Source organism: Watersipora subatra, chromosome 4 (genome assembly GCF_963576615.1).
Source record: "Watersipora subatra chromosome 4, tzWatSuba1.1, whole genome shotgun sequence".
Taxonomy (NCBI): Eukaryota; Metazoa; Bryozoa; class Gymnolaemata; order Cheilostomatida; family Watersiporidae; genus Watersipora; species Watersipora subatra.
In genome coordinates, this window is record NC_088711.1 from 42734 (window position 1) to 167549 (window position 124816).

The 124816-nt window shown below is 37.0% G+C and overlaps 6 protein-coding genes across 12 annotated transcripts; 3 read left to right on the forward strand and 3 right to left on the reverse strand.

The window, feature by feature from the left end:
* Positions 1–18857: 18857 nt before the first annotated feature.
* Positions 18858–19628, forward strand: LOC137393064 (uncharacterized). Its single transcript, XM_068079458.1, has one exon. The coding sequence runs from the start codon at positions 18858–18860 to the stop codon at positions 19626–19628; it is 771 nt and encodes a 256-aa protein (XP_067935559.1).
* Positions 19629–24837: 5209 nt separating this feature from the next.
* On the forward strand, positions 24838–34680 carry LOC137393014 (DNA polymerase epsilon subunit 3-like). Its single transcript, XM_068079393.1, has 5 exons — positions 24838–24970; positions 30096–30265; positions 30348–30466; positions 33506–33664; positions 34544–34680. Exons 2-5 carry the CDS (start codon positions 30114–30116, stop codon positions 34546–34548), a joined length of 435 nt encoding a protein of 144 aa, XP_067935494.1. The 5' UTR covers positions 24838–24970; positions 30096–30113; the 3' UTR covers positions 34549–34680.
* Positions 34681–34702: 22 nt separating this feature from the next.
* On the reverse strand, positions 34703–76323 carry LOC137394938 (oxysterol-binding protein-related protein 8-like). 3 transcript variants are annotated; one of them, XM_068081713.1, is made up of 17 exons: positions 76235–76273; positions 69025–69127; positions 68823–68844; positions 67437–67567; positions 67282–67341; positions 62267–62455; positions 58105–58312; positions 55207–55389; positions 52579–52593; positions 49849–50093; positions 47184–47296; positions 44928–45108; positions 41720–42013; positions 39436–39662; positions 39108–39293; positions 35610–35830; positions 34703–35239 (listed from the first exon to the last, which is right to left on the reverse strand). In XM_068081713.1, exons 2-17 carry the CDS (start codon positions 69031–69033, stop codon positions 34980–34982), a joined length of 2544 nt encoding a protein of 847 aa, XP_067937814.1. In that variant the 5' UTR covers positions 69034–69127; positions 76235–76273; the 3' UTR covers positions 34703–34979. The 3 variants fall into 3 exon arrangements, with proteins under 3 accessions (XP_067937814.1, XP_067937813.1, XP_067937815.1); XM_068081712.1 differs by lacking the exon at positions 68823–68844 and having other exon boundaries at positions 76235–76323; XM_068081714.1 differs by lacking the exons at positions 52579–52593; positions 68823–68844 and having other exon boundaries at positions 76235–76323.
* Positions 76324–77824: 1501 nt separating this feature from the next.
* Positions 77825–93296, forward strand: LOC137395078 (ankyrin repeat domain-containing protein 54-like). The gene is made up of 6 exons (XM_068081866.1): positions 77825–77870; positions 82418–82584; positions 83372–83518; positions 88146–88217; positions 88851–89029; positions 92769–93296. Exons 2-6 carry the CDS (start codon positions 82419–82421, stop codon positions 92865–92867), a joined length of 663 nt encoding a protein of 220 aa, XP_067937967.1. The 5' UTR covers positions 77825–77870; position 82418; the 3' UTR covers positions 92868–93296.
* Positions 93297–93436: 140 nt separating this feature from the next.
* On the reverse strand, positions 93437–103994 carry LOC137395077 (nuclear receptor subfamily 2 group F member 1-B-like). 3 transcript variants are annotated; one of them, XM_068081863.1, is made up of 8 exons: positions 103772–103994; positions 100287–100597; positions 99389–99557; positions 98979–99128; positions 98332–98498; positions 97879–98135; positions 94133–94263; positions 93437–93855 (listed from the first exon to the last, which is right to left on the reverse strand). In XM_068081863.1, exons 2-8 carry the CDS (start codon positions 100581–100583, stop codon positions 93557–93559), a joined length of 1470 nt encoding a protein of 489 aa, XP_067937964.1. In that variant the 5' UTR covers positions 100584–100597; positions 103772–103994; the 3' UTR covers positions 93437–93556. The 3 variants fall into 3 exon arrangements, with proteins under 3 accessions (XP_067937964.1, XP_067937966.1, XP_067937965.1); XM_068081865.1 differs by lacking the exon at positions 103772–103994 and adding an exon at positions 103538–103594; XM_068081864.1 differs by lacking the exon at positions 103772–103994 and adding an exon at positions 103120–103152.
* A 1958-nt stretch (positions 103995–105952) lies between these two features.
* On the reverse strand, positions 105953–121393 carry LOC137393814 (E3 ubiquitin-protein ligase HERC2-like). 3 transcript variants are annotated; one of them, XM_068080521.1, is made up of 13 exons: positions 121269–121393; positions 120670–120706; positions 120408–120591; positions 118233–118342; positions 116588–116712; positions 115752–115895; positions 114909–115070; positions 112128–112307; positions 111183–111265; positions 109040–109118; positions 108685–108938; positions 107025–107453; positions 105953–106630 (listed from the first exon to the last, which is right to left on the reverse strand). In XM_068080521.1, exons 1-13 carry the CDS (start codon positions 121285–121287, stop codon positions 106280–106282), a joined length of 2157 nt encoding a protein of 718 aa, XP_067936622.1. In that variant the 5' UTR covers positions 121288–121393; the 3' UTR covers positions 105953–106279. The 3 variants fall into 3 exon arrangements, with proteins under 3 accessions (XP_067936622.1, XP_067936621.1, XP_067936620.1); XM_068080520.1 differs by having other exon boundaries at positions 108664–108938; XM_068080519.1 differs by having other exon boundaries at positions 108577–108938.
* Between the last annotated feature and the right edge of the window lie 3423 nt (positions 121394–124816).

Sequence of the window (124816 nt, forward strand, 5' to 3'; positions counted from 1 at the left end):
AATGTTTCAAAGGCCTCAAATAACAAAAATTGAAAATTTGTTCTACTCCCTTTCTCCAAATGTTGTGTAAACATTTGGGTACCGACTACCAATTCTACCGGTCTACGGTAATTCTGTCAAGCCAACTATGTAGAACGCGGTCTTTGTATCAGCACAGTTCTGCAGCTACCCATACTAACGATATACAGCCTCCCATAAGCCCCGCCCACATTATGTCTGTCGCCTATCCTTGGGCGGGGCTGTATATCATTGCCTCCACCGTCTACGTACTAGTTTCTTACTAGTAGTATTCTTACCGAATACTACCGAAGTGAAATAAGCAAACTGCGTCTTTGTAAAGAATATAGATAGGGATAGAGTTTTAAGGATGAGAAGTCTGCTGCAAACTGGATTTGAACTCACATTCTCCAGTTCTGCGGACATCCATATACCATATCCAATTCACTACAATATTCTTCAAATCAATCTTATAATTTTTACAAGCAAAAATATTTTCATCTCGGCATAAAGCTTTTATTATAAATATTCATCAAGTCGTGGCCCCTCACATAGTATTAGCTTCCAAATTGGGAGTTAAATAGATTGTGAGTGTAATTTTAAAAACGAATAAACATTTAATAAAGGCACAAGTACTCCAAGCCAACGATTCGAAGCTTTAGTTCTGGAAATTAAAGATTTGCAATGATCAATCGATTTTACCCACTTCCTACGAGTGAAAATAATTTGTAATCATGACTCTAATTTACCAAAGAAAATTCGAAAAAAATATTAAAGCTAGGTAAAATGGCAGATAAGCTATGAAACGATGATTGGAGATAGCAAAGAATTATCATTTTATTAATTAGTAAACCGTACAGGATGAAAATATTCGTTGGTTATACAAATTCGCGATTTCGCGAACAGACAACTCCGCGAATTATTAAATTCCGTGAATAATTAGTTCTATTTTTAATCACAAGGAAGAATAACTACTGCATCAAATTAAAAACTAGCCGCTAGGTTGGTTTTTAATATAAATACTAAACGTAGTTGAGCTTCAAAACATTTTTAAAATCATTACCTGGGGTTTGAGCTAACACCATTGCCAATGCATCACATTTCTTTACAAAATTATTCAAGGTTGTCACAAGATATGCAGAATGGCGTCATCGCAAAAATAGCCACTAGGCAGAAGTACTAAACGTAGCCGAGTTCCAAAACTTCTTTAAAATCATCGCTGGGCTTCGAGTTTTATTGCCATTGCATCAAACTTTACAAAATTATTCAAGGTTTTCACAAGTTATTCGGCATGGCTTCGTCATCGCAAAAAATCTCTCCCAGTCTTTTTACATTGAAATCAACTCCATCAATCTCTATTACCGAAGTTGAGGACGATTATGATCTGGACATTATGGTATGTATTTGCTTTGCAGTGCAGATATGTTTTTTCTATAATCAACTGCATTAGTTAATTCGTTTGTTTAAAAACCGATCGCTTTCATTAAATACTTCAGGTATTGTTTTTGTACTTTCTTAACACTTAATTTTTTTTTGTGTTTGCTGCAGATTGAGAATGAAACAACCTACTCCGATTACGAAAACTAGAGACAAGTAGTGATATTCACCGTGGCAGAAATATTGGCAGAGAAGCAACCAGTCAACCTAGAAGCAAAGCAACCAGGCAGAAAAGCAATCAGTCAACCCCTTCATCGACAACAACTCCTTGATATCGCTGCAGCAAACATGATTAAATTATATATTTTATTTCATGTATAGATACATTATAATTTATTACAAACTTGAATGTACAAATACAATGTTTCAAAAACAAATACAATTTTACAAACGATGAATGGAGTAAATATAAACAGTTTAGTCTATATGACGGTTGTCTAGAGCAATAAAATTAAACTGATACTCTTGATAAGTGAATACTAGTGTGTAATGGTGCTCTCTGATTAGTTATTGTAGTAATAGCAGCTCTATATCGCTGTCACTGTCTTGGGTAGATGTTAAAGGCGATTCTCTCGCTACTACATAGCTGGTAAGGAAGTTATTATCAGAACTCTCCTTGTGGCTTACTATTGCAAAGTTCTGCCGGTTGACCAAAGATTTGTGCTCGTAAAGGCGTTTTTGTTCCTTTTTTTAAACAGATATATTCTCTTCGTAAGTAGCTGCAGTCACTTCTACCTCAATTTCCAGACCTCCCTGAATAGTTGGCGATCTTTTAAGAATGACATATACCACCCTTGCAGTCATTGTGCTCGCGTGTATGATGAAAAATCTCTCTCTCACACTAAAACAAATAATGAAGCGGTAAGGATGGAAAAAATAAATATTGCGTTATACCGAAGAACCAAAGTAAAATTCAACTAATTAAGTAAATGGTTTTGAGAAAAAACTCATTACTTACCACAAATTGTTGGTTCATCAAAGGCCTCCAAATCTATGAATATTCGTGAAAACCTCTGAACGCAACAAAGAATTTATAGCTTAGCACGATCCACCCGTAGTTGTAAGCTAAATAGAAAACAAAACGCGCAATGCGCATAGCCGCGCATGCGTAAGGTTAATTCTATTGCTAGACGTAATAGAGTTAACTTTTCCTAGAGAGTGGCAGTTTTCAGCCGCGAATAAATTCATTCGTGAATATGCATTAAAAGACAATTTTCGCGAAATATAACTCCGCGAATAAATTCATCCTGTACGGTATGTATTTATGACTATAAAAATATTACATTTACTTAAGTATAGAAAACTCTAAGTTAATTTACCTCCATTCTGTCTTCCTCTGCAGCAAAACGCTGCTGACGCCTGTCAGCTTTGACCATAGACTGTCTACTCCAATCTTTTACTAAAAGTTGCTCAGATAACTCTGAGTCGCAGTCGCTCAAACTTGAAGCCATTTTAAAACTATGTATAACTTAGCAATTGTTGAAACGCGTTGAATCAGTAACGATGAGAATTCTCTAACGAATGAGAATGAATTCTCTAACGATGAGAATCTTCGAGATCACAGACAACGCGTTTTACGAGTGATAACATTTAGTACGGCCTATATAAAGATTTCGCGCTCATGATTGGCTAACGAAGCGACCTCATATTTATCGCTCGTGGTTTCGTTTCAGATATCTTGCTTGTGACGTCACGAAAGAAGCACCCGCTGGAACGTGAGCTTTTTAAAAGAGGGCCTCATTCAAACGCATATATCTCTGGACAGGGTTGGTCTACAAAGACAAAAATGGCATCAAATTGTAGCTGATATTTTAGCCTTTTATGGGTCTTAATTTCATTAAATTGAATTTTTTGACGCAACCACATCTTTAACTATGGTGTCAGGAAGGATCTGAGGCTATCAGAACTCTACACTACAAAAAATAATTAGGGATAAAGGCGAGGATAACAACTGCAGCAGCAGTGAACTGCATTAAGCATACCAACTGGTTTGGTGAAAGCAAACATTAACATATTGTACTTACAGGGAGAACCCTAGTTATTGCACACAATATACAGAAGTTAATGCTACAAACTGAAAATGACAAAACAAACTAAAACTGACACAGTGCACTGAAACAGGCACAGTGCGCTGAAACAGGCACAGTGCGCTGAAACAGGCACAGTGCGCTGAAACAGGCACAGTGCGCTGAAACAGGCACAGTGCGCTGAAACAGACACAGTGCGCTGAAACAGGCACAGTGCACTGAAACAGGCGCAGTGCACTGAAACAGGCGCAGTGCACTGAAACAGGCGCAGTGCACTGAAACAGGCACAGTGCACTGAAACAGGCACAGTGCACTGAAACAGCACACTGAAACAGGCACAGTGCACTGAAACAACATACTGAAACAGGCACAGTGCATTGAAACAGGCACAGTGCACTGAAACAGGCACAGTGCACTGAAAAACACACTGAAACAGCAAACTGAAACCGGCACAGTGCACTGAAAGAGCAAACTGAAACAGGCACAGTGCACTGAAACAGCACACTGAAACAGGCACAGTGCACTGAAACAACATACTGAAACAGGCACAGTGCATTGAAACAAGCACAGTGCACTGAAACAGGCACAGTGCACTGAAACAGACAAAGCACACTGAAACAGCACACTGAAACAGACAAAGTACACTGAAACAGCGCACTGAAACAGGCACAGCACACTGAAACAGCACACTGAAACAGGCACAGTGCACTGAAACAGCAAACTGAAACAGGCACAGTGCACAGAAAAACACACTGAAACAGGCACAGTGCACTGAAACAGCACACTGAAACAGACAAAGCACACTAAAACAGGCAAAGCACATTGAAATAGCAAACTGAAACTGGACAAAGCACACTGAAACAGGCAAAGCATACTGAAGCAGGCAAAGCACATTGAAACAGCAAACTGAAACAGGCAAAGCACATTGAAACAACCAACTGAAACAGGCAAAGCACATTGAAACAGCAAACTGAAACAGACAAGATAAACTGAGATAACAAACTGAAACAATCAAATATACCAAAAAAATCGAGGTGTTTCACAGAATTGATATTTCTGTGATGCGTTTAATGATTACATAGTACTAAATGAATACCCAGTTGCAAGGGTAATACAATTATTACCTAATGAATTTGAACTTGAAGGTTGACTTGCAACAAAATTCACATTACAGTTATTTGGTATCATATAAGATTCACTATGTCTTAGTCTGTTGTGTCGTAGGTACAAAATATATGGGAACGTGATTACAAGCTCTTAAAAGCTAAAAAAACGAACAGTTAATCGCAGCCACACGAGACCGCCCGTAGTTTGGATTGTTACAGGATGGTTTCTCTTTACACTTTCATGCAATCTCATTTGTCGAAATATTTTCACAAATATACTTCACGCAATCAATAAAACCATGTCTATTGTTCTTACGCGTCTGTTTTATTGTCATTGTAATGCTGTCACTTTTAGCACTGATATCTTATAACTTACCGTAAAAACTCGTTTAATTTTTTAGCCTTAGCTTGAAGGAGTACATATCATTGTCTGATAATCATGACGAGCCTGTTTGTCACTTGTGATAATCGAAAAGTGCTGCAGAAATTATTTGCGAAGTATTGGGTCACATGATCAGATTACGACTTGACGATTAGTTCAAGCCGAAACAAAACTGTAAAGTAGCGAGCATTTAAATTTGATGCGGGGTCTTCGGTAAAACCCGAAGTGTTTGTCATAAACTAGTGCTACGATAAGTTTATATTGAGCTTTTTATTGGCCTTTCAATTCACGTGAGAACATCACATGACAAGACGATAACCAAACTGTAAGGAATACGTTAGATAAATAAAGAGATTCCAATCTACGGCGGCTTTTTGTTTTTGAGCTTTTAAGAGCTTTTAATCACATTTCCACATATTTGGCACCTACCACACAATAGAGTAAGACATGGCGAATCTTTTGATACCAAATAACTGTAATGTGAATTTTGTTGCAAGTCAACCTTTAAGGAGTCTATGGCTAAAGTTAATGAACGCAGTGTCGTTATTGGCGTTATATCTCACAGCGCAAAGCAGCAACACAGCAGCAATGACAAGACTGAACGGTTATATTTCAAACCAAGGGAAAAATACACAGTTGATCGGCTGCACAATAATTAGGTCAACTTGCCATAGTAAAATATTTACAATACAAAAATAATAATATTTGTCACTAACTAATCAAGCAACACGAAAATTAATAATTTTCTGAGTATTTACATAGTAACATGCAAGTCTTAAAACAATATGGTAATAAATGGTCAACATAACAAATTGCTAGTAGGAAACATACATATACACTACATCGGATAGGTGTTACGCGCGCGCCTTGTAAATGACTATTCCAATTCGACTGAATCGCAATAAATCATTTAAAATGTAATATAGATACATTGAGTCAGCAAATTGAAGCTGCCGGATCATAGACTTAAGGAACACGTCACCAACTCTATTAAACTTTAACTCTGAATACTGATACAAACTGATTGTCATTTCATTCGCTCTACAAGTATGAAACTCTTGTACTTTTTGCAACTTTTCTTTTAAAAAGGAGCGTGACCTGCAGAGGCATGATCGAGTTCACAGACATCGATGCTCCTCCTGTGACGAGGTCTTCACTACCCAACCTCTCCTGCAAGCGCACATCTTAAATGAACACTGGAAAACGCAGTCTACTCAGACCAAACATCAGGGAGCAAGAGCATGTTCACCCTGTCGCCCATACCATCACCGAAGGCTACGTTACACAAGGTCATGACAAGACCGACGGCCGTACTGGAGCCAGCCCGTAATGTTTGCCCTACTCCACGACATGAAGTAGAATCTAAAATAGTTTGTCTGCCGATAGACTCTATCAGAGATGACAATGACCCTTTCGATCTACTAGACTCACCAGTAAAAATTTACCTTTGAGTGCCAGTAGTCCCATCATCCGCCTTGGCCCTTTTCGGGGCCACCATTTCCATTTCAAAGGTTTTGCTCTGTGATGACAATGGTTAAAACTCAGTGTCATACATATTGTCCACTTTTTTATTACAACACACTAGTGACTTTAGCAAGAGCGGTGTGCTTTTTTCTATCAGGCATGTCACACCATTCCTCAACCTCTGACATGTCAGCAGGATCATATAGCCTCAGTTGGCTTAGCTGTACCTGTTCATATTCATAATAATGTACAGCAGGAATGTCATCACAACAGCCTTTTGGGACAATATGCAAGAGTCCACATGTGCCTCATTGAATTACCTGTCAGAAAATTGTCTATTTTTTTAAATATTTTGCTGTTTTTACCTTAATGTTCAATTTTACAAAAACTTCTTCATCAGGATTTGTACGTCACAATTACATAATTCATGTCTACCCGTAGATGAGTTGAATATACTACTAGACTTACTTCCGCTGTAATGACAGCTTCCTGATCCTGCTGAGTGGAGGAGTGGCACGACTGATTGATGGAGGTTTCACTTAGACTTATATTAGCTACTATGTTGGGGCAAGCATCGCCTTGTCTGTTGATTGAGCAAGGGACTTTTGGGTCTAAAAGAGAATTTGGAAACTCGCATAACAACTATATGCTTTTATTTTCACCTCGTAAAATCATATTTTAACAACTCAACAAGAAAACAATCATTGTTGTACTTTTAAATGATAATCAATCAATATATATTAATGAGCAAGTAACATAAATGAACCATACTTATATTACATGAAGAAACAAAATTTAACGTTTTAAAACAAAAATATTTGCATCGTTGGCTTGAATAACTGCGTTAAGATTGTTGCTTTCGATGGAACGAGCTTCTTTTGGTTGTGCAAAACCTTCCACAATGTCATCTGACCTCAACTTTTCTTCCGCACTGCTAAGCTAGTCGATATGAGGGTCCAAACAATTTTTTGGCGGATCAATATTTTTACGCATTGCATTTAGCACAAATGCAATGTGTTACCTCATCTACCATTGTAAATGTAAACCGTTTTTTATATACATGTACTTTGAAGTATCAAGACCATGTTAAACAAGGAACTACTATTATCCTGAGGCAGTTATTGATTACATATTTCTATGGTGTTGCTTTCAAAGTTTTAACGGCAATAAAACGGAAAGCTTTGGAGTTGGACGAGAGAATTAATTGTTATTAATGTAAACGATTAATTGTTAATACGACTTTGTGAACACTTTTCTACTGATCAATTGATATTATGGGCTTTTTAAAGATCAAATAATGTCAAAGTGGCGGTCAAATGGAGGTGGTGTTCATTTAGAGGTTTTATGGTAACGTTCAAATGTTTTGCTGTTTTTGCCCTAATTTTCAATTTCAAAAAACATCTTCATCAGGATCTCTAGTCAAAAATAACATGATTCATGTCTACCTGTAGATAAATGGAACTACTAGATTTACTGCGGCTGTAATGACAGCTTCCTGATCCTGCTGAGTGGAGGAGTGGCACGACTGATTGATGGAAGTTTCACTGAGGCTAATCTTCGCTACCGTGCTGTAGCTAGCATAATCATGTTTGCTGATAGAACAGGAGACTTTTGGGATCTGAAAGAGATTGAGAAATTAATATTATCTCTATATCTTTTTTATATCTCACAAAAAGATTTTTAACAACTCAACAAAAAAACAAACAATTCCTGCTATGCTGTTAAACTCCAGTAACTTGTTGTTTTTTCACCATGTCTGTGATTTTACCAGCATCATGTACAAACCTACTTTTGCCTTTATTTAGTCGCTTTATGGTTAGTCTGCAGGTTATTGTATAGCAGTTATGAAAATATGTAACACACTCATGCAAGGATACGAAACTACCGCCTTACAGAGAATGCTGAGACATTGATTTACAACTGTGCTACCTGTAACTTAGGAAACACTGATTGCAATCATTGTTCAATAGTCAGAGAGAAAGTGAAAAAATATTAAGAACATGCCAAAAAACTAACCACTCTTAATCAAAAAGAGATGGTGTGAGTCAAACCAACAATTATTGGAAATAAATTATAGAAAATGGCTGTATTCAACAACATTTAAATGACTGTTTATATAAAGGTGACCATGGAAAGTGCGAACATTCGTTGAAACTAAGAATCCAAAAACATGATGGCCTGAAAACCTCCGAGAAACTCTAATACTGATGCTGTCCTCCATCCTGAAAATACAGCAGAACAGCTGCCGCCAACTACACCAACAATTAACACTGATCAACTACAGTCTATCCCAAGCCGATCCACTCAGGCTCGAAGGCCCTCGCCCCATCAAACCAAATTGTTTGAATTGAACAAATAACTAGCATACACAGTGTATTTAGTGATTAACTCATTTAATTCAACTTATTGTTTATAGCCTAACCATGAATTGAACTTAATTATTTTTCAATATAATGCTACACTGATAACTTACATCAGAATCTGTGAATAAGACTAGGTTCTGCCTGTTGGAAATCCTAGTCTTCCTAATGTGACTGCCTAGTTTCTGACATAAGTAGTCCGAGTTTCACAATACTTAGTTTACATTATATCTACTTTGATATATTCCCACGACCGAACGAGCGGAGCGAAGTTTGAGAGTTTTTATGATAAATGCATGTGCACAAAACTTACAAAAATTATTCATCAACAACGTCACAAACCCTTGCATCGAAATCTCATCAACAAATTTAACTATTTTTTTGTAGAGTCGTTAAAGTATAATAACGATACAAAACACATATAAACCTATTTAAATATATTACCAAATCTTCGAAAAGTGGTGACATATTCTTAAAACTTACCTATCTGATCGGATTATACACCAATAGACAGATTAATTTGGCCAAAAATCATTATTAAAACTTGCTAAGCCTTACTTTTATCAGAATTAAGACCGGCAATTAAAACGCCGAGCGACAGAGAATAGAACCATTAAGTCGTGCGCATTTCACGAAAAAATAAGATGCACATTTCACCAGTCTATAGCATTGTCGAATTGCCGAAAGTTTCTGTAATTAACATTGAAGTACAGAAATCATTCATTTTTTGCCGATTTCAAAGTAACTGACATTTTGGAAACTTTTGAGTACTTTGGTATTCTAACTGGTGTCCAAAGCAATGAAAGTAAAGGAAATGACGATGATTATTTTTTTTAACGATTCTTATGAGATTATTACAATATTTAATTATAACTTTGGATGACTATTAAAGTCTTATAGTCACACTAACAACATCGATGATGGGCAGTATGTTTCTTTTATTATTTTTGCTAAATAGTTTTATTAAATAGATTTTCTAAAATCTATATAAATATCACAACTTCTTGATATTGTTAGCTATGATGTTTTGAAATGTAAACAAAATTGTGCATTGGTTTTATACTATTACTGTATTACTATATTAATAATATTGGTTATTCTAATAATATCAGTGCATTTTACTTCTAATATTGGCCAAAATTGCATTTTTCCTATTGCAGGGGGAGAGATATAAACATATAATCTTTTCCTTTTATTATTGCTGTTTGTCATGACCAAACACTTTTTTAAATAAATTATCTAAAAATCTATATAAATATCATAACTTCTTGATATTGTTAGCTATGACGTTTGGAATTGTAAACAAAATTGCGCATTGGTTTTCTATTATTACTATATTAATAATATTGGTTATTCTAATAATATCAGTGCATTTTACTTCTAATATTGGCCAATATTGCATTTCTCCTATTGCAGGGGGAGAGATATAAACACATAATCTTTTCCTTTCATTATTGCTCTTTGTTGTATATAATAACACCCACACCCAGTACATTACGATTACAGCTACCATTGCAGTTATCCTATTGCACTGCAGTGCCATTTGATTGCAAATATTGCATTTCTCAACCATCAGTACCCGTCTTTTTTCCAATATCACTTTGGTCGTGGGCTGTATGACAGGAAAAATTCTAGAGTATTAATGTTTATGTTTTAAAGCTTAGTTGTTTACTAGCTTCCTTTGTTACAAGAAGAGATTAGAGATTGATTATTACATTTTGTATCAAATAATCGATTACGTGTAATGACACCGAAAGGAGCAGTTTTCGATTGAACTGTGGTTAGAAACTAGATCTGTACTTCATTCCTTCATAATCATTAGCACACAACCTGACTAAACAGGTTTATACAGTATCGTTTAATCCGTGGGTATATAAAGATGATGCAATGCATTTGTGTGTTATGCTATTAACATAGTTGACCTTGCATAAAGTAATTCGTCTGCTAACAGTTACTTCATAGATTTTTTCACATTAAACCACGCAAGGTTGTAAGAAACATGCCTCAGATAGATGCCGGTATAAACAACTTTAGGTCAGGCTTCCAAAAGCTAGTTTTAAATTTAGCATTTATTTAGACCAGTGTAGCCTAACAAGTTTCAACTCAACAATTAACTTGACAAGGTACAAAACAAAGCCCTCAAATATATATCTGACTAGCTGCATTACCCGTGTTCGGGAACAGATTTACGTAAAGCAATAGTTTTATTGAGAGTTGTCTTTCATAATGTAAAACAACTCCAAATATGCAATCTACTGAAATTTTTGTGCTGATCTGACTGCATAAACATATGCAGTCCTACATGTCAATAATGTTAAAGAGACCAATGGAAATATGCAATGTGTTTTACAGCTAGTCTACAATGCATCAGTCTCGAACCACTCAAATCAGAATTGTCCTAATTTTGTACACAGAACTGATAACGAAATTGACATTGCTAGGCAAACTGACATTCTTCAAACTGGCAGTATTGAAGAGTTTTACATATTTTAAGAAATTCTAGAAAATATTTTCCTATTGCACTGCTTAGCTATTACCAGCATTTATTGAATTGAGACTTCTACATGCTTGAAACACTAATCATGACTCACCAGTTCTTCGTCTATAGCCTGTGTTTTGACATTGTATATACAAACTTTGCAGCAGTAATGTGGTCGTGTTGATAAAATTTATTATCAATAAAATCTACTATATAAACTACATATATGGCCTCTCGCCTTTTCAACGTAAGGCATTACATCTGAAGCATTTTTGGACATTCGACCCATAAAAAAATTCGGCCCTATACTATGTTGCAGGACTGTAGTCAAGTGCAAAGTTTTCTGTCCATACACGGCGCCTGGTAGCAGCTGCTGTAGTTAATGCATCTCGCTGTTGTCGCCGTTTCATCTGCTCAGAAAATTCAGCTCACCGAGCAGCTGTTGTAGCTAGTGTATTATGTTCTTGTCGCCGCTGCATCTGCTTGGAGGTTTCTGCACGTCTGGCCGATGTAGCGGCTGCTCTGAGCCGTTTGAGTCGCTGCTGGGTCAGTTCAGTAGTCTCTGCACCTCTAGCTGCTCCAGCATCTATTCTGGCCTGCTCTCGATGTACCTGTGTTTGTTCAGCGGTTTCTGCTCTTCTAGCAGCTGCTATTCTGTTTCGTTGTAGGCGTAGCTGTGTTTGTTCTGCAGTTTCTGCACTTCTAGCAGATGCAGTAGCAGTTCCGCTTTGTTGTGGGTGTAGCTGCGTTTGCTCTGCAGTTTCTGCTCATCTAGCTGCTGCTTTGCGAATTCGGTCTCTTTCTCTACGGGAATCAATCTGTTCTTGCGTTTGGGCAGTAGGCTTTTTGGAAGGCATTGCACTGCTTCAAGCATTTCTAAAATTGAATGAGATGGTGTGCTTTTTTTGTAATATACACTGCTCGCTTTCTTCTCACCGTCGCCTATCGCAACGCTCGGAGTGCCCATGCAAGTTCTGTAGTAGCTGTAGATCTGTAGTACTTGTAGCTGGAAAAAAAAAGTAAAAGTAACTCAGCTGCGGATGGAAATGAACATGTTTACTATCACAAACAGTGGCAAATCCAACGTTTTCAACCCTTTCACTGAAGTAGACTCATTCATGCGCTTTCCATGGTCGACCGCCGTAAACACATTTTTGCCACTTTCCCAGCAATTGCTAGCAACTGAATTTTATTATTCGTTGATAACATAACCAACGATCTTTAAGACTTTTATAGTAGTGACAGTGTTGTCCAAAGATTTCTCTATAAAATTAGCCTAAAATTTAATTTTAAATCTTCGTTTGAGAATTTCCAACTTAAAAACGAAGATTTTTTGTGCGAGTTCATTAAATGCGTCTGAGTTAAAAAACAAATAACTACTTATGTTGATGATACTATAGCCATTTCAGATTTTTGTGATTACACAGATAATTAAAATGCACTAAGTATAGATACAATGAATTTTTTGCATAGCAGTGCTTGTTAACATGTTGGCAAAATCTACTACATAACCAAAACAAACGTTATAGATGAAGTTTCAAATTGAAAAAATATCATGAAGCAATATTGGCAAAATGGCTGGCAGTAGGCCAATAGCTAAATTTGTACGTGGACGCAAGTGAAAAGATTATGCAGTGGAACTGTGGCAATTCATAGGCAATACAACATTGAATAAGACGTAGGCCTACTAACCTTTTCGATGTAGAAATTTAGTAGGTAAAACGCAGTAGTAGTACCCGTGCAAGTTCTGTTGTAGCTGTGGTACTCGTAGCTGCAAAATAAGTAAAAGTAACTCAGCTACGGATGGAAATGAACATGTTTACTATCACAAACAGTTGCAAATCCAACGTTTTTAACCTTTTCACTGAAGTAGACTCATGCGTTCTCTATGGTCGACCGCCATAGACGCATATTTGCGACTTTCCCAGCAATTGAATTTTATTATTCGTTGATAACATAACCAACGATCTTTAAATGCGTCCGAGTTGAAAAACAAATAACTACTTATGTTGATGAAATTATAGCCATATCAAATTTTTGTGATTACACAGATAATTAAAATGCACAAAGTAGTAGACACAACGAATTTTTTGTATAGCAGTGCTTGTTAACATGTTGGCAAAATGAAATATATAACTAAAACAAACGTTCTAGATCGAGTTTGAAATTGAAAAAATAATGTATACATATTAAGCAATATCGGCAAAATGGCTGGCAGTAGGCCGATAGCTAAATTTGTACACGAACGCAAGTGAAAGGGTTATGTAGTGGAAGTGTGGCAATTCATATACAATACAACATTGATTAAGAAATACTTACCTTTTTTATGTAGAAATTTAGTAGGAGAGAACTGCGTTTTCCAGTGACCACAAGAAACCAACGTTCGCGTGACCTTCTCGGTACACGTTGACAGTAAAAATTAATCGCATGTAAATTACCACTCATTAATTTATTTTATTTAATGATTAGTACATTTGTATAGCTGTATAGGCAGCTGAACTCAGGACGGTGCTTTATAACACGGCAGCAAATTTAATGTTTCAAACGCGCCAGTGTCGTTGGGCGCCGTAAAGAGGCACGCGCTAACCGGAGGGGACGTATTATTGTGTAAAACCGATGAATAGGTTATGTATAGAGGCGTGTATTAACCGTTGATTCCCGTTGCCGCGCCCTAGATACCTAGTAGCGGGTAATAGTCGGAAAAGTACGGTACTCTATAAGGCGGACAATCAATCAGACAGACAACGATTGCCGTTTATATAGTAGATGATAGATATATACATGTAAAATCGACACACTTTGCAATACAAAAAGTGGACAATAATTATGACACTGAGTTTCAACCATTATCATCGCAGAAAACCTTTGAAATGGTAGCCCTGAAAAGGGCCGAGGCGAGTGATGAGGACTACTGGCACTCAGTAGTCAATTTTTACTAGTGAGTCCAGTAGCCTGAGAGGGCCACTTTTATCGGCGATAAAGTCTATCGGCAGACGAACTAATTTGGATTCCACGTTACTCCGTGGAGTAGGGCAAGCGTTACAGGCTGGCCTCCAGTACGGCCGTCGGTCTTGTTGTGACCTTATGTAATGTTGCCCTTGGTGATGGTATTGGCAACGGGGTATGCTCTTGGCCACTGAGGTTTGGTCTGAGTAGACTGCATTCTCCAGTGCTCATCTAAGATGTGTGCTTGCAAGAAAGGCTGGGTAGTGAAGACTTTGTCGTATGAGGAGCATCGATGTCTGTGAACTCGAGTATGCCACTGCAAGTCCCTCTCCTTGTTAAAAGAAAAGTCGCAAAAAGTACAAGTATTTTGTACTTGTGGAGCTAATGAAGTGACAATCAGTTTGTATGGTATTTATAGCCTGCCAGCATGCGTAACAGAGTTGGTGACGAGTTCTCTAAAAGTGAAAACACACTAGGCGGTAATTAGCACGATATCGCGCTGCATGGCTCTAATCTGCGCTAGAACTCGTTCAGCGAGCTCATGCAAAGCGATAACGTTCAACATTATCTATCACAACTTTATCACCAGCGAGATGCATTTCGATTGGTTGGATTTTTCTCAGAATGCCACTTTATGGCAGGTAATTATTTCTTATCAATGTTCACCAACAACATTTTGCTATTTTGTTATGATTGAAACATCATCAGAACGAACACTGATTTGTTCATAAATTTAATAAAAATACTCCTGCCCTGTATGACATAACACAAAAAAACCTGTTAAAAACCAACATTGGGAGTCAATCGTTGCGCAGGTTGACCATCTTGAAAATGGTAAATATTTGTTATATTAAATATAAAAACTACTATCAAGTAAACTACATATAAAAGTCGTAAAATATTACTGAAACAAATACAAGAATTGTTTTTTCCTATGTCTTCTTGTAGTGTGCAATTCATGAAAGTGAGATAGGGCTAATAGCAAAAGCGGAAGTTGTTCTGCTTGTGCTTGATACTCTGTAGAATTGTTTGCTTCACTGAATATCCATTAGCAATTGTTGTAGCCAGTTAGTCTCTTTCATATTAAATGGTGTTGATCCATAATAATCGTCATTTAGTAACAATTTTATGCTGTTTTTCATTCATAAGTTTTTCATTATACAGTGCACCCTCGAGATACGATTACCCTGATATACGATTTTTTCACCTTACAAAGTCAAACATTACGATATCTTCACCTTGCTATACGAATTTTATTTCACTATACGAATTTGAGAAAAGTTTCGCCCGAGTTATAATTTGGCCGTCGGTGTGCTCATAACACACGTCGAAATAAAAAAGACACCAAAATATAGTTTGCCGTAAACATTCTTAGAACGTTTAGAAGAGACACGATGATCGACTTCTCTCATGTCTGCATGGAACATTTCGTGTGAAATACACAAGCGAGAGCAAATATTCATTTGTAGCATTATTATAGCTTTTACTATAAACTTTTAAGTCAGCATACGTATATAACTACAACTATCTACATTTAATTCGTTATCTATGAAATCTGAGACCGATACAAACGTTACAAAACGAAGGAAAAATGATTTCTATGTCAACAAAGTTGGATGTCGTAAATAAGAAGGGACCCGTATTATAAACATTGTCAAGGAATATGATCGCAACCAATCAGCATTTGCAATTATTATTAAAACAAGAACTCCATTAAAGCAAGCACAAGAAAGAGCTGCCGACTGAAGATTTGAATGAGCTAGGTCATGCACGCGATCAGCATTCAAAAAGAGCAACCATTTAGGAAAGACGGGGATGTAGAAGATACAGAAAATCCCACATTCGCAGAAATATTTCAATTGTTTAATTTACTGATGTGGACTGGTACATTAAAACAAATGCATGTATAATATATATTATTTATCTCTTGTGTGGCATGTTTTTCATATTTTATTCATTTTATTTGTTTTCTTTATATTTTATATTTTCTTGTTTAACCATGTCTTTGCATATGGGTTTGTTATCTTCTACGTGAATTCAATTCATCGTATGTATGCATGTAACTCATATAACTAGCTACTCAAGATAGTTGACGCGTCCACATTACTTTCTGAAACTTGCTAAAGCCCTGCCCCCCATAGGGTATAAATACGTACAAACTTTGTATGTATGGTTACATTGATTCTTGTGCACATTTCATACAAAACAAACTACTGTAATACATTCTTTGGATCCTTTTACAAGCGCTAGCTAGCAATTTTCTGCATTGCACCATTCATTTTTTTGTAGAAAAAGGAGAAAAATTGGACAGGAATGGACAACTTCTTTTAGCCTGCTAAAAAATTCCAATTCGTTACGTTTTAAATTTATTTTCAAGTGTACAGCACCATAATTAGCATTGATACGTTTTTGCCTCCTCTCTGCTTTACCCGCTACAAGTACCAGCTAAAGCCACGTTACTCCAAAGGTATGTACGTCCAGTATAGAAAATATAATTTTACTTTTCTTTTCGGTAGCCATTAAATGGTCAAGTGTGCGAGAGGCCGCTTTCTATAACTGCATCGCTCGGCCTTATTGATTTAGGTTGAAAAAGATTTCAACCAGATATGCTAAAGTTTATAGTGAAAGTGAAGATAGGAACTGCTGAAGGACAAAATTTCAAGATAAAAAATTGAAATTCAGTAAAGTAGTTCAAAATACATACTAAAACTTAGTTTCAAGTGTAGGCATAGCAAGCTAAACTTACTTGAAGTGAATTCTAAGTTTATGTTATGCGTACCTTTTGAAGGCAAGAACTCCTTACCATACGTACTACATTTGGTACGCACATTATAATTTTGCGTTTTATTGCAGATCAAAACATTAAAATACACTAAGTACAATACAGTTACTGTAGGTAACTATAATTACTAAAGTTAACATACTATTTTGTTGCTAATTGTCAATATGTACACATTTTTATAAAAACAAATTGACGATTTTCATCAGGGGGTGTTTGCATTGTATAACTACAATGGTCTCTATACCCTGATATACAATTTTTTTACCATACGATGCCAACCCTGGAACAAATTAACATCGTATCTCGAGGGTGCACTGTAATAATCAGACAACCCCAATCTAACTGATGTCCCATATATTCACATCACATCAGCTGTGATGGATGGACAATTCCCATGCTTGATATTTCCAGCAGCATAGCAATTGCTCTAGCTTTTCATGTTTTCTTGTTGGTGTATCGCAGTGCTTGCTGCAACATTTTGCAGCAGTTGTGGTCTTACGTGATCCCACAATTTATTATTTCTTCTGACTTATTGAACATCTATTGTTTCAAACCCTGACATATCTAACAAAGAAAAACACTACACAGTCAAGTTCATGATGATCTGATACGAGACTGACCGGCATCGTTGGTTTTCACCAGATCTATGACCAACGGAGAACTGCAGACATTATGCGCCAAGAAATCTGCCAACCAAAACAGCTTCCTACCAGGAATTGTCAGAGAACTTCAATCAACGATCTCTTACTAACCAGACCTCAACAAACTAACACTCTTAACATACTACCACTAACTCTCCCGCACGACATAACTACTTGATGCTAGTTAATGATTTAAATTTAAGCGGCACACCTCTTACATTGACTCTAGTGCGTTTAAAAGGAGAAGATGAGGTAAGAGACGATTGTGTCAGATGCAAAGATTCGTTATTTTTGTATGGTGATACGATTCGATGTTCATATGGTCTCAAGGTGTAGTGTAGGCCTCGTTTTTTAGATATAAAGAACGTACATGTCTGCTCTAACACCGAATAGCAGAACAACAAAATTTGAAGCAACCAAGTAAACTTTGTAGTCACTCCGTCTGCTGAAATAGTCCGAGAGTCTCCACCTCTATAAATTGTATCGTACGAGACGTATCAACATACGACTGCAGTTCACGAAACAAGACAAAATATTTGGCGGGAAGATTAAGCGCGGACTTAGAATTTCGGATTACTAGTGTCAGATGTAGTCGCTATATTCATTACCGCATTCGCTAATAATTTCTCAATTTAGATAGGGTAGGCCTTTCGAAAGCCGATGAATTCGGTTATAGGACCACGCTGAATTTATCTAATAAGCGAACCATTTCTTGCTGAAATAACAGGTGTGATGCGGAGAACCGGATGTCCGGTTCGCGACGAGAAAGGGGGATAGCGGCATCTTAACCGCGAGCACGAGAGAGGTAGGACGCAAAAACCAGGTACGTTAGATGGTGTCAAGAGTGGCGACTACAAGGAAATTTCAGTGTCAACGATAATAGTAGCGATAATAATCAAATTATTAGGCAATAGCGAATAATTGATGATTAGAGAATTTGCGAGGATAATAGAAAAAAAAAATTATAAGTTATACAATAGTGAAGGATTGAGGATAATAACTTGGAAAATGAGCGACAGACACAATAATAGTATTTTCGGGAAGGGGGTTAAGACACCCTAGCTGAGACTAGAAACAGGAGCCGAATTGGAAGGATGGAGGAGATTTATTAAGAGATTTGAGATAGCGATTGTGTCGGCAGGATTAAAAAGAAAGGAACACACCAGGGTGACAAGAAAAGTAGAATCAGAAGAATACGATTTAGAACAAAAGAAGGCAGCGTTTCTGTTGGACTGTATGGGAGAGAAGGGGTATGATATTTTTGAAACATGGGAGATAGAGGTCGACGCCATGCAATATGACAACATTAAAGAAAAATTTGACGATTATTTTTCTGAGAAGGAAAATATAGTAGCAACGAGACACAGATTATTTACTATGAAACAGGATAATTGTGAAGATTTATGCAGGTTTATAGAAAGAATAGAAAGGGCAGCAAAACAATGCAGGCTGGAGGAGTTAGAAAAAGATCTAATACTGCAGGTTTTGATAATGGGTATGAATGATGATAAAATGAGAAAAGAGTTGTTACTTAAGAAGAATATCACCCTAGAGAAGGCAAGAGCTAGGTGCAGTCAGTACGAGTCGGCCACAATAGCAGCGGGGATAATAACAAGGGAAAAAGAAACGATAGATCAAGTAATAGGAGAAGAAGAGGACGATGAGTTAATACAGAGGATAGGAGGTAGAGCTGACGGAGGAGCAAGAAACAAAGGTAATATCGGTACAGGGAAATCCGGAGTACAATGCTATACATGTGATAGATTCGGACACATCTCAAAAGATTGCTTCAGGAATAGAGTAACTGGGTATAATAGAGGATACAGAGGACGAAACTTAACCAGGGGGGCAGGCAGTCTAAGAAAAAATGATGAAAGGTCACCTATCACATGCTATGCTTGCTCGGGAACAGGACATATGGCAAGAAACTGTCCTAACCGGCTAACAGATAAGAAAATAAGCATGGTTGAAAATAATGCATCGGAATATTCAGAAGATTCATTATGACTAAAAGAAAAATTAAAAAGATTTAAAGCGGCCAATGACTTCCTAATCAGCTTGAAAACTAAAAACAAATACATAAACTTCGAGATAGACACAGGAGCTGATGTAACAGTTATGAGTGAAGCAACAGCAAGGAGGATAAACTGCAAGATTGAACCAACTAAACGAGTACTGAAAGGGGCAGATGGCAAGAGGTTAGAGACGATAGGCGAGTCAAAAATTGAGTTGATCTCAAAGAGAGGACAAAGAATAATAGCGAGGATCAGTGTTATGAAGGGAAACAATAGTAATCTGTTAGGGAAACCGGAAATAATAAAGTTAGGGCTAGTTAAGACAATTCAAAGAGTGACTAGGATAGAGGACGAGATGGCAAAGAAATACCCAAATTTGTTTAAAGAGCTTGGAACACTACCAGATGTGTTCCGGATAAATTTAAGGGAAGATTCGACACCGGTGTGTCTCCAAGTGCCAAGGAGGTTGCCCATAGGTCTGAAGGAAGCAACGAAACAGGAAATAGCAAGGATGGAAAAATTAGGAGTAATAAAGAAAATAGAGAAACCAACAAAGTGGTGTTCAGGAATGGTAGTAGCGCCAAAGAGTAAGGGAAAAGTCCGAATTTGTGTTGATCTGACGCAGCTAAACAAGAGTGTGCTCAGAGAAAATTTCCCACTGCCTACATTGGAAGAAACAATAGCCGAGCTAGAGGATAGCGTCATTTTTTAGCAAAATGGATGCTAATTCAGGATTTTGGCAGACAGAATTAGCGGAAGAGTCACAAGAGCTTACTACATTCATTACACCATTTGGTAGGTATATGTTTCAGCGAATGCCGTTCGGTATTTCGGCAGCTCCAGAATTTTTCCAACGCCAAGTGAGTAAGATAATAGGGCAACAACAAGGAGTTGTTTGTATGATGGATGACATTCTGGTAGTAGGAAAGAACAAAGAAGAACACGACATAAGGCTTCACGAAGTGCTAGACAAGCTTAATAGAGCAGGGTTGACACTTAATAGAGAAAAATGTCAGTTTGGAGTTGATGAAGTCAAGTTTTTAGGTCATATTCTAAACAAAGAAGGAATTCGGATAGATCCAAAGAAAGAAAAAGCAATCAAGGAGATGCCAGCACCTATAGACAGGAAGAGTTTGAGAAGGTTCTTGGCGATGGTGAACTATTTAGGAAGGTTTAGCCCCTTGTTAGCAGAAGTGGAAAGACCATTGAGACTATTAGACAAAAACAATGCAGCATGGTGCAGGAATGAGGAACAGCAGAAGGGCTTTGAAAAGATTAAGGAGATCATCTCTACGGCACCAGTCTTGACTTTATTTGATAATAGTAGTAAACACCGAATAACAGCAGATGCCAGTAAACATACATTAGGAGCAGCTTTGCTGCAGATGAATAGAGAAGGGAGATGGCAACCAGTAGCCTATGCCTCAAGAAAAATGAGCGAAGCAGAGCAAAAGTATGGACAAATAGAGGAGGCACTGGCCGTAGCGTGGGCATGTGACAAATTCGATTTCTACTTGGCGGGGAGAGACTTTGAAGTTGAGACTGATCATAAGCCACTGGTTCCGCTGCTGGGAAATAAAGATCTGTCAGACTTGCTATTAAGGATTCAAAGATTTAAGATGAGGATGATGAGATACAGATATAATATTTTTCACACACCAGGAGACAAGATGTTTTTGGCTGACCTGTTATCAAGACCAGCATCAAAAAGAGACGAAATAAAATTACAACGAGTGGAAAACCATGCTAGTAGGATAGTAGCAGCAATAGAGGATGTGCTAATAGAGAAAATTAAAGGGTACGCGGAAACGGATGAAACGTATCAGACAGTGATGAAAGGAATAGAAACAGGATGGGAATATGCAATATGCGGCGAGGCAAAAAAGTTGAAGGAAAAGGATGAGCTCAGCGTGGTAAATGGAATGATTATGTGGAACGCCAGGGTTTACATACCTATTAATTTGAGAAAGGAAATAATGGAAAAACTCCATAGTGGACATCAGGGCCAGGTCAAGACGTACCGAAGGTGTCAAGATTCAGTGTGGTGGCCAGGGATTAGAAAGGAGATAATAGAGATGGTGGAACGCTGTGAGGTATGTATAAAAAATAGAAGGATATCACATGAGCCGATGTGTAACACTCCATTACCAGAGAAACCTTGGCAAGAGATCGGAACAGACTTGTTCGAGTTCGAAGGAAGGCGCTACGTTATTTTCATGGACTACTACTCGAAATGGATAGAGGTAGTTCAGATGAATAACCAAACAGGAAGAGAATTGGCGTTGAAATTCGCAGGAATAATAGCAAGGTTGGGAGCCCCATTAAAAGTACGTAGCGATAACGGACCATGTTACAACTCACCCGAATGGAGGGAAATTTTGATAAGGTACAACATAATAGGAGAAACTAGTAGTCCTAGATATCCTGAAAGTAATGGCTTAGCGGAGAGAGCGGTAGGGATAATAAAAAGTTTGTGGAGGAAAGAGAAGGACAAGAACCTGGCCTTGCTAGCCTATAGAACTACCCCACTGGAAAGTGGAAATAGGCCAGATGAGTTAATGTATAATAGAAGAATTCGAAATGAGTTACCAGGACAACACTTAGTCATACCCAATCTCGGACAGTTCAAAGAAAGAGATAGACACCTCAAAGATAGACAGAAAAGCAATTTTGATAGGGTAAAGAAGCCAAAGAGATTGTCCGTATTAAAAGAAGGGGATAGAGTATGGGTGAAAATAAACCACGAAGATGAAGGGAGAGAGGCAACAGTTATTAAGGAGGCTTTAGAACCAAATGGCTTCTGGGTGGCTATGAACGGAAGAAGAGTAAGAAGGAATAGGAAACACCTGAGATTATTATTTGAAAAAGCTTCGCGCTACATGATAGTCTCAGGATAAGGAAGTAGTTAGTAATAGTAGGGAAGGGAATAGAAAGAAAACATGGGTAGGAGATAATAGTAATAGTAACCCAATAAGAAAGAGTACTAGAGATAGAATAAATAAACGTGACAATGATTTTGTTTACTCCAAATAACTTCTGTTGTAGACACTTAGAATACTACAACCAAAGTTGGATTCAATAGAAAGGGCTCAAAGTAAAAGAAAGGCTTGACAATAGAAAGTGAAGAGGTTAACAGCACGGATAATAGAAGGGGTTTAATAGAAAGAGAAATAATAATAGAGAAAGTAATAATAGAGATGGAGGACTACACAATAGTCGGGAACAGCATAGCTCACTACATCACGCCACCAGTGGGGGTGAAAAAAATTGCCCTAGGAGGAGCCACCCTGGAGGAGCTGTTGTACAGGTGCGGAATCCCCGGGATAAAGATTATCATTTCCGGAGTTCCCGACATCATGAGCCGAAAAGATAACGCCGTGGATGGGGACAAGGTTTCTAAGTACGAGCAGACCCTGAGAAGGGCATCAAATAGACCGGGAGTGATCCTCTGCTCCTTTTACCCCTCTACCAGGGTGCCAGCTGCACAGTACGGCATTATAGGTCGCCTAAATAGGCTCATTTGTACCCTCAACTCCAACATGGAGGGCACGCCGAACTTGTGCACCCGCCTCTTCGGAAGAGGTCAGGATGGCCTGTTTTTCTTCAACAAAGAACATTTGAAGGACGAAGTCCACCCTAACGACCACTGGGCGAGGGTGTTATCTGAGACTATGTGTAGATACATAGCGACCAGGAGAAGGGGTGCGAGGGACTTGAGGGAACGTCTGTATCGGCCTCTAAGGAGAGAGAGAGACACTAGGGCAGGGACAGAAAGGGGAAACGAGAGAAAGGAGATTAATAGGGAGAGGTTAAATAGAGATGGAAGTTCAGAGGAAAGGAACGTCAAAGCTGCGAGGGAAACCCAAGAGAGAGAAGGTAGTCAACAGGAGGAAGAGAGCATATGGAGGAGAAGAGAAAGAGAGGTGATAGAAAGAGCAAGACAATATAGAGAACAAAAGAAAGCGGAAATAAGAATAAGGTTCGAAAGCGAAATGGCAGCAGTGGAAAGAGAATACGAAAGAGATGTGGTAAGAGCTAGAAAAGATAGGCAAATAGCTGAAAGAGCTATTGAAAGAGAAAGAGCTATTGAAAGAGAAAGAGCCAGGGGGCAAGATGCAGAAAGGGTTAACAGGGAGGAAAAGAAACAACAGGAAATCAGAAGGATAGATAGAGAGACAAGGGAGAGAAAGTCACCAGTCAGGCAGCGGAGAGTTCGTTTTGCTGAACAACCGGAGATAAGAAACAGAGACATCCGGCTAGATGTCCCTACTCTTCGGGAGTATGTGAGGTAGAAGGAATGAATGGGAACAATAGTCAGGGCTTAAGGAAAAGGTAATAGTTTCAGAGAACAATAGAGCGGATAATAGACAGGGCTAAAAACAAGAGATAAAGGGAAGAGAGAGAGAGGGAGATGTGATGCGGTGAACCGGATGTCCGGTTCGCGACGAGAAAGGGGGATAGCGGCATCTTAACTGCGAGCACGAGAGAGGTAGGACGCAAAAACCAGGTACGTCAGGTACGTTACGATATCTAACAAAGAAAAACACTACACAGTCAAGTTCATGATGCTCTGATACGAGACTGACCGGCATCGTTGGTTTTCACCAGATCTATGACCAACGGAGAACTGCAGACATTATGCGCCAAGAAATCTGCCTACCAAAACAGCTTCCTACCAGGAATTGTCAGAGAACTTCAATCAACGATCTCTTACTAACCAGACCTCAACAAACTAACACTCTTAACATACTACCACTAACTCTCCCGCACGACATAACTACTTGATGCTAGTTAATGATTTAAATTTAAGCGGCACACCTCTTACATTGACTCTAGTGCGTTTAAAAGGAGAAGATGAGGTAAGAGACGATTGTGTCAGATGCAAAGATTCGTTATTTTTGTATGGTGATACGATTCGATGTTCATATGGTCTCAAGGTGTAGTGTAGGCCTCGTTTTTTATATATAAAGAACGTACATGTCTGCTCTAACACCGAATAGCAGAACAACAAAATTTGAAGCAACCAAGTAAACTTTGTAGTCACTCCGTCTGCTGAAATAGTCCGAGAGTCTCCACCTCTATAAATTGTATCGTACGAGACGTATCAACATACGACTGCAGCTCACGAAACAAGACAAAATATTTGGCGGGAAGATTAAGCGCGGACTTAGAATTTCGGATTACTGGTGTCAGATGTAGTCGCTATATTCATTACCGCATTCGCTAATAATTTCTCAATTTAGATAGGGTAGGCCTTTCGAAAGCCGATGAATTCGGTTATAGGACCACGCTGAATTTATCTAATAAGCGAACCATTTCTTGCTGAAATAACAGGTATGTTTGAGACTGTAAAACTGTACAAACGTTTGAAACTGTACAAACGTTTGAAACTGTACAAACGTTTGAAACTGTACAAACGTCAAACATGGTATGATATTTGGCGAGGAAGGTTTGGGAGATCTTCGTAAGACCGAAGACAATGTCCAACCTGCGGTGTTTTAAATTTAGCACAATTTTATTATTATTTTGGATGTAATTTGTGTTAATCTGTAGGTAAAGTAATGTATCATGAACAAATACTTCGGGAAGATATTGTTTGCAAGGTTGTACAGTAAATTGTGCAAAAATTTCAGTTGCTACGTTTCTAAATGGCACTTTCGACGTATAAAAAGTATATGTTGATTTTACAAAGTGTAAGCTTGTCGTGTGGGTGTTCTAAAGAATTCCCACAGACAATGTTATAGCTTTGAGAATCACATTCAATGCAAGCAAAATAACTTTTTATTTATCAATGAATTTTATCTTATCTTCTGATTGCTCAGTTGGAGTATGGAAGGCTCGATTAAAGACACCAAACTGTGCAAGTGATAATTGTTCAAGCTAGATAATTAACCGCAACATTATCAACACCCAGATATCAAATGCTAATTGATGCACAGGTGTCCTTTAGCCGGATATTGCCGAGGTCGGGCCGTAATCTACACACACCAAAAACAACAAAGGTCCACGTAGTTATGAGCAAAAACAAAAGTATCCACCCAAATATCTCACCAATCCAATAAGCAGCATACACTAAAACTAAACCAATCGACAGAGCCACCCATCATGTCAAAATATTCCAAGTTTCAAGTCATGTCTCGCACAACTCACCTTATGGTTTCTCAAAACTTGTCCCAAAGTCCCTATTAATTTGAGACTGTCCGATTGCTGTTTTAGAAATGGTCGCCGCTAACCTAACGTCCTGATTCAACATTTCACTAACTATCAAGGCATTGCTAAAAAAAGGAATCAAAAAGTTCGGGAGCACTCAGCATTGTCCCGATAGTTAGTGAGATGTTGACTTAGGACGCTAGGCTAGCGGCGACCATTTCTAAAACAGCAATTGGACATTCTCAAATTAATAGGGACTTTGGGACAAGTTTTGAGAAACCATAAGGTGAGTTGTGCAAGACATGACTTGAAACTTGGAATATGTTGACATGATGGGTGGCTCTGTCGATTGGTTTAGTTTTTGTGTGTGCTGCTCATCGGATTAGTGAGATATTTGGGTAGATACTTTTGTTTTTGCTCATAACTATGTAGACCTTTGATGTTTTTTTGTGTGTGTAGACTACGGCCTGGCCTCGGGTTCGGCAATATTTCGCTAAAGGACACCTGTGAATTGATGTTGCCTAATTTTTATCATTGTTAACCACGTGAGATCCCTAGACGAATTGTAGACATGACTAAGGACTATCTTTATCAAGCAAGAAGCAGTAGTAGCATAGTGGCAAGGAATCGATACAATACTGCCCTGAGCAAGCAAAACGCCCTGTCTGACAATTCAGGAAATCTAAAGGTCCTAAGTGAAATAACTCAATTAGATTGGAATTTTCACAAACGAAGTTTCTCTGGTAAAGATTGTGCAATATCTAACCCTAATGAACCAGAAAAAATAATTGAAATACTGCCAATACGATGGTCGGGTTTAATATAAACGTGTTTGTGCTTGTACTGAATAATCTACAACAATCAAGATAGGGCGTTTTGCTTGCTTAGGGCAGAATAGTGAAATGAAACAATAAACACAAAATTACGCTGACGGTCGACTGTCTCTACGAAAGATTACACTAGCTTACGACATCAAGGGCAATAATTGATATGTCCTGAAATTACGCCAAAGGAGAGTGATGGTAGAAAGTTGATGTTCGTTAATGTATCTCTGATATTTAACCACCCATCTTTTAAACTGTTAGAAGCCTTGAAGTTGCACTCTGTGGGGTGCAGAAAGGACCTCCTCTATCGTTTTATCGTTTCCAATGTCTTGAGTCATAAGGTACGGTAATACCATCAGCTCTTTCAGGCTGATGGTATCGTCGTATGCTGGTACGATATCGCCAGATGCTGGTACGGTATCACCGGACGCTGGTACGGTATCACGGGACGCTGGTCTTATATCGCCGAATGCTGGTACGGTATTGCCGAATGCTGGTACGATATCGCAGGGCGCTGGTAGGGCATCGCCGAACGCTGGTACGGTATCGCCGAATGCTGGTATGGTATCGCCGAAGGCTGATACGGTATCGCCGGATGCTGGTACAGTATCGCCAGACGCTGTACGGTATCATCTGGACGCTGGTCTTGTATCATCGGACACTGGTCTTGTATCGCCGGATGCTGGTACGGTATCGCCGAATGCTTGTGCAATATCGCCTGGCGCTGGTACGGTATCGCCGAACACTGGTACGGTATCGCTGTACGGTATCGCCGGACGCTGGTACGGTATCTTCGGACGCTGGTACGGTATCTCCAGATGCTGATCAATATGGTATCGCTGGATGCTGGTAGGGCATCCGGCTGTGGCAACCTTTCCAGTCACTACATGCCTATATCTGCGTAGGTTTGTGTAACAATGTAGTTCACAGATCTACAAATGTGTGTCTGTATGCCTTTAACAGCTTTGATTGTTGACTTAATGTTGGTTCTAGTCACACAAAGCCTCTAACCAAACTGATGAACCAGTCTAGCGTTACACTTTTCTACTCGAGTTCATCCACGATTTCAGCATTCAGATTATTTATTTTACCAATATTTGGGCAAACTCTAAGGTTGCAAGTTCAAGAAATAAATCTATAGTACAGTTATTAAAGAAAACATTTTTGGAATAAGGTTGTATGTTTTGGCATTTTGTTTTATTGCATTACAACTCAAAATGTTTCGCTTTTTTTCATGTTTTATCTTGCTGTACAGAATTTCATATTTGGGCAAACTCGTTCGCATCAAAGTCTTGTTATAAATATTTTTGCAACAACTCTTGTAGTATTGTAGCGAGAAGATTGAGGTCTTTTCTGTTATTTTCCAACATTTTATTGGTGTTTGAATATGAAAATGGTGCAGCTTGATTGTAAGTTTGTAACTAAGAAGAAAAATGCATCTGAACTACTCAAACTGCTCCCACGAAATCTTAAGAATATAATACTAGTTTTTTTTTTTGTTTTTTGGCTTTTTGCTACTAAGAATGTTTTAGTTTTTTTTAAATTGGGGTCTGAGTATCATGACAACTCACAGATTTTTTCACCTTTCATTTCCTTGTATGTCTCATTTGTGAAAAAAAAGATTTATCGTTGCGTTCTGATGTAGTTGGCTAACAAGCGATCTTTGCTGTTTTAGTGTTCCTTGCTAATAGCTAATGTACATTAGGATTCATTCTTAAATCTCCAACTGCACGGTGTAATGCAGCACTTGTTATAGGCTTTTCATATTTCAAGAGGGATGTATGACGATGTGCATAAATGATGCTTTCCTTACCTCCAGTTTATACTCTAGCTATTGCTATAGTGCTATTGGTTCATTGTTGCTCACTCATTAGACTTACTGTAATACGATATTTTCATAAAGAAATACTCTGATGGCAACCATGGGAATCTACACCTTTTTAGATATTTTTCTACTTGCCTTACACCAATAAATACATGTCTATAAGTACATGTATGTCCGACATTAGCACATGCAAAAGTCCTTAATATTCTATTTTATAAACTGTTCTATCGTTCAATGGTTCGCATGCGGGACTTACTGCTTTGATTTGATCATGAAATTTGTATTTTGGTTTTCATCAAATGTTAACTAATATCATGTTGGCGTCGTTTCATCATTTTATCTAAGTTTAGTTTTTGTTATGAACGATGTTTTTTAGATTGATTTAGCTCTCATTTTATATTCCCTTGTGTTAAATGTGTTTGATTTTATTGCAGAGTGCTTCAAACATTTTAAACCTACTACAGTCCTACCTCAAATTATGAGAAAATCAAAATACGAGCATAATTTCAAGCGAGTTTCTTCCTTGAGATACAAATATTCTTTGAGATACGAGCCAGTTCTCGATGGCCACTGTATGGCCAAGTATGCTAAAAGCTGCTTTCAAGAACGGCATCACTCAGTCTTTTCTAAAAGGTTGGCTAAAAGTTATATTGAATGCGAGGCAATAAGCGCCAAATCGGAGACAGATAATAAAAAAATAAGACAAGTAAAGTAAGTTTAGTAAAAAATGAAAATTTACCTTCTATTTATGTTTGTTAAGTCTCTCTCAAACGCCCGTTAGCCACTACATCTGTCTTGCAGGTAAAAACTTACAGTAGTGTACATAGTAATGTTCATTTTAATGCAGATTTCAACAACTACCGTAAATTCCGGCGTGCAAGTTGAGGTCTAAAGTTTGGTTTAAAAATCCTGGTTTTGACACGTGCTTGCAGTATAAGTCGACATCCTTGTCTGACTCAAATCATTTAGTAGCCGATATTTCAGTTGGTATCAAAGGTGGGCGATGCGTAGCTGAAAAAATGTCATCCAAAACGCCCATGGTTTTTGTGCTGTCGACAATAAGTACAATTAACAAAAGAACGAGAGACGACAGTTCCAGTGATGACCACAAGGCACAAAAAAAACATCGCTTCACCGTGGTATTGGCTTGTCTCGCCAAAAGAACAAAGCTGCCACTTTTAATAAGATGTATGCTTTTAACAAAGAAGCCATTCCACTATGAGTAAATTAACATATGAGCTCGGTTCCCGAACGCATTAAGTTTGTATGTCCAAGTATGACTGTATAGGTGTATGTGAATAATTAGAGAGCATTCTAGTGTGCAACTATGCATATAACTAACAAAGTGCTGTTGCTATGTAGTATACAAATGTTCACTTATTCAAAGATTAACTCACAAACAATTGTTATTCTCGCGCTTTTGTTTTAAGGAAAGTCTTTTCATTTTTTTCCGAACTCACACATTATTTACGGCAAGTGTATCAGGATCTGTCTTAACAAGATCTTCTAATGTAAGAGTTTTTCTGTTTGGTAGTCTGGTATCAGTAATTCTTTCCTAAATTCTACACTCAGTTTTATGCAATGATTTTACTTGAGCGGGCCAAACACTAGTCTCTACTTACACATTCGGTCATGAAAGAGTGAGTGTTTATTGCCTTAGTTTTAGTGAACAAGTGTAATGGCAGAGCGACCTGAAGACCTGAACCTACCCAATGCGGTAGTCACAAGAATAATCAAAGAAGCGTTGCCACCCGGTGTCAACATAGGCAAAGATGCCAGACTGGCGATAAGCAAAGCAGCCAGTGTTTTTGTTCTGTATACGACTTCTTGGTAAGTTCTCAGTGCAGTCGTTTACATCTCTCAAGTACATGTGCTTTCGTTCATCAGTGAACAATTTATTGATTTGTTGCAGTGCCAATAACAATGCTCTCAAGTCAAAAAGGAAAACCATATCCTTGAATGATGTTTACGGGGCTCTACAAGACATGGAATTTGATAGTTTCCTCGAACCTCTTCAGGCACAACTCGCGGGTAATTAAGTACAAACCATTATACCTGTTTTCCTAACTTTTTCAATGACTTTGATGTGTTATGTGTTAGCTACTGGTCCATAGTTCAGTATTTGAGCACCGCTTTGCTTGCCGCGCTCGATACTACATTTGTGACAGCCCGCATGTACACTCACTTTGCTACTTGTCCTAGTATATACTTTCCTATCGTTACTTGCCTTTGTGTACACTGCCATCATTATTGACCCTTGTACACACTACTTTTGTTAGTTACTCTATTACAAAAAAAGTCTACAATATGTGCATTATATAATGCTATGTAAAAGCTAAATTATATACCGTAGAACCTCTACGTGGGAAAGACTACATAAAAAAATTTTAAATTATGAAACATCCTTTCGTAGAAATTTTGTTTCGACTTGCAAAAGATGTTTCTAAAATGAACACTTTCATATTTTGGCAAGAGCAAGCAACCATTATTACGTCATCTACAATAAAAGACATTATTGAACAATTCCATAAAATTTCTGAATTCATTGAAAAAATCACCCAGAAAATGTTCTCACTCCTCAGGCTATCTGTCCCTTATATCATGTTTGATTTACACAGTTCAAAAATGGTTTGAAGTTAACAAAAGCACTCATCTTTCGATCGAATCATCACAAAACATCAGTCAACAGCTACTACTGAGCATAAACATGAACCAAAGAAGGCGAGAGAAGATACACGTGTAACAGTTATAACAAAAAAGGGCAATTAAAAAATAAAAAACATCAAAGCAAAACACAAATATAAAACGTGAAACCAACAAAAGAAAGACATTGCAATTTTACTGTGCGTTTTTTTAATTTACTGCATATGTGCTGACTTGAGTGTGTGCGTGTGTGAGTGTGCGTGAGTTCATTTTTGTACATTCCGCTCTCTTAGCCTCCTTCCTCCACTGGCCATTGTCCCATGTTCGCCTAGTCTAGTTGATTAACACTAATGTCAAACAAACATGTACAATTCGTAACATTTATTTGTTGCCATTGTTCTTTCTTTTTTCATGTGTACTTTTTCTATTTACGATGCCATAATATAGTTCTAACATGTATTTGTTACAGACTTTACCCACTATTTATATACAACTATCATGTCAGATTTTGTGGCGACTTGTGGTGGATTGGGGCATTTACACGGTCAAATCTTTTCCTACTTGCTAAGTTTTCCACTTCCGAATCGGCTTCCAAAACGAATTAATTTTGTAAGCAGAGGTTCTACTGTGAAAACAGGCAAAATTCAGTAATAAAAATATTCAGGAAAATGAGATTTTTTTTGTTACTTCTAGAGACATGAAAAAACTGTAATATAAACTTGGCAATGCGTAGGGTCAGAAGGAGAGGTGCTAATAAAGATACACGGCATATCATGCAGTAATATAAATTATCCAGTCTAAACTAACCTAGCTTATATATCTTTTATTTGTTGAATTTTTTTCACAATTGCTAGTTTTCACTAAATTATTAGTAGTAAAGTGAAACTCTGCAAAAGAAAGACTCTACATACAAAATTTTCAAATTACGAAACATCTTTTGGTAGAAATTGTGTTTTGATTTGCAAGCGATGTTTCTAGGTATGAAATGCCGATTGTATCAAAGTCCACTTTCTAACTCAAGTCTTTATGTTTTTTGGTAGAAGATTTTAATGCAACATTATAGAAATAAATCAAATAATTAGTAACTGTATCAAGCCAATAGTAGTTCCTTTGTTAACGCGGTTTTGATACTTTGATGTATGTGGAAAAAAGTTTTCACATTTACGATGAAAAATGTGCGACGAAGTATTTGAAGGCTACCTATTTCGATTACACGTGGCTTCTCTTTATTTGTGCTGGAAGTTTCTATTCAAAATAGCGTCACGTAAAATTTTTGCTCTGCTAAAAATTTGTTTGGACGCTAATATCGACTAGCTCGACTGTGCAGAAGAAGAGTTGAGGTCAGAAGACGTTGCGGAAGGTATTGAACAGCCAGAAGAATATGATATGGTTTCAAACGAAGGCAACAATCAGAATGCAACTGGCGGAGCATACAATGCAAATATTCTTGTTTTAAAAATGTTAATTTTTTTGCTGCGTGGATTATAATTATGGTTTGTTTATGTCACTTGTTCTTGAATATATACTGTATTTTTAGTATTTAATAGATTATTATAATACCTATAAGTTTGCATATTTGTAACTTATTATTTGATAACATGATTGCGGTAATTTGAACTCGGCTCACATTGGATCGATGATTGTAGCTCTTGTTCTATTGCATATAAAAAGCTATTTTTTGGCTGCAATCCGTAACAAACATATTGATGAGTGCAATGAGCTTTTATGCAACCTTATTAAATATAGTTATAAAATGAACTTGTACCTTCCCATTTAAAATGAAATAAAGAACTTGAAAGCTCTAACAAATTGCAACGCAGGCTATAAGATCATTGCAGGTTAATTGCAAGCAATAGATATCAACCGTTAGAGACATGTATCAACTTACCTGTGCATATTTAAAGATCTACAAGTTGGAGTTAAGTTAGCAAATCTTTTGCCTCCAAGTGGGTTAATGTCACGCCGCCCGAAGGAGAAAGTAAAATATATGTGACATTTGTTTCTCCCGTGAAAGGATTAAATTTATCTTCTCAACAACCCGATGAAGTGTTTAAAAAATACAACGCCACCCTTTATTTGAACGTCGCCTCTTCTAAAGGACTGGTCGAAAAATAGAGTGCCATAGCTTTCAAAAATGCTAAAATGCTTTTTATGCTAAAATCTGTTTCCACTTATAAAAAGATTTTTAAATATAAACTAGCTTCCGAAATGAACTATTTCGGAACATATGAAACAATGAACATATTTTGTAAGTTGAGGTTCCACTGTATTATGTAGGAACTATAGTATTTGTATTATGTATAACTTTAACATATTTTTGTGTGTTATGGATAAGTAGTATCAGTGCCTGTATTATGTAGAGCTTTATAGCTGTAGAATATACAATCTTGGCACATACAGAGAAGCACTTTAATATTTTACTCACAGCACACAAGTTAGCACAGGCTAGCAAAAAGAGTCGAAAGACAGCTTCGAGATTGCAAAGGGTGACAGAGAGGGTTGCCCTCCATGACGAGCCTGCCCAAGAGGATATAAGGGGAGAAGACGAGACTGGTGGAGTGACAGGAGAGGCGTTGGATACAACAGGTGCGTAATGTACTTTTTAAGCAATAGTTTGTTTTAATGAAATGTTGCAACTTTAATCTGCTGTTGCGCATATTAGTAGATCCATATTTTTAGATTTAATCTCGCATTATTATTTCAAGCCATGGCCATACAGCAATTGAAGTGAACCTTTAAATGTGCACAAATCTCAGCCAAAGTGTATGACTAGCAGCCGCACGAATCTAAATTGATCATTAAAAAGTAACTGTTTCAGCGATTTATTTTTACACTTACACTTTACATTTTCAAGCACATTTTACGCGATTCCATCTATATCATTTGATTTTTACTGAGCTGGCAAGCAGACAGTTCAAGGATGACAATAAACTTGTCTCGTCGTTTGCTACTACTTTACTCTAGAAAAAATAAGTGAAAATGCATTTGCTAATAATATGTTGTTTAGCCAAATGCGAGTTTCAGTTACACAGCTAAACCAATTTGTTCATGACCAAAACAGTTCAGTTCCAAATCAAAAGCTTCGGTTGACATAAGTCCACCTATTTTTGCTCATATGCGGTTTTTTACATCAAGTTGTGTTCAATGGCTGTGTGGCAGAAGTATTCCATGCATTAGTTCCAAGACATGGCTGGTTCGTGAAATGACTGATCAGACAGTTTGATACTATTTAATTCCAACTCTTTTTACTAACTTTCAAGATTACAATTTGTCTAGCAGCTAGCAATCAATGTGTTCATGGGCAGCATGCTAGGTTGGGCTAATTTTATTAGCTTCTTGACTGCTCGGATAACAATCTTAAATTTGTTAAGCCAAATTGTGGAGCAACGTGGTGCTAACCAACAACTTTCCAAATTCAACACATAGCTGTTTTCATTTATAGCTATAACCTTGTTTTTTTGACAGGGTAGTGAAGACAAAGAGCAGCAACTTTGCAGTCTCATGAAAATGGACAAGGGTTGTGTGCAGCACTCTTTATATCGCGACTGCTGGTCAAGAAGAGATTTTGTGACAACTCACTATTACTATACTTAGCTCACCTATTTGACAACGTAAAGTGGGAAGCAATTTGTGAAATATCTATTATGTACTGCATCTGAGTGAGAATAGAGTATCGTATTCCATACAAATTGCACAACAATGTATGCTTGTAAATGCTAGGATTCAAAAGATCCATTATCAACATCATGTTTCAATATAAGTAGCTTTTTGTAGACTAGTTTTAATGTCATTGCATGTGTATAAACATTAAATGAAACAGACTAAATACTACAGCATAATGTTACATGATTTTCATTCTGCACCGGACAATAAAAATAATCTCTGAAAAATCAACAAATTTCTAGTAATTATTGCATATCGATTGCAGAATTGTCTGTAGAGATAGGATGAAGGCAAGGAGAAGCCAATCACGGGGTTGGATGAGGAAGCCACGGTCTTGCTGCGAAGCTACTTGAACTACCACAGATTGCAAATTGCGCAGGCTTGCGTTCATGTCCTGCTGTGCCTTCTGTAAGAGTGCTAAGGTTATTTCCTTTTCTTCTTCAGCTGGTGCCATTAGTGAGTCGTTGGTAGTTTGATCTGGTAGCTTTTTCTCATGCACTAAAATGGAGAAGCACAATCACGCATGATTATGTTCATATGAGCATATTCAATGGTAAGAGGCGACAGTTGCCATGACATCTGCATAGCAGTGATCAGAATTTTTTTCATAAAATCGTGTGTGGATGCTGTCATGCTACTACCTGTTTCAAACTTCATGAACTCGTGATTGTCAGTATTTGTAGCAATTAGGACAAAACAAAATGTTGTATGGGGATGGCTTTCATTACAACCATTACAGTCATATATGCAAAGGGTAGTAAAGGTTAGTGAGAGAGGCAACATAATAACCATTGATTAGCCGGTTATCACAGCTGTAGGAAGGACAGTAACCCACCACTCACTTTAACTGGCCACTAGAACACCATACCTTCCATATCAGAGATATGACTGGGTGTGGATGTGTCACTCGCTTTGCTCCTCCTCTTTCTCATAGAATGAAGGTGTCGCTTGCTTGGTGATGAATCAGGGGCATCAATATTGACTATACTCATTTGTCTGACTAGTGGAGTCTTGTGTTTAGTGCTAGTCAGCACCATAAAATCTTTTTCATATTGAGTGATGTCATTGACTGGGTCCCAAGGCCGGAGGCTGAAGAAAAGAAACAAGTATTGAGAGTAGTGCAGAGTTAAAATACTAATTTTGTGGATATTAATGTTTTGTGCCAGTAAAGTTGTTTATCATACAATTTATACGCTACCGATGTTCTTGGCACCGTTATTTTTATTAACAATTTGTTTACACTATACCACACGTACTACATATAGCAATAGTATATTCATAGCACATGAGATTGATGCCTGTGAGGGCGATCGGATTTGCAGTTAGGTTTTATCACATGGACAGTAGAAACAAAGCAGAAAACGTGTCAACGATGATGACCATGCTTAGTTTCATGTCATATTGCACAATTCTCCTGGCCTATGATAAATGCAGATACACATCGCGAGCCGCTACTGAATTCGGAAAATTCAGTGCACCCTCAGGATATGATTTTAACCCGTTTCGTGGTTGGCATCGTATGGAGGGGTATAGAAACCATAGTAATTATATAATGCAAACATCCCCGGGTAAAATCATCAAAATTTTATACAAGTACTGTACATACAAAACTAGTAACAAAAAGTATGTTAACCTTAGTAACTATAGTTATGATCTGCATTAAGATACAATGTTGCGCATGTAGTATGTGCAGTACATATTGTAGAGAGCTTTTACCTTCAAGACAGACATACGTATGGCATACACTTTGAATTCATTTTAAACAAGTTTAACTTACTAAACACATACTACAAGCTGTGTTTTAGTATGTATTTTCAACTATTTTACTGAATTTTAACTTTCCATCACTAAAATTTTATCACATTAATTTTTTGCTTTGTTTCCAATATAATTTTAGCCGATCTCATTAAAACCTTTTTCAACCTAATTCGGTAAGAAAGCTTGAATGGTTCTATTTTTGTAACGAGTGGATTTTGTTAGCAGGTTAAGAGAAGTTGTCTCACCACTGACTTTCCGTTCGAAGGGATTGCAACTTAAACTTTGCTAAAGGTTTAAAAGGGAAACTTACCGTTTTATACATGAGAATTGCTAAGCTGAGATAAATTGGTATTCGTGCCTCTTTCAGGCGTTGTGAAAATATTTTCAGCATACAACATTTCGGCGTCTTTCTTATTTTAACGTACATAATAAGCACGCCAACTTTGAACTCTGGCGAAAATTTTGTTGCATTTGTATGGTGAAATAAGATTCCTACGAGGTGAAAAAATCATGTTCCACTTTGTAAGGTGGATATATCATTGTAAGGGTATATCAGGGTGATCGTATCTTTAAGGTGCTCTGTATGTGTAGAAATCGGATTTGCGGCTGTTGAATGTGTTTTTAGCACTACTATAGAAAGTGTAGAGTCGGGAATATTAATAACCTGTAGCAGTGTTTATTATTATCATAGCTTACATGAATAACTTTAATTACCTTAAACGGGCATGTTTACAAACTAGGACACAATTGAGAATCCACGCTACATCAATAATATTATTATTACTAGAGAATTGCGCGGCGTTGCCCTGGTAATAAAAAGGTTTGTGCAGAAAACTTGTTTTTATACATATACATTTACCATTTTAACGTTGTAAACCTCACATCATGAGAAAAGTGTTTTTTGTGCAGTTCAAGTAAATTAAGAGAAAAAAAACTTGGAATTGCGTGTATAAAATAGTTGTTGCAGAAGCTCATTGTATTTAAATTTTTGATGGACGATGCTGGTATAAACATAAAAATGAGATATCGGACTGTCTTTGTCTGATAGTTTGTCTGATCAAATGGAAAGAGAATGTAGTCAATTCCTTCTCCAGATAATCCATTTGTCTATGTGAAAAGTATTTAGATTTCACAGATTTACAGAAACCGGAAATAGGAGTGTAGCGGGCACATTTGAAATTGAAACGGCAAAATTATAAATTAAAAAAGTAGGTATTGGTAATGGTGAAAAAAGCTATTAAAAATTAAAAAAAAAACACTAGTAAAAAGTAATATTAATTAATAATAAAAAGTGCATATTTAGCATGTGCAATCGCGATAAGGATATACCTATATGTAACAGCATTAGAAATGATGAGAGGCTTAGCCTACTGATTAGGCGCTTGTTTGTAGTCTTGCGATTTGAATCTGCCGAGTTGAAATCCTCTGCCAAGCGGATTTTTCATCGCTAGACGTTAATCTGAACACACGGATGAAAACAAAAGACAAACATTGACATATTTATATACATATGTATATGAGTAAAAGCGTAAGATCCAAGCAGAGTGCTCAATGATAAAATCAGAGCAAGTTAAAATCAATAAAACAGACTATAACTTTAGATAAAACACTTGATTACTATTAGTTTTATGCTTGGTAAGAGCAATCTTCAGATAAAAGATCTTTTATCTGAAGATTGCTCTTATCAAGCATGAAACTAATAGTAATCAAGTGTTTTATTTAAAGTTATAGTCTGTTTTATTGATTTTATATATATATATATATATATACAGTGAAACTCGGCTAACTCGACCTTCACAGGACCGAGAGAAAGTGTTCGAGTTATCAGAGGGTTCAAGTTATGAGAACGCTGTCACAAGTGCATGTATTATTGTATTTATCAGTACATATACAAGCTATATATAAATCAAAAGCATTGATTGCTTGTTGCAAGTCAAGGGACCTCTCATGTAATGTTTTAACAATTTTTATCAAAAAGTATAAATATTTTCCTTTTATTACATGAGGTTCATTTGTTTATTTTAGGTGATGTGACTGCCAGGACGTTCAGATTAAAATAGGCAAAACTTGATCGCGGTTGAAACTCTCAGAACAAAAAGACATATTTTTCTTTTGAGCGTTTTAACAAAAACCAGTTTTGCCAATTTTTTTTGAAGTTTATCTGAAGGTTACCTCGCTTCTCCTTGCTTGCGGAGGGCTATCCCCAAGCGGATGTTTGGTAAAATTTGATTTTTGGCAAACCTTTAGAAAAGTCGTTAACGAAAATATTTTGCTGATGGTGGTAATAATGACGCCTAAAAACTACCAAACATTGTTGTTTATCTCTATGGCTTGGAATAAAGTGATATTCTAAAGCGATAACAACCGTCTCCGTAAGCCGTTGGGCAAAAAAACTGTTCGAGTTAACCAAGTAAAGGTCGAGTTATCTAAAGCAATTTATCATTGCGTTGGAACGAACCAAACAAATCCGTTCAAGTTAACCATGTGTTCGAGATATCCGAGGGCGAGTTATCCGAGTTTCACTGCATATAGATTCAGCTCTCCGGTTGCGAAAGCAGACCTTCCACATCATCGTCAGGAGTGAAGACAATCAAGCTGTAAAACTCACTCTGAGTATTTGTAAATCCAGTCCCCTGTCAATTCATCCATCTCGAACAAAGCTGGCTGGTACTGAGCATTAGTAACCTTTCTCTCTTTTGCAGCGTTTCTCTGAGCTTCTTCCAATAAAAACTTTTCATGCGTTGCCCTACTTTGGTCAGAGTCCTTGAGAGCCTCGCTCACACGCAGCCACAACCTGAACAGATTTTTGCATGAAAAAAAAACTCCTACATAAAATAAATTAAAGCTTACCGAAAGCCAACAGTTAATTTTCTGGACAAAATGGTTGCAGATATAATAGCTTTGCTCACATAATTGATTCTACGAGAATTAGTTACCTCTCAGATTCAAACTCTTCCTGGCAGTCCATGGGTACAGTGTAGCGTTTCAATCTTCTCGAGATCGTCTCATTGTCAACTTTCCACAAAGTTTCCACAGATCCAGTCGACCTATCTTTTAGATTCATTTCCTGATCCCAACGACCATCTATCGTAAAAAGGGTTTCGTTTCCTAATCTTATTTTGCCTGCAACCTTATTTGATGAGCCGCTACTTCCCATGAAAGGCTGCAAAACAAACAACTGGATCATACATATGCATAAATACATATGTGTATGTGTGTAAATATCAAAGTTTGTCGTTCGCCTGTCCAGCTATAGCTATTAAAGTCTGAGAATAGACAATGCACTTCGTACTGGATTTAAATTCATGAAGATTGCAACCACAACTTTGTAAACACGCGCACTCAACTACTAGGCTGAAGTATTCTTACTATTCTCATCACTCTTCCCATATACTGTATACCCTTTTCACAATTGCACATGTTAAATTATTAATCTATACAGTGCACGCACGAATTACAATTGCACATGTTAAATTATTAATCTATACAGTGCACGCACGGATTACAATTGCACATGTTAAATTATTAATCTATACAGTGCACGCACGGATTACAATTGCACATGTTAAATTATTAATCTATACAGTGCACGCACGGATTACAATTGCACATGTTAAATTATTAATCTATACAGTGCACGCACGGATTACAATTGCACATGTTAAATTATTAATCTATACAGTGCACGCACGGATTACAATTGCACATGTTAAATTATTAATCTATACAGTGCACGCACGGATTACAATGTTATAAAAAAGTTTTTGCCTTACTATATGGAACACAATGTTTTTTCTGTCCTCCCAAATGCAGACGATTTTTTCTTGACTTTTTCTGTCATACAATATCAACAAACAGTTTGCAAGAAATTAAAATTTGGCAATCGGGGTGTACTGATTATGAAGAAATAACCAAAAAGCCGATATGCTATTCGCTGAAATCCCTCCCACAATCCCAGAAAGAGATACGCGATGAACCCTATCTCAGTTCAGCGTTATAAGTTATAGTAAAAACAAATTCGAAAACAAATAAGTGATAAAGTGTTAACCTGTGACAAAGTAGAAGTTTAGTAAAATACATACTAAAACATAACTTTTACTATGTGTTTAGTAAGGTAAATTCATTCAAGTTAAATTCACAGTTTATGTTATACGTCTGGCTCGAAGGTAAGTACTCCCCGCGGTATGTACTGCACGTAGTTCATTGTAATGTTACATTCATTGCAGATCATAACCACTAAATACACTAATTACACAGTTAATGTAGGTAACTATAGTTATTAAGGTTAACATGTTGTTCTGTTACTCATTTTTAATATGTTCAGTACATCTATAAAGTTCTGATGACTGTTACCAGGAGGCGTTTTCATTAGATAACTACTATTGGTTTCTATACCACTCTATAGGCTATGATATTTTCAATGAAACGAATTAAAATCATATAGTTGTTTACCAAATAATTTACCATTGTAATTGTAGCCAAACAGACTTTATTTAGCCAGTACTTGCTAATTATTTCACATTTACATTTAAACACCTTTACAGTTTTCTTTTAAATTTCAACAAAAAAATTTTTCATGATATGAAATTTAAAAGTTATAGCTGTTTGAAAAAGTTTGAAAACCTTAACAGTTGTTTTATTATTTCTCTTAATTCATTTGAACTGCGCAAAGCAATTTTCCCAGGATATGAAGTTTGAAAGTTAACTATTATTATATGTTAAATAAAAATAAATTTTCTATGCAAAAACTTTCATTACATAAGTAATGTCGGGCATTCACCTAGTATATAGTATATAATTGAATAATTACAAATAGTTTATTCTACATTCACAACCAGTAGAACGCAGTAGCACAAAACCGGTTTGCACCATCAAAAACACAAGTATTAGCTAGCCATTTCAACACTCTAATTGTACATATATCTACAATATACATTCATTCATGTACGTACAGTCCCACCTTGCAAAACTATTGCATGCTGGAGCAATTATCCTTATATACTCATAAGCTTGAAAATAATTTCTTCATGTAATATTAAAACTAATGTATTACATAATAGAGACTACTGAAAAATACTACATTATTTATCACTGTTATTAGTGGGCATTATCCCTCATGGGTGACAAGTTTGAGTAGGGATGGTTCCTCATGTGTCACGAACTTGTGGTCATCCCGTATGGGCCGCAAACTTGAGTGGTCAACTAATAGAAGAGACTCACCTTAAGTTTAAACTCTAGGTCAGTCTTGTATCCCGTTTTATCGCATGCTATAGAAACCTTCCCACCAAGTTCCATGGTCAGTGACCCAGTAATAATTCCTTTGGCATAGCCATATGGTATGGTGATGGTATACTCCTCACCTAGCTTGAGGAAGGTCAGTTTACCCACCCCTTCCATAACTGCAGCAACAGAGTTTCCATAGAACTTCGACTTAGCCAGGACAGCGCAGTTGATACTAAAGCCATCGTGACGGTTGGTAACGTAGAAGGCACTGACAGGAGGGTGGTGTGATATCTATGAGAATACAAAAGTAGCAATGCTAAGAATAACCAAATTCTCACGCCTTGGTAGACCTATTCTGTGAATTTTGCTGCGGGGCATATCTTGTTTCATTGAAATTTCATTGAGTATATTTTATTGCCTTGAAATAATCCTTCTACTTGCAAATGAAATCTATATACTTATACTATAGCATGATTGTTAGTTGTGTGTCACACTCTTCAGCCACGGTTACAGTTTGATATACAAAAGTGTTATAAGTTGGAGTCGAACTCATAAAATTTGTCTATCTGTACCGACACTCTACCAGAGCTCCATTCAAACGCTTTTGTGATATTAAGAAATAGCTATGTATGTGCTTAGACTTTATGCTTTCTCGCCAAATCAGATGATAGCTTATGGCAATTTAGACCAGCAGAGTACTAGCAGGTGTGTGTTACCTCACAGTTAGCAATGCCCGTGGGTAATCAGATAGAAATATATTACATAGTATCATGGATGCGAGGCGCTATATAGTTTTGCCCAAATTTAATTAACCTATGCAAGCAACAATCTTGCAATTTTTTGCTGCTCAAAGACGCTTGAATTTTTTTAACGAATGAAATCTATATATTATTGTGAGTATATCTCAATTGTTTACCCTCAACATGGATGAACGAAGAAAGGCAACAAAGAGAGGCAGCCAGAGAACGACATAGAAGGAGACGGAAGCAGCTCAGAGCAGATGAAAGAAAGCACAAGAATTTAAGTGACATCGATGGAATGAAAAGAGCGAGTTTGGCCACGCATTATCATATAACATCCAATGATGCTCATCCGCAGCATGTTTACTGCCCTGATAATGGCTGGTGTTGGTATGAAAATCCTGCCAGGGCACCGTCGAAACTTGGTTTACTGAATGCTTCATGGAAAATGATCGTGTCTGTGCATCAGAGATTGTCTGACAAGTTGTTGAAGTGGCGTGCGAGAGTTGATACGCAGAATGCGAAAATCTTGGCCTTTTTATGTTTACCATGCCAGTGGCATGCTTACTATGCCACTAGGTTTTCACCATAGATATAGTAAACCCTAGATTGGCGAATAGCTATTTATCATTACAATAGAGCAAAAGTGAGGCATAAAATTGGCTGTTGTTTTCACGACGTTACGTCGCAGTGATGTGCATCACAGCATCAGAACCTTCAATTGAGCAAAGAGTTTAATAGTGAAATCATGCTTGTCATACTAGTTTTTTAAGTCATAAACGGCACAATAAGACCAAATTCTTAGTGAAATGTCATCAGAGAAGACTGCAACACCCCAGGTATATCCTGAATTGCCCATAACAAGACAGAACTTGAACTCAAAACAAGAAGTTCTCAACAATATCATATTTGAACACCACCTTTATCTGACCATCACCTCTATTTGAGCGCCACTATGGGAGAAGAGTTGAAAAATAGAGCGCGACTTTAATTGAACGCCACTTCTATGTGAACGCCACTTCTATTTGAATGCCACTTCTATGTGAACGCCACTTCTATGTGAATGCCACTTCTATTTGAATGCCACTTCTATTTGACTGCCACTATTTGACATTCTTGATTACGATTTTTGATCATTTCTAATAATGACTAGATTACATCAATAACAATTAATTCGTTCATTGTTTCAATTTATATCGAAGTCTGTTTTCCAACTTCAAGTACTTAAGGTTTTTTTCATTAAAACTAAAGCAACACCATGGAAATAATTAGTAACTGTATAAGGCTAAAGTAGGTGCTTTTTTAACGCGATCTTGATACTTCGATGTGTATAAAAAGGTTTTTGCATTTACGATGGAATCTGCGCTACTAGGTATTTCGAGGCTAAAATTTTGAGGCTATTTTGATCACACGCGGTTTCTCTTTATTTGTGTAAAAAGTGTATATTCTAAAGTGCATCACGCGAAAGTTTTGCTCTGCTAAAAAATTGTTTGAACGCTAATATCGACTATCTCAGCTATGTAGAAGAAGAGTTGAGGCCAGAAAGCACTGTGGAAGTTAGTGAACGCCAGGAGAATATGAAATGGTTCCAAACGAAAGCAACAATCAGAACACTAATGGCCGAGCAAACGAGGCTAGTAATTTTGTTTAAAAAATGTTAATTGTTTTCTCTGAATGTATAATAAGTATGGTTTGTTGACATCACTTGTTCTTTAATACATATTTGTAGCACTTGATAGATTATTATTGTATAATTAAAAAACTTGCAGATGTTAGCATATTATTTGATAGCATCATTGCAGTAATCTGAACTTAGCTTACAATGGATAGATGCTCGTAACTCCTCTTCTATTGCACATAAAAAGCCAGTTTTTGCTGCAAACTGTTGCAAACATACTGATGAGTGCAATGAAATTTAATGCAACCTTGTTAAATGTAGTTATAAAATTAAAATATACATTCAAATTTAGAATGAAATAAAAAACTTGAAAGCTTTAACAAATTGCAACGCAGGCTATAAGATCATCGTAGATTAACTGCAAGCAATAAATATCTATTTTCCAGGTAGAGACATGCATCAGCTTACCCGTGCATATTAATTTAGACATCTAAAACAAGTTGGAAGTAAGTTAGCAAATTTCTTGCATCCAAAAGGGTTAATGTTCGCTCTGCCCGAAGGAAAGTGCAAAATATAGGCGGTATTCGATTCGCCTGCGAAAGGCTTAAATATATCTTCTCTTGATGAGGTGTTTCAAAAATTCAACGCCACCTTTTATTGGAACATCACCTCTGATAAAGTACCACACTAGAGAAGAGTTGAAAAGTAGAGCGTCATGGAGTTACGGTATACGCCTACCAGCACAAATTGGCAGGAGCCCACAAAACAAAATTAAAAGGTTTGTAATCCTTAAAAAATCACTAACATAATAATTTAAGATTTGGTCTAGCCACGGGCATATAAATACCTGCTCAGAAATGTAGAAGGTTTTGCTGTTTGTTTCATCATTTCTAAAATAGCACCTGAACTTTTCACCAAGTATTGGGTTGTATGGCTTTTTGACACCCTTTGGGGTTTTGTAGAAGCCTGAGAGGTACCATCTTACAACTTCCTTCATGCGAGTCAGTGCATCATCGCATTTAGCCGCCCTTTGGCATCAAATTATAAGCAATAAGATTAATGAAGTGGAAAATTTATAAGAATACACAGACCCTAACTCTGGAAACGTTGCATAAACACAGATACGCAAAACAATTCATTTCTAAGTAAAATGTTTTGTTTTATGAGTTTCAACGAACTTCATGCAAAACAAAGGGAACACTTCAGATGGCGATGCCTTGTAAGTTTGTTTAAATTAAAGTTACCACTCAAATTGGTAGGCCACACAAGTTACTACTCAAATTGGTAAGCCACACAAGTGGCATGTTTTACTGCATATGGTTTTCACTACATTACTACTAAAGAGAGGCTGCTACGTGGCTGAACAGCCTTGGACAACATTGTGAATAATCATAGCAACTTGTTTAACAGTTTTCTTAGCAATAGCCATATGTCTAGGGTGTCTTTGGTGTTTGATAAGGAGGCTAACATAAACTCAAATCACGTGTCTATGGAGTCTTTGGTGTTTGATAAGGAGGCTAACATAAACTCAAATCACGTGTCTATGGAGTCTTTGGTGTTTGATAAGGAGGCTAACATAAACTCAAATCACGTGTCTATGGAGTCTTTGGTGTTTGATAAGGAGGCTAACATAAACTCAAATCACATGTCTATGGGGTCTTTGGTGTTTGATAAGGAGGCTAACATAAACTCAAATCACGTGTCTATGGGGTCTTTGGTGTTTGATAAGGAGGCTAACATAAACTCAAATCACATGTCTATGGGGTCTTTGGTGTTTGATAAGGAGGTTAACATAAACTCAAATACAGTTCAGATCAGAAATTAAATACAATAAAATTGAACAATCAGCCCATTTACATTGTCAACTAGATTTAGGAAACAACAAATTGTTTTGTAAAAGCTGCTTCGTGAAGGAGCATCCCAAGAGCTGAGCATCCCAAGAGCTGAGCATCCCAAGAGCTGAGCATCCCAAGAGCTGAGCATCCCAAGAGCTGAGCATCCCAAGAGCTGTATCCTATGAGCTGTATCCTATAACTGAAGCATTTTTCTTGCCATTGAAAAGGTGAAATCTATCTTTCTTACACAAAGCTCTGATTTTACAGACCATCGCATATTTTAGGTGTGTGCCTGAAACAATTTTACGGGATAATGTTTTGAATGCATCTATACTGGTGTTACAGACTGCTTTTCCCAACCTTATTAACAATAAAAACAAATAATACTACAGTGACATTCAGTCATCACTGTCATCAAATTTACTGTTGTTTTTTTATTTTTGAAGGACCAAAGGGGCGAGTTTGAAGAGATCTTGGAATGGTTAGGCAATTTACATGTATTTTTAATGTTCGAATAACCCTAAGTCCCTATAATTTATTATGATTGCTTACATTGTAGGAGCGTCTAATGTATATGCAAACACTCTCAAGTAGAGCGAACCTATTTATTCAATGGTAACAACAATATTTTCCATGCCTTGCGCCTTCGGCCTCTATGATCAATCCTAATGCTTCTCGGGAATCAACTCTCCTGAGTGATCTTACTCTGCTTGCTTTTACAAGAATTATCACATTGTATTAAATATGATTCAAGGCTTCCAGTTCTAGTATACAGAATCTTGTCCCACACAATTGACTCTATTCAGTTGATATAAGAGCAACCCCGATAAGACTATTTACATACTAAATTTGTATTCAAACAATTTTTGTGCTGGTTAAATTATTCAAATTTGTAGCTAAAATTTACAACTCAGTTGTTTACAACATTTCAACATTGAACAGAAAGTGAGCAACTTCAAGGTTTACAACATTTTAACCTAGACAGAAGGTGAGTGACTCTAATGTCTAGAACATTTAACCCAAAACAGAAGGTGAGCAACTCCAAAGTATAGAACATTTCAACCTAGACAGAAGATGAGCAACTCCAGTGTCTAAAACATTTTAACACAGACAGGAAGTGAACATATTATTATTTACACCAAAGAACAGACCAGGTGTCGAAGATAAACTTTTTGAATTAAAAGCAACATGGGCATAAAACAACCATTATCCTTTTAATAATGAGTCATTGTCAATCCTATCTGGCAATATAAGATGCAGACACTTACCGTGAAAGGATATCTGAGTGATAGTAATAGTCCGCAAACTTCTCTAACAGTGATCTAGTTTCAAGTATGAACGTGGGCAGTGTTACTTTAGACAAGTCCATACCTACTCGCACCTACAACAATATACATTACTTTAGACAGGTCCATACCCACTCGCCCCTACAACAATATACATTACTTTAGACAGGTCCATACCCACTCGCCCCTACAACAATATACATTACTTTAGACAAGTCCATACCCACTCGCACCTACAACAATATACGTTACTTTAGACAGGTCCATACCTACTCGCACCTACAACAATATACATTACTTTAGACAGGTCCATACCCACTCGCCCCTACAACAATATACATTACTTTAGACAGGTCCATACCCACTCGCCCCTACAACAATATACATTACTTTAGACAGGTCCATACCCACTCGCACCTACAACAATATACATTACTTTAGACAGGTCCATACCCACTCGCCCCTACAACAATATACATTACTTTAGACAAGTCCATACCTACTCGCCCCTACAACAATATACATTACTTTAGACAAGTCCATACCCACTCGCACCTACAACAATATACATTACTTTAGACAGGTCCATACCCACTCGCCCCTACAACAATATACATCGCTTTAGACAGGTCCATACCTACTCGCACCTACAACAATATACATTACTTTAGACAGGTCCATACCTACTCGCACCTACAACAATATACATTACTTTAGACAGGTCCATACCTACTCTCACCTACAACAATATACGTTACTTTAGACAAGTCCATACCTACTCGCACCTACAACAATATACATTACTTTAGACAGGTCCATACCCACTCGCCCCTACAACAATATACATTACTTTAGACAGGTCCATACCTACTCGCACCTACAACAATATACATTACTTTAGACAGGTCCATACCTACTCTCACCTACAACAATATACGTTACTTTAGACAAGTCCATACCTACTCGCACCTACAACAATATACATTACTTTAGACAGGTCCATACCCACTCGCCCCTACAACAATATACATTACTTTAGACAGATCCATACCCACTCGCCCCTACAACAATATACATTACTTTAGACAAGTCCATACCCACTCGCACCTACAACAATATACGTTACTTTAGACAGGTCCATACCTACTCGCACCTACAACAATATACATTACTTTAGACAGGTCCATACCCACTCGCCCCTACAACAATATACATTACTTTAGACAGGTCCATACCCACTCGCCCCTACAACAATATACATTACTTTAGACAGGTCCATACCCACTCGCACCTACAACAATATACATTACTTTAGACAGGTCCATACCCACTCGCCCCTACAACAATATACATTACTTTAGACAAGTCCATACCTACTCGCCCCTACAACAATATACATTACTTTAGACAAGTCCATACCCACTCGCACCTACAACAATATACATTACTTTAGACAGGTCCATACCCACTCGCCCCTACAACAATATACATCGCTTTAGACAGGTCCATACCTACTCGCACCTACAACAATATACATTACTTTAGACAGGTCCATACCTACTCGCACCTACAACAATATACATTACTTTAGACAGGTCCATACCTACTCTCACCTACAACAATATACGTTACTTTAGACAAGTCCATACCTACTCGCACCTACAACAATATACATTACTTTAGACAGGTCCATACCCACTCGCCCCTACAACAATATACATTACTTTAGACAGATCCATACCTACTCTCACCTACAACAATATACGTTACTTTAGACAGGTCCATACCTACTCGCACCTACAACAATATACACTACTTTAGACAGGTCCATACCTACTCGCACCTACAACAACATACACTACTTTAGACAGGTCCATACCTACTCGCGCCTACAACAATATACACTACTTTAGACAGGTCCATACCTACTCGCACCTACAACAACATACACTACTTTAGACAGGTCCATACCTACTCTCACCTACAACAATATACGTTACTTTAGACAGGTCCATACCTACTCGCACCTACAACAATATACACTACTTTAGACAGGTCCATACCTACTCGCACCTACAACAACATACACTACTTTAGACAGGTCCATACCTACTCGCGCCTACAACAATATACACTACTTTAGACAGGTCCATACCTACTCGCACCTACAACAATATACATTACTTTAGACAGGTCCATACCTACTCTCACCTACAACAATATACGTTACTTTAGACAGGTCCATACCTACTCGCGCCTACAACAATATACACTACTTTAGACAAGTCCATACCTACTCGCACCTACAACAATATACGTTACTTTAGACAGGTCCATACCTACTAGCACCTACAACAACATGCACTGCTTTAAACAGGTCCATACCCACTCGCACCGACAACAAAATCCATCGCTTTCTCCCTTATGATATCAAATCTACCAGGTTGAAAAAGGCGCAAAAAGTGAGTTGGAGTATGTTTTAACAGACAAGCAGATTATACTGATGCTTATAGAACATGGCAACAATTATTATATTACTCCGATATGCTCGCATATCTAGCTGGTTCTTAGGGACTAGCTATAGTGATACTTTAAATACATAGTAACATAGTACACTGAGAAGACCCAGAAACTACATCATACCAACCTGTTTCATTAAGCACCAAATTATATTTTTATTTTCATCAGCAAATTCCTCTGAAAGGTCGCCAGCACCACCTCTATTGGTTATATCACACTCATTTTCAATGTAGCTCGTCTCTCCCAGTGGCACATTCAAACGGTCTTCAACAAGACCAAGCTCATCCTCCGTGTCTGTCACAGTAGTGCTGTCCGACTCATCGGAGCATTCCACCATGCCTTCCGCTCGCCCATTTCCATATTCGCCCAAATCTGTTGATTATATTTATGTTATTAAATATTTACGTTATTAAATGCTCATGTAATACAACCAAAGCAGGCTTTCAGTATGGTGTATGTACATTTCACCCAAAATATGGGCTCAGTTTTTTTAACTTTTTAAAAGACCTCTTCATGTTTCAATGAATACAATACGAATATGAGAATGTGATGTACATTAACTAAGCTACTTGGCAGCAAGAAAACCCGAATGAATGTAGATGCCACGAGAAATGTGACATAATTTATTATAAAATATGATGAAGCTCATCATTAAATATGAGCTTGAGCTAGTTGATTTTAGTAACAATGTGTAAGTCCCGAATAAACTGCATATATGATGCTGTTATTTTACAACACACATCTAGGTGATATTAAGTTTAGACAAAGGCTGAGGTAATAAAAAGTATATAATGATAATTGTCAAATCAGATATCTCCTTTCCATTGTACATGTATGCTCTCATTGATAGTCGTTTACGGTCTTACATTAGAAACTTGATTTGCATAGACACGTATTTGTCGTCTAATTTAAGCTGACGATAGTTAGAATATGACCTTTGTCAAGACCAAGAAGTAAAGCTCGACTGTGTTATTAATATCAACATGGCGGCTCTTTAAAAATAACCACAAATAGGATATTAGTTTCAGTATCATGCAGTACAAAAGCAGCTAGATAATTCATGGCCACACCCCATTGATACATCTATTCTAAGATAACAAGTTGCGGTATATTATCTATCCTATATATTTAAACAGGTTACACGAAGTACACCATACTATAATATATTCTATACAGCGTTATATTATCTATCCTATATATTTAAACAGGTTACATGAAGTACAACATAGTATAATATATTCTATACAGCGTTATATTGTTTATCCTATATATTTAAACAGGTTACATGAAGTACACCATACTATAATATATTCTATACAGCGTTATATTATCTATCCTATATATTTAAACAGGTTACATGAAGTACACCATACTATAATATATTCTATACAGCGTTATATTATCTATCCTATATATTTAAACAGGTTACATGAAGTACACTATAGTATAATATATTCTATACAGCGTTATATTGTTTATCCTATATATTTAAACAGGTTACATGAAGTACACCATAGTATAATATATTCTATACAGCGTTATATTGTTTATCCTATATATTTAAACAGGTTACATGAAGTACACCATAGTATAATATATTCTATACAGCGTTATATTGTTTATCCTATACATTTAAACAGGTTACATGAAGTACACCATACTATAATATATTCTATACAGCGTTATATTATCTATCCTATATATTTAAACAGGTTACATGAAGTACACCATAGTATAATATACTCTATACAGCGTTATATTATCTATCCTCCTTGACCAGGTTACTTGAAGTACACTATAGTATGATATATTTTATGTACATTCTATATGTATATTCTTGTGTATACACACTATTGTACCATGGGTTTTTAACCTACTTGAACAGGTTGCCAGCGGTAAACTACTGCCTATATCCTAAGCCTTGCTAGAAAATGTCAAAGTCCCATGCCGATTGTGTCTCATAAATTATATTGTCACTCGTTTATTACAATATACAGTCAGACAACAAAACTCTGACAAACAGGCATCAAAAGAGCATACGGCACTTGAGGGACATCAAAATACACATGCTAGTGTCATTGCAGTGGAGGAAAAGGAGAAGTAATGACGTAGTAACAGAAATGAGGAATGTTAGTCGAAAGAGCAAGAAGAGATGGCCTGCCCCAAAAGAGAAATATCTGTGCAAAATTTGCTCATGCCTGCTACTGGGTTTCCACATATTGCCTCAGCATTGAGCACTGTTACGTAATATGCTACTCTGAATATAGAAGAGTGGATGTACACTGCTGCAGTCGGCTATAACAAGGACAGCTCAAGCTGCTTTTTCGTACACTGTAATGACTGCTACATTTAAAGGAACAAATAATGCATACGATGCAGTGATTGTTTTTTTTAAGTTTAGCTAAGAAAATGACTCACACAATGAAATCAATGTATAAAAATATTCTCCTTGCCGGTGCATGTTATCATCTTTTGCTCAGCAAAAATCTATTTTCCATCATTCAATGCTAAGTTAATGCATAGGAACCCAGTGTATGTAAAAGTGAGATTACACAGCGGTTGTCTCACCAATCTAACATTTTAATCAAAAACAAGTAAGAAAGAAGAGTGTATTACTTTTTACATGGAACACTCAAGCAACTTGGCTATACCATAGTAGCATTTGTCGATACGGGTAAAAGAAATGACAAATTCTTTACACTTAATAGCCACTGTGTAAGGGCACCAATACATCATATACATTTTGTCTTGTTATAAAAAGAGAGCAGGTTGAAGGGATATCGTGGGATTAATATGATATCAGCCAATCAACAGGCATGCAGCAATGTGTAGTTGTTTTAGGGCATTTAATACAAACCTGCTTGGAAAGCAGCTAAAATTAACCAATAGGGTAGCAATTAACCAATAAGAACGGCAGGTGTACATTGACATAGCCATGAGTGCAGAAAAGTAGGTAAAACTGTCTATGAGACACTACCGACCGATTCTAAAATATTTAGAATTTCAAGAATCCATAACATCAAATAAAATTGATTTTGGAACCTAGTCGTTTCATGTAATGGGTATGACCAACGGATATAAGCATCAGATATGCGTAGCCACATACAAAAATGTTTAGTCGTATCTACATGTATGAAAGGGCACATCCCTTATTGCATGAAGCAAACGCTGTCAAGGAGACAGCATTGGAGAAGTAATAGATAAGCTGATTAGTCCACTCATCCTGTGGATGGAAAGTGCTGCAAATGTTGACCAAAGATACAAATCAAGCATAAACTACCTATACAAATCTTTGTTACAAATACCAACTTCAGAGAGTTCTGTGGCGACATCAAATAGGTGAAGATTTTCTTGGCATTCAATGAGACTTCGTAAAAATAGAAAAAGGCATGACTAAAATTGAGCCTTTGTTCTATTATATTTGCTATATTAAAGTTTGCCATCTGCTATCACAGGCTTTTCAAGTCACAACTAGTAAGTACTTGGACAGACATCACGTCATCTCATAAAGACGTGACTAAAATTGAGCCCTTTATGAGATGGCGTCTAAACATCGTGACTGTAACACAAATAGTATAATGAGAGAACAAAAGGATAAGCTAAGGATTATAGAATTGGTCTTAAACTAACCGATATATTCTCTACAAACTGTCTTTCTACTAAAGTCGATGAGTAAATAAGAAGTCCATCTACAGTATAAATATGGAGTTGATTTTGCTTCAAGTTTTTACCTGTTTTAAACTATGACGGTTCTCAATTCTTTGTTTTTAATAATAACAATCAACATGGAATTTGCAATTTTTATTCCGCATATTGACGAACTGGATGCCTTCTTTGAACACATCAGCTTTAAGAATGCATTTACTCCAAGAATGATGGTTATGCCCGACTTGAATCAATTTAATTGACACCGTCTGGTTAAGAAGTCGGGCTGAATTAAGATACGGCCACACGTGACCATTTTTTATTGGTTCTGACCGAAATCACGAGATGAACAAAAAACACAGAATTATTCAGCCGAAAATCGCAGATTTGACAGAGCTGTGTGCACAATGAAATCGTCGATGAAACGTTTTTAATTGGTTGAACAAATTATTAGTGATTGCGATTTTAGCAGCTTTTGCGATTGGTATAGTCCAAGACACGTATTACGACACACAATAAAAGTACCAGAGCAATTTAATATAGCACATATGATGCAACTGCCTAAATTGCGCTATACTTGGTTCTTTATCTTTTGAACAGCATGGCAACAATTTTTTTATTTTTTAATAATAACCATTTCTTTTTAGCAGCAAAAGTTCCGTTGTAAAAAAGTAGCCATCATTAGGGCAATCAAGTCTGTTGCATCGCATTCACTATGGCAAATCGCGTGAGTATTTTTGCAGGACGCGTCATGTGTCTTGAACTATCTTAATTGTAAAAACTGCTAGAATCGTGTTCGCTAATAATTTTTTCAACCAATTAAAAGCGTTTCGTCGACAATTTCAGTGTGCACGCACAGCTCGGAAAATTCTGTTAATTTCAGCCGAATAATTCTGTGCTTTTCGTTCATTTCGTGATTTTGGTCAGAACCAACGATAAAATCGTCATGTGCAGCCGTACCTTTACCGTAGCACATAGGACATTCAGCAGTATGGTAATGTCTATCAACTCACTCCTTGGGCAGCGTCAATCGCCATTGTAAACTATTTAAAGATATAATAATATAAATACCATAATATTAAATAAACAAAACTAAATAAAATAACCATAAATCCTTATCAGCTTTTTCTCTAAACTTACTTCTTTATTAAAACACTTGAAATATATTTTACCACATGTAAAGGTGTCTAAGCTATGTCAAATAAAATACAACATATCATATGCTGATGTGTTTAAATTAAGTCTAATATATTTACATATCATATGTAAAGGTGTCTAAACTATGTCTAATAATATACAACATATCATATGTAAAGGTGTCGAAACTATGTCTAATAATATACAACATATCATATGTAAAGGTGTCGAAACTATGTCTAGTAATATACAACATATCATATGTAAAGGTGTTTAAACTAGGTCTAATAATATACAACATATCATATGTAAAGGTGTCGAAACTATGTCTAATAATATACAACATATCATATGTAAAGATGTTTTATTATGACACTCTTGTCATATTATCATGTCGCAACATTTCATAGAAACAAATACAATTATTAACGATATGTTTTAGGGCCTAAATTCAGTTGCCAATGGTAAATGGAATTTTTTCACTCAACAAAAGGGTTCTTTTTAAGCCATTTCTCTTTTGATAGTGGTTAACAGCAAAGCCTAACTGTAGCAGATTAACTGGCAACACTGCAAGATCCTCAATGTATTTGCTACGGTTTCAAAAGTGTTAGATAAAGTTCATTAAAGCCCGTGAGTGAGTAAGTCAGCTGGTAAAGCTTCTTTAATTGGGGAATCTTAAAAAAAAATGAAACAGATATGGAACCTTTGAAATGATCCTCTCTATCACTATCGTCGAGTTCCTCGCGATAAGCTTCATAGGAAGATGCAAGTCCGTTCTGAAGAGAATCCGCTTGGGTGGTCTCTGGGACTGCTGTTAGTCGGGAACCACTGGTGATGAGAGAAGAGCAGCTGAGAGCAAGCACAAGGGCGTCCATCCAGGTCTTTCCTAGCATATTACAAAGTAATAGATAACTTAGGCACAATAACCAGATTTTAATCAGCTCCAAGGTTGGCATTATATAGCAAAAACGTTGTATAGAGGGATATAGAAACCCATAGTAATTGTATAATGCAAACATCCCTTGGTAAAAATCATCAAAATTTTATATAAGTACTGTACGTATTAAAAATAAGTAGCAAAATAGTATGTTAACCTTAGTAACTATAATTACCTACAGTAACTTGCGTGTATTTAGTGTATTTATTGGTTATGATTTTAATAAAATGTAACATTACGATGTAGGAGTATGCACAGTAGCAGCACCACCGTAGGTAATGCTTATCTTCGAGACAGACATATAAAATGAACTTTGAATCTAACTTAAATCAATTTAGCTTACTAAACACACACTTGAAGCTGAGTTTTAGTATGTACTAGCTGTGCTTCCTGGCATTGCCCGGGTTTTAAAAAACAGCTGATAAACAATGAGAAGTAATGAGAGTTGCCTGCCACTTGCTATTAGCCTGACACACTGCCAATGGAAAATTTGAGTGAGCTTACTAATAAGAGCTATTCGTCTCCATGATGTTACACAATCACCCTGCGTAGTACGCAAAGCCATTGGGTATTTGCTCCAATATAGCGACATATATCGGCTAGCGAACAAATCAATCTCTGTGGCCTAATTTGTATGGCATCAGACTGGCGAATGCGAGGGTCCGAGACCAAATCTTTTTCAGTACAAGTTCTTTATTCCAAGATTTTAATAGCAATAGCTAGAGGGGCACACATACACACATACACACAAACTTTGAGAAATATATACAGTGAAACTTGGATAACTCGCCCTCGGATAACTCGAAAACATGGTTAACTCAACGTATTTGTTTGGTTCGTTCCCACGCAATGATAAATGGCTTTAGATAACTTGACCGAAACTCCGTTAACTCGAACAGTTTTTTGCCAAACGGCTACCGAGACTGTTGTTACTATCGCTTTAGAATATCACTTTATTCCAAGCCATAGAGATAAACATCGACTTTTAGTAGTTCTTAGGCCTCGTTATTACCAACATCGGCAAAATATTTTCATTAACGACTTTTCTAAAAGTTTGCAATAATCAAATTTTACCAAACATCTGCTTAGCGATAACCCTCCGAAAGCAAAAAAAAGCGAGGTAAAATTCGGATCAATTTAAAGTAAAATCGGCAAAATTGATAACGGGTTTTTAATAGTAAAGCAGTTTTGTAATAACTGACTTACTGCAAAATTGATCTTGGTTAAAACGTTCGGTAGAAATTAAAAGTACGTATGTATTTTTTCTGAGCGTTTTAACCGCGATCAAGTTTTGCCAATTTTAATCTGAGAACTTCCTGGCTGTCATATCACCTAAAACAACAAACAAATCTCAAGTGATAGAAAAATATCTATACTTTTTGATTAAAAATATTTAAAACTTCACACGAGAGACCCTTTAACCTGCAACAAGCAATCTATGCTTTTGAGTGATATATAGTTTGTATATGTACATGTATCTACTGATAAATACATGCACTTATGACTGTCCTGATAACTTGAACGCTCTAATAACTCGAACACTTTTGCTCGGTCCCTTGAAGTTTGAGTTATCCGAGTTTCACTGTATATATAGAAGTTTTATAACTATTTTACTGAACTTACAATTTTTCATCACTAAAATTTTTCACTTATCATTTTCTGGCTTCGCTTTCAATACGACTGTTAGCCGACCTCATTAAATTACTGTACCTTTGGAGTTATGAGACTTGAGCTGCTACATATAGTGGGTAGCGCAGAGAGGAGACAATAAACGTATCAATGCTAATTATATGTCAATGTTAGCCGACCTCATTAAATTTTTAACTGGAGTATAGTCATATATAGCCTGTATCACATAGGTAACACAATCTGCCACTCCACAGGCTATATCTTATTGTTCAACTTACCAGTGGACAAACTGTAATTTCTATTCTTCAATCTTCTACAACTATGGTTATCATGTGTAGCTTCAATGTGTGTATCGTGTGAGTGATGGGCCCGTGATTAATTCAACACAATACTCTAATTTAGAAAAACCGCATGTTAACATAATACATGACCCGCTTTTTAAATAATTCAGGAGGCTTAACTACCATTTCAAGTTTGCTAGTAATAATAAGATACTATTAGTTTAATAACAGTAATACCAAAAATTATAAGTGTCTTTAGATGAAGCCAAATGAAATTGAACTATGAGAATATCTTTGGATAATTATGATACCGTCAGAAATTAGCCCTGAACTAAAAATAATTTTGAGTTTATGAGAAACTAACAAAACCCATTTGTCAAGGACTGTTCTACGAACACATACCACTATTCTACTGTTATTTTACCCATTTTAATTGTTTGAAAACTTCCACTTGCATATATTCATCGCGGCAGACCCTCCATGGTAACTTAGAGAGTTGACCTTTGTTGCTGGATTGAAAGATAGCTGCCGATACGGTGTACTCAGCGATGCATTAAGCTGTCTGTGAAAGTGTTCACAAATACAGCAGCAGTTATATTTTGGCTATTAAAAAGAAAACTTATAAAAGCTTTATACAAATAGCTATAGAATGTCGTCAAAAATGGTAAAGTTATGACACATCTGTACTATGCATTTGCAGTTCATAGCAATGACCGAGGAGATGTAAGAAAAGCTTGCTTTTTAATACACCTACCAGCAGCCTCAGAGGGAGCTCGAAAGATGGCACTTGAGTACATGAGAGGCTGGGTTATGGCACCATACATCTCTCCTTTTGGCCCTTTTTGAGCCCATATTGACTTATCCAGTGGATGGTATATTTTAAAGCAAAAACCATCCTTCTTGGAGGGACGCTCAATTAATTTGGCTGAGCTCAATGTGATAGTGCCAACCCAATGCCCTCCCTAAAAATACAAGAGTCAAAGGTTATCATAGAAATCAGGTGACCTGCCCCAGCAATACTAGAACTCAGTGACACTATGGCAGTAAGATGTCATGTGAAATAATAAAATAATCCCTTGTAATGTGGGAAAAACAATAGTACCATACAACGTCCATGTATCGATTGTGTTTACTGGAAAAAGACAATTTTATCATGGCAGCATTAATGTTTTACCAAACTAACCCGATTAATACTAGTTTGGTAAACATAAATCGTTTTATCATGGTAACTCACAGGCCAGCAGTATGATGAATAAACTGCAACAAATGACTAAAACATCGATGTCGATAACATAAACATCATAAAAAAAATCAGATGATTTTAGAAATCAGCATGCCTCTATGGGAATGTGTTGATTGAAATCCCTACTGCGCCTGTGAAATCAATAAGTGATTTGCAAGATGTCTGACTGAAAACAATGAAAAATATTGCACGATAATCAGCAAGATATAAATTCCTCTGAATCTTAAAAAGACATGAAAAACTTAAACATGGCACAAAATGGTTTAAAGATGTAGTTGCGTCAAAAAGGTCGATTTAGTGAAATTAAGACCAATAAAAGGCTAAAACATCAGCTACAATTTGATGTCATTTTTGTCTTTGTAGACCAATCCTGTCTAGAGATATATGCATTTGAATGAGGCTATCTTTTAAAAAGCTCACATTCCAGCGGGTGCTTTGTTTGTGACATAACTAAGTGATACATCTGAAAAGAGTCCACGAGCGATAAATATAAGGTCGCTTCATTAACCAATCATCAGCCCGAAATGTTTATATAGGTCCTAATAAATGTTATCACTCGTAAAACGCGTTGTCTGTGATCTCAAATTTAGGGATTTTACTGCATTACTGAATCGCATGGACATCAATATTTACTAAATTAATTAACATCATTACTTTAATGAATTACTCGATCGACACGTTTTATTGACGAACAACAGAATTGTAAAAACTGCTGTAAAGTTACTGCGAAGGTGACTCCAAGTTTTCTGGGCATCAGGTGGTTAAAGTGCTATGGAGGAAAATAGGAGAATGGAGGTAAATTTATCTTTTACTTTGAGTCTCCTATAGATATACTGTTGAGTTTACATTCAGATTGTATTTCCCCGTTTGAGGTTATAATGTAATTTCCTGCGCGTGCGAGATATGTATGCACAGCGAGTTCTTGACGACTTTTTTTTAATCCATAGCATCTAGCAATACAATGGCTTAAATTGATGAATATACAAAAGGTAATATTTTTAGTACTCATTAATACGTGTACTAATTAATAAAATTATAACTTTTTGCTATCACCAATCATCGTTTTATAACTTTTTATCGTTTCACCGAGCTATATTTGCTTCAAACTTTCTGTGGCAGTTTTATCTAGTAAATTAGATTTATGATTTGACTTTAGATGTTTACTTCTCACTTGTAGAAATAAAAAAAATCGATTGATCAATGCAAATCTTTAACTTCCAGAACCAAAGCTTCGAATCGTTGGCTTGGCGTACTTATGCTTTTGTTTTAAACATTTATTCATTTTTAAAATTACACTCACAATTTATCGAACTCCCAATTTGAAAGCTTTCAGTAGATACGCTTTAGAATGACATATCTATGAATGACATATATTTATTGCATTTGTTTTACTGATTACAGGATGTTTATGTCGTCCCACCAGCCGAAGCAGCTATGTCAGTGTGGAAACTGCCATAAATGGGAAAGAGAGACTTGAATGTGTGCTGCATATACCATGCTGTTTTGTTTGAGTTTGGTGAAGTAGATGAAATTGTCTTATTGTATCAGCTGAAACTATGTGAGTGGCCACGACTTGATGGATTTTAGTAAAAGCTTTATGCCGAAATGAAAATTTTTTTGCTCGTAAAAATTATATAATAAAATAATATTGTTGAAGATAATGCAAAACATGATTTCCAGAACATTGAATATATCATAGCCCCGTTGACACCTGTGCTAAAATCTTTTCTGATAGATCTATTTCTAGATCTTTTCTGATAGATAGAGCTGCATAGACAGGCACTTTTGCATAGCTCGACCATTGTTTAGTACTTGAATCAACTAATCAAATATGACCAGTGAAATTTTTCCTACATATTGATATCAACAATGACTTGATAACGTTGACAGTCGACGATACAATGTACATGACTTTTAGGGATGTAGTTGGTTTCGCCACATATTCTTTTTCAAAGACGCAGCTTGCTTATTTTACTTACGGTAGTAAAAAACTAGTTTTTGGTGTGGGCTATGATATACAGCCCCACCCCCAGGATAGGCGACGGGCATAATGTGGGTGAGGCTTTTGGGAGGCTGTATATTGTTAGTGTGAGTAGTGACGGAACTGTGCCGATACAAGGACCTTACTCTACATAGTTTGCTTGACAGAATTACCGTAGACCGGTAGAATTGGTAGTCGGTACTCAAATGTTTACACAGCATTTGGAGAAAGTGAGTAAGACAAATTTTCAATTTTCGTTATTTGAGGCCTTTGAAACATTTATAATAATGTATCTGTAGCAGGGTTTAAAAATTTTATTCTAACCAACATGAGCAAATACAAAATAAAATATATGCCAATAGAGCCGCGTTGGACTACACTTTTATCGCAATAGTCGATGTGAATACGAGAGATAGAGACAGGTTGTATCACGCGTTACATCACTTTGGGCAAGTCTGGGCATGTTTTTTGGCCTGAGAGTTTTTACCGCGATCAAATTTTTTCAATTTTAATCTTCAAATATCTTGATAATGGATCGCCTAACACAACAAACAACATAACAACTGATAGATAAAGAAAAATACTTTCTTTTAAAATCAACTCAAATTTGACGCAACCACCTCTTTAATACACATACTACATACATACCACATACACAACACATACACACCCCATACACACCACATACATGCTACATATATAGCACATACACAGCACATACATTCCACATACCTACCACATACATAACACATACATGTACATACCACATACCTATCACATACATACCACATGCATATCACATACATACTACATACATGGCAAAGTAGAATGCGTTCCAACTTGATAGGTGCTAGTAATGCTACCTATACTAATGAACAGCATTTACGATATCAAGTACAAGTTCGTTGGCTAATAAACAGCACTTATGATATCAAGTATATGTTTGCAGACTAATAAACAGCACTTATGATATCAAGTATATGTTTGTAGACTAATAAACAACACTTATGATATCAAGTATTTGTTTGTATACTAATAAACAGCACTTATCATTTCAAGTATTTGTTTGTAGACTAATAAACAACACTTATGATATCAAGTATTTGTTTGTAGACTAATAAACAGCACTTATGATATCGAGTGTATGTTTGCAGACTAATAAACAGCACTTATGATATCAAGTATGTTTGTAGACTAATAAACAACACTTATGATATCAAGTATTTGTTTGTATACTAATAAACAGCACTTATGATATCAAGTATTTGTTTGTAGACTAATAAATAGCACTTATCATATCAAGTATTTGTTTGTAGACTAATAAACAGCACTTATGATATCAAGTATTTGTTTGTAGACTAATAAACAGCACTTATGATATCAAGTGTATGTTTGCAGACTAATAAACAGCACTTATGATATCAAGTGTATGTTTGCAGACTAATAAACAGCACTTATCATATCAAGTATTTGTTTGTAGACTAATAAACAGCACTTATGATATCAAGTGTATGTTTGCAGACTAATAAACAGCACTTATCATATCAAGTATTTGTTTGTAGACTAATAAACAGCACTTATGATATCAAGTGTATGTTTGTAGACTAATAAACAACACTTATGATATCAAGGATTAGTTTGCGCACCAGTCAACTGTGATATGTAATAAGCAATAGGATTACTCAAACCAACCTTCTGCTTTTGGCTCTTGTAGAGAATGAGAATACCAGGCTTGAGCACGCACCAAAACTTAGTCCAACTTTTGAGTTTTCCTCTGACCTTGAGATAGTCCGCCATGAGAACGACACTCGGGTCTCGAAGTGTGCACAAGATCTCATTTGCAGCCCTTTTTTTCTGTTTTCTATATACTTTTTTCTGCTCCTGTAGCAGCAGACAGTAGTTTATACTAACAGAACATTAGGAGGTAGCAACTTGTTGACTTACGGTGTAGGGTAGGTTTGGTACCCATTTAGAAATTGTGCGATGCTAAAGTGGTCAGTCTGTAAAGAAAATATTGTATGATGGAAGGGTGGTTCATATGTAGAGTAGAAATTGTAACTGCCTGTTCTCAACCTCAAAACATGATCAAGATTTTGGTTCAAACAAACAAAACTAAAAATCAAACATACCGTAAAACCTCTAATTGAACGGCACCTCTATTTGAACGCCACCTCTATTTACACTCCGCCTCTATTTGACTGCCACTATGAGAAAAGGGTTGACAAATAGAGCGCCATCCTCTATTTGAACGCCACCTCCATTTGACTACCACTTTGACTATCTTTGATTTTTATGAACCCATAATATCAAGTGATCAGTAGAAAAGTGTCCACAAAATCAGATTAATAATGAATATTTTACAATAATAACAATCAATTTTCTCGTTGTCCAACTTTTAAGTTTTTCGCTTTTTTTTCGTTAAAACTCTGAAAGCAACACCATAGAAATAATCAATAACAGTCTCAGGCTAATAGTAGTTCCTTGTTTAACACCGCCTTCTTATTTCGAAGTAAATGTACCTATAAAAAAATTTAAATTTATGTTGGTAGATGAACTTTGAAAGCAACACCATAGAAATAATTAATATCTGTCTCAGGCTAATAGTAGTTCTTTGTTTAACGCGGTCTTTCTACTTCAAAGTAGTCTACATATACAGTCAAACATGGATAACTCGTCCACGGATAGCTCGAACACATGGTTAATTCGAACATTTCCTTTGGTCCGTTCCCACGTAATGATAAATTGCTATAGATAACTCGAACTCAACACTGTAAATTCGAACTGTTTCTTTGCCCAACAGCTACCGAAACGGTTGTTTTCGCTTTAGAAAATCACTTTATTCAAAGCCAAAGAGGTAAACTTCATCTTTTCGTAATTCATAAACGTCGTTATTACCACCATCGGCAAAATATTTTTGTCAACGACTTTTCTAAAAGTTTGGTGAAATTTGATTTATACTGCGATACGATGAATAGCACGGGCTAGCCGGGTCACGCGCGCAAGAATTTTTGCCACGCACATACAAAACAAAAATCGCATGTTGTTTTGTATGTGCGTGGCGAAAATCCTTGAGTGCGTGACTCGGCTAGCCCGTGATGAATAGTTTTCCGACGTTGATTCCGTGTTGAATCAACGTCGGAATGTTGAATGTTTAAAACGTCTTAAAAATGTTGTAATTAAACGTATACGTTGTCTGAGCTACAAAAAACTATTCATCGTTTGACCTAAACACAGAATACGTGTGTACATTCAATAAGTACCTATTAAAAAAGCGTGAGTGATATAGAATGTACGGTAAAACCTCGTAAAACTTCTAATTGAACTGCCTCGGAGTGTTGCTCTTAACGAATCCCAGGTAAAGTAAGGTAATCTGCATAAACTTCAAGAAAAAACGGCAAAATTGATCGTGGGTAAAACCCCAAAAGAAAAAAATGTCTTTTCTTTTGAGCATTTCAACAACGATCAAGTTTTGCCAATGTCAATCTGGAAAACGTCCTGGCAATAACATCACCTCAAACAACAAACCAATCTCAAGTGATAAAAAAATCTCTATACTTTTTCATGAAAACGTTTTAAACTTTACATTAGAAGCATTTAATTTGAAACAAGCCATTTGTGCTTTTGATTTATATTATAGTTTGTATACGTACATGTATCTACTAATAAATAAGTAAATATATGGACTTGTGACAGTGCTCTGATAACTTGAATGCTCTGATAATTCGAACACTTTTGCTCGGTCCCTTGAAGTTCGAGTTATCCATGTTTGACTGTATATAAAAACAGTTTAAATTTACGACGGTAGATGAACTTTCAAAGCAGAGCCATAGAAATAATTACTGACTGTCTCAGGCTAACAGTAGCTCCGTTTAACAGTGACAGTTTAACATAGTCTTAATATTTCAAAGAACATGCATAGAAAAACGGTTTGCAAGTTTTTACGCATTGCATTTGGGCTGAATGCAGCGCGTAAAATTTTTGCTCTGCCAAAAAACGCTAATATCAACTATTTCAGCAGTGCAAAAAAATAGTTAAAGCCAGAAGATATTGTGGAAGGTATTGTATAACTAGGAGATGTTCGTTCCATCGAAAGCAACAATCAGAACGCAGCTATCCGAGCAAACGATACAAATATTTTTGTTTTAAAAATGTTAATTTTTGTTTCTGCATGTAATACAAGTATGGTTCATTTATGTCATTGTTCATGAATACATATTTGTATCATTAGATAGATTATCATTATATAGCTTATAAGTATGCAGATTCATAGCATGTTATTTAACAGCATACTTGCAGCTATTTTAACACGGTTCACAATGGATCGACGCTCACAATTCCACTTCTATTGCATATGAAAAGCTAGTTTTGGCTGCAAACTGTATCAAACATATCAACGAGTGCAATGATCTTTTATGTAACATTGTTAAAGGTTGACTTGCAACAAAATTCACATTACAGTTATTTGATATCAAAAGATTCACCATGTCTTACTCTGTTGTGTTGTAGGTGCAAAATATGTGGAAATGTGATTACAAGCTCTTAAAAGCTAGAAAACGAACAGTTAATCGCAGCCACACGAGACCGCCGTAGTTTGGATTCTCTTTCCAAAACGGCTCAAATGTGACGTAGTTGTGGTAGATGATTTCTGTTTACACTTTCATGCAACCTTATTCGTCGAAGTATTGTCATAAATATACTTCACGCATTCAATAAAACCAGGTCTATTGTTCTTACACGCCTGTTTTATCGTCATTGTAATGCTGTCACTTTTAGCAGTGATATCTTATAACTTACCGTACGAATTCATTCAATTTTTTAACCTTAGCTCGAAGGAGTACATATCATTGTCTGATAATCATGACAAGCCTGTTGGTCACCTGTGATAATCGAAAAGTGCTGCAGAAATTATTTGCAAAGTATTGGGTCACATGATCAGATTACGACTAGTGCTGGGACGATATTACGATATTTCGGTATACCGTAGATACCAATTTCTGATACCGACTGTACCGAGTGCTTTTTGCCCATATCGAAATATCGGATATCATCGATATTTGACGATATCGACGATAATATATATATTCTACTCGATTTGATACCCGATTTTTCAGAGAATTATACTGGTACATGGACTCATTAGAGAGTTGTTCTCTCATGGCAGCCTTTTCTGGCAGGTAAGACAACTCCGAATAACATACCCGATATTTCGATATATTGGTTGGCTATGCCATCACATCATACCGAAACGAATTTTTAATATCGTCCCAGCACTAATTACGACTTGCTGGTTAGACCAAGCCGAAACAAAACTGTAAAGTAGTGAGCATCTATATTTGATACGGTGTCTTCGGTAAAACCCGAAGTGTTTGTCATAAACTAGTGCTACGATAAGTTTTATATTGAGCTTTTTATTGGCCTTTCTATTCACACGAGAACATCACGTGACAAAACAATAACCAAACTGTAATGACAACGTCAAAGAAATAAACAGATTACAATCTACAGCGGCTTTTCATTTTTGAGCTTTTAAGAGCTCTTAATCACATTTCCACGTATTTGGCACCTACAACACAGCAGAATAAGACATGGTGAATCTTCTGATACCAAATAACTGTAATGAGAATTTTGTTGCAAGTCAACCCTTAAATAAGCTCCCATCGAGTGATCACTTATCGCTAGTTATCAGGCTTATAGATAGGTTGTCACTTAACCTGTTATAGCTGCGTTGCATCGTTACATGTGCTAAATGGCTACTTCTTAGGCTTAACACTAGGACATGAGCTAAAAAGCCTCTAACTATCTATCTCTGCATGCATGAGTTTGATAGGAAAGATTTGCGCTTCCTAGACCTCCAAACTAACCATCTTATTACTTGAAACTGTATATATCATAAACAGGCATTACTAGTCCACAATACAGTCAGACAGCAGTTTATGATCGCTTCTAGAAATGAATTATTTTATTAACAATGCTAAATTAGAGCATATATCTGCCTCAGTACGCAAAGCATTTTCCAATGTATAAAATTCTTCGAATTTTGAAGCATCACAGTTTTGCAAGTGTAAGCAAAACATGATAAAATATATGCCAAGCATAGATTAGAGCGAGTTATAACACATATTTCTATCATTCACGCCACCAACAAACCTATGCATTGTTAAGCCTACACTTGCATTCATGTGTCTATAAGTTAAAGTAACAATAATAAACTTTTTTCAGTGATTTTCACTTTATTAATGTAACGTATAAGTTAATATTTTCTTTAATACGGTTATATACAATGTATTTTTTTCAATGTTGCCCGTGAGTATTTATTGTTGGTTTTTACTTTGGACTGAACCAATCAAAATACAATGTATTTTATATTATTACTATTATAAAACCATTTTCTCCGAAATACAATGGCTTCAACATCATGTTTATATTGGAACAGACGAAATTTGTATGTTGATGTTTGATCGAATCCAATTTGGGTGGTCAGGGGACCCAAACCATCAAAGTACCTTGAACCTCTGGGAAATAATAGCTTAAATATGCCTCAGCACAATTTTTCTGCATTACAAAAACGGTTTGAGCTGCTTTGGTAATGCCTAGTTCTAATGATCATGAATGTTAACATTTGTAAGCAAAATAACACAAATCTTGCCCACTGATGGGTAGTAAAATGTTGCGTATAGCTACAAGCGATAAGCAACGCGAAAACTAACCTTCAAAGACTCTCTTTTGTTTACACCTGAGTCGACATAACTGCCTGTGGACCAGTCCACCTGAATCATATAAATTCTTATGGTTAGTGCACACCTCTAGACATGTAAAGAAACTAAATGTCAAAATGTTTTGCTTTGAATGGACAATAAATCACCTTTGCAAATTGGGACTGTGTAGGCGTTGGACTAGCGGAGAAGAGGCCAGAAGCCAAAGGATCAACTGCATCACGGGCGCTAGATTCTTCATCAAAGCTTGAGCCTGACACGAGCTCGCTGTTGAGTGTTCCTGCCAACAAAAAGATGTTGCAGTACGTAAAATATGTAACTCTGATATATATATATATTATATATATATATATTATATATATATATATATATATCTGATATATGCTGTACACATATACATGCAGTAAATAATAACCAACGATATAGAAAACTAATCTAGAGCATTTATATAGGGATATACAGATGAGAAGATATGAGTGGTCTCTGGTACACTGTAGTTTCCTAGTCAGTAGTAAACTGTAGACAGCAATTACTGATTGGGTCTCGTGAACACAGAAATATTGCTCTATGTTAGCAATTTATAGGAAAATGTTGTGAATCTGTAAAAAACAGGAAAATAGAATACAACGTAACAAGTAATCATCCACCCTTCATAGTAATCTTATGAAGTGTTATTATAAAATATATTACAGTTAAATAGAAATCCCATTGTTTATACGTTGCTATACCACCAGAATTTACAGCAATTGAGTAATGTATGTACATAACTACTGGTGGGAACATTGACCTTATGGGAGCATTCTACTGATAGCTAGTCAAAGGAAACTCATCGGTAGTTTATGGTAACTTTGGCTGAATTTCTGTATACATATTGAATGTACTCACAGAAATATTCATTGCAGTAAGCCAAAAGCCTAAAAAGAGTTCTTAAACACGCTAAAAAAAGTAGATAAACAATGATGAAGATATAATTACACAGCGAGACTATTTACTGTCTGGTATTACTTAAGTTACTATGCCAGGGAGTAAGTCGCTGTAATATGTATGTACGAAGCCATATAATATACTAGCTAGTATACGAATTACTGGCTCAGCTAGAATAACAGTTGTTAAATGTGCTAAAAGATAATGAAAATTCAATGAGTACATGCACTAATTGTGCAGATTAGCTTATGAAAGAGCATGGCTAAAAGAAGATGATTGTAGGATTGTAGCGTTAACCACCACTTCCATTTATGAGTCCATGAAAGAAGGAAGACACCAGCATAATTCGTTCATACCCAAAGCGAGCAGTAACATTAATGCAGATTTTGCATGACATACAATCACATATTTGTCATGGACACACATTTGTGGCCCAGTTTGTGTGAGTGAGCGAAGAGAGGAGCAAAGAATGAGTAAACAATGAGGGAACCTGATGGGTGGGTTCATGCTCAGGCAAAAGAGCACCAATAAATGAAGCGATCGATGCTAACTCAGCACTCATATTTGCAAGTGCAATACATACTCTAAGACAAGTCTCCATTGAAACTTACCCCGTGGCATTCTGCATTCAGGCTGCAATGTCAGTGTGGAGAACGTTTATTAAAAAACACTAGATTATGGTTCAACTTCAACATGGTTTATATGTAATTACTGATGCCAGCTCATAGCTACACACCGCAGTATCAAATTACAGTCTAAAAGATCCATTGAAAAGGTGAAAAAGAGAGAGCAAGTCATGACATCTTTAATAACCTGTTGCATGAGAGAGATCCTCTAAAGTGAGCATTCTTTGAAGTGTTCACATTGGAGGAGCAATAGCACCTACATGATGCTTTGGGGAGCCTTTTCAATCAGCCTGTAAATATTGTATCCGTAACTACTGTTTTTCCCATATGCGTACAGCAAACAATCTAGCTAACAATTCTGAGTTGCTATAATAGTAGCATCACAAAATAATAGAACTAATACTAGATCCACCACAGATGTCACCAACAATACCTATTTTTATGCGCATATATGTTTGAATTAGTAACAGCATGTCTACTAGGAAGTGCATGTATTTAGCATTTGCGTCTTCCTTCATGGCTAGCTGAAGTGATAAAAACACAGATTCCAAGGCTAGCGTACGTAGCACTGCCTTAATACAGCTTATACTTCAAGTTAGTTTTCTACATTGCATTGTGCTTCCAACAAACAGCCCCATGAAAATGACTGACCCAACCTAAAATCATAATTTATAATCAAAAACTAATAAAACAAAACAAGAAATGTAATACAGTGCGCCCTCGGATTACGATAACCCTGTTATGCGATTATTTTCGCCCTGCGATATAAAACACGCCGAGTTTTTGCCCTCTTCATACAAAATATTTTCCGCTATACGACGAAAATTTTTGCTCGAAATTCAAATTTGGCAGTCAGTGTGCTGATTACATAGGAATAGCAAATATGCCGATATGCTGTTCGCAAAAATCCCGCTAACTGTTATAATGTGAAGTTTCCTCAAGGTGGTTTTATTATATGAATGTTGACAAGGATAATTCAAGACGACTGCTTAGCTAGGCTGCCTGATCAGTACTGATGAGTCATAAAGATAACACCAGCTGGACCACCCATAACATTGCTTCAAGGTCACACATACTTAGTGCACATATAACACTAACAACAAATGAGAGAGATACAATGCTTGATCTCACTCAGTTCGGAATTATTCGTTACTAGTTATTGTGAAAACGAAACCAAAAACAGATTGGTGATAAAGTAAATGGAGGAGATTTGATGCGCAATCTCCCTCAGTTTAGTGTTATTTGTTATTAGCTATTGTGAAAATGAAACTAGAAACAGATTGGTGATAAAATTTTAGCAATGAAAAAGTTGACGTAACATTGTAAAACGTTTCGTAGTAAATCGTATTATAGCAGTTATAAAGATGGTACGTTTCGTTGTTAATCTTGAAGAAAAAGTCACCAACAAGGGACTACTTGACCCCTTAAAAATTTTCTTATAAACTAAATTAAGTATGAAAATATATTGCATATTTTTCGAGCAGAATATGGCAGCAAGTCGCTCAATAATATTTACTAAGCTGTAGTTACTTTTTGTGTCTCAAGTTTTTCACAAGCCTATTTTTTTCTTTTGTAATCTCAAAACTATGAACAAAATTACAGGCGCTCGAGCATAGTATTAAGGTAAATACAATAGCGCTATCGGCCGTATCAAGATACGTCAATAATAAAGAGAAACTTTGTTAGTGAGGTAGTCAGTTATTTGCTATGACATTATGTTACCATTAACTGCTATATTAGTTAAAAATATCTGTTATTAAACTTTTATTCTGTATAAAAACTGTAGTTAGTGTTTTTATTGTAGCTAAATTATCACTGTCGAGCATGCATGGGCAACCTTTGTTCACATGTGGGCCAGATTATGGTTTCCAAGACTGGCCACAAGTCAGGAGTCCTAATTATAGAATTGCAATATATGTATACATATACACTTATAATTTCATATATACTATGCAGATAAACATATATTAAACTATTGATTTTTTTATTCATTTGTCTAATACTTTACATAGAAAGGGTAAGGAAACAAAAATTGTAAAAGCTTAAAATATTTATTAAAAACAATTTATCGAAATACAGTTTATTAATCTTATAATTAAAAATGAGAAAAAAATATTGAAGCACATAGTTTATTGATCTTGTAATTACGAATGAGAAAAAGTGTATCAAAACCTTATTCTAATGGGAAATTTGGGCTTGGTGTTTCGTCACCAGTGCCTCAATGTTTGATGAAATGCTGGAGGCGGCTACTCTAAGGTTATTTTCAAGGTGATTATCTGTCAGCCTTGTTTTTGTTTTTGATTTTGCGTGTTTCATTTTCGTAAACAGCTGCTCACATATGTAAGTACTCCCAAATAGTGACGTATTCTTTCTTGCAAAGTCTGTGATCCTGGGAAAAGCTTCTTTACATAGATTTTTACAAAATTTCAGTAACGAATAATCTCTCATTCCTCGTCTTAAGTCTTCAGTTCCTTGGAGTTCAATCAATTCCATCTGCAATTCTTCGGGAGCCTCTTCAACATTGACATCAAATGGTGAAGAGAAAATACGTAGATTGGCTTCTTGTGATTTGAAATCTTGAAATCTACTAATGAATTCTTTGTGAATTAATACAAGCTCATCAGCATACGAAGTAATGTCTGTTTTGCAACGATTTGCCAATGTAGGAAAATGGAAAGTATTACCACTTCTCAGCTGTTTTTCCCACAGTTGAATTTCGTTTGAAATGTCCTGATATGAGTGTACAACTGATGAACAAATTGGTCCTTTCCTTGCAGTTTTGAATTCAACTCGTTCAGATATGAAGTAAAGTCAACAAGAAAAGCGAAATCTCGTAACCATCATCACTTAAATCAGGGATAGACTTGCCTTTCATTTCCATAAATGTGAAAATTTCATTCCTCAGATCATAAAATCGTTTTAACATTTTTCCTTTGCTCAACCATCGCACCTCGCAGTAGTAAACCAGATCTTCATGTTCTGCCTCGATATCTTCAAGGAATTCTTTAAACTGGCGGTGGTTTAATGCTCGAGATTTTATAAAATTGATACTCAAAACTACTTAAGACATGATGTGCTCAAATTTGAGGGACTTGGCACACAAATTCTCTTGGTGAATTATGCAGTGAAACACATAAAAAATATTTTGTGTCTATGTTCATAGAAGTTAACTCCGTCTTAATTTTAGAAGTTAAGCTAACTTTACTACCAACCATTGCTGGTGCACCATCTGTTGATATACCATGAATTTTATCAAAATGAAGATTAAATTTAGCCATTAATATTTTCAGTTCTTGGAAAATATCCTCTCCAGTAGTAGTGTCTTTCATTGCTTGAAGACCAAGCATATCTTCTGTGATATTGAAATCGGCATCAACTCCACGTACAAAAACTGCAAGTTGGGCTATATTTGCCACGTCAGTACTTTCATCAATAGCCAAGGAAAAATACTTAAATTTCGAAGCAAGTTCTTTTAAGCCTGTTTCTACATTGGTAGCAAGTTTGTCAATCCGTCTTGTTACAGTTCTACGAGACAAACTAATATTATCGATTTCTTCTTTTCTACCTGGACACAAAATATCAGCTACTGCTTGTAGACAACCTTTCACAAATTCGCCATCGGAATAATTTTTCGAACGTTTTGCGATCTTCTCACTAACAATGTAATTAGCACGAACAACATTGTCAGCATCATCACGTTTCTTGACGAAAATTGTCTGCTGCTCTTTCAATTCTTTCATCAGTTTTTCGACTTTTGTTTTCTACATTCACCTTGAAAACTATCTTACACAGATGAGTGCTTGGAAATGTAGTGTCTTTTCACATTATATTCTTTCATGACAGAAACTGACTCTGAACACAATAAACACATTGGTTTTCTTTGATTTGTGTGAAAAAATAGTCATTGATCCACTTTTCCTTGAACACTGGAGATTCGTTATCCACTTTCCTTTTTTTATGACGACACTTTGGGTAGGATGCGTTCAAAAAATTTGAAAGAAAAAAAAAGTATCAGAAATATAGAGTTGTTTCTTTGTGGAAAACTGGTAGAGATAATACTACATCAAACAACGAAGATGCTTAGGCCTCTCATCAGGGTGGTATTTTCAGAGCAACTGAATACACAAAAAGGGGAGAAAGTCTTTGGCGCTCTTTATTTTGGAAGCCAGCTGCTTAGTTTCACTTCCTGGCATCAGTCATCCTTTTACTCGACCCTGTGCGACAGATTCAGGAACTGTAACTCATCACTGAGGAATGTGATTTCAGTTAGAAGTGAAATTTCGCGCTAAATCGTCCTTGACTGCTGAAAATTACTTAACAAAACGTCATGTTGACGCCAGGATATGGATGCTAAAGGATGATTTTTATTTATTTATGATTATTTCTCGTGAATGCAGAGGTTGATGAGATTCTCATAGAGAGAGTTTTATTGTCATTAAGGGAAATTTTATTTTTGAGATCATTCTTTTTTACTTTCTAAATTTAAGAATAAAAATTATATTTATCAAAGGTCTTCGCGGGCCGGATGAAAAGCCTCCGCGGGCCGTAGGTTTCCCATGCATGCTGTAGCGTTTCCGACATCCAGCCAAATATATTTAAACAAATGTAAACTTCAATATAATTTAGCTGACCAGATATTACATAATAAATGCTTTAAGAATTTGATTTACAGATATGCAGAAAAGTTACAAATATATTTTTATATCTTATTAGCTTGCAAATATGCTAATGCAACAAACCGCTTTGGTCCATGCTCTTTATATTCTCCTACAGTGTTTTACTTAAAGGTTGAGTTGCAACAAATTCACATTACAGTTATTTGGTATCAAAAGATTCACCACGTCTTACTCTGCTGTGTTGTAGGTGCAAAATATGTGGAAATGTGATTACTAGCTCTTAAAAGCTAAAAAACGAACAGTTAATCGCCGCCATCACGGAACCGCCATAGATTGGAATCAATTTATTTCTCTGACGTAGTCAAATGATTTGGTTATTGTTTTGACACGTGATTTTCTCATGTGAATTAAAGGCCAATAAAAGGCTCAATATAAAGAGTCCCGTAGCACTAGTTTATGACAAACACTTTGTTTTTTACCGAAAAACCCATATCAAATATAGATGCTCGCTACTTTACAGTTTTGTTTCAGCTTGGTCTAAACGTCTAGTCGTAATCTGATCATGTGACCCATACTTCCTGCCAAACAGCGCGAACAACTTCTGCAGCATTTTTCGACTATTACAGGTGACCAACAGGCTCGTCATGTTTATCAGAGGATGATATGTACTCCTTCGAGCTAAGGTGAAAAAATTAAACGAATTTTTAAGGTAGGTTTTGAGATATCAGTGCTCAAAGTAACAGCATTATAGTGATGATGAAACAGACACGTAAGGACAATAAACATGGTTTTATTGAATGTGTGAAGTATATTTGTGAAAATACTTCGACGAATGAGGTTGCATGAAAGTGTAAACAAAAGCCATCTCATTCAGTTACGTCCCATTTAGCCATTTTGGAAAGGGATTCTAATCTACGGCAGTTTCGTGATGGCGGCGATTAACTGTTCGTTTTGAGCTTTTAAGAGCTTGTAATCACATTTCCACATATTTTGCACCTACAACACAGCAGAGTAAGACATGGTGAATCTTTTGATACCAAATAACTGTAATGTGGATTTTGCTGCAAGTCAACCTTTAAGGTTTATTGGAAGGCCTTAACTAGTTTTAAAAACTTTAGAACATCCAAGCCAATGTACATGTATATTTCAAGTTACTCAGCTACCAGCCGTATTAGACCAATGCAGTATTTAGCATTTCCTTGGTTTTAACATTGAGGTGAATAAAACTGAGTCAAAATGTAAAAACCCTATCTAAGTCCTCGGTTTCAGTTTATTCAGTGGTAGAACTACAGCTGTTGTTTGTATTTTTAAATAAAAGTACTGACAGTAACTATTTTGGTGAATCCTCATGAATTATATTTTTGGTAGATTTCATAAATCTTGTCAGTCAGTTTGATTTTTAAACCCATCCTAAACAGTGTGTACCCATATTTTTCAGCTAGTCATCGCATTGGTTTATTTTGGCAGGCAACATGTGATAAAGCTGCAAGAATTTTATATTGTAAAGGATACCAGACTCTATGTTCCCTATATCCTAATTTATAAAAATGGCAAGGTGAGTGTACATGAAATTTCATTCATTCTTTTGCAACAAGAAACAAAAAGGTTTCAAATAAAGGAGCAATTCAAAACTAGAGGGAAGTATCAGTTAATCAAGTAATTCTCTGAGCCATAGTAAGGAGTCTGGCGCTAGTTCTCGATACAAGTTTAGAATTGAGTTTTTAGAAGTTTTAGTTTTTGGAAGTAGTTTTAAAAGTTGAGTTTTAAACATTACACAGCCATAGTACTAGTTTCATTGCCAAACAAGAGGAACTCTATAGTGAGTCTAATTCATTTAGTCATGTTTCTAATATATCAGCTTTACATTCAATACTGATATTCTGCTGCTTCTGTCTCCCATTCGTAGATAACAATACTGTGCTACAACATAGGCCTATGTATCGATGGGAATGTTAATATGAAAGGTGGAGATGGTGCATACAAAAGGCAATGAACATCAGCAACCTGGATCCTCGCAGTGCCATTAAAAAAGAGGAACTAGGGTTGAACTTTATGATTTTTCCAAAAACAAAATAAATTTTTTGCAATACTGTAATATTTTTTCATGTAGTTCAGTTACAAAGTTGTACTGATCGACTGAAATCGCTGTGGCATAAGAATTAAATATTTATTGCTGTCTATGGTGGGTTGACCAAACCTGGCGAGGTAGCATATAATGACGGCACCGTTGAAATACGCCATTATGCAACGACCCTACTGTACGCAAGTCATAGCATCGTAATAAAAATATATATTTTTGTCATCAATGAAAATGGGTTCTTTTTATTTGTCCTGGTTGATTTTTAATACGAATTCTACGTGTGCAGACTAAAAACTGGTTTGTACGGCTTTCATTCGATTATTGTCCTTTTCCCATCCATGGTCCGGTAGCACACCCATTCCTACGACCCAGTTGTAGCACGTAGGTCAGTCATGCGCTTCAGCAAAAACTATTTAAAACGTGCAAGCCGTAATGCGAGGAATCTCTTAAACGTTCATTAGTAAACACGTTAGGAGAAAGTGGTTAATTTTGTCATGATACACTACACATGCATTTGTCTAAATATAAATTAAACCATTATTTTTGGTGGCAACAGTCGAGTCAATGGAATATACGCTTCGGTCTTTTGCTGTGATTTCAACGCGAGATTCTGTTTCGTTGGTAATATTTGGCTTAATGACCTTAGTAATAATTATGGAAACTACTTCATCAAATATATATATATGTATTGATCATATAACCTGTAGCACCGTGTTCTGTATTGTGTTAGTCTATCCAGATCCTTACGCGCACAAGTATATGAATCACTTCCTATTGTATCCGTGATTGGAGCTGCAGACGTTTGGCAGTTTTTACAACTTCGACGAAATTTCCGGTCAAAGTCAGGGTTTGTAGTTATCGTCATCGCATAAAGACGAACATCTATGGATCCGAACTGGGTAGAACAGAAGAGTATAAACAATCGTGTAAACATCGTTTTACACAACGCCTCACCTCCGGTCGCAGTGTTCGTTCAGAAAATTTACATACGCTTGCATTGAGCTGAATTATTTTACAATTTTTGAAGCTTAGAACTAGTGCTAAAAAATAAATATTGATTGGAGGACTCTTATATTAATCTAAAATAACAAAGAAGTTTAAATTTTTATAATAATTGAAAAATTAATTATTGTTCAAAAACCGGATTTTACCAATTATTTGGTACACAATTTTGAAGTTTCTTTTTGAAGTATTTAGAAAAGGAAAACTTCTAATATATGAGAATTGCCAACAGAGCAAAAACTGGAGAAGTAAAACTGTGATGGTTAAGTAACCCTAGCTACTTTTGGAAGTGAATTTTGGAAGATGAAAGTTAGTGTCTCAGTAATATGTTATCAATTGAAGGCGTGGCATTTTCGCAGTCAGGTTCAACCAGCTATGATGTCATTGTCTAAACTTTTATCATCTTAAACTCAGGATCCGAACCGTATTTGTTTAGTCCGTTTTATGCATAGAATTATTTATGCATAAATTATGGAGATAACTCTATGGTTTTATGTTCGTATAAAACAGAAAACGGCCTACCTGGAGGCGAAATCTTTTTTCCCAAACCCTCAAACCCAGATACTAACATGTTAGTGGTTTCTCGACGTTTTTTATTGCCGTCGCTCTTAGCCTGTCTTGACAAACTGTTGTTTTTGCGGAGTTGTCACCCGTCCAGCGGGCGAGCAACACAACAGCTTGTCACAAGACGTACTGCACCTGATGCATCAGCTGCACTTATAGGGAGTTGTTCTCTTCCTTCTATGCGGCTTGGTTGCGATGTTATGTCGGTCGCTCCATTGGTAATCATAACGGTTTTGCGCAAAAATTTATGTAGAAAAAAATATTACAACGTTTAACTAGCGACTGGTCTCTGCGGTAAACTTTAGTAGAACTTGGGCAACAACAGCGACTAAACATGTCTTATTTGTGCGCTCAGTCAGTTTAATTTCTATTTTCTATTTTGTATCAGTCAGTTTTGTTTGTTCTTATGGATTTTATTTTCAATTTATTTTATTCTTAAGTTTTACTAAAGTTTACAACAGAGTTGTAAACAACCAACAGTCTTTGGTTAAACGTAATCTTATTTTTTTCTACATAAATTTTTGGGCGAAATCAGTTATGATTACCAATGGAGCGACCGATATAACATCGCAACTAAGCCGCATAGACGGAAGAAAACAACTCCCTATAAGTGCAGCTGATGCATTAGGTGCAGTACGTCTTGTGACAAGCTGTTGTGTTGCTCGCCCGCTCGACGGGTGACAACTCCGCAAAAACAACAGTTTGTCAAGACAGGCTACGTCGCCCTGTGCGTATTGTTAAACATCGACACACAATAAGTTGTCTAAACATGTACGTACTTGTACCTGTCTGCAACAACCAACATGTCAACTTGGATTTGTTACCTATAACTTGCTGAGTATTAAGTGTAGTCTATTACTAACTGTTTTAGCAACTACTTACGAACACACGCGACAATTCTCAAATGAGTTTTGCATTAAATTTATTCTTTTTATGTCTCCATTTAATGACTTTCAATGTATTTGTTGCAATTTTCTGAACTTTTGCTTTGTAGTCTGTAATTATGACTCGGATTAATATTAGCGCTATTCGAATCATGTGAAGTAGTAGCATTTATTATAGTGCAAACGCATATGAACAGAAGCAAAGCCTCAAAAATTATTGATGTCCTGAAGTTAATGCATTCCGATTTATAATAATATTGACCTTATGTTTGTTTAGTTTGGCAAGCAATAGCGTATGCACGCGATAAAAAAGTAAAAGTATGGAATAACTATGTAAGTCAATGAATATGAAATCAAGTCACTCGTAGTCCAACACAATCTTATATGATATGTATGCTTATGTCATATGTACATGGCATAATTGCAGTGCGTACTTGTTTCATGAGTTTAACTTATAAATATATAAAATACAGCCATTTAAATAGTCAGTCAATTCTTTATTCTAAACAATCAACAAGAAAGAAAAAATAAAAACTGCCTCTATTTGCAGGCCTGATATTACATATTGCCACATATTGTAATATCTTGTAGTATTAAAATATTAGTTATAAATTTTAATATTACATGTAAATATTAAAATTGTAATATGTAAAATAAACATTAACGATCTTACAAAATCAAAATGGCTGAGAAGATGGAAGATGCAACTAATTAATGGGAATTGCTCACTAGGCCTAATAGCAACTCTTCCAGTCGCCTGATATTACAATATCAGATTTCTGATATTGTGGTTTCTGATTTTGTAAGATCATTAATGTTTGTTTTACTGAGTTCTTTAGAGTCAATATTATCAACTTCTACGTTTCTGGATATTATCTTCCTGATATCAGCTTTTATCAGTGAGCGGTGAGGAGAAGCGGTAATGATGTGCGGCATATCTAATTTAATCAGACACCGCATTATTTGTAGCCTTTCTCTTGTCATAAGAATATTTATCGGAGGTACCCCAATAATAACGCATAATGATTGTAAAGATGGATTTAAATGAGCTCCACGAAGGAGTTTGAGATGAGGATGCAGTGAAACTTTTTCAGTCAAGTTCTAAAGAGAACATGCATGTAGAGCCTTGGGAATAATTGCATGAGTGAGGCATTTTTTTGCTGTTTGACAGCTCATTCCTGAATACAGAAACGGCTTTAACGTGTTCATGTTTGTATGCAACGATTTAACGCTGTTGCTAATCTGTTTCTTAAATTTTAGACCCCTTTTTATCCAGATTTCAAGTACTTTTGTGGAGTCTACAATTTTAATGTTCTCGTTTTCCATGACTGGGGGTATTTAAATCCAAAGTGATTATTGAGAAAAAAATACGCGTGTAAATAAATATATTGAGTTTCACACAAAGTTTCACACAAGCAATGACAGACCATTAACAAAGTTCGTGGCAGCATGCTTTCTGGGTCCTGTTTGCAGTATTACAAGATTGACTTCCTTGAATAGCTGTCTGGTCTAAAGAACTAAAGAGATCTCTGTTCACCATGCTAGCATATACTGTTTATTCTCCAAAATCTCTGACAGCTCATATTAAGTGATTTTTAAGAAAGCCTTGTAACGGTCTTAGATGTCAACAAAGCTTTAGCTCCAATAGTTTGACTTATCCGACACTTTCTTTTGTTCAGTTTACTACGATGGGCTAGATACCAAAGCAATTACCTTTTTCGATGCATCTTACTCGTCTGGAATAACAATCTGGTCTGACAAACAACATAACATAACAACATAACTGACATAACAACTACTGCTTGACTTTTTTCTGTGATGAACACTCTTGCTTTCACTATCCAAATTCAGACTGCACTGTTCAACACTGACCAGTGGACTTTTCTCGTTACCACTGCTGTGACTATTATCACTGGTGCTACCATTACCACCACTTACCAATACTACCATCACTACTGCCTAGAGCTTGAAGATTGGGTTAAGAGGAATCTTCAATTGTGACTGCTGTTTTTATCTTTATCTCGCTCCCACGGGGAGATGCAGATGAACCAGGCATCTTCGGGCAAAACACCTGGGTCATACTTGACAACAAAAAAGTTGTTAAGCAAACCTGGGTGTTGATATTGGCTCAGACCTACTCAAACTGCCCTCACCTTTGAGACCGGACAAGTTGACTAATTGAAATCTTTCGCTGCACTCGTTTCAACTGTGTCAGATATCTCAGCATTTTTCAGCTTAGTGTCTACTGTTTGTAGATAAACTTTGAATCTATTCATGTCAACTTGTTGACTATTGTTTGTAGCTGAACTCTTCATCTATTTATGTCAATTCACTGACTACTGTTTTAGCTGAGCTCTCAGTCTATTCATGTCAACTTGGTAACTACTTTTTGTGGCTGAACTCTCAATCTATTCGTGTCAACAGTGACTGCTCTTTGTAGCTTAATTCTCATTGTATTTATGTCAACTTATTGATTACTGTTTGTAGTTGAACGCTCAGTCTATTTGTGTCCATTTAGTGACTACTGTTAGTAGCTGAGCTTTCAGTCTATTCATGTCAACTTAGCAACTACTGTTTGTAGCTCAGCCCTAAGTCTATTTGTGTCCTGTTGGAACTTCCTCTGTGTATCCTTTTTCTCATTTTCAATTCCACAAAACTTAATTTTATGACCGTCTCTGTCCAACATTCTTTCTCCAAAAACAAACTAACTACTGCTATTATATGTTGACCTAACTTCCTTCCGCCATTTCTACTAACTTGCATAACTGCTTCCACTAGCGATCTCTCTAGCAGACTAGATCTTTTGACAGTGCCCAAATGGTGTCACCTCCTCCTTCCCTTTACCGAACTCTTCATTCACCACTTCTTTTTTTTCTCAAACTACTGTCAACTGTGTTATAGTCTCATTCTTTGATTTCACTACCTCTATATGCATTAGCAGGATCAGGACAATCCATCGGCCACAACCTTTTTTCCTTATTAGGCACTTACAGGTCTTGCAACTAATTAAAGTTGAGATGACGGGCACTTGCAGGTCTAGCAGATAGTTTATGCTGATGTGGAAGTAACTCATAGGTCTAGCAGATAGTTTACGTTGATGTGGCAGGAACTTACAGGTCTAGCAGATAGTTTACGCTGATGTGGCAGGAACTTACAAGTCTGGCAGATAGTTTACGCTAATGTGGCATGAACTTACAGGTCTAGCAGATAGTTTACCCTGATGTGGCAGGAACTCACAAGTCTAGCAGATAGTTTACGCTGATGTGGCAGGAACTTACAAGTCTAGCAGATAGTTTACACTAATGTGGCAGGAACTTACAGGTCTAGCAGATAGTTTACCCTGATGTGGCAGGAACTTACAGGTCTAGCAGATAGTTTACACTGATGTGGCAGGAACTTACAGGTCTAGCAGATAGTTTACCCTGATGTGGCAGGAACTTACAGGTCTAGCAGATAGTTTACACTGATGTGGCAGGAACTTACAGGTCTAGCAGATAGTTTACGCTGATGTGGCAGGCTCTTACAAGTCTAGCTGATAGTTTACCATAAGCTACGTAGTGTAGCTCGGCACAGCATTTCCATATGACCAAAAGCTGTGTGGTGCATATTTAGGAAGCTTCGTCCAAAACGTTTCTGATTAAGGAGTAGTTAATTGATTGGCCTATCGTACCTGCACATAAAGAAGAGGAAGCGATCATCTGCCTGCATCACACCAATGGAAAATATGTTTACTGCCCATCCTGAGCTTAGTATCATTCTGCAAAAACTATTTTGTGTCTCAATTTATTTTTTGTCGCAATGGCCAGTCGTGTCAGACGTATTACAGATACGAAGGTTTCACTAATTGTAGATCATTACACTGGATGATTGTTTTTTGAGCAATAGTACTACTGGTCATATTTTTATTTTAGCAGTAATACTAATGATGTAAGCTACAATAGTATTAATAATCCATCCGACTTGGAATATATGTGCCCGCATTAGTAGCAAAAATGGTAGAAAAAGTGCCTGGGCTCAGTCTGCAACTCATTTGTAGTTTTTTTATGGCATCAGCTGATGTAAATTCTGATTAATTTGATATCTTCTTATTTTTATAGACTGTGATTTGAGAATTATGACATTTTATATGCGCCATTTTCAAATACTAAGTTGTCCCGAATATTTAATAATGTTCCAGTAAGAAATTAATGCAGTAGTGAAAAAGTTGCGCTGATATGACATGCACATACAGGTCTTGCAACTGGTTCAAGCTATGATAGCAGGCACTCATAGGTCTTGTTCTACAAAAGTATACATTGCACACATGCTCAATGACTACAAAAAGTATGTGAAAAGTTCTGGTCATCGGAGTTGAAAAATAATATTTACACTCCAAAACAGATTTGTCTCCACTTGCCTATTCTTTCTGTCACCGATCAGTATTAATTTTTTTAGCATGGGTGAAAAACTTACTGTACAATGTAATCCTGAAATACCTCCTGAGTTTCTGGATGAGTGGACACCTCTACCGGCCCCAACTTCTCAGACAGTACACCAAGGCAAAATATCCCTGTTGAGGGAGAGGAGGCATAAACGGCTCCATAGAGGCGGTGAACATAATAGTTAGTAACTAAGGTTTTTTGTTGCAATCATTATTATTATTAATCTTTAGGTGGCGAATTTAAATTTGAGTTATGTTCTTACTAAATGGCACAAAACCAAGCAGGAACTTATTTAATGATTTAAAATATGTTTGCAAGAGTTACCGCTTTTTGCCTTGCAACTATTTATCATAACTTTGCAAATTCATGCCACAAAATATTCCAATAATTCCAATTTGCACCTGAATTCTGGCAATGTCATATTTTCCTTTAAACCTTGTCAATAGCGGGTACGATGAGGACAGTTAATGCTAGATGTTGGTGCTATAGAGGATTATGGGTATCATATGAATAGTCAGTACCGTGTGAATTGTTACACTAGGAAATAAATTGAAAGGGTAACAAGTGGAAGGTATTGTTTATAATGCTGAACTGTGCCCTACAAATATGGTTGTTGTAGGTGTAAGGAGACTGATATTGGCGATCCAAAGTGTGCCCTGCAAATATGGTTGTTGTAGGTGTAAGGAGACTGATATAGGCGATCCAAAGTGTGCCCTGCAAATATGGTTGTTGTAGGTGTAAGGAGACTGATATAGGCGACCCAAAGTGTGCCCTGCAAATATGGTTGTTGTAGGTGGGAGGAGATTGATATGGGCGACCCAAAGTGTGCCCTACAAATATGGTTGTTGTAGGTGCAAGGAGACTGATATGGGTGACCCAGAGTGTGCCCTACTATTATGGTTGTTGTAGGTGTAAGGAGACTGATATAGGCGATCCAAAGTGTGCCTTACAAATATGATTGTTGTAGGTGCGAGGAGATTGATATGGGCGACCCAAAGCAACAATTCAGCCGCAGTTCTTGCTCTTATCAACTCAGGTGTCAATCCTTCAATAGCAGATGACAAAGGACGAACAGCCTTGCATGTTGCTGCAAACAAAGGCTTTTTCAATATCGGTAAGGGCCACGTCTCTATTTCTCACTCTGTATAATCAATCGGTATAATCACTCTATATAATCATTGTATACTCTCTTTGTCTCTCTCCTTCTAATTTGTCATATCTCTCTAGTTTGTCATTTATCATATTTCTTGTTTTTTTCTCTGTTGTAATCGAACGTAAACATACAAATTAAATACATTCCGATATTGGTTCCATATGGAAATTTGAAACAAATATTTTGGTAAAATAAGATGGTATGTTGTTTGATTCGTTTCAGTGTAGGTAAATATTAGAACATGCCCAAAGTGAATAAATATAGCATCAAAGCAAATACATTATATGAAACAATGTAAAAATATTATAAAAGTCCAAGTTATTTCTAATAGCTGGAATAACTAAGAAACCAGGAAAGAGGTTTTGTGTTGCTTTACCTTACCTACAGCCAGTGTTTAATGATAGACTGAGTGATAGACTGAGAGATAGACTGAGTGATAGACTGAGTGATAGACTGAGTGATAGACTGAGTGATAGAAGTAGACAATGTAACCTACAGTACTTTAACTTACACTAGATATACCTAGTTGAAACCTCTTTACATTTTAATTTTATTTTGTACATATATTTACAAAGCTGTAATATGACAGAACATTTTGGCTTCCTACATTTGAAATTACTTTGTATGTCAAGCCAAGTACAGTGCACCCTCAGGATACGATTTTAATCAGCTCCAAGGTTGGCATTATATAGCAAAAACGTTGTATAGAGGGATATAGAAACCCATAGTAATTGTATAATGCAAACATCCCTTGGTAAAACTCATCAAAATGTTATATAAGTACTGTACGTATTAAAAATAAGTAGCAAAATAGTATGTTAACCTTAGTAACTATAGTTGGCTACAGTAACTTACGTGTATTTATTGGTTATGATCTGCATTGAAATGTAACCTTGCAATATGCTATGCGCAGTACGTACCATAGAGAGTTCTTACCTTTAAGACAGACATACGTATAACATGAACTTTGAATTCACTTTAAATAAGTTTAGCTTACCAAACACACACTTAAAGCTAAGTTTTAGTATGTATTTTTAATTATTTTACTGAATTTCAACATTTTATCGCTAAAATTTTATCACCTGTTAATTTCTGGCTTCGTTCTCAATATAGTTTTAGCCGATCTCATTAAAACCTTTTTCAACATCATTCAGCAAAACAGCCCGAACGATGCTGTTCTCGTAATGAAGTGGAGTTTTGTTAGCAGGTTAAAAAAAGTTGTCTGACCACACACCTGTTTGAAGAAATTGCAACTCCAACTTTGCTACTGGTTTTGAAGGGAAAGTATTACTGTTTTAAATACGAGAATTGCTGAACTGAGAGAAATCGGTTATCATGTCTTTTTCAGGCGTTTTGAAAATGTTTTCGGCGAACAGCATTTTGGCGTCTTTGTTATTTTGACGTATGTAATAAGCACGCCGACTGCCTCTGCACTCAGACGAAAATTTTGTTTAATTCGTGTGGTGATATAAGATCCGTGAGGTGAAAAAATCATCATGGTCTACTTCGTAAGGTGAGAAAATTGTATAACGGGATAATAATAGCCTGCGTGTGCACTGTACTGTTCTTTTTTATGTTGTTTATTTAGAATTTTGTATGTGGAGTTGATAATCTTATGTCATAGTTCACTGTAGGCTTACAGTGAACGCTCCTATAACATACACATCTTTTTAAGTAAATTTCACGTAGCATGAAGAATTAATTTACAGTTTTTACTTTGTATTACATAAGAAATTCCATATAACGTTGAGTGTCAAGTCGTTTTAAGTTCTCAAATTCAATCGAAAAAACACAAGTCCCATAGTTAGCCTTAAAATTATCGTTTTTTCTCTTACCACACTTTAGAGAGAAAACAACATATAGGGTTATCTCCACTATATGCTAGTATATAATTATTGTCTCTATTATATACTAGTATATATTCTCTCTTTTATATACTAGTATATATTGTCTCAATTATATATACTAGTATATATTGTCTCTATTATATACAGGTATATATTGTCTCTATCATATATACTAGTGTATATTGTCTATATTATATATACTAGTATGTATTGTCTCTAATTATATACAGGTATATATTGTCTCTATCATATATACTAGTATATATTGTCTCTATCATATATACTTCTATATATTGTCTTTATCATATATACTAGTACCCTTGCAGTCTAGTTTGTCATGAGAGATGGTCAGGTGGGCTGATAAAGTGCAAAGAATAAGTAACTACATATTTATTCAGAAATACCTAAAGGCAGTCGATAGGTGTAGGCGTTAGAGTGTCAGTCTACCAGCTGAATGTCATGAGTTGGACTCTCGTTGAAAGCAATCTTTTTATCCTAACATCTAACTATGGCTTTGGACAAATGGACAGACAGATAGACACCACTCTTACTCTAGTACTTGCCATCTCTGCCTTACAGTTTTTTCGCCTTACAAAGTGGAATCCCAAGTTTTTCTTGCCCCTCATTACAGCATTTTCCCCATCATATGGCATCAGTAAAATTTTCTTAAAGGTTCAAGTTTGAATAGCATATCTCGGTCTTTCTTGACGACTTAGTTTGAATAAAGTTTTAATAAGGTCGACTATAAGTTATAGAAAAAGTGAAGGAAAAAGCATCAAGCAGGAAACAGACAAGTAATAAAACATTACGACAATGACAAAACTAAAGTCAAGTCTAGTAAAATATTCAAGCTTAGCTTCAAGTGTCTGTTTAGTAAGCTAAATTCGTTTAAGTTAAATTCAAAGTTTATGTTACACGTTTCCATATCCATATCCTTAACAAAAAGTTTAGTGTAACGAACATGTTGCTGTCAAGTCTCTCTCACACCACCGTTAGCCACTATGTCTGTCTCGAAGGTGAGAACTCCGTACAGTAATGGACATAGTTATTTACATTTTGTTGCAGTTCATAACCACTATATAGGTAACTATATATAGTTACTAAGGTTGCTATACTATTTTAATACTAATTTATAATATGTACAGTACGTATATAAAATGTTGAAAGTTCCACTGGGATTTGTTTTAGATTATTATTATAGGATCCTATGACCTTCCTTATGGCATTTTCGCCTTACAATCCCAACAACAGAACAAATTAATGTCGTATGGCGGGGTCCACTGTGAATATATATTTTGGGATTTCACTTGAAGACTTGATTTTAGATGTATACAATTTTTTTTTGCACCACAGACCTGGATGTCTAAAAAAATTAACTTAATAAAATTGATTCAAATTGACAGTAAAGGTGTGCGCTTAACTTAACCTAACCTACAATTACTGTAATCATGGACCCAAAACTAAGTGAAATTGATAAGAAAAAAGAGAAAGGGCTGATACAAACCATTACTATCCCAGTTACTGTACACTCATAAAATTAAAAAGTTAAATTTTTTTTTCTTTTTTGATGTGCGAAAGGGGTGAGTTTGCGAAGATCGTGGAACAGATTAGGCATTTTACATCTATGTTGCAGTTTGTATAACATACATGTAAGATCTCTATAACATAAACGTTCTTGGCATGAATAGTTTACGTTGTAAGGGCGTTTACTGTACTTATCATTCACCAGTACTTGTAAGGCCATTTACTGTACTTATCATTCATCAGTACTTGTAAGGCCATTTACTGTACTTATCATTCACCAGTACTTGTAAGGGCATTTACTGTACTTATCATTCACCAGTACTTGTAAGGCATTTACTGTACTTATCATTCATCGGTACTTGTAAGGGCATTTACTGTACTTATCATTCATCGGTACTTGTAAGGGCATTTACTGTACTTATCATTCACCAGTACTTGTAAGGGCATTTACTGTACTTATCATTCATCGGTACTTGTAAGGGCATTTACTGTACTTATCATTCACCAGTACTTGTAAGGCATTTACTGTACTTATCATTCATCGGTACTTGTAAGGGCATTTACTGTACTTATCATTCACCAGTACTTGTAAGGCATTTACTGTACTTATCATTCATCTCTTTCTTTCCATTTTTGCTGATTTGATTGTTGACACTGATTGTTGATTTTTTGGTTGATCATTATGATTTTGTCTCTATTGTTCACCATTTCTTCGTCTCACTCTCCTTGCCTCAATGTACTCTACACTTTCTTCCCTTACTTTCTTCCCTCGCGTCACTCTCAGCTCGCGTCACTCTCAGCTCGCGCCACTCTCAGCTCGCGTCACTCTCAGCTCGCGTCACTCTCAGCTCGCGTCACTCTCAGCTCGCGTCACTCTCAGCTCGCGTCACTCTCAGCTCGCGTCACTCTCAGCTCGCGTCACTCTCAGCTCGCGTCACTCTCAGCTCGCGTCACTCTCAGCTCGCGTCACTCTCAGCTCGCGTCACTCTCAGCTCGCGTCACTCTCAGCTCGCGTCACTCTCAGCTCGCGTCACTCTCAGCTCGCGCCACTCTCAGCTCGCGCCACTCTCAGCTCGCGTCACTCTCAGCTCGCGCCACTCTCAGCTCGCGCCACTCTCAGCTCGCGCCACTCTCAGCTCGCGCCACTCTCAGCTCGCGTCACTCTCAGCTCGCGTCACTCTCAGCCTTTCCTATATTTAGTCTGTGTTTTATTTCAGTTACGCTTCTTTTGGAAAAAGGCGCTAATGCAAATGTCATGGATATCAACGGAAATACTCCTTTTCAACTTGGTAAGCAAAACTTCATTCTTGAGTGTACACTGGGTTTTCTGCAATATAAATACATTGTGTTTCATTTAATAAAAATACATTGTTTTTCATTTAATTTGTTCGATAGCTAAAACATTTAGCAATGAGTACTTCAGTTAATTGCACATGAAACTCAATCAGGTGCATTATCTAAGCTTGTATAGAAAAATATATGTACCTTTTTTGTTTTTTGTGAGTTATTACATTCAACCTTTCCTCTCTGGCTTATTTCACACCATCTTTTCTTCACATAATTTTTACATTTTTTTATGACTGCTAGACTGCTCCCAATAGTTTTGAAAGATTTGTAAAAAAAATTTTCTCATTGTCTTTTATTATAATTATGTTGTTTTACTCAACAGGAAACCATTGCTTTCATTACATCATGCTTTCATGATTACTACTTCTAGCACTAGTCTTGCTGTGCTCCATCATTGCCAAAGTAATAAATAAAAAAAGCACGGTTTAATATCACTATTATTCTTCGTTTGAAACTTTAGACAACATATTTTGAACATTACTTCTGGTGTTCACATAAAACTTGGCTAAACTCTTATGTTCCCTGTTGATATATACGGAGGTCTTTTACATTATAACATTTTTGTTTTCACTAAGCTTCAGGAGACTGTCAGGAAAAAATAAAACTTGACCTCATGAGTCGAGCCCTCAACACAGGGATAGATGTGAAACCCCGAGCCCATCCAGTTTCCATTCTGAAGAACAGTGCCCACCGACTTCAGAGACTCGATAAGTCGAATCTTTCTGTTCGCGAGCTTAGTCTTGAGCATGCTGAGGTAATTCCTTTGTACTTTGAAATATAAAACTACATGTAGCACAGCGCATCAAGGTTTAAACACATGAGGTATTCCCTGTTGTTATAGAGTGACATTCTTCTGAATGAGTGCCAAGTGTAGTCAGATATTCATTGCCATAGATGATCTATTTATATAACTGTCATTATCTGTTCAGATGTCTGCCTGTCCAGTTATAGCGATTCAAATCTTGGAATGAAAAGCTTGCTACGGGCTGGATTTGAACTCACGGAGAGTTCAACTGCATGTTTCTAACCGAGCATTTAACCACGGAGCTACACTATCCTTAGAATATTCTCACTCTTATCATATTATATACCCTTTTTTTGATTGCACATGCTAAATGTCGTATTAATTGATATATTGATTAATTGATACAAATTTCTTTTCACCCAACTCTATTAAACAGGATGCTTTTTCGTTATTTTTTTGTTAGGGCGAATTTTTTTTCCGTCACAAAATCAACAAAAATTAGTCTCGAAATCACAATTGACATTCAGTGTACTGATTATTGACAAAATTGTCAATGTGCTACTTGCCGAAATCCCTGCCACAATGCATGAAAGATATGTTCAGTGATAAAAGTTATAGTGAAAATGAATACAAAAATGTATACATGCAGTTTATTAAATTATAGCCGATGTCAAATTTAAAGTTTAGTTTCGCAAAATACATACTTTCACAATCATTAAATACAAACAAAGTCGGTTTCTTTATTTACGGCTTTTACGTTATTTCTTTCAATTGAAGGTATATCTTCAATCAATTCTATTTAAAACATCTTAGTTTGTATGAATATTGCTCATTTTTAATTTAATGTCTGTTTTAAAGTGGATATAGCATATTAACATGCGCAATTTCCTTTCTCAACAGACTACATTTAATATTGAGTTCATTACAAAGTTCATTACAGTGCTCGCTTTTTGTATTAGTTTACACGTTTTTCCTTCGAATTCAACAACTTTCCGATTCATGATTTACTGTACTATCGTGTAAGATTATAAGTATCAGCTATTCCTCATTTTGTTATATTCAATAAATAATTATTACATTTATAAGGTTTTTATAATATTAGAAGTTTATAATATAAGTTCGTAAAGTTCTTTTTATTATTATTATTTCAGATTTGCTTTTTTAAACATAATTTGAGTACAATGTTTTAAGTTTAAACATAGTTAATTTTCCTATCTCTGTTATTCTCACTTAGTCGGTTTCTAATCTTCCTTTACTATTAATATTAATTTATCATCTAACCATTTTTTTCAGACATGGAATAATTGGACTTATAATTATTATACATCATGATCTCTCATAGCGCATCGAACTGCAAAAGTTGTTTTTGAGGAAGTCTGGGCACGTATTTTTCTTTTAGTAGTTCAAGCGTGCTTCAAGTACAGTAGTTTGCATCTACTAGCTTGCTTCAGCAGTTGAAGCGCTGCAAGAGTGTGTATTTTAACCATTCGCTATAAACTGGACATACGACAGACAAACAAACACTTAGATTTATATATGTACTAGCCAAATGACCGGCGTTGCAAGGGTAATAGAATAATTTCCTAATAAATTTGAGTAACTCACCTGGAAAGCTAGATTTTTACTAAACTCTTCACCAAAACAAGACTCTCGTTTTGGGCCAGCTTAATAATCGTTTGGTGTAAGGGTCGTTAGTTATTAACCCCAAGCAAGCGCTTCAAACCTGAGTATCTTGACCAATGTAATAACTTTTGCCAAATGAATCCATTGTGTTCCATGTAGCTTAATCAAAGGTTTGTGGGGTTTTTCATTGCTGGACAATTCTTCCCATATTCTAAAGCAGGACAAAATGAGGATTAAGTTAGTACAGACGCTCCCCTACTTACGAACATTCGAGTTACGAACAACGGTACATACGAACATGTCTGCGCGTATGTCCGACGCTATTAGTGACGGTATTACCGATGTATTAGCGGCGAAAAGAGGCACTACTCAGAAGCACCACCCAGCATCCACCTTCCTCTGTCCAGTTCGTTGCAATGCATAAGTGCGTGAACGTATTTCCAGTGCGCAAAGAACTTTTTTATTTTTACTCTACGTATTTTAAAGGAATTTGCCGGCCTTTGCTTGGCACAATCTAGACTAATAAAAAAAGAGAAGAGAGCGCGTGTAGTTTCATTCAGCTTTTTATTAGCGAAGGAAATTTCACTAGCCGAGGAGCGTACGGCTATCTGCTCTGCTCAACTAAGTGAGCGCGCACCTTTATATACAATAATATCAAACGTTTCGGCAAACGGTAAGAACACCGGCTAACAAGGTGAATAAATAGGACCGCTAGCGCATTGGTCTGACAACAATATAAGTGACGATAAGTGGTAGTGTTATGATGGGATATCAGATATAACAATAGCATAACGAGTGAAACAACGATATAATTAAAAGCACAACACATACAATAAATAAGAAATGCGCTGTCATGGCCCGGCGTCCACCACAGTATTCTCTCCATTTTATTTAATATTTTTTCAGTAAAAACCATTACAGGTTACCAATTACAAGCTTTAAATATACTTATATAAACTTTCAATATACTTATATAGGCCTTAAACATAAATTATAATACAAAATATAGCACTGAAGCAACTTACAAACGAATTCACCTTACGAACGATCGTTCAGAACGTAACTCGTTCGTAAGTTGGGGAGCGTCTGTATATAAATGATGGCTATTGACTAAATTCACAATGAGTAACAATGTTGTCAATGAGAATTTTAGGTTTTTAATAAAGGAGTGCAGCGTATTTCCCACACCGCTTTATATATAAAAAAGCATTTGTTTCCCTACCATGGTGGGTGGTATCGTTTACCCAGGCTTTGGTCTCCTGCTAGAGGGGAGTTTAAACACTAGCCTCAAGATTGTAGCTGTTTTCAATAGTCTCAATAGTGTGCTTTTTGCAATTGACTTGTGTTGATTGTTGTCGATATTTGGGCAAGCCACATTTGATGTGTTTGACCCAAATACCGCACCCAACGCTCCATTGACTACTGAAACCACAGTTCCTTTTATGTGAACTGAGTTGTAGCTCTAAAAATATTTGGTAAGAATGGTAGTTCTTGAAGATTATCTTCGGTTTATTACGGCAATAAATAGTAAATAGTGGCAAAGTTAGTAAATGGTCTCGGGGAGATTCACTGTTGATCATTTTGTACAAAACAATATTTGAAATGTACTTTGACTCCTAATAATTCCTGTCTAAACTGGCTTACATTGGAGAATAATTATTAGTTTATTGCTATTCCAATGCATTATCAATTCCTGCTTTAGTTTTATTCAATTTCTATAGACAAACAGTTAAATACATGTACTTATAGCATTATTATAGCATTATTAGCAAAGACATCTGCAAGATTTTGTGACTTATTCCAGTTTGGTTCTAAGTAGCACGGAAGAAAATGGAAATTCTTTTCAATTCAAAGTCAGCATAACTCGTACTGTTCTGAAAGATATTTGTCTCATGTTTGATGTCTGCGACCAATTGCTTGACATCGCTATAAAGTGATTCTTAGTAAGTCTTACGCGCATGTCCTGGTCATGATTTAACATTAAATGCCCTCAGGAGTTCTTGGTTTGCTACGCATGGTGTGAAACTACTACTTGTTCAATTTAAATGTTATGTTCAGCCGTCTTTCTTGCTTCAGTCGATGAATGATATTCATATATATTTCTTTTCTCTTATTTGTTTTATAGCATGAAAGATTGGAAAACTTAGTCTGCTCATATGCCAAAAAGCAGCAGGAGGAGAACTCCAAGGAAGCCATTACAAAGTTCAGCTCATTAAATTTGTGAAAAGTCTGTCTTATTATGGTGCTGTCCGTTTGTGCTTGGTTCACATGTTCTGATGAGGAGAACACAAAAAAGGGTCACACAAATGGAGGTAGAGAAGATTAGTATTTCATCAGCAGGCAGTAACAGAGATGTAGTTACACGGGTGGAGCCGCAAGCGTGTAGTTACTGGGATGTAGAGACACGGATAGTTGCAGAGGAGCAATCACAGGGTTGTAGTTACTGAGATGTAGTAATATGGGTGTGCTCATGAGAAGCACATAAAAGGAGACTCGTGTTGAGCGGAGAGGGACTTTTTTTAATACTGCATTGTATGTTTTTATTGCTATGTTTCATTGCTACAAAAATACATGATTTATGAAATTAAGAAGTAAGAAAATACATTTGTTTCCATAAAATAATCAAATATAACAGCACATGTATTATGGCCAACATTGATACGGCTGTGGAATTATGTGGAATAGGCTAAAAAAGCATAAAGAGCAAATGCTTGCGGGAGTGTTGAAAAGAACAACTACAAACTAATTAATATTTGGCAGTGTGAAGTCCATTATGAGAGCTTTCTACTCATTGCTAATGTTTGCCACTGCTTCAGTTTTTAGCACCGTCTCATTTTTGCTGGGCTATCTCCTCTATATCGTGAGCACTTCACCAGTCATGCATCTAACGCCTTATGAGTAACACAAAGTCAGTCATGCTCGTGGACCCGTATTCATTTGCTGGTCAGGAGATGTGGGCCAGCAGAAGGTGTTGCCGCCAAGCAGCATATCTCTTATAAGTGTGTCAATTGGTGTCTTTCCTACTAAACGCAGGAAGAATAGGCTTTCTACAACGGACGGGCTGATAGTCTTGAGGGCGGGAAGGCGGAGCAGCAGCCGTCCTGCCCTGTTAGGCTGTTGGCTGTACTGTATTCTGTCATACTCATCAAGTGCAGCTTGTGTTCTCTCTTGTAGCCCTTGAACTGATCCGGAGTCATGTAACCCTGCGACGTCTGTAACAGTGCCACATAAATGCATTTAATATTCAGATCTGTCTATTGAGAAATTAATGCAAACAAATGAATGCCTAATCATATCACAGTTGGTATATAGTTAACAGAACATTCAATTTCTGCAACAAATGTTTTGTTTCCAGAGGTATCTGTACTTGTACTTTCTTGGAATAGCATGTGTGATATCGTAAAACATGTTCTGCGTCCAGAGGTATTTGTATTTGTACCGCTATACCGGCATGTGTAGTACAGTAAAACATGTTTTTGCAACCTTTACCTGGTGAAAAGAGTACCAGCGCTTTTAGGCAGCTAAATTCAGCCGAGTCCATGCGGAGCATTGCCAGTTTTTCCAACTGGCTCTGTATATGCTTTGTCTGTTCTTGAGGACAACCATTAGCTGGCTGAAACCTGGAAGCAAATCAGACTCTAGATGGCCATCTGAGTTTACAATCAAAGCCATGCTGTAGTAGTATTAAAAGGAGATTAACATTAGAGAACATTAACAATACCTTACAATAATAACTCCATCAAGCTGGGTTTTATTCCACAACCATTTGTAGATTTGCCTCCCTTTGTCTGACTTCATGTTATAAAATATTGAAATGCTGATGACTATGCCATTTTATTAAGAAAGTTGCAATACTCATATATTCATTCATGGAAAAATCTTTGAGTGCAATTAATAATAGAAGATTCTGCATTTGTTGTCTTTTAAATAAGTTTGATAAATACAATAAATATCGCAAGTCATCTCTCACAGTTCCCGTTCGTTCTAGTACTGCAGAAGTTTCTTGCCAAAACTTGGGAACGCGAGTCAGTAACTCACAAAAATTGAACAATCAGCATGTATGACAAATTTTTTTGATTAACTACAGCTTACACGCAGCAAACAGCTTAATCAGTTTTGGGCTATTGCGTCTGTATATCTTCATTAGACTATACATTTAATCCTCTGGTCTACATCGTTTTATTGTAGACAATGTCAGCAAGACATCATGAGGTTGCAAAAGAAACAATATGTGTCACACACCGAGAGAATGTAATACAGGGTTAGCAATTGTATTTGTCTCCCCTGCTCATGCCATTTTTGTTATAAACAAGTTGCACTAAAGGATGCAACGCTATTACTGAAAAGGATCACATATAATTTTTCTGCGACAGATGTATTTTTGTTCAGCACACCACATGTTATAGTTTTATAAACTGTTACACAGGAAGCCCTGAACTGTACTAAGTATATGTAGCGAGCTGTGTTGCTGTGCACAGCTGCTATGAAATGTAGAAAAATTGGCAAACTTTCCAGTCTCCTTTTAATTTTTCTCTGAAGATTTTTGGAGCTAAATTTAAGATTAGCAGAAGAAAGTGTGTGTGGCTACTTGACAATAAGCAAAACCCTTTATAGATCGTCACTCCAGAAAATTTGGTGTCAAAGTGTAAACCATAAAGCAGATAGTCTGTTTATAGTATTTTGTAGCTATCAGCTCTACGGGAATTGGTAAACTTGTTATTCTTTAAATTTGGCTCCCAACTTCAATTTAAACTCCAAACATTTAATACTCCTGAAAACAGCTTGAAAAATTTTTGTTTTACTAAAACTAAAGATAAAGGAAAGTTTGCTATAACCAAAGCATAGTATATATCAAGAGTTGCTAGTTTTATTATAAGTTTATTACAATACAATATAATTTTTAACGAACGCAAGAAAAATAGATTAGACAAACAGCGTGAATGCAACTACTGCAACTCCTAATCATTGTAATTCATAAGAAAAATGCTGTTTTTGTAACAATTGATCTAGTAACTTTCAAAGTAAGTCCAGCGTTTGCACTAAAATATCGATTTATGATAGGGAAGATGATGCAATCGCATAGCGTTGATTACATCCTAGTATAAACAAATATTTGTGTTTCTATCCTTACTAGCTAATCAATGTTAATACATATTGCTAGTGGATGTAGATTAATAACTTTAATAATGGTTGGTAGTCTTTGAAACAATTTACAAACTAACCTTGAAAATTGTTCAGATAGGAGTTGTCAAATTAGAGAGCGGACAACTTATATTTTTGTATCCTCAAGCTTCTTAACTGAGTTTTGATACAAACCAGCTCTAACTATTTACTATTTCTATCAGTCACAAAGCAGTTTTCAAACTATATAAAGTGTTAATCAAGTTCCTCTATACTATAAAACTAGTTTCTAAAAATGCAACTGTCAAGCATCGGAAAGTCTTTAAAAATTATTTCTTAGTAAACATTCTTGATAGGATACTTTCAGCTCAGTACTTCCATTGGCTGAATAAAGAGATTGAAAATAAAATAACATAAGTTATGATGGCAGGAGCTGAACATGTATCACTGACAGTATAACAGGGTAGAAGAGAGCTGTAGTATAGCCTTAGATAGGGTGATACCATGAGTAGGGAACGGTAGCGAAGATGTAGAGTTTTGTTGAGAAGACAATGATAGTTTATCGGGCTATTATAGAATGCTAAGTGATCAAACAAACAAGTTGCTAAAGCACAACCTATCAATCTACAAGTGATGACAATTTCAACAAGACTTAGTTGAGCTCTAACTAATGCTTAATCACCTGAAAGGAAATAGATTAGCCATTTCTTCGTGTAACTGCATCATAAAAAGGTCGCAGAACGAAATAGTGAAGCGGCTAAATTACTAAAATAATGTAGCTTTTTCAAAAACATAATCAAATCTGAGCGAGGAAAGGAATCAATTATGAACGGTTAATAAATACTAGTTTAGCTACAGTCATTTGTAGGAAATATAACAGTAGTTATGGTTTAGTATATAATAACAATAGTTATGGTTTAGTATACAATAACAATAGTAATGGCTTAGTATACAATAACAATAGTTATGGTTTAGTATACAATAACAATAGTTATGGTTTAGTATACAATAATAATAGTTATGGTTTAGTATACAATAACAGTAGTTATGGTTTAGTATACAATAATAAAGTTATGGTTTAGTATACAATAATACTAGTTATGGTTTAGTATACAATAACAATAGTTATGGTTTAGTATACAATAAAAATAGTTATGGTTTAGTATACAATAACAGTAGTTATGGTTTAGTATACAATAACAATAGTTATGGTTTAGTATACAATGCTTGGTAGGAAAACTAAAAGCTCAAAGCGCTCAAACAATGCGTTCAATCCTGTTTTGACAACTCCAGAGCTATTTGTATTGGACCAAGGTATATGCTTGTACGTGTAGTTCAAATACATAAAGTACGAACAATAAGATGATGCATGACTAACCACTATTATTTCTGGTTCGTGCTCTGAGAGTGAGACATCCTGCTCAGTTAATGACTAGCAGCCATGGAGCTTTCCCTTATATAATTAGCTTAATGGAAATTAAACAAAACAGATTTGTGCCACAAAACTCTTCAAGTTCAGAAAGAAATTTGTTTTGGTAAATGTAAAAGAGCACAAAAATTAAACATTCTTTCTATTTGACCTTGAACTTCAGCCTACTTGTAACAAAAATAATAAAAAATCCCAGCAGACAGTGTAGTTTCAGGGTGTTATTCAAAATCCTGGCTAATATCTTCTGCTGAATCCATTAATAGAGTTGAAAAGATGGAAAAAGTAAACTTTGACGAGAATAGATTTTTGTAAGCAAAGCGAAACTAACAAATCTCACAACGATCACTCTCAAGCTGACAGCATCCTACTAATAGCTTATCCACTGACAGCACCCTACTAATAGCTCAACAACTGACAGCACCCTACTGATAGCTCATCAACTGAAAGCATCCTACTAATAGCTCATAAACTGACAGCACCCTACTACTCACTCATAAACTGACAGCACCCCTCTAATAACCATCAACTGACAGCACCCTACTAGCAACTCCTCAACTGGCAGCACCCTACTAATCACTTATAGGCTGACAGCACCCTACTAACAACTCATCAACTGGCAGCACCCTACTAATAACTCATAAACTGACAGCACCCTACTAATCGATTGAGTAGCCAGATAACCTACCTCTGATCCCCTGCTGTCGTTGGAGGCTGAACCGAGGTAGACAATATAGAATAGATGTAGACTGGTGAACAGCACTGAGCAGCGTTGAGTATAAACAGCTCTGTCCAGCAAGATCGAAGCAAACAGACTTGGTCTATGAGAGGCAGTTCGGTAAAGAATGGAATATTCCGGGCCCACTCAACACCGGAAAAAAGCAGACGGGCTGCTAACTCGCACATGTTGTCCATGGCAATATGGCCACCAAATGCTGGTCCATTCTAAAAACATTAAATAATTAACAAAATTATTCCTCTTATTTTTAACATGCTCGTTACAAAAGTTCTGTCGTGCAACTTTTAGCTGTGTGTGTTCATAAAATCTGGACATCCTTTATTTAGTATATGCATTTTGAATAAGTTGAAAAGAGCTCATCCATGCTTTCACGTTTGTTCTTTCGAAGATGTGATAGGCTACCTGCATATGGCTGACAGGGTAAGGCTCGGCCCTCAAAAGCACTGAAACAAAACTACTCATGTAGTTGCAAGTGTTAATCCGTGGAGTCTCTGAGGTCCCAATGGTTGGTGGAAGCGAGTAGGCGTACTCTGTCGGTGAAGCTGGATGAATACGGCCTCTCTGCACAGCTGAAATATTTCAATTGATTTCGGCCACAAGTTGTACAGATGCTATTATAGGACTGATTGGACTATTCAACTAGATGTTGCTATAGAAATCATCGAATGCTATTATAGAACAGATTAAATGCTACTAGAGAAATCATTAAAAACTGCTATAAAAACTATTAGATCTGGCTATCGAACTGGTCCTATGAGCCAAACCATGTTCTGATCGAGCAAGTCTAGCATTATCACTCGACATCAACTTGCTGGGCGAGTTTCAGCCCAAATTGGAGCCACACGACGTAATACCTGACTACTTCACCTCCCCTAGTCCGTTTGCGCCTTTAGACATTCACAGGCTTTCCACAGCAACAAATGATCAATTTTTTGTCAATCGGCCATGTTCAGATAATTTTCGTCATTACAATCTTTCCTTTAATGAAATAATTTGCGACTTTTTTCTAAATATAATGTATTTAAAATGTCAAGTAAATGTTGAACTACCTTCTCTGCGCATGCCTGCCTTGAGACATTTCTTTAGCCTGCAATACTGACACTGATTGCGATGTTGTGGATCGACTGCGCAATCTCTCGTTCCTCTGCAGGTGTATGTTAGATTCCTTCTAACAGATCTTTTAAAAAAACTTTTACAGCCTGAAAAAGCAAATATTCTCAATGGTAAATGTTATATCCAAGTTGTATATTTTTTAATCTCTGCCAATCACTTCATTGACTATCTCATTCTTAGACCTTTCTGAGTCATTTCCTGCACATACAACCCTCTATTCACTCCCCATACCTCTACTACTATCTCATTTTTCGCCTTTTTGCCATTTCCAACTTAAATACTTGTCGTTTCATCATTTCCTTACTAGACGAATACTTTTCCTGTCGGCAACCAAAAGAAACCTAACCTTCGCATGTCAACTGCCCATAATGTTTGCCGCTAGACTTGTCTCCACACACAACACATGGAGCAAGCACCTGCGCTTCAGAGGGTGTTGTCTCCGACTGGAGTGATTCTGTATCGACATCTTCCAGAGAGGTCAGGGTGGAAAGGCTCTCTCTTGTTCTACATGTTATCTGCAGCAGATGTATGTAATCAAGCATGTACATATGAAGGTATGATCAAGCATGTACATATGAAGGTATGATCAAGCATGTACATATGAAGGTATGATCAAGCATGTACATATGAAGGTATGATCAAGCATGTACATAAGAAGGTATGATCAAGCATGTACATATGAAGGTATGATCAAGCATGTACATATGAAGGTATGATCAAGCATGTACATATGAAGGTATGATCAAGCATGTACATATGAAGGTACGATCAAGCATGTACATATGAAGGTATGATCAAGCATGTACATAAGAAGGTATGATCAAGCATGTACATATGAAGGTATGATCAAGCATGTACATAAGAAGGTATGATCAATCATGTACATATGAAGGTATGATCAAGCATGTACATATGAAGGTATGATCAAGCATGTACATAAGAAGGTATGATCAAGCATGTACATAAGAAGGTATGATCAAGCATGTACATATGAAGGTATGATCAAGCATGTACATAAGAAGGTATGATCAAGCATGTACATATGAAGGTATGATCAAGCATGTACATAAGAAGGTATGATCAAGCATGTACATATGAAGGTATGATCAAGCATGTACATAAGAAGGTATGATCAAGCATGTACATATGAAGGTATGATCAAGCATGTACATAAGAAGGTATGATCAAGCATGTACATATAAAGGTATGATCAAGCATGTACATATGAAGGCTTCATAAATCACCTTGTCTTCGCGATTGCGGTTGAGATCATAGAGTGTGACATTTCCACTCTGTTCAGCTCCTATTGATGCTGCTGTTTCACCTCCGTCTGTAGAGCACTCAGCCTTGGGAAGTTTAATGGAAAAGTCCACCGCTGACAAGTCATACAGAGCCTTATGTTCTCCATCTGTTGTAGGGGGCGACCACACTATGTCTCCTTTTTGTTCTCTTTCACCAACTATAGAGACATTTGGTAACTCCCACTGGTCATTGTCTCCGGCACACATGTTGTTTGTGTGCTGGACTGATGATGTCGTCATATTTCTTTTGTTTTCTGCAAATTTCCAACAGATCTGCGCATGTGGACACACTAAGATAGACGCTTGTACAAATATGCATTTGCGCATTTAATGCAACCACAATGCTTATGGAATAATTTACTACAAAATCAAGCAAACGAAAGTTATGGTTTTTATTGGATGGAACACCGATTGCATAGATGGAACTTCTAAATGCCGCAGAAACAAAAAGGAAATGATAATGATGTCCGTAGTGGTGAACCGAGAAGGCTCTCTCTCCCTCTCTCCCCTTTACCCCTCTCCCCCTCTCCCCCTGCCCTCTCCTTCGCAGTCAGTCGTTTTGACAATGACTGTCTCATGGTTTAGGCTTTATTGCTGACCTCCATGCAGCTCTGTTTTTGCCTTATCTTGCCACCTGTTTGGGTCTCAACTTCTTGTTACGCTTAGCTAAATCTTTGTATGTCAGCCTCAGTTTGGCCTAATTCCTTTTTCCTTCATAGAGCTGTGAGTGGTGAACTGTGAGTGGTGAGTGGTGAGCTGTGAGTGGTGAGTGGTGAGTGATGAGTGGTGAGTGGTGAGTGGTGAGTGGTGAGTGGTGAGTGGTGAGTGGTGAGTGGTGAGTGGTGAGCTGTGAGTGGTGAGTGGTGAATGGTGAGTGGTGAGTGGTGAGTGGTGAGCTGTGAGTGGTGAATGGAGAAGTGAGCCAGAGGAAAATAGTAGAAAATGGAAAACATTGGTGGAAAAAGGAAAAGAGGTCGAGAAAAAGATTCGGTGGGAACAGATTAAAATCCAAGTGATGGCGATGAGAGGAAGTTTGAAGCAACATACACTGCATAGTATTGCCAAGCTTAGAGAGAACTTCAACACACAGTTAATACGCGTATGATTGTGTTAGTATCAAGAAGTCCGAGCAGCTACACTATATACCAGTAGAGTCCTGTCAAACAGGAAGCTGTCAGCCTGCGCAAGTTGATGACTAGAGTCATTAAATGTCTGCCTGGTTTACAAAAATTAAATGCAATAGATCTTTCATGCCTTGAAGAGGTAATTTACAAGTTGTATTGCACAACATTACCTTCTCTCCATGGTACCACTTACAGCTTACAGAACTACCTTCTCTCCATGGTGCTGCATACAGCTAACAGACCTACCATATCTCCATGGTGCCGCATACAGCTAACAGAACTACCTTCTCTCTATGGTGCCGCATGCAGCTAACAGAACTACCTTCTCTCCATGGTGCTGCATACAGCTAACAGACCTACCTTCTCTCCATGGTGCCGCATACAGCTAACAGAACTACCTTCTCTCTATGGTGCCGCATGCAGCTAACAGAACTACCTTCTCTCCATGGTGCTGCATACAGCTAACAGACCTACCTTCTCTCCATGGTGCCGCATACAGCTAACAGACCTACCTTCTCTCCATGGTGCTGCATACAGCTAACAGACCTACCATATCTCCATGGTGCTGCATACAGCTAACAGAACTACCTTCTCTCCATGGTGCTGCATACAGCTAACAGAACTACCTTCTCTCCATGGTGCTGCATACAGCTAACAGACCTACCTTCTCTCCATGGTGCTGCATACAGCTAACAGACCTACCTTCTCTCCATGGTGCTGCATACAGCTAACAGACCTACCATATCTCCATGGTGTTGCATACAGCTAACAGACCTACCTTCTCTCCATGGTGCCGCATACAGCTAACAGAACTACCTTCTCTCCATGGTGCCGCATACAGCTAACAGAACTACCTTCTCTCTATGGTGCCGCATGCAGCTAACAGAACTACCTTCTCTCCATGGTGCTGCATACAGCTAACAGACCTACCTTCTCTCCATGGTGCTGCATACAGCTAACAGACCTACCTTCTCTCCATGGTGCTGCATACAGCTAACAGACCTACCATATCTCCATGGTGCTGCATACAGCTAACAGACCTACCTTCTCTCCATGGTGCCGCATACAGCTAACAGAACTACCTTCTCTCCATGGTGCCGCATACAGCTAACAGAACTACCTTCTCTCCATGGTGCCGCATACAGCTAACAGAACTACCTTCTCTCCATGGTGCCACATACAGCTAACAGAACTACCTTCTCTCCATGGTGCCGCATACAGCTAACAGAACTACCTTCTCTCCATGGTGCCGCATACAGCTAACAGAACTACCTTCTCTCCATGATGCCACATACAGCTAACAGAACTACCTTCTCTCCATGGTGCCGCATACAGCTAACAGAACTACCTTCTCTCCATGGTGCCGCATACAGCTAACAGAACTACCTTCTCTCCATGGTGCCGCATACAGCTAACAGAACTACCTTCTCTCCATGGTGCCGCATACAGCTAACAGAACTACCTTCTCTCCATGGTGCCGCATACAGCTAACAGAACTACCTTCTCTCCATGGTGCCGCATACAGCTAACAGAACTACCTTCTCTCCATGGTGCCGCATACAGCTAACAGAACTACCTTCTCTCCATGGTGCCGCATACAGCTAACAGAACTACCTTCTCTCCATGGTGCCGCATACAGCTAACAGAACTACCTTCTCTCCATGGTGCCGCATACAGCCAACAGAACTACCTTATCTCCATGGCGCCGCATACAGCCAACAGAACTACCTTCTCTCCATGGCGCCGCATACAGCCAACAGAACTACCTTCTCTCCATGGTGCCGCATACAGCTAACAGAACTACCTTCTCTCCATGGTGCTACATACAGCCAACAGAACTACCTTATCTCCATGGCGCCGCATACAGCCAACAGAACTACCTTCTCTCCATGGTGCCGCATACAGCTAACAGAACTACCTTCTCTCCATGGTGCTGCATACAGCCAACAGAACTACCTTATCTCCATGGCGCCGCATACAGCCAACAGAACTACCTTCTCTCCATGGTGCTGCATACAGCTAACAGACCTACCTTCTCTCCATGGTGCCGCATACAGCTAACAGAACTACCTTCTCTCCATGGTGCCGCATACAGCCAACAGAACTACCTTCTCTCCATGGTGCTGCATACAGCCATAGGAGCCATGAATGACAAGACAACTGATCTGGTCACAACCTTGTCAGTCATGCCTTATCTAATCAACTGGTGGGCAGTCCACAAGCATTCAGTCGAACTAGAAAAGTGATTAAAGGTCCTGACATATTAACCCTATTTCTAGCGTCTCTCCACATAAGCTGACCTACCTCTGCTCAGTGACCTTAGAGTCAGCCAGTGCAACAACAAGTTAAACCACAACGGCAGGTCGACAAGGTTTGGTCTCAAGAAACAATCCTCTAGGCTGAGATGCTGGAGCGGCAGACTGGCCACTCAGCGGTGTTGGCCGACGCCACTTCTAATCTAATCATGCCAAACTCAACTTTTCTAATCTTATAGGCAATAAGTCTTGGGTCTAACCTAGATCCTATGGAAATGAGTATCAACTAAAAGTGAGCTGCCAAAAACCACATTCATAAAGGCTATAGAAACATGATCTTTTGATTACGCGATGTTGAGCTGACCCAGTGACCCTTGACGACCTTTGCATCATCAGTCAAATATTAGTGGCAGCACAGCAGGCTTTGGAATGTTGATTGCAGCATCTGACAGCTGTGGAGAATAATTCAAAAGGTTTGACAATGACACAGGAATCCAGTTACATAATCAGTAAGCTAAAAGCTCAAGTCCGGAGACTGTTTAGTGCGGTAGCCCCATTTTTGCAATCAGAGAAAAAACTTCATCGCTAATAGCAAAACCTCTAGAATGAAACCTCAAAAATTTGTTTATTAGTGCTCAACAACATTAGACTCAGTGGAAACACAAGCAATCTTGGAAGCCTCAAAAGACAAGGGTGTAGAAGATGGATATAATTAGATACAGAGAGAGATATATATATATATATATACACACCATCGGCAAAGTTATAGTAACAATGTACAAAAATACAAAAAGAATAGGAATTCAGAAAGGTGTAAGACACTGTACGATCTAAACTCTTCACAGCAGTTCTAAAAACATGATCAAAGAATGCTAAAGACCTTGAGAGGATGATGCAAGACTTGCCTGGTGAGAGCACAAAATGTGGACTAGAAATAAATATAGCTAAGACAAAGTAGTGTTTGGACCAACAAAAAACCAAGCACAGTTGAAGTGAGTAACAACGACATAGAACTAGTAGAAGAATGTACCGGTATATACTTTGGACTGAGTTTTAGCTTACAAGAGAAAAACCAACTGGGGAAAGGTAAACAAAACACAAAAACGAGATGGGGCCGTTCGAAAAACACGGTATACATACAAGTATTAACTGTGTTTACAAAATATGTGCCGTATACATATTTTTAAGAGTAATGTATCCATATAACCGAAGAGTAAAATATTAAATTCATGTGGTCTACTAGCGGTGGGTCTACCAGCGGTGGGTCTACTAGCGGTGACATATGGAGTAGGAACATGGGCTTAATGAGCGACATGGAGAGGAAGGTGCAAACCATCCAGAAAAGAATAGAAAGAGCCATGTTAGGCATCATAACATATAATATAAAACAATGAATGCAAACGCGAACTAACGTGAAGGACATACTTCAAACTGTAAAAGAAGTAATTTGGGTATGGGCTGGACATGTACATATATATATACATGTATCTACATACATATACATGCATGTAGGCTATATGCTCCCTTGCTTCGGTTTGGTTGAGCTCTCCGTGAGAGGTGCGGCACTATTAGCCTTCATGCATAGCCCATCACTTTTGTGATTTGAGCACTCTGTTGTCAGTAGATTGACTTTCTTAAAGTCTGTGAGGCAACTTAGTTGTTTCATGACAGGAAGTCAACTCTGATTGGCAATGGGATTTATTTCCCCTGCCTGCTCTGAGCTGATGAGACTTCAATAGCCAAACCAATGCAGTCTGTAGCATGACTATATGTGTATATATATACTGTATATGTTCATATATATATATGATACCAGTATCAGCTGTAACTATTATACTAGTATCAGATGTGACTATTATACTAGCATCAGCTATGGCTATATACTACTGATATATATATGAATCAGGGAAGTTCTCAACCTGTGCACTGACAGTATTAGCTTAGCGGTGGGGAATGACGCATAGATGCATAACAACAACTGATCATTCTGTGTTAAAAAACAACATAACTGCAAGCTGTATTTTTTGTTTTCCCGAAAGTTGTTAGAAACAGAACAGGCAACGTTCCTTTTCTTCAACTGAGTCATGAAATTTCATCACTGTTTGTTAGCCTATGCTTGCGCTTGTCTGAATAATGCTCTAATAAGTGTTCATTTATAATTCTAGATAATGACGGCAAATACCCCTACCATGTCCGCAGTATTTGGACAAACAAAATAAAATGGGGTGAGTCTGCAATAAAAACTGTAAATTAGATGTCATGTAAAATAGCAATATTAAACAACTGATGAGCAATTGTGCGCGTTTAGTCATAGGAATATAGAAAGCACAATGAAGGTGGTTGTGCAAGCACCAGTCTAGCCATGTCAGTGACAATATAGCACACACATAATTCTATGCGGAACCAGATTATTTGGTTAATCTTAAAATTTGTTAGTTATGTAATCTAAAGAATTGGATAAAACCAGCTAAAAAACAGAAGGCAAATGCTGGTAGCACCAATAAACACAGCACCAGCACACACTCTTATGAGACTCTAGCCAACCGAGATGCAGTTGTCAATGCTTCACACTGCTTTTCTCAGTGTTTGATATGTTAAACTTAGTCATAGCGTTTGAGAAGTCTGGAGTAGGTGGATGAGCCTGCACGGGGTCTTGTCGCATCTGACGTGAGCTGCTCAGCATAGTAGGGGCACTACGATAGTGCAATCTGAGGCTATCAACTAGTTTGGAAGGAGATGGAAGCAATCTTTGAGAATCTTCTGATACATTTGGTAAAAAAGTGGAATGCTTTTCGAGGAGGAGTTGTGGCCTCTCCATTGATATGTGTATTGGAGACCCTTTTGGTAGAGGCCTTACTTGACTTCTCCTTGTCACCTTTTGAAACGGAGGTCTAACATGACCACTTACCTACAACAGAAATGAACTTGCTCACTATTTGAGATATACAGTAGCGACCCGTAAATTGGTACAGCGGAGGTTATATACAGTAGTAACCCGTAAATTGGTACAGTGAGAGTAATATACAGTAGCAACCCGTAAAGTGGTACAGTGAGAGTAATATACAGTAGCAACCCGTAAATTGGTACAGTGAGAGTAATATACAGTAGCCACCTGTAAATTGGTATAGCGATAGTTGTATACAGTAGCAACCCAAAAACTGGTACAGCAATAGTTATATACAGTAGTAGCCTGTAAATTGGTACAGCGGTAGTTATATACAGTAGCAACCCATAAATTGGTACAGTGGTAGTTATCTTCGCTTTTTATCATATATTCGCTTCTCTATGCTACTTTCTCTCACCTTGTCTGCACAGAATTGTCTGCTCTTGTTTAAATTTCTATTGTTTCTCAAGTCCATTTCCTTGTTGTACAGCCTCGAGTGTCTTGCTGCACTTTCACTCGTTTCACCAAACTTTGCTGTTCGTTTAGTAGGATTACCTGCTGGCTTATCTATTAGCTGTATTTCTGACATATCCAAAAAACCAATCATTTTTGCATTCATGCCAGAGTTAGGAGAAGCATTTTCTTGATAGAAGATATTGCGATTGAATATGGAGTTACGATGAGGGTTCCAAACGCCAACATTATTTGATCTCTCGGTTTCCTTGGTCAAAGGTGCAAAGTTGGGAATGCTGAAGCCCACAGGGAAACTCTCAGCCACTGACAGATTTTGTCTCTCGTCTGCAGCTCTAGAGGCAGCTGAATGATGTTTCTGGTCACCAGGGACTTTCTACAAGACCACAATTAGCATGACAACCATGAAAATAAATAGATGTGCAACAGTTAGCATGAGAACCATGAAAATAAAGAGATGCGCAACAATTAGCATAAGAACCATGAAAATAAATAGATGTGCAACAGTTAGCATGAAAACCATGAAAATAAACAAATGTGTAACAGTTAGCATGCGAACCATGAAAATAAATACCCTACAGGATGAAACTATTCGTGGAGTTAAATTTTGCGAAAGTTGTCTTTTCATGCATATTCGTGGCCAAAATTATTCGCGGATGAACACATTCGCGAATAAATTAATTCGTGAAGGCAGCTAGCAATAGAGTAAAACCTTCACGTGCATATACCATGTGTTTAGGTTTCTGTTTAGCTAAAAATGTTATGTCGATCATGCTAAGCTATAAATTTTTGGCAGCATCCAGAGGTTTTCATGAATGTTCAATTTGGAGGCCTTTGGTGAACCAACAACTTGTTGTACATTATGAGTTTTTTCAACGTAGAGAACTGCAGATCTTTTTTGATGAAGATGCCATGCCGAATAACTTGTGCAAACATTGAAAAATTTTGTAATAAAGTGTGATGTATTGGCGATGGGCTTAACTCAAAGCACCGGCAAAGATTTTACAAGAGTTTGGAACCCAACTACGTTTACTAACTCTGCCTAGCGGCTAATTTTTAATTTTAGGTAGTAGTTATTCTCCCTTGTGTTAAAATAAAACTACTTATTGGCGGATTATAATAATTCGCGGATTTGAATGTACACAAACTCGCGAATTAGTAAATCCATTGAATATTTTCATCCTGTAGGGTAGATGTGCAACAGTTAGCATGAGAACCATGAAAATGAATAGATGTGCAACAGTTAGCATGAGAACCATGAAAATAAATAGATGTGCAACAGTTAGCATGAAAACCATGAAAATAAATAGATGTGCAATAGTTAGCATGAGAACCATGAAAATAAATAGAAGCGCAACAGTTAGCATAAGAACCTAGAAAATAAATAGATGCGCAACAGTTACCATGAAAACCTAGAAGATAAATAGATGCGCAATAAGCTTTGGTAGTTGAACAAAAACTATTAGGGTGTGAAGTGAAAGAGTGCTTAATAATCTCACATGCAAATGCTCTATCAGTTCTGTGCTGGAGTGTAATTCGTTAGAATGTGAAAAAGCTACATGTGATTGGTTCTTGGTTATTGTCACCATTGGCAGCAGACTTGGTACCTCTTCATCAGAACTCTGTGCTAATTCTGGTGATTCTTGAGTGCGGTTAGCAGCAGATTTTGAGGAAGAGCCCCGAGTAAAAGAACTCATGTGAGGACGATGTGGTGAATTAGATGAGCTTCCAGACTCGCGAGTGGCAAAGGTCTTGTGTCGGTTTGTGGCAGAACTGATTGGCTGCCGGCTGGTTGAAGCATCAAGTAAGGCTGGCAATTTAAATCCAGGAAGAAGTATTGAGTCGGGTAAGGCAGATTTTTCTAAAACAAACAAAATACAGAGTCTGTACATAGAGACGAGTTTGGAAAAAATGTGTCACAGAATCTGCTCTGACATAGTTACAGCGAATAGCTCTTCTTACCTTGATCGCTCTCGACCATTGGAGTTGCATAAAATTCGCCTATTGTAGTTTTTTTTCTACACGTCTGACCAGTAAGCCTCTGAAATTCAGACAAAGAAAGTTGAGAGAGTAGATAGTGTAATGTATAGCTATCACAATCACCGTACCGTATTTTCCGGACTATTAGCTGCTACTTTTTTTGAGATATTTTGAGCCATGCGGCTTATTTAGAGGCTGCAGCTATTCTGTGGTTTTTTCTTTCACCGTTAGGGGAAGACTAACCAGTATTAAAAAACCAGCCGCATGCAAAAAGTATCTTTTTCTAATGTCTGTCAGTGGATCCTAACAGCGTAGAGTGCTGTGAAAGAATCCACCATCACCAACAGGTTTAGAAAGGCGAGACTGCTTCGCAAGAGCGCCGCACCCTCAGAGTCAACTTCACCAGAGGAAGATAGTGACACCGAGAGCGAGGCAGACGGGGACAGATGTGACGAAACGCTGATCAGATTGTTCAACTCCGGCACTGAAGAAGACGATTTCATGGGTTTCAGCGAAGATGATTAATATGAAGCGGGAGGTATGCTGGTTATTTTATGGTCTAAATACTGGTTCTTTTTGTTGCTTCTGCTCCGTTTTAACCAGCAAAGTTGCTGCCGTGTTAAAGATCTCTGTTATGAGTTCTGCAGCCTATACAAAAGGTGCGGCCTATGTATTGTTTTATTATCAGTCTTTAAAATTAGAGCAGATGCGGCTTATATAGGGGAGTGGCTAATAGTCCGGAAAATAAGGTAAATTAACCAGCAAACCTTAACTTTTGAATCGCAACTCATATTCAACTTGCCGCCTCCCAAGTGAATTGCCTGTGATTTATGGCTCCTAAACAGCAACATCAGACAGTCAGTATATGACAACTGTTTAGTTTTAGTTACAATGTCTAAGCCTGCTCCGACAATTTCTCTTTAAGATTTGCAAGCACCGGAATGTAAAACATATCTATTAGCCTGAGAGTTCTCAATTGTGGACTTGAAACTGTCGGCATCTGATGATGACACCAGACAGGATTTGTGGTAAATACATGCCTATTCATTCATTTATATCGAGCATGGCTAATGAATATAAATTTACATGCAGCATTGAGGGAGATTATATAAATTTACATGCAGCATTCAGGGAGATTATATACATTTACATGCAGCATTGAGGGAGATTATATACATTTACATGCAGCATTCAGGGAGATTATATATATTTACATGCAGCATTCAGGGAGATTATATACATTTACATGCAGCATTCAGGGAGATTATATACATTTACATGCAGCATTCAGGGAGATTATATATATTTACATGCAGCATTCAGGGAGATTATATACATTTACATGCAGCATTCAGGGAGATTATATACATTTACATGCAGCATTCAGGGAGATTATATATATTTACATGCAGCATTGAGGGAGATTATATAAATTTACATGCAGCATTGAGGGAGATTATATAAATTTACATGCAGCATTGAGGGAGATTATATACATTTACATGCAGCATTCAGGGAGATTATATACATTTACATGCAGCATTCAGGGAGATTATATACATTTACATGCAGCATGGGGGAGATTATATATATTTACATGCAGCATTGAGGGAGATTATATACATTTACATGCAGCATTCAGGGAGATTATATACATGCAGCATTCAGGGAGATTATATACGAAGCTTGTTTAAATTGCAGTTCCTTAAAACTCAAACTGATAACAACTGATGACTGACCAATACTTGGATCCATCAAATTTTGAGTGACTACAGGTATCATACAGCGCGGGTAAATACAGACGGTCAAGTTACTTGTAGACTACAGGTATCATACAGCGCGGGTAAATACAGACGGTCAAGTTACTTGTAGACTACAGGTATCATACAGTGCAGGTAAATACAGACAAAGTTGCCTACAGACTAGAGGCATCATACAGCGCAGGTAGATACAGACAATAAAATTACCTACAGACTAGAAGTAATTATCTAACTTAATATTGTTACAGAACTCAAGGGCTACTTTGGCAAAATTAAAATTGAGCAAAAGGGAATAGCTGATTAGTTTGAGTGGCACCTGTTAGAAGAAATCTCAAGCTATTAAGTGACATACAAAGAGTACTTACCTGCACAGGCTCCTGATAGGGTTTTGAATTAGGTTGCGTTGGAATGCTGAAGTGATCTTCATCGTGAGTATCTCTTCCTTCTCCTACACAAAGCATAAACATCTGTAACATTCTTTAATTCAACTAGTGTTGATCCTAAAGTGAAAAACAGATGATTACTCTTGCTACATCAACCACTTGGAGCGTGTGAGAGAAAACAGGTTTTTGACCAATGTTGACAGACCACCAATGAGATTATAGGGTAGGTTGTCCGTGCCAGGGGAACGATTTTCATTTGTGATCATAATCGTAAAACTAAATTCTCGGTTGTCAAAAGAAATGGTAAGAACAGCAATGCTATGTAATGACGTAAGAAAGTCAAGTCTATAGGCCTTTAAATTACGGTGGTATCTTTGTCAATCACAGAGTATGCTTCAAAATTAACACTGGTTTGTATCATAGCATATTCATCTATATGGTGGCATGACCAGAGATCCTCTAGCTAGTGCAACTAGAGCAGTTTTTTTCTGACAACAGAACCATTTCATCGTTCACACCAGGCTGAAGCATAGCCTAGCTTTTACCGTTATATCGCATAGCCCTAGCTCTTACCGTTATATCGCATAGCCCTAGCTTTTACCGTTATATCGCATAGCCCTAGCTTTTACCGTTATATCGCATAGCCCTAGCTTTTACCGTTATATCGCACAGCCCTAGCTTTTACCGTTATATCGCATAGCCCTAGCTTTTACCGTTATATGGCTTTGCCTGGCTCTTACCGTTATATAGCATAGCCTAGCTCTTACGGTTATATCGCATAGCCTAGCTCTTACTGTTATATCGCATAGCCTTATCCCTTACTGTAATATATATAGTTGGCTTGGCTCTTACCGTTATATCGCAAATGCTTTGCAAAGGCGGAAGCATACAAAAACCAGGAGCAGTAACATTGCATAAAAAAGATACCTGCTTTCTCTTTACACTCAGGAAGTGCTCCAGCTATAGCTGCCATATGGCTCAGTCCACAGGCTACGTGGCTGAGTTGAACTGGTCCTAAATTTACAAGAAGAGGTCTGAAAGCCGAAGCTTCTATTTGACCAGATAGTTTAGGTGACTGAGCTCCCCAGAGATAGAGGAGACCATCTTCTGCAAATGAATAAGGGATTATCTATAGACTGAGCTCCCCAGAGATAGAGGAGACCATCTTCTGCAAATGAATAAGGGATTATCTATAGACTGAGCTCCCCAGAGATAGAGGAGACCATCCTCTGCAAATGAATAAGGGATTATCTATAGACTGAGCTCCCCAGAGATAGAGGAGACCATCCTCTGCAAATGAATAAGGGATTATCTATAGACTGAGCTCCCCAGAGATAGAGGAGACCATCTTCTGCAAATGAATAAGGGATTATCTATAGACTGAGCTCCCCAGAGATAGAGGAGACCATCTTCTGCAAATGAATAAGGGATTATCTATAGACTGAGCTCCCCAGAGATAGAGGAGACCATCTTCTGCAAATGAATAAGGGATTATCTATAGACTGAGCTCCCCAGAGATAGAGGAGACCATCCTCTGCAAATGAATAAGGGATTATCTATAGATTGAGCTCCCCAGAGATAGAGGAGACCATCCTCTGCAAATGAATAAGGGATTATCTATAGACTGAGCTCCCCAGAGATAGAGGAGACCATCTTCTGCAAATGAATAAGGGATTATCTATAGACTGAGCTCCCCAGAGATAGAGGAGACCATCTTCTGCAAATGAATAAGGGATTATCTATATGTATAAATCTCAAAGTTTGTCATCGTCTGTCGTCGTCTGTTCAGATGTCTGCCTGTCCAGTTATAACTATTCAAATCTTGGAATGGAAAGCTCGCTTCGTGCTGGATTAGAACTCAGAGATTGCAACTGCGAGTTGCAACCCTTGCGTTTAACCACTAAGCTATACAATCCTTAGAATACAAACACTCTTATATACCATATACTGGTATGCACACGCATACGGTGCAAATGTGCACGTATGATTATCAACTAATATTACTTTTTGCATTTGTTATTTTTTAAATTGATTAAAAACTAATTTTCTTGCTACTGTTACCTATTTTTTTAATTTGTAATTTTTCAAATGTGCCGTTTCAATTTCAAATGTGCGTAACACTTCTATTTCCGGTTTTTCATAAGTTCCGATTGTTAAATCAGTACAAATTAATACTATTCACGCAGACAATTGTATTATCTCGAGTAGGAATTGCCTTTACATTCTCTCTCTCTGTTCGGTCAGACAAAGTACCAACCAAAGACAGTCCGATATCTCATTTGTACATTTGTACCTGTATCAAAGGGTACCAGTATCATCATATTCAAAGTTTTGATGGATGGCTTCTGCTAGAGCTGTAACCTTTTTTATTCACACACACACACACACTTCTATGCAAGAATTGCTATTACTAATTCAACATATTCAGGATTTTTTTTTGTTTTTTCAGTTCATATTAATTGCATCATTACCAGATCATCTTTTATTGTAATCGTAGCAAAACAGACTTAATTTAGCTATTACTTGCTAATTATTTCATATTTACATTTAAACACTTTTATAGTTGTTTCATTTTGTTTCTTAATTTATTTGACCTGCACAAAACATTTTCCTCATGATATGAAGTTTAAAAGTTGAACTGGTAGCTGTTGTTATATATTAAACAAAAATAATTTTCTGTGCAAAGCCTATCACTACCCCAGGGTTGATACTCTGAAAAAAACACCCACCTGGATAAGCCCAGACTTGGATATTGCACCCCCAATCACCTGGTTGGTCAATTTGAATTTGGATATTGTACCCCCAATCACCTGGTTGATCAATTTGAAATACACCCCCTAAACACTGGGAGTTCCCTAGAGGACACCCAGGTTCCACGCCCCGCTAAACATCCAATATGATTCATGCATTAATAAAGAAAAAAAACCTACAAACAAAATTTTCAATTTTAAATACGTTTGTATTTCGGATTTTTCGTTTGTTTAGTATTGCAAAAACGATGGATTTTTTTTCTTCTGCAAACGGCTTATTTTTTTGTTGCTAACAGAAACAAATATAATGTAGTTTACTATTGGTAAAAAAATTAAACAAAAAAAGGCAATTAGCTAACCATAAATCAATTTATATAAACCGTTCGTGTGGCGACATAATAGTTGCTCTGCCCACTAACGTCAGTATCGCCATACGACAAAATGTCGCTATGCCTGCAAAAGGGTTAATAAAACTGATTCCAAACAACCATCAGATCATCATTTTCATTTACAAAGAAAAACATAATGAATATCAATGAAATAAATATCATATCATTCATTCTGAATATATTGCTAAAGGGTTGCTAAGATGATGCAGGGTCGACTGTCTCTTTTCCCTTCCTGTTAGCAAGCAAGCAGCAGCAATCTGCTTTAAAATGAAGACCGGAATTTCGGTGCAATTTCTTGGTATTACTTTGGCCGAATAAAACCTTAATGAGCATGGGCCCTTTTACTGGCTTGCTTGTGGAAACACCCCCTAAAGTAGCAAATTCACTGACAGTGCCCCATGGTCTGAAAACCACCCTAAAACGTGATTTTGGGCCGAACCTAATGGGCCTTTTAGGGGGAGTATCAGCCCTGGGATCACTACCCGGGCAATGCTGGACATTCCGCTTGTAAAATAATAAAAACTGGAAAGTTATGTAGAAGAAGGGAAGACGTAAAATGAAGGACAGACCTGCAAGGGCAGCTGAAAGAGAATGAGAAGCAGCGATTTGACGGATCCGTCGCTGTGAGAGTACATCAGCCAGACCAGCTGGCTTGGATAGAAACAATTCACCCTCTCCGTGGCCGAGCTGTCCATCTAGGCCACTGCCCCAGCTGTAGACATTGCCATTCTCTGCAACAGTTGGGTTTGCATGACTGTAGTTCATGTATCCTAGTCGTTCATAGCAATGTGAGTGACAGAGACAGCAACTGTAAATCATTTTAGAAGTCCCGAAAACCTGTTTACATTCATAATAATTTAATAATGGAATAGCGCTTAGTTTCATATTTTTCTTATATTAAATTCCTTCACCAAACTTTGTATATGATTATTCAGGAAAAGCTGAAACAGAAATATTTATTGTGGGTCAACCATTGAATTACTTTAAATTTAGTATCATGCATTCAAACAGAATGTACTTCAATGTACTTCCAAATACAGATGCTCTCACTACTACTCTCTAGTTTCATACTCCCAAAGTTAAAAATATTCCAAATATGAAACAGTTGAAATGTTTTTATTTTTAGCTTGCCTAAAGATATATAAACAGAATGGTTGAAGTATTGTGTAGTCAACAGTAAAATGTGCAGGTCACAGAATGAGGTATATAAATCCTGTAAGTACTATTGCGTGAGCTGTAGTGAGATGTACAGGTCACAAACACCTCTATTTGCATATGTTTTACTGTCGCTCTAAAATTAGAAAAATAGCTGTCTTTATTAGCACAATTGGGCTACATATTAGAGAAGAGGAACAACTATAACAGGACACCCGGATCGAGACTGCGTACGGAGTCCATGACTATATTAATACCTGTGAGGGCTAGACTGTGTACAGAACCACCAACCAGTTGTACAATATTGGTAAAATGGGAGAGCTTCTTAGTCGGGCGTGGGATATCCTTGTATTTGTATCCAATCGCCTTGCCATGACCCCAGCAGTAGAGCTCACCAGCCTCTACATAGAAAGTGTCTTCAGTTAGTCACACACACACACACGCACGCACGCACGCACGCACGCACGCACGCACACACACACACACTTAATCTGATTATGGAAGAATGGAATCAGCATAAACTTTATATCTGGTTTGTCAAGAACAAGCATCAGACATACAAGCAAAAGGTGAATTAAATGAATAAAGGGTTTGCGGTTCATAAGTCAACAAGTTCAATGATTTCTAGCGGTAAACGTGGAAACAAACACCAAATTAGTGTCTCATAGCGCCTAGCAATAGTATCAAAAGTACAGACCACATTATATATTAATCAGTTTGTGTCACTAAAATGAATACAAGAATATACGATGAACCAGCATACGCTTATGGTAATCATGAAGCATATATTTTATTGCATTCTTGTTTCTAGATCTAATCAACAAGGAAAGGCTAAGTATGTGCAATAACCAGCTATCAAAACTAAAGGTGTTCAGGTTTTAAAAAACAGTAATATTCATAAGTAGCTCTTGTGCCATAAAAGGTTACAAAATGCTACTGATTGTTCCACAAACTGTGATGAGCCTTTTAAAGTCAAGCGGGAATACCTAGATTGTTGAGCGCCTATGTAGAACTAGATGACTAGCGCTAGATAACCAATACTGGACGCAGAACATACCACACTCCTTCGTCATAGAATGAAGTAAAAGGGTACCTGTGACTGCCATACAATGGTTATAGCCTGAGGAGATGAGTCGAACATCATCAAGATCAGGGAGAACTTGTGGAGAAACGGATGACGTAGAGTAGCCGGTACCTAATTGACCATGGTTGTTTTCTCTGCAAAGGTTAGAGCCAACGCATCTTAATGCATCTGAGTATTGAGTATATCGAGTACTGGGAAGTCTAACTTGCCAACACTCAACACTAAACTGATAACTACGTAAATCAAAGAAGGCACTCACTATAAAGTATGTCAAAAGAGTGACAAAGAAGCAAAAACTGAGAGGGAGACAATAGAGAGGATGAGACGGGAGACAAAAAGGGGCATGCATGTAAAGGAGGGGCTGTATAGAAAGAGACAGGAGTATACAAAGAGGCTAGAGCTAGATGGTTGATACTTGAGGGAATGAAAGAAAGGTGATGAAGATGAACACTATTACTATGTCAATGTGGAACTATAGGAGAATAATGAGACTGAGTAGACTGCAAAAGGTAATAACACAAACTATAAACATGCATGTAGAAGCACAAAACTGTGTAAACAAAATAGCAGGCATACGGAGACCAACAAAGTTTCATTACCGTTAGTTTCAGTGACTCGGCTGAAAAAGAGATTAAAGCCAGTAAAACCAACTAGATGTAAACGTGACGAGTGGAAACTGATGCCATGAGCTGAGACGAAATGCTGCCTGTAAAAATCAATTGAATTTTCTGACATCTGCGAGTGAACTGCAGTTTTAGTTTGATGATCGGCGACTACTACGAGCGACCAAGGCTTAAAATCTATTATTTGCCCTGTCGCCAATGAACGAATTATATGTAATGTAGTACAGTGTCACTTTTTTGAAGCTATCTGTATCTGTAGTGTCTCTGTGCATTAAAAAGAAAACAATCAATGACGCATTATTTAAAAGTGTTTTAAAACAGAGGTCAGAGTTGAAGGTGGGTGAGAGTTCAGAGTTGAAGGTCAGTGAGAGTACAATAGAAATTGAGTAACTGAGCCTGTTTAGTTTTGTAGACAATAATTGCTCACTAACTAGATTATTTCTCGAACAATAATTTAACCATTTAGATAAAGGAGCTACACAAATTGCTGTCAACTGCAGTTAATCTGAGGCAACGTATCTATTTTTACTACTGGTACGAACAAATCTGATCGAGTTACTTCTCTATTCTGTCTTTTTTGATCGTAAAAATTCATAGCAGTAAAAGATTGCTTGATTAATGGAAATGGTAATTTTGATAAACCAATAGCTAATTGATCTTTGATATAAGTGGTGAATTTAACAAAGGTGAGTCATTTGCTATGCCAGCGCAGGCACATTCCGACTCTAGCGAGTAAACTTTGTATCATAGCAAACTACAGCCTCCGATAACGACTAGTTAGGAAAAAATATTTTTACAGAATCATGGAACACCTTTTCAGTGTGTCTAGCCAAATCTTCTAAAACCTAAAAATATCATAGCCACATTTTGGTTGTTTTAGTTGGAACGCATCACTATAGATACAGTTGATCTGACAATGTACAACCGTCTCTCTGCTTCTCTGTCATGCTGAGTATGCTACGAGAGTCTGTGTAGAAAGTGTAAGACTAATGATATAGCAACAATACGTCATATAATGGGTAATTACTCACCCGAGGGTAGCAACACAGCCGGACTCATACAGAAAGACTGTATGTCTATCTCCGCAGGCTACTTGCACAACTGGACTATGTTGAACAGCTGTCAGCAGAACTGCTTCGCTCTGAAGGAGATGTTATAAGTCTACTAGATATGGTAACACGGATAAAAGTCTACTAGATATGATAACACGGACAAAAGTCTACTAGATATGGTAACACGGATAAAAGTCTACTAGATATGATAACACGGATAAAAGTCTACTAGATATGGTAACACAGATAAAAGTCTACTAGATATGGTAACACGGATAAAAGTCTACTAGATATGGTTACCTGGATAAAAGTCTACTAGATACGGTAACACGGATAAAAGTCTATTAGATATGGTAACACGGATAAAAGTCCACTAGATATGGTAACACAGATAAAAGTCTATAGATATGGTAACACGGATAAAAGTCTACTAGATATGATAACACGGATAAAAGTCTACTAGATATGGTAACACGGACAAAAGTCTCCTAGATATGGTAACACGGATAAAAGTCCACTAGATATGGTAACACGGATAAAAGTCTACTAGATATGATAACACGGATAAAAGTCTACTAGATGTGGTAACACGGATAAAAGTCTATAGACATGGTAACACGGATAAAAGTCTACTAGATATGATAACACGGATAAAAGTCTACTAGATATGATAACACGGATAAAAGTCCACTGGATATGGTAACACGGATAAAAGTCTATAGATATGGTAACACGGATAAAAGTCTACTAGATATGGTAACACGGATAAAAGTCTATAGATATGGTAACACGGATAAAAGTCTACTAGATATGGTAACACGGATAGAAGTCTACTAGATATGGTAACACGGATAGAAGTCTACTAGATATGGTAACACGGATAAAAGTCCACTAGATATGGTAACACGGATAAAAGTCTACTAGATATGATAACACGGATAAAAGTCTACTAGATATGGTAACACGGATAAAAGTCTACTAGATATGGTTACCTGGATAAAAGTCTACTAGATACGGTAACACGGATAAAAGTCTATTAGATATGGTAACACGGATAAAAGTCCACTAGATATGGTAACACAGATAAAAGTCTATAGATATGGTAACACGGATAAAAGTCTACTAGATATGATAACACGGATAAAAGTCTACTAGATATGGTAACACGGACAAAAGTCTCCTAGATATGGTAACACGGATAAAAGTCCACTAGATATGGTAACACGGATAAAAGTCTACTAGATATGATAACACGGATAAAAGTCTACTAGATGTGGTAACACGGATAAAAGTCTATAGACATGGTAACACGGATAAAAGTCTACTAGATATGATAACACGGATAAAAGTCTACTAGATATGATAACACGGATAAAAGTCCACTGGATATGGTAACACGGATAAAAGTCTATAGATATGGTAACACGGATAAAAGTCTACTAGATATGGTAACACGGATAAAAGTCTATAGATATGGTAACACGGATAAAAGTCTACTAGATATGGTAACACGGACAAAAGTCTCCTAGATATGGTAACACGGATAAAAGTCCACTAGATATGGTAACACGGATAAAAGTCTACTAGATATGATAACACGGATAAAAGTCTACTAGATGTGGTAACACAGATAAAAGTCTACTAGATATGGTAACACGGATAAAAGTCTATAGACATGGTAACACGGATAAAAGTCTACTAGATATGATAACACGGATAAAAGTCTACTAGATATGATAACACGGATAAAAGTCCACTGGATATGGTAACACGGATAAAAGTCTATAGATATGGTAACACGGATAAAAGTCTACTAGATATGGTAACACGGATAAAAGTCTATAGATATGGTAACACGGATAAAAGTCTACTAGATATGGTAACACGGATAGAAGTCTACTAGATATGGTAACACGGATAAAAGTCTACTAGACATGATAACACGGATAAAAGTCTACTAGATACGATAACACGGAAAAAAGTCTATAGATATGGTAACACGGATAAAAGTCTACTAGATATGGTAACACGGATAAAAGTCTACTAGACATGATAACACGGATAAAAGTCTACTAGATACGATAACACGGAAAAAAGTCTATAGATATGGTAACACGGAAAAAAGTCTACTAGACATGATAACATAGCTCCAACCTCATTAGCAGGTGGCCTAAGGTTTGGCTCAATAGGCATTATTGGATTCCTCCAGTCACCAAGACTATAGCATAGTCCATCATGTGTCCATAGAACTGCATGTCGAGTACCACAGGCTACTCCTTGAATAGCTTGAGTGTCGATAGTAATATCAAGCTTTAGTGGCATTGAATATGTTTGAAGTCTACAAAGCAAATTAGTTTTGATGGATTCTGCTTAGGGACATTTAAACAAATAAGTGATTGGTTTATGTCCAACTCACCCATCGCACGAGTCATCTCCCCATATGTATACACCATCTGCAAGACAAAAGAGATTGAGATTTCAATTTTTCCTTATAATAAAAATCATTACAAAGCAAAACAAAGTCAAGAATCTATTTCAGAGTAAAGCACGTGGCAAGTAAAATGAAAGCACAGGAATAACAGTGTTTAAAATTCATGTTGAGACTTCCAACTCTTTATCTGTATGCGATAGAAGTATTTGCTAATTAGTAAGAATACATTTCTTGAAAAGCTAAGTGATAGGTGAAATGGTGTTTCCTACAACATTTATACATTTACTCCTTGGCCATAGCCCCCATGAAGTGCAGCAACAGGATGAGGACAGATCTCCAATCCATACATTTATTGAGAGCGTTCTTCAAAGCCTTTACAATCACTCTGCGATATCATTGTTTGCTATGTTATAGCTCGTTAAAATAACAGACTCCATATTCCATAGCCCTAGTAGATCTCAGCAGGTATTGTACTTCTTGGCTGCCCAGTACTCAATGTACAAATACTAATAGTATTAAGTGTTTATGAATAACAATGGTAAGTATACAGCCCCAGGCTCCGCATCTAGTATTCAGTCACTAACCTTCTCCAAGGCAAACCATTTGTTTTTCTCCACAGAAGATCCGCTGGCTCCTTGAAGGAGAAGATTTCACTACAAATCCAACCTGGCCATTCTCTCGTTCCCGACCAGCTTCATCATTCTGTCCTACTCTCCAGCACAACACAGATCCATCAGACACCATCTAACGGTCTGCGGTGTCACCATTCACAATCTGCAAATACATTGACTTTCATACATCTCATAATAGAAAGGAGTAGAAGCAGGCATCCATACAGTTTGCAGCATGTTTCTTTTCAGCTGACTAATTTTTCAAGTGAGTTTTGCACCGGAGGATCATCACTTGGTATTTTAATGACTATTAGCTCTTTGTCTCAAACACTCACAACCTCTGAATGATATTTTCTGTAATATTTCCTTATCTTTCTTCATTCCATAAAAAGATCTGAACCGATTGTCACTCAGTGGCCATCAGTGATGAATAGAAACATGTGAAGTGCTGACATTTAAGTGTTGAAAGAGCTGCTGGAAGAGTAAGTGCCAACTTATCTATATGCTCAACGCCGCTTGAAACTAAAATATAATAACGTTAAAGGCACAAGCGTTACTTTTTTATATGCTCATATTTAACAATGGTCGAAGAAATGTGAAAGAGTAAATAGTATCAACTCTTGGCTAGGTGTCGCCTTCGGTATGGAATACCGATATCAAAGACTTCACTGAAGAATGGTAAACAATGCCATTTGCTGATAACACAATGTCCTGTGACGAATTAAAGCAGACTAAAGAAATACGACAATTTAAGAAAACACAACCAAAATCTAAAATATCAATAAACTAATGTAATAATTTATGAATAGTAATAAATATAGTTGGTTGTAAAATACAGTAGCTTATCATTGTAGACAAAAAAGCATGAGAAGCTAGCCACACATAAAGACAATCCATTGGAGGTCCATTGGCACCCAAACGGAATCGAGGGAGAGCTGGGCTCTGCATCCCTACAAACGGCAACCCAGGCCTGCCCAGTACAAGCTTGCAAGCCATACTCTGAGGCCAAGATGGCAACCAGCACGAGATGAGGTGCCTACAGCAGCCGATCTATGGAGTCTGCTGTGGCTCACCCCAAGGCAACACTTCCAGAACCACCGCTACGTTTCAATGATCCGGCCTCTTAAGGCTGCTGGACTCGTCAGCGCACGTACAGCTGTAGCCTGTGCTCACACCCCTTGGCCCTTTTCAGGGCCACCAACATCTGATAAAAAGTCATTTCTTTGCTTTAGTGGCGGAAAGTCTTTCATAATTTGTACACCAATTTACTACACATAGCTCTTTCATAACCATTGATACTCGATTTCCTTTTGATATTCAAGGCTCATAGATGTATGACACAAATGTCACTGAGCTCAAAAACATGGACAACTGTTCATGCAAATATGTAACTTTTAAATTAGCTATTTTAACCTTTTGTCACTATACTGTTTTAGAATTTTCTTAGGTTGCATTTAATGTGTTGAACTTGTAGAAATAAAGAGATATTCTTTACTGTTAACTATTAGTACTACTTACTAATTAGTTCACCTAACATGAGAAAATGCGCGCACACATACCACACACCCCACCCACCACACACACCCCACCCACCACAGACCACACACACCCCACCCACCACAGACCACACACACCCCACCCACCACAGACCACACCCACCACACCCCCACACCCTTTACCACCATGACAATATTTACCCCACAGCAGAATGCTGTCACCATGCTCACGGCAGTCCCTACTGCCAACCTGTATGCAAACCAAATAATCAGTTTCCGCTGCTACACAATGAACTGTCAAGCCCAATCTCCACAGTGTAGTTCGCTTGTCAGTAGAAGCACGGCAATATACACGATCAGCTCATTCGCTTTCCCAGTGAGGCTTCTGCCAAGCATATGTTCAACGCCTGTTTATATAGCAAGACCTGCTAGTCCCTCGGCTTTCCTGTAAAAAGCTAGCTTTTCAAAGCCCTGGCTTTCCATGAAAGCTAGTCCTGTGTTACCGGCTAATCACTAGGAAGCCTCGAATATTTACACAATATCCCACAACATGATCATTCTAAAAACATGTATAACAATAGCCCTCTGTTGGTTATGACAGTATTTGTCTACTATAGCAGCACAAAATAAGCACGCTTCTTTACAAAAAGCCTAAAAACATGCATCATGCGTTTTGCAACATTTGAAAAAGACTTTTAATGAAGGGAGAGAAGAGAAGAGAAAAACTTTGGACTCAAACTTTATTTGAGCTTTAATGAATAAAAATACAAAAACAGCTTCCCGTACTCTTGTTTGATCCTAATCGAACCCGTTTTATACTATCCTAGTGGCACGACTATGCAGAGTCTATAATGCGTTCGAACTTGGTCCTGCAACCATTACCGGGTAAAAAACAACTAGTGGAATCAATTTCGAACAAACAACAAATTGCAAATTTATGTAGTGAGTTTCATCAATGGTATACAGCCCCCCCCATTATATACAGCCCACCATTGATATACGGCTTGTATATCATTGCTTTTATCATTGAGCAAAACACATTTAAGCAGCCCGTAGTAACAAACACTTATAATCACAGTGGGTCCTAGTGATTATATGATATATAGGTGAGTGATTATATAGCAGCAATAAAATACAAAGCGCCTACTAGTATTTGTTTAATACAAAACGTTACAAACAAATTCAACAATCACATAACCTAGCAGCTTTTAGTCGAACTTTCCATAACTCGCCGATTTTCTAATTACGCAATGAATATACGTACAAGATCTTTAACGCATCGAGTTCGCTTGTAAGTCCACAGCAGGCCGTCGGTGGTCGTTGTTAACGGGTATCAAATGTACCTGCTGTTTTTACGGTAACCATGAGCATATTGCTGCTAATCTCCTAGCCTCTCAAATCCAAAAAACTATTTTCCCTAAAACGTGAACTGTTTACCATGTCTATCCTGCGCCGAAATTTTTTTAATGTTATGGCAACCAGTGCATAACCTCTTGTAGCTAGCTCAAGAGTGAGGGAGCTATTGAAAAATTCCGTTTATCTGCTCAGTTTAGTCAGAAATTGTGTTTTATTACAGCGATTACATTTGTAGGCATTTGTACGTAACAAAGTGCTGAAACTACTCAACTACCTAGAACATAATTTTTTTTAACCCACTTGTAATGTTATGTTGCTTGTATGATTGTTGTGACAATTGTTAGATTGCAGACATTTTAGTGAGGGAACAACAGTCTGTATTAGCTGGCAAATTCATGTGATATCAAAGCCTGTCACCTACAACAAAAAGACAGAAAACACACTAAGCAGGGTGTGAGCAAGAACTAATTAAATGTAAACATGAAACACAAAAGATTGCAACTATGAAATGGCAAACGTAATTATGGATGTTTGCAGGAAAGGACGGATATTGATGAGACTAAGATCAAGAATGTCACACCACTGACAATAGAAAAGACAATAACTAAATGGAACTTAAATGAGCATATGGTATGAGTAGTGGATAGGGTATGCTATGTACGTAAGCAA

Bases quoted from the DNA above. Each gene is read 5' to 3' on its own strand.
- LOC137393814 (XM_068080519.1), bottom strand. The intron at 115,896-116,587 runs GTACCCTTTTAC...CTTTCTATGTAG, and splicing joins CCATTGTATGGCAGTCACAG to AGGCTGGTGAGCTCTACTGC. The intron at 112,308-114,908 runs GTCTGTCCTTCA...ATTCATTTGCAG, and splicing joins TCTTTCAGCTGCCCTTGCAG to AAGATGGTCTCCTCTATCTC.
- LOC137394938 (XM_068081712.1), bottom strand. From the start codon at position 69,058: ATGCTCACTTTAGAGGATCTCTCTCATGCAACAG. The intron at 62,456-67,281 runs GTTAGTTTTCGC...CTGCTGCTACAG, and splicing joins ACAAAAGAGAGTCTTTGAAG to GAGCAGAAAAAAGTATATAG. The intron at 39,294-39,435 runs GTAACTAATTCT...AAATCTGTTCAG, and splicing joins GAAGAGTTTGAATCTGAGAG to GTTGTGGCTGCGTGTGAGCG.
- LOC137395077 (XM_068081863.1), bottom strand. From the start codon at position 100,583: ATGACGACATCATCAGTCCAGCACACAAACAACATGTGTGCCGGAGAC. The intron at 98,136-98,331 runs GTAGCCTATCAC...TAATGTTTTTAG, and splicing joins ACCCTGTCAGCCATATGCAG to AATGGACCAGCATTTGGTGG. The intron at 94,264-97,878 runs GTAGGTTATCTG...ATTTGCTTCCAG, and splicing joins ACGACAGCAGGGGATCAGAG to GTTTCAGCCAGCTAATGGTT.
- LOC137393064 (XM_068079458.1), top strand. From the start codon at position 18,858: ATGGGAGAGAAGGGGTATGATATTTTTGAAACATGGGAGATAGAGGTC.
- LOC137395078 (XM_068081866.1), top strand. From the start codon at position 82,419: ATGGGTGAAAAACTTACTGTACAATGTAATCCTGAAATACCTCCTGAG. The intron at 82,585-83,371 runs GTTAGTAACTAA...TGATTGTTGTAG, and splicing joins TAGAGGCGGTGAACATAATA to GTGCGAGGAGATTGATATGG. The intron at 89,030-92,768 runs GTAATTCCTTTG...TTTGTTTTATAG, and splicing joins TTAGTCTTGAGCATGCTGAG to CATGAAAGATTGGAAAACTT.
- LOC137393014 (XM_068079393.1), top strand. From the start codon at position 30,114: ATGGCAGAGCGACCTGAAGACCTGAACCTACCCAATGCGGTAGTCACA. The intron at 30,266-30,347 runs GTAAGTTCTCAG...GATTTGTTGCAG, and splicing joins GTTCTGTATACGACTTCTTG to TGCCAATAACAATGCTCTCA. The intron at 30,467-33,505 runs GTAATTAAGTAC...TTTTACTCACAG, and splicing joins TCTTCAGGCACAACTCGCGG to CACACAAGTTAGCACAGGCT.